General features: G+C 45.0%; 10 protein-coding genes, 1 long non-coding RNA gene and 1 pseudogene across 11 annotated transcripts in view; 7 read left to right on the top strand and 5 right to left on the bottom strand.

Annotated features, from left to right (window-relative positions):
• The window catches only part of LOC131287187 (uncharacterized), an 11,561-nt gene extending 10,934 nt beyond the window's left edge, over positions 1–627 (top strand). The window contains exon 3 of the mRNA XM_058316214.1: positions 424–627. Within this exon, the coding sequence (XP_058172197.1) occupies positions 424–569 (146 nt within the window). The 3' untranslated portion in view covers positions 570–627. The remainder of the gene's footprint in view (positions 1–423) is intronic.
• A 3,233-nt stretch (positions 628–3,860) lies between these two features.
• LOC131288646 (transient-receptor-potential-like protein) lies at positions 3,861–9,117 on the bottom strand. Its single transcript, XM_058317797.1, has 7 exons — positions 8,680–9,117; positions 8,475–8,617; positions 7,800–8,407; positions 7,062–7,728; positions 6,627–6,990; positions 5,782–6,004; positions 3,861–5,715 (listed from the first exon to the last, which is right to left on the bottom strand). Exons 1-7 carry the CDS (start codon positions 9,106–9,108, stop codon positions 4,208–4,210), a joined length of 3,942 nt encoding a protein of 1,313 aa, XP_058173780.1. The 5' UTR covers positions 9,109–9,117; the 3' UTR covers positions 3,861–4,207.
• Positions 9,118–17,542: 8,425 nt separating this feature from the next.
• On the top strand, positions 17,543–31,617 carry LOC131287948 (probable serine/threonine-protein kinase pXi). The gene is made up of 8 exons (XM_058317042.1): positions 17,543–17,576; positions 24,061–24,151; positions 25,604–25,807; positions 25,891–26,232; positions 27,104–27,256; positions 27,322–27,478; positions 27,562–27,766; positions 29,714–31,617. The coding sequence occupies exons 1-8, from the start codon at positions 17,543–17,545 to the stop codon at positions 31,615–31,617; spliced, it is 3,090 nt and encodes a 1,029-aa protein (XP_058173025.1).
• A 21,042-nt stretch (positions 31,618–52,659) lies between these two features.
• LOC131289160 (plasma membrane calcium-transporting ATPase 2) lies at positions 52,660–56,531 on the bottom strand. The gene has a single exon (XM_058318369.1). It carries the CDS (start codon positions 56,434–56,436, stop codon positions 52,828–52,830), a length of 3,609 nt encoding a protein of 1,202 aa, XP_058174352.1. The 5' UTR covers positions 56,437–56,531; the 3' UTR covers positions 52,660–52,827.
• Positions 56,532–56,807: 276 nt separating this feature from the next.
• Positions 56,808–95,294, bottom strand: LOC131287765 (uncharacterized). Its single transcript, XR_009189260.1, has 3 exons — positions 94,437–95,294; positions 69,581–69,635; positions 56,808–57,363 (listed from the first exon to the last, which is right to left on the bottom strand). It is a non-coding gene; the product is annotated as an uncharacterized LOC131287765 (long non-coding RNA).
• Positions 95,295–96,080: 786 nt separating this feature from the next.
• On the bottom strand, positions 96,081–101,686 carry LOC131287761 (signal recognition particle receptor FtsY). Its single transcript, XM_058316844.1, has 5 exons — positions 101,668–101,686; positions 100,531–100,542; positions 97,296–97,537; positions 97,009–97,218; positions 96,081–96,944 (listed from the first exon to the last, which is right to left on the bottom strand). The coding sequence occupies exons 1-5, from the start codon at positions 101,684–101,686 to the stop codon at positions 96,858–96,860; spliced, it is 570 nt and encodes a 189-aa protein (XP_058172827.1). The 3' UTR covers positions 96,081–96,857.
• A 1,388-nt stretch (positions 101,687–103,074) lies between these two features.
• LOC131288387 (centrosomal protein of 131 kDa) lies at positions 103,075–107,887 on the top strand. The gene is made up of 6 exons (XM_058317517.1): positions 103,075–103,101; positions 103,234–105,550; positions 105,622–105,913; positions 105,979–107,055; positions 107,138–107,431; positions 107,755–107,887. Exons 1-6 carry the CDS (start codon positions 103,075–103,077, stop codon positions 107,885–107,887), a joined length of 4,140 nt encoding a protein of 1,379 aa, XP_058173500.1.
• Positions 107,888–108,248: 361 nt separating this feature from the next.
• LOC131285780 (mucin-2-like) lies at positions 108,249–113,745 on the bottom strand. The gene is made up of 2 exons (XM_058314636.1): positions 113,506–113,745; positions 108,249–110,339 (listed from the first exon to the last, which is right to left on the bottom strand). The coding sequence occupies exons 1-2, from the start codon at positions 113,743–113,745 to the stop codon at positions 108,249–108,251; spliced, it is 2,331 nt and encodes a 776-aa protein (XP_058170619.1).
• Positions 113,746–118,541: 4,796 nt separating this feature from the next.
• LOC131288850 (sister chromatid cohesion protein PDS5 homolog B-B) lies at positions 118,542–124,374 on the top strand. The gene is made up of 7 exons (XM_058318030.1): positions 118,542–119,797; positions 119,878–122,215; positions 122,298–122,434; positions 122,539–122,615; positions 122,686–122,948; positions 123,033–123,320; positions 123,383–124,374. The coding sequence occupies exons 1-7, from the start codon at positions 119,331–119,333 to the stop codon at positions 123,557–123,559; spliced, it is 3,747 nt and encodes a 1,248-aa protein (XP_058174013.1). The 5' UTR covers positions 118,542–119,330; the 3' UTR covers positions 123,560–124,374.
• A 1,417-nt stretch (positions 124,375–125,791) lies between these two features.
• LOC131286140 (uncharacterized) lies at positions 125,792–129,820 on the top strand. The gene is made up of 2 exons (XM_058315031.1): positions 125,792–126,292; positions 127,739–129,820. The coding sequence occupies exons 1-2, from the start codon at positions 125,891–125,893 to the stop codon at positions 128,837–128,839; spliced, it is 1,503 nt and encodes a 500-aa protein (XP_058171014.1). The 5' UTR covers positions 125,792–125,890; the 3' UTR covers positions 128,840–129,820.
• A 1,292-nt stretch (positions 129,821–131,112) lies between these two features.
• On the top strand, positions 131,113–138,187 carry LOC131288496 (polyadenylate-binding protein 4-like). Its single transcript, XM_058317638.1, has 4 exons — positions 131,113–131,451; positions 131,536–132,132; positions 134,919–136,400; positions 136,496–138,187. Exons 2-4 carry the CDS (start codon positions 131,940–131,942, stop codon positions 136,747–136,749), a joined length of 1,929 nt encoding a protein of 642 aa, XP_058173621.1. The 5' UTR covers positions 131,113–131,451; positions 131,536–131,939; the 3' UTR covers positions 136,750–138,187.
• A 1,787-nt stretch (positions 138,188–139,974) lies between these two features.
• On the top strand, positions 139,975–142,065 carry LOC131285779 (polyadenylate-binding protein-like; annotated as a pseudogene).
• The last annotated feature ends 676 nt before the right edge of the window (positions 142,066–142,741 follow it).

Raw genomic sequence — 142,741 nt, 5'->3', positions numbered from 1 at the left:
CTGTGTTCCATTCCGTTTCGTTCCGTTGCGTTATCTTGTACCGCAAACAACGCGGCGTAAGCACACTTCTTCTCCTTCTCCTCCTCCGTCCAAGGCGCGACGAATTGTTTACATTACGATTCCAGCGTCTCCCGATGGTCATTGCCTGCGATAAGGTTCGCCCGTCCGTCCGTCCACTCGTGAGCTCTGTTCCACGTCGAACCACGTACCCTCCAATTTCTCTGATTCCACCGTTCCGTCGGGAAACCGTTGGTGATCTTTTATTTGACCTCCACTTGGCCGTTTCTCCTACCCTACCTCGCTTCTCTCGTACCGATAATGTGGGTACGACCAACGACCCCTATGTGGGTTTGAAATTCTTTCCTCATCATGGTCAAATATCACCTTGCACTAATCATGTTCTATTCAATTCTTTTTTTGCAGAATTCCTTAAGGAACGCAAGCGCCTCTCGTCGTCCTCGGTGGAGCGCATCTCGGTCAAGAAGGTACGCCTGATGGGTGGCGCATCCACGCCGTCCTCCACGGTGACCTCGGCCGATGTTGCTTCGACGTCCGCGTCCAAAAACTAAACCTCGACTGTGCCACATCCCCCCCCGGTGCATCATCCGACCAAACCAACGCGAGGAGGACCGACCGAAGCAAGCAACAACACACAATACACTGTAGCTGACGCTTGGATGAAAGGAACGGACAATGCTCGCTCGCGAGGCAAAGGACTGACATCACACCAGAAGTCAGCGCAGTCTTGTGGCTTTTCCGGGACACCTTGCTTGGATCGGACTGCGTCAGGGGATTATAACACTTACTTTTAGAACCATTTTAACCTTAGATTTACCGCCACACAAAGCCCATGGCTATGCAAGCCAATTTTCTTTTTTAGCAACCCAAATCGGAACGGAAACTAACTTTCGAACAACTTTCGCAAAGTCCCGCTTTGGTTACAGTTTAACAGGATTTTTGAAATTTTTCTTTTTGATTTTGTTTTCCTCTTCGTGAGTCTATTTACAATTAAGAACTACAGATCGTGGCTAGATGCAATCTACTGTTAGTAGTAGAGTAGGATTGTCTAGGCCCGCATAGAGACGTCTTTATCGAATATTTAACATTTTCCCTTTACCGCAAGCCCATTTACTACAGCTAGAAGTAGTATTTGGGCAGATAACAATCACGAACGAAAACAAAAACAACCTCTAAATGCTATTTTGTAAATTCACGTAGGAGAAGGTTACGTTGCGGGAACCAAAGGTGTGTGGCACCTTTCGTACGACCGATACGATCCGATGGTAATATCCAGTATCTAAATCGCTTGCATGGAAGGTGCAGCCGTTGTGAACGCGCCGAAGAAACCGGTACAGAATCGAGCCATCTCAGGCAGAGCCACGAGATACTATCGGTGAATCTGTATCGTTTTATATACTATTGTAAATAAATACCTGTAGAACTATAGATAAGTGCGCCTAGTTATAAAACAATAACGATCGAAATCGTCCCACTGAAACCGTGACTAACTGTTCGTAGCTTCTCTCTATAGGAGAGATCTTCGTCTTGTTCGATTTCAGTGGGAAGCGATTTGGTGGCAGCAATCGAAATCGACTCGTTTGCTCGATCTCGTAAACACTTACTATGCACATGAGGACCTCCTTCAGCGCGAAGGGAAAGAGGGGGTTTATAATGCAATAGTCGAGGCGTAGCGATGCTCCCTTATCGTGAGCGACCCTACCCCACGCAATTGTTATTTGTGCAATAGAGTTGTTTCTAGCTTTAAGTATGTGTGTATCGAAAATAACTTCCGCTGTCCATTGTCCTCCCCATATCCCATCCCAAATTTCCACTTTCCCAACAATTGTACAGTTTTAGTATACCATTCTCTAGATCGTAGGAACGCTATGATTAAGACAGAGCACCTTGCAAAGTTGCATGTTCACGTGCCAAAAAAGTTAGATTGAAAAACACAACAAAACATATTCCGTAAACAGGATGGAGGGTCAAACAAACGTCCCATACGCCCAGAAAGGTTGATGCGAAGAAAGTGTCCGATTCGATTTGGTCGACGGCAACGGACGACAAATCGACTTGCTTACTTTCTCGTCGGCCTTGTTTCGGTGTGGTTGGGAAATAATTCAACATTGAAAGGACTTAACTTGTCGTTACCATTTGAAAGCAAAAAAAAAAATAGTTTGCAACATTCTCAGAGATGGAGTTGGTGCGGAGAAATCGATACTATATCATCATGTTGCGATCCAAAATCCTTAATCTATGGTGTACAATAACGTTTATTACGCAATTTTATTTGAAACACGTATCTATAAAAATGAGACAAAAATAATGATTCATGTTTTTACGCCACTTTCACATTTCAAGGTACAACTAAAGTACGAAACCCTTATTAGTTAGCTTTTCTCCATCACACATGTGATCCTCATATACATAGTAATTTATATGCATTCGATATATGGCGAATCTGTTGCTCACAATAGAAGGCTACTTTCTATCGTTTAGAAAACGATCGGATTAGGAGAATACGATGGCAAAAAAGGGAAAAAGTAATAATAAACATGTCGAAAACCTACCCACATTATGATTAACGAGAACTACACCGCTCGGTGTTAGTACACCCTAAGTTTATTCTATGCGAAAGTGAGCGAAACATTACGCCGTAGAAATCAATAAGATCTCATGCTTCAGTAAGTTTTCAAATTCTCCCTTTACCTCTGCTGGGTTGTATGATGGTATGCCTTAGAAGTCTTTAGGTCATCACAGGAATACCTTCACTACAATCCACTCAGAGAGGGGACGTGGAAAAACGTTGCTGAAATATAGCTTAGAGATTTATTAGAGAGTATTAGATACGGCGCCGTCGGATTAAGCTTAATCTCGTCTATCTGTATGTGTTTTTCGCCCTTCCTTCCGGATGTTGGGGGAGTAGAATGAATGAGGCTTTCTTGGCCGTTCACCACATACCGCTGAAAAGGGCAAACAACATGTCGGATTCGTTTGATCTCTCGTTAGATATGTGCTTAGACGTGTAAGATCTAGCTATGGGAATGGTACCTTTACCTAACCTTTAGAGGGCAGACAACGGAGGGCGCAGAGGGAAAAGATGAGAGCAACAAAAGAAGAGTTTTTGAGCAGACGAAATTCACACATCAATATATTGTAAAATAGAAATTCGATCAATAGAAGACACTACCTTAGCTAATAGTTTTCCCGTTTATAACAATGCATAACATAATAGGAAGGAACCACGTCGTGGAAAAATTCTCTTCTGAAGAGAAACACAAATGAAACATAATTGAAAGTCAACAGTAATACACGGTTTTCAGGGTCAGCTCGTGCTTATTAACTTGTTCTTTACCCGCGCGATGCTTTTGCTTGGCAGTTTTATGTTGTAGTTCATCCATTGGTCTGATCTACAAAATAAAAATACTAAACAACAGCGTCACGCGAGCAAAGAATTGGTTTGCTCGGACGAACTCGCCCTTAAAACAGTGTAATCACACTACAGTGAAAGAGGAAGTGAAGGAACAATAAATAAGGAATGAAGGAACGCCAACACCAAACACACACCCAGGTTTGTGATCTGCGGTTGGACGCCCTTCCGCCTTGGGCGTAAGTCTGAGGGATACATGATTACTTTATGCTTAGTCACCACAATAAACTATACAAATAAACCAATATAAAAAAAAGAAAATAAATAAATTTCTATTACAACCAGTGTTAAACAAGTTCGTGTTAATCCGTACAAAATCTAAATATGAAAAGAAAGAATCGGTAAAAGTGTTGTGTTTCATGAATCTTTCGATGAGATTCTTCTAAAGAAGAGTAATTCGAATCAACATTCGAGACAAGGTGTGTTTTGGTTGGCCCTTGTTTTACAAGGATGCCTTTAGTCGTTTTTATTAGTTTCTTGTTTGCAGAAAGATGTCAATACAACAAATTGAATGGTATAAGTAGGGTGCGGTTTTTGGGCAAACCGCGGCAAAAATAACCTCCAAGAGAAGTGTCTGTTCCCGGAGCGGGTAAGAAAATATCGTTTGCTTTCTTTCCTTGCTTTGGTTTTGCTCACACCTCGTTTTTTGCTCGTTTCGTTTTGTCGTTTTAGATACTTCCCCGCCCACCCCGTCCGTCATCCAGGAACTACCGTTCGTTATCACCAGTTTATAAAGACCCACCACGAGGGCGGAAGAAAAAGGATTAGTTGGTCAGTTTACAACCATCCGGTCTTCGGTTGCCGCTTGATGGTGGTCACATCTTCCACCTTCCGGTACGGGCGCAAGCAGGGTGGTGAGGAGGCGGCCCGTGCAGCATCGGCCGACGCGTCTCCACCGCCCACGATCAGGCTCTCCTTGCTACCGCCGGCCGACGTTGGTTTGGTTGCGGCAGCGGACGGTTCGGAGTCGATCATGAGTTCCGTTTTAATCAGCGGCACCAGTGGAGGGCTAGCGGCGGTTGGTGGTGGCGGTGGCGGTGGTGACGCAACCAGCTTCGGGGATGCCGGTCGTGACTTGTGAGTTGGAAGGGGCGTTGCCGGAGTGGTGCTGAAGACGGGAATGACCGGAGCCGACGACGCCGAATCTTCCTTCGACGGTGGAGGAGGAAGCATACCCTGACCGGGTTGTGGTTTCGCTGCGACGGGACGTGCCACGGCTATGTCCTCCGGGCCGGTGGGACGCTCCGGAGCGGGTGCCTTCCGTTTGATCACCTTCGGTGGCGAGTTGACGCCCGAGACGAGCGGCTCCGGATCGTCGCTGTGCACGACGGAGGGAGCCGAGGGGTCACCGACGGTGGATAGTTCCTGCTCCTTGGTGTCTTCGGTCGATTCGGATTTCTTCTTCACAAGCTGCGATTCGGTGCGCGTAATGTGGATCGTCGGTGGAGGTGACTGCACCTGGGGTGGTGGAGGAGGCGACTGGACAGTGGGAGGATCTTTGCAAGGAGGCGGCGATTTAACCATCGGTGGTGACCTCACCCCAAGGGTGGCCGGTTTCTTCTCCGGCGCTGGGGTTCCCTCGGGAGATGGAGATTTACTGCCGGCGATGGAAGCGAGCGGGGATTTTGCGGCCGGAGTTGGACCCTCCAGGCGGGACATTGGACCACCGGGTGAGCGTGAGCCACCCATGGACGAGCCAGCGGGAGATTTCAACCCACCCAGACCACCGTCACCGGCCTTGGTCGACTTCATCATGCGCGGAGATGGCGTCTTGCTGAGGGCGGCCTGGAGTTGCGCCGTCAACAGGTTAATCGGCGTCGTCGCGCGGCTCTTGAGATCGTTCGCGTTCAGCGTATTACCCGGGGACGTCTCGTCACCTTCGGCCAACTGGCTGAGCAGATGGAGCAGCGTGTTGGTCGTCTCATCCGTGTAACCCTCGACATGCGGCGAAACGCTGCGCGAGCGAGGCAAAGGACTACGTTCCACCAAACGGCGTGCCTCGTCCATCGCCTTCTGCAACTGCTGCTGCTGGCGGAAGCTGTCCCGATTGCGGCACCGTCCGATCTGGCTGTTTATCTCCACACCGACACTCGTCATCACCTGACCCCACTTGGCTGAGGACGTGTTGTTGGCGACCTTCTTCGCCACCCGACGGAACCGTGCGAGTGGGTTTGCGTCCTCCTCTTCCTCCTCCTGTTCCTCCTGTTCACCCATCTCAACCGGCGCTACGTGGAAGTCCTTCATAAGGCGACGCTCCCAAATCTTCATACGCTTCGCCAACACCGCTACAATATTATCAACCATATGATCAGCTTACTCACGGTACTTTCCTTTCCTTTTAGGATCCTTACCCTTCTCCTTGCGATCGACCGCCGACACATCCATGCCGTTCTTCTCGAAGATGTCCAGCAGCTCGTAGCGCATGGCGGAGATCTCCGTCTTTACCTCGTTGATGTCATCCTCCGTCACGGCGTCTTGCTCCATGCGGCGATGCATCGCGGAAACGTACCGCCAGACGAGGGCTCGCATGACGTTCGTGTAGCGTTCCGCACGCTCCTTATCCTCCTTACGACGCTATTGAATGCACCAGAAAAGGAGACAGAGATGCGCAAGAAAAGAAATTAAATACTTTTAAATGCCCCTATTTGTTCCAATTAAGACAAGTTTTCAAAACGGCACATAGAAGCCACTTAGCTAACAGCGTTGCAAAATAGTTTAAAGTTTGTTATCGTATTAGTAGGCTTTGAACAGTCAGTCCAATGAATTGTATGTTATAGTAGGCTGGTTCCATGAGCACGCTATTAAACTATTTGGTTGCACAATATGGAAACCCTGATCACAATAATTTAATACTGATGATTTCATACTGAACATTTAAACATAACTTTTTAATTACGTACGATTGAGTTCGTCTACCAATATTTATAAAAAAACCTTCGGAGATTGTCAAAGATTTATGCGCTTAAAACGGTTATCCAATTTTAGTAAAACTCCTTTCAACTGCAGGTCTTTAGAAATAGACTTAAAGTGTAGCTCAGAAATAGATTAACGATTTTGGCATTGCATGAGAAGTGTAGAAAGTTTAGAACTATTTTGCTAAACTCTAGAATAAAGGGAACCAAACAACAATAAGCAGGTAAAAGAGAAAGGGGCAATTTAAAGCAAAACGAATATAATCGGTTCCGGTGCTCCTTACGATCGTTGATTCACGCTTCAGATCGCGCTTCTTCTTCTTGCCGAAGAGGCGCATCAGGTGCTTCATGTTGGGGAAGATGTTGAACGGTGGCGGCAGGGTCGAGCTCTCCTCGAAGTAGCTCATCCAGAGGCGCGTCCTGGCGAACTTCCACTCCGTGTCGGAGTGTTCCTCAATCATGGCGTACGAGTTGGACATCATAGCGATAAGCAGGTTCAGTAGTACGATCACATTGATCACACTGTACGAGCCGAACATGAGCAGGCCCCAGAATCGCGTGTACGATTTGATGCCGGTCAGCTCAAACGCCTCCAGCCCGACCATACCGAAACTGGCCCAGAACAGCGACTGAGAGGATTCGAAAAGGCTGTGGCGAGAAATGAGAGAAGGAGAATTAATGAAGCCCTCGGGTCTCCTCTGCAGTTCGGGAATACTGACTTTCCAAATCGTCTCCACTTCATACACGCATCACCCTGGTTATCCCAATCCGGTAGGCCGCCCTTCAAGCTGTAACACTTGGACTTCTCCAGGTCGGCAAAGTACCACAACAGTTGATTCAGACCGCACGCGAACGCAAACAGTACGAGCGAGTAGATGAAGAAGAACTTCACGATATCGATCACCATCCGGCCGAGCGAAATCTGCAGCGGTCCGAGGTGCGGATTGATCGAGAACAGGTGCACCAACTTGAGGGCGGAGAACACGTTAGCGGCCGCGAACAACCCTTCGGCGATCAGCTGCGGATCGAAGTCGTCCCAGTGCTCGCGGGCGATGTACGCCGTGCTCGGGTCGGCCGCAATCTGCGACGACTGCTGAATGTACGCGATGATGCGCAGCAGCACCACGCAGCAGTAGAGGAAGTTGCGCGCGAAGTCGATGAAGTTCCACATGTTGCGCAGGTAGCTCCGGATGCCCTCGATGAAGATCTCCTGCGTTTCCTCCCAGATGAACCCGATCACGTAGATCACGACGAGGCACTCGAGGTACGTCGGCCCGTTGCCTCGCTGGCGGGCCAACTCCTCCTGTAGTGCGCGCTTCATGCTTTCCGTGCCGAAGAGGAGAACCACCTGCACTTCTGCCCGCTGCGATACGAGTATGAGAAGAACTGTTTCCGAAAGGTAAGCGTAATGTGTCATACCCAGAATTCATCTCAAGCCTGCTCTCTGCTCTACTTACACAGGAAGAACAGATAGGACGAAGCGTGGATCAAGAACTTCATGAACGGTTTCCGCATAAACATGGACGTTTCGCAGTTCGGTGCGATCATGTACAGCATGCAGTAGAACGGGAACAGCACGGCCGTGCGCACGATGATGGCGATCTTCTCGGCCGCCGACTTGCGCCGGAAACCGGGCACACCCTCGTACCACATGGCCGCAAGCAGCTGCTGGATGTTCGGATGGGCGACAAACTTCTTCTGCTTGTAGTCGATCGCAAGCTCGAGCCGGGTCAGCTTCATATGATCGCCGTCCATGTAGGGCGGTGACTCGGGATCGTAGTTCAGAATGATCGCAAGCTCCTGCGAGCTACGCGATTGATCCAGCAGCTCCACGGCAAAGTTCTGACACTGGTGACGTAGCTCGAGGTACTGGGATTTGCATTCCTGCTCGGCGAACGCCAGATTCCTCAGCTCCCAGGACAGCTGGAAGGCCGTTAGGAGAGGATCCTGCGAGCTGAGCGCGATAAGGGAAGGACTAGCGAGGGCACGGTACTCGTTGACGCGTGCCAACGAGTGACGCAAGGAGTCCTCCGATGAGCGTCGGATACATTCCTCGCAGCCGCACCTGGAGACATGAGGACAGATCGTCGGTTATGAACTGGTCAAGGAAGTAAAGAGCGATCAGGACCTACTTTACGTCGTGTGGCATCGGAAGGGTCGCACCACGATCGAGTAGGATCTTCAGGATTTCGTAGTTGTTCTTGTGAGCCGCCAACATCAACGGCGTAATGTCCGGCGTAAACATGGCCGTGTTGATGTCGACCCGTTGCCAGCTCTACAAACAAAACATACTCCCATGAAATCATCCTCCGGCACGGGCCGCTGTTCAACACTCACGTAGGGTTCACCGTCCTTGTGGATGAGCTCTTCGTGCTCGAGCAGCAGCTCGACCGCCTCGACGAACTCGGCGTTGATCGCCAGCAGCAGCGCATCCTTCGTCTCCACGTTCATGACCACCAACAGTTCAACCATCTCGAGATTCTCGTTCTCGATGGCCAGCGTCAGCGCCCCTCGCCCCAACGAATCTACGCAGTTGACGTTCACATTGCGCCGCCGGTGGGCCCGCTGGAGGATCCGCTTGACGCTCGCCAGGTCGCCCCGTTCCACCGCCAGGAGAAACTTCTTCTCCTCGAGCGACAGTGGCACGGGCAGATTGATGTTGGTGATCATGTTGAACGCGGCCGAGCCACCGTAGCTGGACGGTACCGGCGAGGGCGACTCGATCTGCACGCCGACCCCGCCCGGGTCCTTCTTTTCGTTTCCCATTTCGTCTGGCTGTTGTAGTGGTTGTGTTTTTTCAGACTACGCGCATCGGACTCTGGAAGTGGATGAAAGCAAGGAAGGAAACGCACCTCACGGAGATTAACCAAACGGATCCCGAACGAGCGTATAACGTGTAGAACGTAGTATCTGAACCAAAATCTCACTGGCCACTGACGGCGATTGAAACGAAAACTGCGCTAATGGAGCGAACTATGATTGAATCGAAAATAATCGAACGACCGAATGAGCAATGGGGCAATGTGTTATGCATATGAACTGCATGTTCTGTCGCTGAAGCAGAACCACTTGCGGAGGAGGGCACGATGTGCGGAAATGTGTGTTTTGGTTTCTTGTTGGTTTTGTAGGAAACACCTCTGATGTACCTCTGAGCTGGGTAAGGTTACCGAAAGAGAGAAAAGGTATATCCCAACGTGCTGCAAACGTACGTTTTTAGCGATGGCAGTTCAAAACTAAGTTACTTTGGTAAAGGACGTCGCTTAATCGCCTTTAAAGGTTTCAGGGACTTGATTTGAAGTTTTTTTTTTCATGTGAAGTGCATCTAACCATAAAGGGGTATCAAGTGTATTAATTAATTTTTTCCGAATTTTCGTGTTAATAACATCAGCTTTGTATAACATCATCCCAGTATTTTCGACTCATTGTGTTTATAACAAATGTGTTGTTTTAAGTCTTCTTTTTAAATCCTGCATATAATGACATGAGTTAATTGGTAATTAAATCATATAACGTTTAGCCAATTTTGAAACTACAAAATATACCACAAAGCACTTTTTAATGTTTAATTTCGCTTTTTTGACAATGCTAAGTACTTAAACAGTTTGCTTCTTTTTTATCCATTGTTAATTCTTAGCAAAGCGAGATTTTATATTACCTATTCAACAAAAATAAATCTCGCACTAAGTTACAAATGACGCGAATATAAAATTAGTACGAAAAATATTACTAAAACTAGTTCTGATAAATACCAGCGCCCTTGAAGCTGATGTTATGCTCATGAAAACACAATAATAATGATAATCATGATATACACAAGCAAAAGTTTTGAGATCAAATTAAATAACGCTTCACTGAAATATATTACTTCTCACTGTGGATAATTCTCTACAATTTCGAATAGAGTTTTTAGACATTTTTAGCATTTCCATTTTTTAGCAAATCTCTGGATGGAATAATCGTCAAGGCTTAACAGACTTCTTTCTCGGCAGCTCGTTGGGATTCCCTTGCGAAATACATTTTAATGAAATGGCTTAGGTGCATTCATGGAAAATTTGTACTAAAAACCAACCCTTAGAGCAAAGAAGTTGGCTGAACATACAGATGTTATGGCAAAAACGATTTCGAAGTGAATCAATGAAAGTAACAGAGTAGTTACAGAAATACAAAATGACTGAAAGGTCGCTACAATTATGGACAAGTTCGTAATAAGAAATATGCTCATGCTGGAAATTAAAGTATTCCTTTCTGGTGTTGGTCCACCAATCGATGTCGATAGAGCGTTATTCAATTAGTGTCGACCACTTAATGCCATCGTAATCTCGTTAGTATCTGCAACAGATTTAGAACAGGAGTAATAGTTGTTTTGTTCGGATTTAAACGGCGCCATCCAACGAAGAAGCGAAGGTAACTGATCTTTCCCCAACTGGTATTTTCTAGTTCTAATGGACTTGTCTAGACGGGTCAATGTCCGGCAAGATTTATATCACTAATTCCTCATGAAACTCCATCCTAATATCACTTGCACAAATTAATTCCTTTCCTCATTGTTCTATCACAACACAAAGCACACACAAACTCATTGGAATCATCCGCTACTGAGAACGATCAACTGAACACCATAATTCACCTTCTGCGCTGGAATGTCCTTGTATATCCTGCCTCCGATCACCTGAAGAATGGACTCCTGCACCACAGACACAGTTATTGCAGCGAAAAAGCTAGGGACTACGGCTACTCCGTCGCTCGGACACCGGGAAGCACCAGAAATCTGGTTTGTCGTAGGGGGAAAAGGGTTCTGGTTGGCGAAAAACCCGCTGGAAACGCCGAGCGTTGGTTCAGACAGGCAGCACAACAACACCAAACTACTCTGTGCTCACGGTGCGACAGACAGAAGCCATCAAAAAGGCGCTCCACCGTTGGTCGGTGTTTTATAGACTCGCCGCGTGCCCCGGGAAAATTGTCCAACCGGAGGGGGATGGTGCTGGATATACCGGGGTACCCGTCCACAGTAATCCTGTTAGAGGGAATTTAGCGGTAGGTCAGCAGCAGATTCGGCCGAGCACGTTGACATTCCGAATGGTGGAGAACTCTGAGGGAAGTAAGTGTTTCTTACTTATTGATTTTGTTTTCTTACTCCGCAGAAGAGCTTCTAGAACGAATGTTAGGAAAGAATATAGATACACGCCAAAATCATCAAACACAGATTTTTCTACAAAAAAATGATTAAACAGTTCGCGTCTAAAGTTAACTTAAGTAAGTGTTAGAATTTAAAGCTTTAAAATTTAAGGTTAATCAAGATATCAAACAATCAAAATGACTATTCAATCTTCAAGAAAAAAGAAACATGGTAAATGAATAACTTTGAGTACAACCGTACTAAACTTAAGGAGTACAATAAATGTATCGTGAATTGTTACAGGCAGCTGATGATGTGAACACATTGACTCCCATGATGATAGCCATTTTGATAGAGATAGTGATAGTTGATGGATGATTAGTTCTAAAAAGTAATCACCAGTTGTTGTCCTATGAGTAAATGAAAATGCAACATAAAAATTATAATAATATTAAAAAATAATTCTTTGGGAAGCTAAATCTGTGTTTAGCCTCGGTTTCAGTCGGTTTTATACAGTATGTAAAGAAACTTAATAAAAAACGGATGTACTAAAAAAGTGTGCTTGGCAGTCAACGTGTCAATTGGTTTGATTATTAATTCAAAGACATCTTAATTTTTATTTGTAATTATGTCGTTTATCGTATATTGCATAGATTCTTGTTTTCAATTGTTCATCAACACCTTCTTGTCCGGAGTCTCCGCGAATTCAAAAAAACAAAAGATGCGACAGAAGAACGATATATAGTTTTGAATTCGTCCGGACGATAAGGTGTTAATTGTCGAAATTATCTGTGAAAAACCTAGTTCAAACATTATTTTAGGATCTTTTATAACTTTTACCATATAAACTTCTAGATATTTGAAAGAAAAATAATCAAGAAAGAGTGTCGCACTAGAAAATCAACTTTGTACGATGAGTTGTGTGACTAACTGTATGGTGTCTTTTTTCATTTTTTGTCTTCCAACATCGACTATTGTGAAACAGGTTGCAAAAGGCAAAATTATATTATAAGCGGCTTGTCCTGGTTGCCCGCGTGCCTCCTCTTTGTTCGTTGGCTGCCATCATTGTTGCTACAGTGTTGCCAGTGCCAGTATACACCGTAAAGGGGCGGCCAACAACCGGGCGCCTCCACCTAAGGATCATTGATCGATGTCTACCTTCTCGAGGCATAAAGATGGGAAAGCCTAGAAAAGGTTGAGGAATGGCCCTCCGCACACCCATGCCCCAAGACTTCCTGGTATGCCAGAATTAAAAACAAACCAACTTGGTTTTGTGTATGTGGCTAGAGAGAGAGAGAGAGAGAGAAAGAGAGAGCGGTGCAGAGAACGAAGGTTCAAGATCGATAGCAGCCAATTTCAAACCGGGCCAATGCATTCCTGCCGGCTTTGCAACGCTTCCGTTTCGTTCCGTTTTCCCGTCCGAAAGGGTGTCCTTCGTTTGCCTCATTTGTGCTGTTCGTTCTCTGCAGGTGTCTACCGATTCGTTCTAAGGTTCGCTAAGGGAAAGAAAGAGAGCAGCGCAACGTACGTTGCCAAACTACTCTCTGTGAGGTTCGAGTAGTCTGGTGCCTGGCGACTTCACGGCCAAAAAGTGTGGCCCATGTTGGATGGTTGGTTTTTCGGCCACTCACCGGATCCTCTCCGAGCTCGCACTGCGCAACGCAAAGCGAAGCCAAACGAGAGCTCGACGCGCACGCTCATCCCAAAGGAGCCTCTTCTGACGGGGCGACTAGATGATCCGATCGGATCCGATGAGTGATTCTCAGTGCTGCCCTCGGTGCGATACGACGTGCGAGCTACTAGCAGGCCCCTTTTGCCAGTAGGTGCGCGCTTGATCGGACAAACGGAACAGGGGAACAAACAAGAAGGTTCTAGCTGCCCCAACTGTCAGACAAACGTCATCCAAGCCTTCATCCAGTGTCAGCCGGAGTGTTTGCCAACCCCCCGGGGATCCTGAAGGAAGGAATCTCAGCGATTGAAAGTAAAAAACCCCGCTCGTGCCCGTGAAACATGTCTGTGTGTGTGCCCGTGACGTAAACAACAAGAAAAAAACAAACGGAAAGAAGAAATTCGCTCTACTGTGCGTTTCGTTTCGCGGATAATACCGACACGAGATTCAGTGTTCCCCGATTTTTTTTGTGTGTGTTGTCCTTCTCTCTCTCTCGCGCGCGTTCCAACAACCCCGAATTATCGAGGCCATAACACCACACCAAAGCGAACGCAGTCGACATTCGGGAACGGTTAAGTGCGTTTTAGTACTACAGGCCTGCAAGGAGGTTGAAAAAAAACGGAAAACAGACACACGGCAGGTCGCTGAAACTGAACAACACTCTCCTGCGTGGCAGGAAGAATTTTCACACAAGCAAGCCAAAAGTGTGCGTCTGGTTGCGGTTTTTGTGGAGTGTTTTTGGCCCGCCACCGTTACGAGCTATTGTGCCGAAAGTGAGCCGTGTGTTTACGTGCTATTTTGTGCGCAAAAAGGCTGCAAAGCGGCAAGATTCGGATTCGTACGGGAGTCAAACGCAGCGACAACCTGTTTTTAACTCGTTCGGAGTGGATCGGGACGAAGCTAGATACTGAAAGGTGAATAATTAACGTCACAACTGTCGAATGAACAACTGATGTTTAGAGCTTCACGATGATGTACTAAAACATTTTAAGTAGCTTACATAAAAGAGCAATGAAGACATAGAATTTAAGAAACTCATCTATCCAACAAAAGAACTAAAGTCTAATTAACAAAAGTAAGACTTATCTAAACATTACATAGAAAATCAATACGCTTGCAATTTAGTGTTTTTCGATCGAAACAATAATCGATTGAAAATTATGATTTCAAGAGGAAGTCCTTCAAGAGAATCCGTTTGTAAAATCTGTTCCGGAAAATACGGAACATACTTATGCCATCTTTTCCTTTCCATTTTAATCCAATAAGAAGAGTAAAGTATCTTATGATTTCATTTGATAAAGCATTTCATCATAACATTCTATCGAAGGGAATATTTTTACAGGAAATAGAAATGTAATTACGCTTTTATTGAACATAATGTCGGTGAGCCTACTCAACAGTTGTATAAGGGTGGTGTTCTAAACACTACCGACATTATTTAATGATTCTTTTGTGTAATTTTAAGTCCGTTATCCCAAACACAGTAATAGTTGACAAGTTTACCGATAAGAAAAGCGGACTCTCGAAATCCCTAAAGATTTCGAAAAGCATTCTTAGATTTGGGACTTGCTTTTTAATTCATACTCATTTCAAGCACATCTCAAGAAACTATTAAGAGAAGGATTAGTAAATGGGGAATCGTTTAGCAACAAAATGACGGATTGAAAGCAGATTCAAAGTCCCATTTTATTCTGTTCCGACGGTGATCACTTTGCTACGAAACGTTGGATGTGCGTCGAGACGTTGAAGAATGCGTTCTTTATATGAACCGTCATCTTTCAGCTAGGGCTAGGACGAAATGTAGGGCAGGGCACGGAAGAAAAGGGGACCAAGGTCCGGCAAAGGGGAGAGAGAAGAAAAAAAAACCCGACCGGGACATCCGACGCGGGACAGCTTGGAATGCGCAAAAACCTCATTCTGTCCGTTCGTCCGTCCTCAAGTTTTTGGGTGTCTGCTTGCGTGTGTGCGTATTGGTGTCTTCTGGCGGCGTCCACTGCAGCTTGAAAGGGCTTCACAACTGCCAGAAAGGGGGGAGGGAAACATGGGTGGGTTGGCAAAGGAAATCGTATGGAAATCGATCCACACGTCGGCGGAAGGGAAAAACGCGATGCGATGCGCAACGGCTCGCCTGCGCCTAACCTTGAGAAGGGCTCGTGAGGGTGTTTATTTCGCTCGCTTTTCCACCTGCACACACACACACACACACCTACCCACATACACACTAACGGATCACCGCCCTCCCGTGGTGTCGCCGAAATGGTAGAAGCGGTTTCGGATTTAAAGAGTTGCGTGTTTTCATGTCGCTGCATCGCGTTGCTGATCGATCAGATCGAGACGGAGGTTTTCACGCACTTTTCCTCTTCACTCATACACAAACGCTGGCGTTACGTCACTACCGAGCGATCTATTACACACTGATGATTAGAACTCTTGAAGGCAAACAGCAATCATGCGAGCAAGTTGGCTGCCGAAAGAAAAGGAATGAAAAAGAAAAACCTCCCAACCCCAACGTCGTTGTCGGCAATTTCCAAAAATATCCACGTCTCGCTGGCAAAACCCCGCCGAAAGCACCATGCAAGCGGAAAACGCCACCAGTCGATCGGAAAACAGATCGTACAGCACAAGTTGGAAACCCGTCGGGGGGGAGGATGGTGTGGTTGGCGTAAGTGAGTGGGTGGAAAAATGAACCCGTCAATGTTGAGACGAAGTCGGTGCGGCGGATGGTGGTGGCGGAATGGTTCACTCCGGAGCATTGTTGGCTTCACGATATGTCCACCTTTTTTTTCTTCGGCGGGGGGAGATGGAATAGACATGGAAAACCATCGCGAAATGCGCGAACCCCAGCTGCGTCATTCGTTGCAAATCTGCTGGCAACACTGGCCAGCCGCGCGTTTCGTTTACATTGCGTGATCGTCTACTTCCGGAGCGATGACTCACCCGCCGCCTAGGATTGTCTTGTTCCGATCGGAACGATTCGATTGTCCTTAAAAGGGAAAGTTGTTTACGGAAGCCCGGAATGTGTGTGGGATGACGGCAAGGTTTATGGAAATTTAATTTGAAGTTTCGTAGAATTTTACTTACATTAAATAATCTTCGATCTTTTTCTGAACACCTAAACTACTAAACTAGACATGTTGTTTGTATACTAGGCAATAGTTTAAGTACATCTGTCCCTAATAATAGCTTCTCTCTTTCTCCTGGAACACATATTTGTTGGCGTCTTAAAACCCTCAACCAAATAAAAACAACAAGTACATCCTCACTTTTTTTAACTCAGCAAAGGTGAATGAATTGTGGTAAGAGAAGAGGAAAACGCGATAGGAAAAAACCCTACAAACGCCACATTGCCACTGGTCAACCGGAAGTGGGAAACGGCTTACCGTGATCCTAACCTCGCCCTCCCCAAACCTCCCCCTGGCACCGTTGCGCGTGTTTGTTTGTGTGTGTGTATGTGTGTGCGATGTGCTTTCGTTTATGAACCGAGAGTGAGAGCCACAGTCATGGTCAGGGTTTTCACTGAACTGTTGGCACGCACGGATTTTCGTTCGAATCGACATCGATCGATCGGGGTTTTCGGGGTTCGAACGCGGGCGAGGGTTGAGGAAACACGAGCCAAGGTAAGAAGGGAGGGGGGTGAAAGTGAAAGTGAAAAAAGAAGCGAAAAATAGTTTTTGCTACGCCACGCTAATTGAACGATGCGAACAATTTGAACTCATTGGCGCATTATCGATCGAACGGAGCGGTTCGCAGTGGCTTGCGGGACACGGGACAGTAAAGGTATCTGAACTTCGAACCGGTTAAGTACACAGAGAGCCACAGAGGACCACAGATTACCATAGCAAAGTTCAAGGTGTAATCCTTGGGAGAACAAGTTTGAAGGAGTTCTGCAATTAGCGGGCAATTAAATTTAACGATGAATTCAAATGTTTCGATAAACATTTCCATTCTAATCAGGTTCATTTGTGTCGTGAAGTAGACTTAGAAATTGAGGTTATTTTCTACTATTTGCTTTTCTCTTTGCAATGTATGCTTGTAGTTAGTTTTATATGTGGATAAGATAGTCTTCATATTTTTTTAATTAAATCAAAATGCTATATTTTGTTACTAACTTTTGTTATTTTTTCAGGGTATTCAGGAGACATACAACTCAAGGAAATAAGGATCAGTGAAACTCATATCGTGGAGAATCATCTACAGCCTAAAAAGGACAAGCTAAAATAGTAGAAGAATTGACATTCAACAACAGCTAAACTATATAAACATTCTACTGTTTGATCGTGGAAAACTAAACAGCGTACATCGTTACCGAAAATTTCCATCATTGGCCGGAAAACGTAATCGGAAGGATAACAACTGTCAACCTAACAGCGTAACGTGGAAAAAGGAAACAACCAAGAAGATAACAAACCTCAAAGATGATTCACGTCGACGAAACAGACCCTCTCGGTGGTAAGTGAATGTGTTGAGAACCAACTCTAACCCATTTTTTCGTCACATATTTTCAACGTTCTATTCACAGCAGGTTTTTCTTTCATTTGTGTGCTTGTGTTGCTTTGGTCCCTAGTAGTGATTGAACGGATGGTTTTTATATTACGTCATTGGTTATCGTTGCTTTTATCTTTACCGCCAAACCGACTTTTCATACTCTTTCCATTTTATCCATGAGAAATAACTTCTCGTTAAGTTATATCTTCTGTAAAACAATTATTTTTGGTGTTGTTTCAACATAGTCCACTCTGTTATCGGGTCTTCCTTACATTAGTATTTTCTGATTTGATTTATTACTAATTTATATTTAATCGTTACCATATTCACCCATTAGTACAATTTGAATGGCATCGATTCTCTCTTCAAAATAATTCACATTGTCAATTTGTACCAACTACTGGGCGCCTCCATCTTGTCACGTGTTTTCCTTTTAAAATCGCCCGGAAGGTTATGTAAACCTAGTTCAAACAAAACAGAATAATGAAAGTGGAATTTGATTACTCTTTTTATACCATGTTCTACAAAATGGTAAACAAGTTACGCGAGTCTCAAGCGACAACTTTGCCTCCCTTTTTTTTTGTTTCTGTGTTATGTGTTAGTATCCTTCCGTTTTAATATAAGACTCACAAATTGTCATACTCCTCTTGAACTTGATGTAAACCGTAGCAGTAAATAGTTGTTAACGCTTCTGTTACCTCACCTTACGACTTACGACTTTTTTGCGGTTTATTTTCATTTACCTTTTCCCACAAACAGACGCATTCGTTTCAAACGCTTTGTCGAAGGAGCTGTCAGGTTGTTTTTGGATTTTGCCTTTTGCCTGTACCGTTCAAAATAACTTACTAGCGACAATTTGTGGTTGGTTGGTGGGTTGGTTTTTGTTTTTCTTCCCCTCGAGCAGCTCGAGACAAATAAATCTGAACCGTGAAAGTAACCAGCATCCATCTGGCCAGGGGGAAAGCGTACGGTGCGAATTGGCTCGACGACAGGCCACAAAGAGCGTATGGAGGCACACGTTTTGGCACATTAATTTTCTCCTCACGGTTCCGTTTGTTTCGTCCGTCTTCCCGGACCCACCTTTCTTCACTTGCTTTGAATGAAACTAACGGCCAAACCATGGAAAGGGAGAGTACACCGAATGGAAAAAATACACTCGCAAATCAAACGCTTAAAATTCCGATCCCTCAACAGGTCAATTCGTGACAATTAATTGCATACGTCCGCCCAACCCCACCGCCCGTGGAATGTGTGGTCTGCTTTCCTATCCCTTGTGTTTTGGCTGTGGGGAGAATATTTTCCTTTCATTTTCCAACGGTCATACACAGGCGTTTTTGCTTCTTTTCCCTCATTCAAACATTTCTCCATTGCGTTGGCGTAGTAGTGACCGTGCACACAAACACACATGCTTGCCCACATGGCTCATTTTCGTTCGGCTTTCCTTTTTCCCTGCCGAAGAGAAATTGTTTTCCCTCCTGTGGGTTCATGTTCACGAAGAAAAATGATACTCTGAATTTGCAGACTGAGCAAAAATACAAACACCTTTCTAATGATTTCCTTGCCCTGCCCCGTTTCCGATTTCCCACTACCGCTCGAAGCTACACGGAGATTAATGATTGTCATGCTGGAGGTCACCCTGCGCACGCCACGGGGACTATCAATTCGCACCAAAAATAACTAAATTTCTCTGAGTGAAAAGAAAAACGAAATGGAAACAAACTAAACAGTTGTCGTTGCAAAATCACACAAGGTCAAACAGTACGCATTGGGGGAAAAACTTACTACAAGCTGGTGGTTTATTTGAAGAACAAAAAAACTATAAAAGTAATAAACAGCATAGAAAAGGAAGGAAGTATTCTGATTGTAAAATGCTTCTTTACACATTTTCATGACCATTTTGTTTCACGTCCACTTAACTGCATTAATTTGTTTTTCTTCCACTGCTCAATTGTTTTCCCCAAGTTTTTCGAAGCCTCTGCGGGAGCGAATGCTATAAATAAAAGAAAAATAGTCACGCTGATGCAGTCTAAATACGAAACGTCGCAAAACACATGGCGCCATGCACCGCAAGAATGGGGTGCATGTGTTTTTAACCTTTCAGATCAGCTCTTTTTGCCTTTTCGTTCGGATTTTGTTGCTGTTTCTGCAATAAAATTTTGTTTTTACCATTTCCACCGCGCGAATGGGCAAATAGGTTGTGACCTCTGGTGGTGATTATTTTCTTTCACCATTTCCCACCGATCGCTTGATGATGATGATGATGATGACGGTTAGCACCTCGGTTCGGTCGGTTGAAGAAAACGGAAACCTAAAGTTCAGTGAATCGATCGTTCAATCGATATTGACGTTTTTGTTCGTTCTGCTTCATTTCCCTCGCACTTGTTGGCGTTTCGAAATGGCAAGGAAATCGATCGCGTAAAAGAAAAAACAAGGCAATGAATACATACACACACACCACAAACTCCCATATGATGTTGATGGATGGACGGAAGTGGGAAGAAAAACCACACGGAAAAACACCAAACCGTCCGGGCGGGCAGAGTGGGAAAATTTGTTCCGCAGCCAAACGCGTTCCCGCTGGCAAAGATTAATGCACGAACATGGGCCCATGCCGGTGGAAAACCCCCTCCCCCTGGTCAATCTCGAGGGAGGGCGAAAATTCGGGTGTTAAAAATGAATGGATTTTGATTGAGACGGACGCAAACACGGCTTCTGGCGGCGGCCAACCTCGGCGGACCTCGGGCAACCGAAGATGCATTGGTTTTGGCCCGGTGGGCTGGGTGGAAAAACTACTCCCACCAGCACACACTCCCCCCATCTCGCTCCTTCCGTTTCCGTGCATTTTCAAGATCATCTTTAGTTTTTTTTCCACCGGCGGGGGTTGTTGTTTGTTTAGTGAGGTTAGGTCGGCACGCCTTCGTGACGGCCGTTCATCGGCGTTTGGCGCAAAAACGCCGTTCCGTTGCGGCCCATTTCCTGCGGCGATGATTGCAATTTCCCGAAATAAAGACCCCGCCGCCACGGGGGGTACCGGAAACCGGTTGGCCCCCGGAAGAGAATAATAAATATTAGTGAACCTCGGTAGGGGAAATAATTGGGAAGTCAAAGGAAATGGTGCATTTTCATCGAAGAAAAAGCCCTTTGCCAGAAAACAGTTCGTGCGTCCGTTCGTGCTCTATCATTTCAACCGGGTTTTTGGCAATTCGTTTTCCCGGGCATTGACCGGTTGAAGAAGAGCTACACTCCCCCCTTCAGGGACGAGGAAATCTGCATTTGTATCGTTGCGAATCATAATGACAATATTTAGCACAACCCAGCTTTTTCCCACGCGCAAAAATAGTCTCCTCCTTTGCCAATTTCGACCGGTAGCGTTTATACGGACGATTGAGGCAATTTTTTCGACCTATTACCCGACTGATGGTTTATGAGGTAATTATCCCGAAAGTAATTGCGTGTGGACGAGAAGGAACACTAGTTTTGCTTCAAGGTTGAGAAGCGTTATACTAAATTGCTTTGAGCTGCGCAATTTGTAAACGGATGCACTTCGAGGTGCTTAGTCTTCTACTTGAAGATACTAAAACCCAACATTGGTAGAACGTTTTTTTCGAGAACATCCATTTATGGATTGTTTTATTATAGATATTCTACAGTTGCTATGATCATATGAAAAAAACGTATAGAATAATGTTTGAAATGTATTTCATTGTTATGATAATTCAATTACGTTTTAACACGTTGACTGCCACGGGTTTTTTTAGCACACTTTTTAGTACACTATTTCATTAAATATTTCATTTCATTTTATTAAATTAAATTTGTTTATATAATGTTTAAAACCGACGGTCTAAGGCTAAGCAAAGACTTGCCAGCTCAAAGAATGAGTTTTTAATATGATTATATTTTTAATGTTGCATTTTCATCTACTTATGGGACACATGGGTTACTTATGGGTTTTGTAGCTCAAAACTGACCTATGCTATGTTTGAAATATTGTACTAAACATATTTTATTCAATCCTTGGATTGCCGTTATATTCAAAATAATTACTGTTATGTTTACTAAAGGGTTAATGTGTTTGAGCACTCGCCATTACATTGCTTTAGTTTACAAGCCAATCAATACAAGCTTTATTTACACTTTTCCTATGGCGTCTTAATTATTCCTTTGCATTTCCCTCCCTGCAGGCTTATCGCTAAGTAACACGTCAATTTCTGTCGGTTTTCTAGAGTGTAGCCAGTTCAACCGAAATGAGTGCCGATGACATGTTTATATTGTAAATCATCCGCCAAGCATGTCGATAAATTCCCACTCGCCATTTACGGTTGTCACGAGCATTACATTTTCGTGCTCAGTTCAGTCGGATGGTTGAAGTAGCAAAAAAATCGCAAGATTGCCTCGTGGCACAACGCCAGAAGATGGTGACATGATGAAAAAAAAGTGCACGACATGATCCCGCCCCACCTTAATACCTCCGCCCGAGAAAAGATTCCGTTGATCGTATCTTCGAGTGCCAAAATCATTTCCTCAATCATGATCATGCAGGACACGGTGGATGTTTGAGTGGTTGAGGAGGGGCGAACGCTGGTTGCCAACACGGACGAGGAAATAAACAGTGATTTAATTCGGCGCAGAACATACATAACCTCTCTGCTCAGCCCGACTCGCGTGCCCTCCTCCCAAGGATGGGTCGTTCTACGACTTCCCTATAAACTCTTGCAAGCGCCGGGTTGAAGGCTGACTCACGCGCTGCGGAACGAAGAGGGTTAATTAATCCAACCCTAACGTCTAAACGCAGACGGCCGTCTAAATCCAACAACCCGACACCGTGGGCGAGACGTAAAAAGTAAACACTCAAACACACCGAAACCAAGCAGGCGCAAAAACAGTTGATTTCGCACTGGAAAATCGACCGGTTGTCATTACGGCTACAGTTCACATGATTGGTCGTCACTGTCCACCGTGCTGGGGACTTTTTGCGGTGGTGTTTTCAACGTATTTATAGTTGTAAGTGGAAAATTGGTTCTCAGTTCACCTTCATTCGTATGGCATCCCGGATCGGATCATATCGATTTTGTCGAAGGAAAGTCCTTAGGTGCATAAAAAACGGTACGGGCGGGGTTTTGACGGTCAACAAGCGGTCACCGTGTCACTTGCACTTGACATGCTCCCGGGACAGGTTGACTGCATCGCTTCGACCGTTTGCCAATCGATGAGAATTTCTTCTTTTCGATGGTAAACTGTTACAAGGTCTATTTTTCATTTTATTATGTTTTGCATAACACTGTTATGTCTAGGAAAATGACAAACTGAGTCTAGGAGCAGGATTAAATAGATTTCAATTGATTCCTTTCTTAACACGTTGACTGCCAAGCGATTTATTAAACCAACGATGTTTGAAGGCTAAGCAAAAACTTCCCAAAGAATTGATATTAAATGTTACTGAAGTTTTTATGTTGCGTTTTCATTTATTTACGGGTCAAAAATGAGTGTTAAAACAATTAAATCTATTTGTTGTTGAATTAACAAACCCAAAAATATTTAAGAACAAAGTTAAGAAAAATGAATTTGAAATGAAATTAATTTTAACATTAGTTAAATTGAGTTTAAGAAACACCTAGTATTTAAAATATTTTTAACAAAAGTTTGTAGCAATAATTATAAATAACACTTTTTTGTAATATGTACAATAAACAAAGGAAAGTGCATTAAGCAATCATATCCCTGTGGAAAAAACATATCCCTGTGATTCGGGTCGGAATAAGGAGTAGACTTATAGGATCTTAGTAAAAATAGTGGAGAAAAAGGCGAAACAATAAAGATTGGAATAGATTATAAGAATAAATAAGGAAGTGAAAATTAACGAGCTCAAATTCTTACATCCATAAGAACTGACTCGAAGTGAACGATAAATCCATTTCAATAAATCTTTGTCTTCAAAGCATGCAAAGCAAATAAACCTAACATGCAAACAAACAAAATATTAGAAAAACAAGCGCTAGTAAACTACTTAAAATCCAATTATGTAGGAAAATATATACTGGCAGTTATCAACAAGAGGTTTACAAAATTTGAGGTTTTTAAAATATTTGGTTTTCAAACAGAAACGATGAAACGATGAAATGATACACGAATTAACAAGTGTAAGATTGACTAAAAACATTGATAGAACCCAACATGACATAACAAAAATGTATACAAGAAATGAAAAAAAGGAAAAGTCTTATAAAAAGTCCCAAAAAAGTGTCACTCGAACGATTTCTCAACCACTCTTGACGAAAAAGCAAAACTGCATCACTAGCAAACACCACCGTAAAGATGCCATCGTGTGCATTTGTTTTGATAACAACAGGTTTCCTATTTGTGTTGTGCCTTGAGTTGAACCGTTTTACTTTTTCCTCTTCCCCCTTCGCCAACCACTTCTCATTAATCGTTCGGTTCTATTTCGCAGATGTGCCGCCAGCGTTCCCGTACCGGGAGGTGGAAATTCAGCGCGGTGTCGACCCGAAACAGTTGTACGAGCTCAGCTCGGAGCTCGGCAGGTAGGTTCGGGCTGTGCGGGGACCTAAAATTAGAACCATTCGAGTCGCAGTCGTCGTGGTCGTCGTCGTGGTCGTCGTCTCCTTGTGGCCGATGGGTAGTGGTTTTTCGATGGCGATTGTCCATCTTTCATCATCCGTTGACGCGGGGACGCCACTGCCCCGGGTCAGGTGCATTCCTGTCCGAGAGGAGGTGCATCCCGCAAACGACGTCTTAGTCAACGCTGGGGCCGGGGAGGAGAGGGTGGGAAAATGTTTTTCCATCTCCAACCGACGGCGAACGAAGATCGGTGACGAAGTTGAAGAAGAAAAAGATGGTAACGGGGCGACATCGGGCGAATGTCGTTCGATGTTGAAGCACCTGTTTAGTCTCGCGGATGGGTGGAATGGTCCGGCATTTGTGGCCACTTAATTCTTCCCTCCACAGGCCCTTCTTCTTCACCATTCGTTTTACAATCCTCGTGCCGAAGGGTCATATATCCGGCGTGAGAGGAAAATTAGTTTCCCGTCGAAGGCGCTTGAATCGATACCGCCATCGCACGTGGTAACGATGTTAAACGTTGTCTGGCTTTTTTTCCGGTGTCCGGGGATGGGAGAAGTCTTACATTTCTACGGAGGTTCGCTGCACGTGTTTCCGAAACGTTGACTTTGAAGTTCGCCAAGCTGTCCTAGATCGACGGTTCGTACTAAATGGTTTCCATGCGACCATTATCGCAAAGAACTATTTCCCCGACCTACGGTTTGTGTAAAATGTGAAGGTCTTGAAGGTAGTAAAACGTAGCAAAACAGATGGTACAACTCAGTGCTGTCGTTGGAAAACGAGAAGCCACTCGTTTAGTTTTTAGTACATCTCCCGTGAATTAACTGGTGCTTGCAAAGGTTAAACGACGATGGATAATTAACAGCTAGTACCAGTTCGTTATACATCACCCATCCACGACGCCCGAGCAGAGAGTGTCCAAAACGCAGCATCAAAATTTTACTCCATCTGACACATTGAGGATAAATCTTGCCCACCTTCCCTTCGGAAAAAACAGGCCATCCCGTCTGAACTTTAGATTAATGGGATTTCTTAGTGGCCCATGCGCGGTCATGCGTCTCGCGTTCGACACGGCAAAAGTGTTTAAAACGGTTTCAAAACGGACCACGGAAATTGATCGTTTGCTTCGAAAGTGAAAAGTGTCCACGGTGCGAAACCAACAGCGACCAGGCGCCTCCATCGTGAAGGGAAAATTAGCGCACGAAAAATGAAAGCGTGAAATGGGAACAAATTTATTTTTAAGGAGGCGCCAAAATGGAATTTCCAGTTCTGGAATGTTTGTGCCATTTTTGCGGTTTGTTCACTTGGGAGGTGGAAAACTGTTTAGTTGAAAGACGGTCAATGATAGGGAGGGAAATAAATGAAGAAAACTAAATGGAAATGTCTAACGAAGTGCTCCCTCTCTCTTTCGCCAGGGGAAAGTTTGGCGTCGTGTACAAGTCCAAGGAAAAGTCGACCGGCGTCCGGCTGGCGGCGAAATTCATCCAGATCCAGAAGAAGGGCGACCGGCGCAACATCGAGCGGGAGGTGCACATGATGAACGTCCTGCAGCACTCGAAGATCGCGCAGCTGTACGCGGCGTTCGAGTTCGATCGGACCTTTTGCGTCATGATGGAGCTGTGAGTGGTTGATGATCTCCTCCCAGTCTCTTCTCCCCTCGTGTGTACTAAATTCCTTTTCTTCAATCATCTTCTCCTCCCAGCGTCGAGGGCGGCGAGCTGTTCGATCGGGTGCTGGACGACAAGTTCATCCTCACCGAGCGCGCCTGCTCGATCTTCATGCGCCAGATATGCGATGCGGTCGCGTACATCCACGGGAACAACATCATTCACCTGGACATGAAGCCGGAGAACATCCTCTGCCTCACGGAGGCCGGCAATCGGATCAAGATCATTGACTTCGGGCTGGCGCGCGAGTACGACCCGGACAACAAGCTGCAGGTGCTGTTCGGTACGCCCGAGTTCGTCGCGCCCGAGGTGGTCAACTTCGAGGCGATCTCGTTCGCGACCGACATGTGGAGTGTTGGTGTCATTGCCTACGTGCTGTAAGTACCTTCCTTTTTGTACCCTACCCTACCTACTAAAATCAACGATTGTCATAATTTATCTGGGCAAATTTGCTTCGGTAAATTAATTATTTGTTTTTGATAATGAAATGTTGCGAGTAAGACAGACCAATTGAACAATTGTTGATAACAGTAAGAGCCTTACAATCTCAAATGAGTATGAACCAAAATTAAGAAAAGTCTACTAAATAAAACTATAACTTAAAATCACTTAACACGTTGACCCCCAAGCTGTTTTTAGTACAGTTTTTGCACTACGATAATTGTTGATAAAATTTGTTTGTATTCATTAAGCCAATTATTATCGAAAACCAAGCAAAGACTAAGCTTCCCAATAGACTTAATTTTGTAATTATTATAGCTGTTCTGTTTCATTTTTATTTAGTTTAATGTTTTGCAGATGTGTACTTCTTTCAATTTTGTAATCAAACGCACTTATATTTTTATTACTTTTTCTAACAACTTTAAGCCAAATCATATCAAATAAACATGTTCTAAAAACTAAGCTAATGATAGCACCAAGAATGATAGAGGTAGTTCTAAATCTAAGGTAGTTTAAAAGTCAGAAGTAGAGTTTAGTGCGTAAGTTCATCTTGTACTTCAAACTGGAACGTTCTAGTTTAGATAATAATTTGATTTTTTCGTTCAAAATGAAGCCTCAATCGAAACCGTTTTTCTTATAACTTTCGGAACATGTCATAACAAACTTTAGAAGCATTTTGTGACGAAAGATCGAACGAAAAGGTTATAAAAATGGCTTGCCCTTTTTATTCCCTAGACAACCTAATCAATGCTCCAAAACGACTATAATTTGTTCACCGTATTAATAGCTTTTTGGATACCATTTCAGAGTTTCGGGATTGTCGCCATTTGCCGGCGAAGACGATATTCAGACCATGGGTAACATCACGATCGGACGGTACGATTTTCTCGACGAAGCGTTCGACGAGGTGTCCGAGGAAGCGATCGATTTCATCACCCGATGTCTCGTGAAGGACCAAACGTAGGAAATGCTTCTTCAGTACATCGAATTAGGGAGGATGAAACCACAATTTTGTACTGTTTCAGGAATCGTCTAACTGCCGAGGACGCGTTAAAACACAAGTGGATCAAGCGGAAACCACAGTACTATCCGACGAACCGGCGTCCGTCCATCCCCAACTTCAAGCAGATCCTGCTCGAGACCAACAACAACAACACCAATGTGACGGTAGGCGAGAAAGATGTATGCTCGATACGATGCTGAAAAAGGTTTCCTTTGTGCGGGCAATATCTAATCCCTTCTTCGGTTCGTTCAATCTGTTTTAGAACAATGAAATCGACAAGGAAAACCTTAAAGACCTAGTCGGCAAATGGAACGACACGCCCAACAATCGGTACGCGTTCGAGCAGGACACGGAAAACATTATCGCACCTTCCGGCGAGTCGGTGCAGCTCCGAAGGCCAACGTTACCGGAAGTGAGCGGGCTGGCGAACGGTACATCCGGCAGCCGGAGAGGCAGCATAGCGCGGGGTGAGTGTGAGCCACCGTCCGACCCCAAACATTCGTTTTTGGATTGTTCTATTTCGTGCCTTTTTCGAATGGCTACGCATTTTTGTTGTGCAATGGAATATCGCTCATTTCGCCTCATCACCGTCATTATCATCATCAGCAACAGAATAATTGTGCCTTTCTTCAATTGGATTTAACTGTTCTTCGACAAGTCAAAAGGCAACTGACTCATATGCAAATCTTAGCTTCGGCGAAATGGTTGTACTAAATTATTTTCTGAAAAAAATGCATCGCATCTATCATCTCATCTGAACGAGGATTTGATTGATAATTCTCATCAAAGGATGAAATCAAATGTTTTTTCAACGGTTCCGATTATGTCTTTGTAAATATGTATAGTAGACAAACCATACAACTAACGCCAAACTTCTCTCTCGTTTTTCTTCCCTTATTTTACCCATCGCTCTTTCTCTCAACTCCGATTTTCGCTTTTGTCCATCGGATCGGGCTGTTAAACAATAATTGTGTGTTTGGACCGGAATTAACTTCCCTTTCTTCTTGACCCCCCTCACCTCCTTTCGACCGCCTGCAGACCGAGACAGCAAGCTGAGCATACTGTTTCCACTGTAGGAAGGCCACCTAGTTTGCGGCCATTAGTTTTGTTGTAGCTCTTTCGTCGTACTAGGCAAACTATTTTTAAACCTAAATTAATTGAAGCCTCTCCGCACTCCGAACCGGATGGCCTTAACTGATGGGAGAATTTCTGACCATCGAAAAGAGATTCTGATACTTGAACGCGACGACCCTCACTGACGACCCCACCGACGACGACGAGACAGCGACTTGGATGAAGAGCAATGTAAAGAAAAGTAGTTTGTTTACTTTGTGCCGTAGTGATACCATCCCCTTATTTTTTATTCTCTGCCGGGTAACAGTTTTTGACTGCCGTGTTGTGGTGTACTAATAACCGGTTTGCCCGATTTGAAGGGTTTGCCAAACACGAAACACACAGAAGAAAACTTTAAAACCGATACAGAAGAGACATGACCATTGCCCAAAACCGGATGCAAAATGTTTCTATAATTTGGAAAATAAAGCTATTGATAATAAGCTGCACATTAAAGCAAAGACAGATACAAGAAATATAGACAATCACATACACTAAATCTAATACAAAGCCATTACAAAACCAAAACACAGTTATATTCCCTGTGATGACTTAACCTTTTGTCCCAATTCCATATCTTGACTGTACTAAATGTGTACCAAAATAGCACTCAATCCGCTATACACCCTAACGAAGATCGATTTTTCCATGGTTGCTAAAAAGTGGATCGATGTGTAGTTTATAGAAAGTTGATAGATTGTATAACCTTAATCAAACACTTCATGTACTTCATCCTCTGCAAATCTTCATCCCTTAATCAAGCGTACGATGTAAACAATCTTCGTTTCGATCGTAATTTGTTATAGCTTACTAATGTTTGCTTTGCTTTCCCTTTGTTTCTTGTGCTCTTTTCTTTTGTCGCTTTTACTTTGTTTTTGTACTAATTCCAACCGAACGCTTCCAAACGAATTTGGAATTTCGACAAATCGTTGCGCTCCTCGACCAAACTAATCTGCTGCTGTTGCTGATGATGACGATGATGATGATGGGGACGTTGGAAACATTTTGGAAAAACCCCTCCCAATATGCAGTTTACCGAAGGCGCACCGATGCCGAGAAGGTTTCCCTGGTGCTTGTAAACGATGGCTTTGCTTCGGAGGACTAAATTGCTATGGTGCGATAAGTGGTTTTAATTTGCTTGCTCGATGTGTATATGCCAATGATGTACTCTTCTTGTATTCGGCACGCTGTGTAGAAAGCTCGATGGCGCTTACTAATCCAAGCTATGCGCTGCATTTTCCCGTCTTTTCCTTCGCTTGCAAACCCTGCAAAACCAACAGGTGCCGCGATTGGGAATGGAGAGGAAACTAACGACAACGACGAGGATAATGACGTAGAAAATGAGGCACCAAACGGAGGAGGCGGTATGGCGCCTACTAAGATTCAGCACAACAGTTACTACGATGGCAGCCCGAAGGAACAGCACGCAAGCTGGGAGCAGACTGCTTCCTCGCTTCAGTTAAACGACCATCCGACGATTGAGGCGGTGAAGTTACGGGAGGAGAACGTCAACAAGTGTATTGTCACCATTGAAAATGCAAATGATTCTTATCCGTCCACTAACAAGCAAACAAATGCACCGGCTAGCGAGCGTAACGCAAGCTTTGACAGCTGTCAGATGAGTGTAACGCCTAACGCTGCTCGTAGTAGCTTTGAGAGCGGCGTGAAGCATGAGGTTAGGTGTGGCGACCATAGCTCTAGCAGTAGTAGTATTTGCAGTAGTGATAGCAAAGCCAGTATTAGTAGCTTAAGCGATGGCTTGACGAGCGAACAAGCGACGGACACTAACAACCAACTTGCGTTTGCTAATGCACCCGAAAACGCGAACGGTGGACTCGAGCCGGCAGCGAGTTCCCCGGCTGCCCCTTGCTCTTCCTTGCTCCCGTGCTCACCTACTGATACCAAGGTTCACGTACACCACCGTACGTCCCTGTCCTCCGGTTTCTGCCTCTCTACAGATGGCGCGGACGGTGAGCCTACGAGCGATACAGGCGTTCCAAAACGAGACGTCTCGTCGGAGAGGGCACAGGAATCGGCAGCCCAGGAGTCGGTACCGACCTCCGAGCACCGGGATCAGGTACGTGACGATTTGCGTAAACTGTCCGATTTACTAAAGCTTTCCCTCACGACCACCACTACGGCGGTGAAGGACCCGGTAACGTCGCCCGTTTCGGCAGCGTCCGAGGGTGACGCGGAGGCGTCCAGTTCCGCGTCCATCGCATCTTCCACGTCCACCGTCGAGCTGGACAGCGATCTCGAGAACCTGAAGTCGAAGGTGAGCACGATGATCCGCACGTCGCGCGCGCAGAACAAACTGAACGAGCTCGCCCAGCGACCGGAGTTCCTCGCCAACGATCCTTTCAAGCTGCCCACGTTCCGCTTCCTGCCGAAGTCGATCAGTCTCTGCAACGACGACTCGGTGTTCAAGGAGAACTACACCAAGTTCTGCGATCGCAACAACGGTGGCTCGCAGTTGACGCAGCCGACGCTGCCGGAGGAGAAACCGGCACCGAAGTCCGAAAACGCCGTGCGGAAGAAATCCTCGACCGGTGGAATGTCGATGAGGAAGAAAAAAGAACCCCAGGAAACGTCGACGTCCACGTCCACCGTAACGACGACCACGTTCTCCAGCACCAGCTCGGGTAAGATCGCGTCCACAACCACCACGGTGCGGAAGACGATCGTCAAGCAGCAGAAGGTGTTGGACGTGGAGGACGTGAATTCGACAGAACCCCGGAAGTCTCTCGCTCCGACAAAGAGTCTCGACAGTTCGGCGTCATCCACGACAACGACGACGACCCATGCCATCCTAACGCCTACCGCTTCGATCAAACGGACCAAGTTCCGCGTCAACCAGATGAGCAGTCGGGACGTTCCGGTGGCACCACTCAACTCCACCGTCGCCCGAAGGTACCTCGAACGCAGCGGCGTACTGGGAACGTCCAAGGATCAACCAGAAGCAGTAGGGAAGATGCACCTGCACCCCAGCTCGGCTGCTGCCGACGACTCCGTGACGGCGAACAACCTGCGCAACAGTGCCCTCAAGCTACGCAGCCTTTCCGTCGACTGGGACGCGGTGGACGTGGCGGTCGAGAACCGCTCGATGAAGACGATCAACAGCTTCCTGAAGCGGCATGCCGTTGCCAGCTCGGCCGTGCGACAGATACAGGCACAGCTCGAGGCAACCATTACGACGCACAAGTGAGCCCCGTCGTTGGCCCGCCGCGGACATGTGGAGAGGCGTTAGAGTTTAACGGAGGCAAGCGCCTCAAAGGAAGCCGTCGAGAACGATTGTACATACAATTCGCACGATCTTATACGCCATGTGTATTTATACGTAGTATTTAGAGGTTTAGGTCAAGGTGGCTACGGAAAGGGAGCAACGAGCGAGAAAGCGAGGTTATGTTATGTGTTATATTTCCTAGGTCCTAGGGTGGTTGCCGTCGTACGCACACCGGTGTTGTAGAGCTTAGCTGACAACGTAAAACGAAGCACGGTTGTACTTTACTTTTCTTTTCGCGATCACAAACATTGGAGATAGGTTTAAGCACGTTTGGGCTTGGTACCAGCTTTACCACAACGCCCAGCAAACGATAAAAAGGGCACTGGTAAAAGGGACGCTTGTGTAAGTTTCCCCTTTGACAAAGGGGGTCAGTGCAGATGCGATTTCCGGTGCCTTGTTGTCGACATGAGAAGTATGTAATGGTGTAAGCTTATGTGGAAATAAAAAGTATAATTAAGATCATAGAGTATGTGCCATTATAGTTGCTAACGGAAGGAATGAATTGGTTCTTTTTTGAAAGAAAATATTAATCAGGTTCGCCGCTTACTGCCACATTAAGTCTTTTGAATCATGTGCTCGCCGTTTGCATACATAAGGGCGCTAGGCATAAACTGCATTAATAATATAGATGGCGCTGCTCGACAATAGCGAAGACATCCGTCACGAGCAAAATGGAAAATTTCCACAACTTAGACCGTTATGTATGTTTTTACCAAATTGAGCCAATATAAAAATACAGTTTTATGTTTTTTTTTTATATATATAACAAATCAAATTTTATTCTTGTGAGTGAAATTACAGATGGAAACAAAGTAAGATAATATTCAAAGAACCATGCTTCAATCAGTATAATAAAAACTCAATAAACTAATAACAAATCACCATATCCTGTTTCAGTTTTCAATACAGCATATCGTATACGATTCCCGAAAAGAGAAATAATGCATTGCTCTCTGAATATTAGATTTCTTTCATAATCTGATATTATCGGCACCATCGTTAGTAACATAAATAACGGACACTTAAACACAGGATATTTTTTTTTGGGATGTATTTTTGTTCATCTCTTTCATATTTTTTATTTTTTTGGTTGTGTTCCTTTCTTTTTTAATGTAATATATCTATGATTTTAATTTTTAATAATTAATAACAATGTACAGTAAAATCAATAGTTTTTTTTTTCATTTCATTTATCTCTTCGGCTTGTACGACGGGGCCGTGTGTTTTCATTTGCATTTCCTTGTGTTCGTGGCTGCATTGCTCTTCGTCTCGGCATTGAACGATTGTTCAAAATTTTCTACTTTTTTTATCATGTATGGTCTCATTGCTCCTGCGGGACGTTGCTTTTTCATGGTTTTATTTTGTCGACTTCACAATGTTTTATAATTTTTGCCAAGAAGTAGTTTGCGCTCCTTTTATTTTATCGAAGCTTACTCTTCGTTTTGGGAGTTTTTTTCAAACGAGACTCGAGTATTCGCTTCTAGTGAATGTCGCGAATGTTTGAAGACATTCCAGCAAACTTTCCCGATTCTCGAAAACAAACACTCGATCCGCATGAAAACTTCCACATGGAACACCCGAAAAAGCAATGTTCTCTTCCATCTTCCACGATTTGGTTTGATTGGTTATTTTTTAAAGACTTTCCTCTCTTTATTAACACGATCCATCGTTTGGTTACTTTTCTGCTTCACTTACCGGTTTGTTTCATTGGGTTTCATTGAGTTGGTTTTTTGTTTTTTTTTCTTTATTTTCATACCTTATTTTCGTACCTTTTCTCTTTCTTAAATGTGCCGTTTGTTCATTTGTCGTTTTTTCCATTACTTTACTTTACTTTACTTTACTTTACTTTACTTTAACGTTACGTTTACGCTAATATCAGCTGTTATACTAATGTTCTCATCCATTTGTCTTCTAGAATTGTTTCAACGTTCTATCGTGCCGATTTGGTTGGCTTGTTTGGTTACGTTTACGCTTTATACTTTACCTTTACCTTTTTGCTTCGTTCCCTCTACCTTCTCTCATCGCTTCGATATCTGTCCGACCGCTTTCCCATTTTTGTTGGTTCCTTCGTTCGTGAAGTTTGCTTAAGTTTCTTAAGTTATTTAAAGGGTTTCCTAATGCTCCTTCGTTTCCCGCTTTTTCGTCTAGCTTAGAGAAGATTTTCTATTTCTTCAGAAAACAAAAAATGATTAACACACAGAATCAGAAAACGGTATTCTAAGACCCCACGCGGAAATGTGCGTGCCCCGCACGGACGTCGGCACGGTTCCTTATCGCTCGAATCGAGTGAGACGATCGGTTTGGTTTCTTTTCCTTAAATGTTTTGCTTTATTTATTTAATAATATGTTTAATCGTTTGCTTCTGGAAGGGCACAAGAGCACGCTAATTCGAAACGGCTGGTTTCGAGGCAAATGTGGAGACACAATTTAGTTTGAATAGCAAGAGCAAAGAACGAATCTACATCCTCCGCGAATAGGCAAGTTCTAATTTTACTCTCCAATAATCTTTTGCTCCCCTTTGCTGTGTGTTTCGGTGTAACGAAAGGAACTCAAAGCTCCAACAAACATACAAACAAACGTACAAACTATTTAACCCACGAACAACACGCTCGGTATCTTCCATTTTTGCGGGGCTTGTTTCTCATTTCCTCATGGTTTTTATTTTCAATAACTGTTTCTTATTCTACCCCGACTCATTTGCTTATAGGAACAAAACGTGTTTTAAAACGTTACATATGGGTGGGTATCTCTTACATTCTTCCTGTACTGCCTCGGGAAGGATGCGTTTACTTCTACGATCCTTCCTTCAGCCATATTTTTTCGTCTCTCGGTTACTTTCCCTGGGATTTCCTCTAGAGGGGGGTGGCATTTATTAAGAGAGTTTATGGAATACATCCCATCCCTTTTGCCTTGTCGGGATAGCTTGCTGAATATTCCTAGTGACTCGAACGCGTGTCCATGTGTGTGTGTGTGTCTGTGTATGCATGTGTGAGTGTACGTGTGAATGATTTTCTCGTTTCAATTGCGGGTGCTTAGGTTATTGAATAGATATATTATTTTTGCTCTCGTGATTTATTCTATGTTTTTGTTTTAATGGTCACTTTATGTTAAGACTCGTTCGTTACATATTCTTCTGCAAAAGATTGAGTTTCGCAGACGCAAAGAAGGAAAATCTCTTCCATTTGCCTCTTTGCAATAAAGAAGAAATATACTTCACCATAATCGCTTCCACTGAGTAGCAAAAGAAACTTCCATTCGTTTATGAACCACAAATGTTCGCATGTCGATCAAATTGCAAATGGTTCATCAGATAGAAACTCTCCACTCCGTTGTTATTTTAAGTGCGTTTTGCTTAAATTTCTTTGTATCTGTTTACGTGTTCTGTCTGCGTGTTCATTTGTTTCTTTTCTTAATTATTTATAATACAAACATAACCCTCATTTACCCTAGTGCGCCCTTGACTTACGCGAAGGTTTGCTTTTTCGTTACTAAATGACATCCAGATTAACCGAGCAGAAAGGATGAAACCTCTCGACTACTAACGCAGGCTAACGAGAAGACCGTAACGGGAGGGGAATAGAAGAAAGGCGTCGGGGAGATGTCAACGGGGAGGTTGGACGTTACATTGAACTAGAAAATACACTAACGACTTACGACGTTTAATACGAGTTCGATGAGGAGGAGTTTATTTGATTTTTCTTTATATTAACTTCTCTTAAAGCTTCTTTTGGTTTTCATCCTCTATTTTGTTATCCTCAACTTAAATAATGAGCAGCACACAATCCGAGTTCTTGAGAGGGCACGAATACAGACGTTGAAATTATACAGACATAGACAGCGAGAGAAGGCAACGGAGCCGTTGAATTGTAGAGTATTTTGGAAGTTGTAAGAAAAACAAGAGAAGGTAACATCAACACACATGTAGGTAGTAAGGCACGGTGGGTTATTTAAGGATAATATTTTTCGTAGTTTTAGCCGGAAGTAGGAGAGGGGTCGGATGTACTGAAAGAAAACAGCCGTAGAGTATCAAATAAGATACATATTATGTCGGAAAAGGTAATTTAAGGAACTTGACACAACCACTCCACAGAAGAGGTCCGAGGGTGGTGGAGCAATAAATTCAGCTTACAGTCTAATAGTCAACTCGAATCGGAAGAAACGGTATTAGTAGATTGTTCTTCATCATGTTTTTGCACATTCTCCTACCGGTTACCACAAAGTTTTGGATTTTTGTTTTTCATTAGGCACGTGAGTCAATGTCGAAAAGTACAATCGGGTACATTTCCACTTAACGAGACGAATCCCACCGTGCCTGGCAAGATGTGAGAGAAGAGCGAGAAGTGTAACAGTTGTGAAAGAAGTTGAAAGAAAATGGTGGAGTTTTCGCACATTGAACTTGAAGGTAGAACAGTCCAAAGGAAAAGCAAAACTATCAAAAGATATTTAGCGAAATAATCAAAGTAAAAAGTGGCCTTAGGTCGGGCAAAATGCAAACGATGTAGACTACTAACCTTTAGTAAACTATTGAACTTCAACTATACTTGTTGTAGTTGGCAAAACGGAATTTTACCTATTGTGCCAAGAAAAAGCAAATAAATGGCGCTATTTTCTTAACTAAAAGAAACACTACCGTTTAAGTATGCATCAAACGTTCTTAGTATGCCTTGTCAAATATCTCGCGATGAGATGTAACGTTCAGTTTTGTTTTCCACTCTTCCTCGAGGGTTAAACCACGGAGAGAATCGTTTTAGTTAAATTAATTTGAGTCATTTTATGTTTGTCATTAATCCAAGGGCGAATGGAAAGTTTAAAAAAGACAACTAAATAAACAAACTATAACGCAACGTTACCATACAAGTAACGCAGCATCAGCAAGTAACGGTGTAACTGTACTAAACTGTTCTCAACGTTACATGTTTCGTTCACTCCTTCGCGTTTTCGACTGGCCTACTCCTTTTTTGTTTCGAAAAATCCCAACGGCCCGGCGTCCGATAGATGTTGTATTTTGTTATCTTTTTTTTACAAGAACACGTCCATTTCATTATTCCCGCCAAATACTACTATAAAATAGGGAGCGTCGCGCCTAACACTAATCGAATGAGAATATTTTATGGTACATGGCTTACTTCCCTCTCTTCCTTAGAATACTCGCATGTAATTTAATGTAATGTGATGCGTGATTGCGTAACGTACGGATTGTTCATATTGTGTCTGTATGTGTGTTTGTATATGTGTGTGTGTTTGTGACAAAATACGCCAAACTTACTGGCGCATACTAATGGACCGAAAACGGGGAAAAAGGGGGAAACGGAAACAAGTCCCAAACGGGGTCAATCGTTCCCGTTCTGCTTAGGCAAGTTGAAGGGAGAGCCGATTCATTTCTCGAGTTCCCCCGATTGCGGCCTTGGCGTTCCACTTCCGATGAGGAAGATGAACATGTGTCGGCATGTGAACGACGAGAAATTTTTGCATCTTTTATTACGGGAAGAAGCAACCCAGATCAAACGGTTGGTTTGGTTTTATATTCTTTGACTTTGGTGTTTACGTTTTACTGACATCGCTTGCCCATCGCCTCGCTTGTTCGCCGAAAGTATAGTTTGAGTATATAATAATGTACACGCGAGAGCAGTCGCGATTATTCGTCAACTCCAGCCACGCGAACCTTCGCGAACCGCTGTTACTAGCTCTGAAGGTGTACTAAATAGCCACTACCCGGTTGATTAACGTAGCCTAAACTCGCTGACCGGAGCGGACAGCCCTCCACCTCCGATACTGGTTCATAATCTACAGTTGCACTACACTTCGACTAGTTCTGAATGGTATTTCGTTTTGCTTTCGAATTGTTTTATCTTCCACGCTTCTGCGGAGCAGTTTCCTTTTAGAACACTACTATTTTTTGTATTTTTATGACTTTTGCTAGCTGTTTACGAAACGAGTAGATTTTGTCATTAAAAATGCTTTTATTACTGGTATTAACTACATTCAATCGGAGTTTCTTTATTTTGTTCCTTTTAGTGTTTAGTTGCTGAATCGTTTTTTCATTTTATTTTCTCTTCTGTTTTCTGTTCACGGTACTTGTGTTGGTATGAAGATTCGGTATTGCAGATGATTGTGAAGTCTCGTGTGTTTCATCTTTCTTTACATCCATTAAACCTTTGCATTTTTTTCCGCTGAAGCGGGCAAACGTTTACTTTTATGCTTTTCGCTTTTACCATTTGTGACTAGAAAAACCCGCAGTGCATTGTTTGTTCACTTTATACACGCTTAATATTTATCATCATATGCCTTGCAGTTTGCAGTTTGTCTATGATTTCAAAGTCGGCATCCTTCATTCGTCCGCTTATTATTTAATTAACTGAAACGTGTTCGGTTGTCAGGTTGCTCGGCAAATATCTGTGTGGTTTTGTGTGGTATGTTTATTTTTTATCGACCCATGATGGTAGTAGTTATTGTAGTAGTGTTGCGCTAGGACTAAGTTAAAGTGCTGTATCTCTTGCTTAAATAAAAATGTGTGTGTGTGTCACTTCTAGCGTAACTGATAGTGTTGCAATCGGACGAGCAACATCGCCTCTGGCACGAGAAGGATGCGCCCTCCTTTTCTTACTAGGCTACTATGTTTGTATTTTTATATGGCTACTATGTTTTATTTTACTTGTATAGCTACTTACGAACAAAACTAAAACAGGTTATTAGTAGGCTTAGGTAACGAAAATCGAACGATTTATAGCTTGCCCCCTGTGATGGACCGGGTTCCTCGTCCAGGGTCTAAATTTAAGTACTCGTCATGTTCTCCCCATTCATTCCCACACACTACATACACGCGCAATCACACACACACACATACACACACACGCACCTAAACCTTGGAGCATTCACGCACAGTGATTAACCTCTTAAGAAGGACGAAAAAGTACGTGCAATTGTGAAATCGATCTACAGCACTTATGAAATCGGATCAACGAGGGAAAACAAAACTCAAACCCGAATACAAACGCACAAGAGAGGTTCAATTTTTCTCCCAACCGGTAGATAACAGGCGAACTTTTTCTTCTCTATAGTATGCAGAAGAAGCAAATGAAATTATTTAAATAAAATCAACACACTAATACACAATCTAATCGGCAGCCCATAAAATGATGGATTTGACTTTCACTTTCGCAGTGTTTTTTTTCCCAGCAGAAAGCTCCGCATCAGAAGACAACGCTAAACTATCACAGATCTCTTGCTATCATTTCCCAAAACAAGTAAGGGTGGCCCTCCTCCAACCTCTTTCAATGTAACGAATCGAGTGATTACGACGGAGCGAAGTCATTTTCATCCTTTTCCTCTCTTCTTGTTTATCCATTTCTAATTCCTTTTCGCTTTATGCAGTACCAATCCAAGCGACTCCTGCCGTTGCTCTTGTGCAAAACTGAGTGGTAATACTTCCATTTTGTTTGTTTTTTGTCAAGTACAACATGGATGGACCTGGGCTGTGTTAATTTATTTCTTAGAATGTTGGTTTCCATTTCTAAACCTTAAAATGAGCTAGCTAGTGTGGTACCATGTGAGTTCATTATTCGGGTTTGAGTTTCCTTTTTTCCCGTTGTGCCCGTTCGAGAAATTCCGTCCAACAAAACAAACCAACATACAAATAACGTTTCACCCGTATGTGACTGTTTGGGAAGTCGCTGCAGACCAAATCTGTGATCCCTAGCGGTGACGAACGTTGCCGTCGATGCTACTAAGCGGAAAGAACCCGAAAGCTCTCCCTACTTTGCGGCCGCTGATCGTTCCTCTCGCGCACATTAAATATCTATACACATGGTTTTTATTTTTCGCGTATCCAAAAACAATGTCTAACTTTGATTGCTTCTTTTGTTTCCCATAATGTTTATTTGAAAGTGTGTATGTTTTTTTTTCATCCTCCCTTTTCCATTTCGTTTCAGTTTTTGTTTGCAACTCTTGCAACCGACTATTGGAGATAACCTGTTTGCTTTGCTCTACCTTATAGCTCTTCCTTTGGGGTTTCTTTTAGCTCTAGTGGTTTACTTTACTAGGTAAGTACATAAGTAGCCTTGTCGACTAGCAATCGATTCGATTTTTGATTAGCCTGTAGGGGTGTGTGTGCCTTTTCAACCGCATGTTTGTGTGCACGTGTTCGGTGATGTTGTGTTGTTTGGTATTGTATCCCTTTGCAGTGTGTTTTAACTGTTGTTCTACTGAACAATGGTTAATGTGCTGCCTCGGTTTTGTTGAATACTATCTGCTGTAGTGTTTTCGGGCTTTCCTTTGCTTCCAGTCCGCTTGTCCAGTGTGTTTATGTGTCGTGCTTACTTCCAATTAAGTGTGTCCCTTTAACATTCACGTGCTTAACACACCACGCCGTACAATAATACTCTCAATAATCGTTTTCCGGTTTCCATGGTTACCACTTGTTACCTTTTTACTATTAGTTTCTTTCACCTTCCGTCGTTTCCTTCGAAACAGGTCGGTCTTAGAACGCTCCATCTCAGGCAGATTAGCGTGTTGTACTAATGAAGCTGCTTCTGTACTAACAACCGACAAACTGCAACGAACAACATCGACACGCGCACGATGGAACGGTGCATGGTGGTGAAGACCTTGGCCAGGATTCTCTCCCCTGCTCTCCTCCTTTGAACTACTGACTTCCGATTGGCCGAAGGGAAAAAAGGGATGACGTTGTACTAAACACGGACAAACCGGGAGCGCTGGCCGGTGTTGCGGCTCTTCTTCATTCGTCCGGGTGTCAGCGCCGGTGCAGGAGGCACGTCCAGGTGGCAGGAGGTAGTCCCGCCAGGAGAAGGCAGTCCCAGGATAGGCGGGATGCAAGGTGGATCGAATTTGGCGGAAGCAGAAGTGGAACGCCTCGGGGCAACCGAACTGCACAGCAGAGTGTCACGTGGTGAGCGAGAGAGTGAGAGAGAGGGACCAGAGTATCACGAACCACTTCAAGCACAGGCGGGGAGCAAGCCAGGGCCTTTCGAACGTCACAGCTTGACGAACGGCCCAAGATGGACGCCATTGTCGCGGCAGGCGATAATATTGTCGCTCGACGTGAACACGATCGATTGCATCATCCACCCCCCCACCCACCCTGCGTCTCGCGGTGGGGTTCGGAGGGAAGCAACACTAATCCCGCTGTGCGCTCACTTTACTCCTGTGCTTTACGCAAAAACCGATGCTTCGTCCTTCTTTGCTGCTACCCATAAGGAGTTGAAGTTAAAACGATTGGCGGCTTCAACGTTCAATATGCCTCTCCTACCGAAAAGGACCCCCAAAATAGCACCAACCAGCAGTGGAAGGAGGGCGGGGAAGGTTGGGGGAAGCTTAGCATAGTTCATCGCTTGTTTAAGTACACTAAAACTGGCTGCCCGGTTTTACGCTAAGTTTCACTGTGTTATTACGTTTCCGCTCTTCTGCTTATCTCTCCCATTCTATAACTATCTCCTTGTCTCATCTGTTACAATCAAGAGCAAAGGAAGGAATCTGATTTTAGACTGTTGTCGATTTTGTCCAAACCGCGAATTTCTCTGTAAGAAATTAAAAGAAAGGAAAGTTGAGAAGAGAAAATTTCAGTTTCAGTAAAATTCGTAGTCGATTTGTTTTTCGTTTTTTTTTTTGGGAGGACTGGAAGGGAATGGGAAGGGTCGATTGGAGAGGGATGGCGGAGTGCATCGGTGGTGGTGGTAGATTTTTTTTCGTTTTAGGAAAGTTGGAAAGTAAAACCAAGGAAATAAGTTAGTTTGTTAGTGAAAAGCGTGAAGAGGATAGAGTTTGTAGGAAGAGATAGAGAGCAATATATAAATATATTTTTATATATGTGTGTTGTGTGTTTTTTTTTAATTTCATTTTTTTCATATAGAAAGATAATGTATAAGAAGTTGAAAGAGAGCGGAAAAGGATAGCAATGATCGAAGATTAATCGGTAACCGAATCTCCATTCGAGTGCGTGCGCATAAAAAAGAGCCAGCGAAGAATTAGAGAAGGGAAGAGAAGTCGAGAAAATAGAGCAATGAAAGTAATAAAAAGATAGGAAAAAAAACAAAAGTTAAAAAACACTAAATAGGAAACGTGAAAAATATCAGTTTTTTAAGTAAGAGATAGCAGTGATGTTAGTAATTGTAGTAGACCGTAAAAGTAGCATAGTATAGGTCGTATGTGGAAGGAAGAAAATTGTGTTGTGAAACGCCAGTGCACGAAAGGAACAGAAAACGAGAGAGAAAAGGAAACAAGTAGGTGTGAAATAAATGAACGGCAATGTGTGATTTGGAACCTCGAGTTGGAACGTGGTGGAGAGGAACAGTTTTTATTTTCTTATTTCATAAATTGGAAAAATGATTTGCAGATGATGTAAAATATCATAGATAACATGTTTAGTACACAGCTAAACAGATTTTGTTTGAATCGAACCATAACGAAGAGAAACACAATCGTCAACTAGTGCAGTGAAGGAAAAAAAACGATATTAATCGGTACGTCTGCCAAACTGTGTGACCGACGCACGAACAAACTGTGCTGTACAAGGGATGATTGGTGTATGAACCATGTTCATTTGCGGAGACATGTTTCGTATTGGTAACGTTTCAATAGATATATTTATGTTGTATTAATTTTATTTGTACAAAGAACGTCCCAACAAAAACTCATTGTTAAGAGGGCGTTTGATCATGTGCACCTGTAAAATCAAATTTTATTCATAACAAGAAACCTGGGATCAAAGGAACTACGGATGGGATCGATCATCGACGGAATTGGTTTGCACATTTTTATTCAAAAAACTTTCTATACCGATTAAATTTAAATTTGGAAAAATAGGTATCGATCTTTTGGATTTGGAGATTTAAAATTTTATGTTTACTAGTGAAACTATGGAATCTACAATTCTTTCGTATTTATTAACATGAAAAATAGAGAGTTCGACTAGAAAAACACAATAAAATTTTAGCATAATTCATATGCTAGGTAAAAAGTGAAGAACGAGCTTGTTAACAGCATCCTTGCAACAAAACTGTCCATTGCACTTGTTCCAAGCTGAGATTACACCAAGCCATAGGGTCAAGCGGAGCAATAGGGAAAGTAGTAAAGAAATCTGGCCAAGAATTGGCAGGCGTTAGTGGAAGGAGCAGTAAGAAACGGAAGCAATAAATCGGACCCAGAGAAAACGGTCCTCCAGGGTGGACAGAATAAAAACGTTGATAGTTTAGAAAACGAAAACTTTGGTATTTGGTGAGATCGTTAGGGGAACGTTTGTTACAGGGTGTTTGGGGGAGGGGTCAGAGGGAGGGTGAGGAAGGATAGAAAATAAGACAGCGAAATAACAGGTCTAACGAAATAAAGTAGAAACAGATTTCTTTTCGACTAGCGTTACGAATGTCGCGTTGGAAAATGTTGTGCTCCATCGGGAATGAAACACACACACGCATACACACCAAAATTCCCAGCATGCCCCGCTTGTTGGCCCCCCGAGACGACCCCTTCCCCGGGGGAAAAGGGTAGCGCCAAGGAGTCTACAAGAGTCGGAGGTACTGGAAAAACGGGTGCACAAATGCTGATGGCGACGACTTTCCAATCAGCGAACGCTACAAAGGGGTTTCCTTTATCGTGAAGGATTATCATCAACTAATTTGCTCGAAACAAAACAACCAATTCTGTTGTGCCTTGCAGGTGGGTAAGGTCGGAGAAAACGATCAAGTAGTATATAGGGTAGTATATACGGGAGTGTTTGCTCGAACAAAATTCTCCTACGGACAAAAAGTGTACTTATTTGTTGTGTCAAAGAACTTTCAGTAAAAAAGAGAAAGACATGAGAAAGACATAGAGACAGAGACAGCGTAAGAGGAAATGGAAAAAGAGAAGGGCAAGATGGACGGACAGATAGAGAAGACAATGAATGAAAGGAAAGAGTGATGGATGGTAAAGATGTTAAGAGAATAGAGAACGTTACTACATTCTGTACACAAGTGTCACAAGTAAGGAGCGGGGAGTGGAAACATGAGGGGAATTTTGTAAAAGAAATAAACTTAGAAGGATTACACAACACAAAACATTAAAGTACAGGGAACGGAATGAAGGAGTAGAAAACACATACAAAAGAAAAACGAAAAAGGGAAAAATAACAGTAGTACCGATTTTATTTTGCAATAAGTAAGAGAACATTAAAAGGGATGAAATTAAAATGGGAACAGTTCTGTTTGGGTGTGTGTATGTGTGTGTGTGGGACAAGTGTGACACAAAGAGAAAAATGAAGGAAACATTGACAGAGGAAATAGAAACTAGAGACAGATATAACAGGTTCGTTACGACACTTATGGAAGGGTAATTTTTTTTTTAAATGTCTGTTTCCGTGTGTACTGCATGTGTTTGTGTGTCACTGTTTGTTTATCGTCCGATTCGAGTTGGTTTTTTATCTAAATTTTGTCATAGAAGAGAAGAACAATCAAATTAAATTATAATTTCAACCGAAAACCGTACACCAAAGAGGTCCGTTGGGTGAGAAAATAAATTCCGGTAACATCCTTCAGTTCAAACCCCCATCGAAAACATCCGGAAATCCGCCGAAACTCTACTCTCGAACAGAAACGGTAAAATAAGCTTTAAGTCGTTAACTAAACCAACCACCGGGAATAGTTTTGCTCAAAATTCCACATCCAAATTTCTACACGTTCGTACAAATGCAGCTCCGTTTGATTTCTTTTCAGGGCAAATGATAAAGTTTGGAAGCAAGTAAGATACTTTATTTCGTAACAGGTCTGCGGAAATTCGAAAATAAACGGCGAGAAATAGTAACAGAAAAGATATATATATGTATGTGTGTGTGTGAAGGCCTAATAACGTAATGCTAATAGTTTAACCATTCATTTAACCAAACAAAAAATGCAAGGTTAACACAACAGGATTGGATTATCAACATGTAGTAGCAGAACAGAACAAAATCGAACAACAGTAGTGTCTATTAATATATGTACGTTATACGGGAGCAAGCAATTTGAATCCATAACCGGATTCGAAAAAGGGTTTTAACAGATGTGTTAAACTACGCGATTAGTATTGTGTTTGCTAAATATTTATATTTTTTGCTAAGTGTTCTCATACGGTAACGGTACACGATTTTTCTACAGCTAGGCTCTAACGAACGGGTTTTGGGGGGGAAATGCTTTACTGTGATATTTCCCTTGCATTTGTTTTGCTTGCGGGTTTGCAGCGGGCGGTGTATGCATTATACATTACAGGTACGGTGAGAGCTATGTAACAATTATTACTAACGCTAATGCAGGTATTGGATGCATAATGTATTGTAAACTGGCGCCCCGGTCTCGGCAACACGCGCCCACAGGCCATTCCATTCCACACTCAGGCGTATCACTCATCCATCCAGGGTAATTATTTTTCCTCCTTTCGAAAGGGTAAAACAGGGCCAAAAAGGCAATCTGCCTGCGATACCTGGTTCACCCTTCCGCGGCTTCCGTAAAGCCATCGATGTCGTCGATGGGATGCGAACTTTATTATGGCATGCGTTTTGACTACTACTAACGTACGTGTCCAGGGGCGGGACGGCGAAAAAGAAAAACGTAAACGGGCGGCGCGTGAACAAACGAGATACAAGCTGAAAGTTGGAAACATTACAAAGCACGCTGCAACGCTGCAACGCACAACAGCACATAAACTGAAGCCGACCGAGAGGCGGTTGCACATTGAAGAGTTGAAAAAAGAAAACACGAGAACAAACTAACAAAAACGCTTTCGCAATATGCACTGCAACATAGTGGCGCAGGATGAGGGCACGATGAATGGAGGCGTTGAGTCCACAGTTGAGTACATTGTTAGGGATCTGATTTAAACATTTTTTAACGACACATCTCAACCCGCAACCGGTAACCGGTAACGAACAAACAACGGCTTCTTTGACCTACACGTTTTTATTACCTTTCATATTCAAACACACATCGAACAACGAACGCAACTACACTAGAGAACGGGGTGCTAGAGAATGGGGTGTACAAAATGGTGGCGAGGGGGTTGTATTTTTAACTCCTATTTGGTGTAGGATCTCGATCCTCTACTAACACTGAATTGGTGGGAAAAAAACAACGGTGGGAAAGGAATGAAGATTGGTGTACTAAACCGAACGATGTGAAAGGAAATCAAACTTTTTAGTACAGTTTGTCGAAACGGGTGTTTTTACACGCACACACACACACACCACGCCACAAAACGGAGACCATCATCGGATCGGAGTCATCGGAGTCAGTCGAGGGTTTCCTAGAACATTCCCACAAGGATGCTCCCGACTGGGTGCGTGTGTGTGTGAGAGGGTGGGTACTTATAACATCACATTTGTACACCTTCTAATTCAACGCCATCGCGCCAAGTGCGGAATGTTGCAGGTAACAGTGTCCTTTTACGTTCTCTCTCTATCTCTTTTTCTTTCGCCCGAGTTATGCCCGACTCCACAACAGTGATGCAGAACGAACGTGGGGGAGGGGCTCGTGGCCCCCCGCCGAGTGGTGCACATGCAGACAAACACAGACAACAAAAAAACAGAACACACACGAAACGAGCGAACGATGAACACTGTACAGAGGCGCGGCAGTTCATCCCTACTACAAGCCATCATCGGGGTTTCTCTCTCTCATTATCTCTCTATGTTGGTCCTTTGCCATTAGATCATTTTGCTTTTGTTTCCAACTGTTTTTTTTCCATATTTTAGTTCGTCAATTAGCGGGTTTTGCTTTTTTCTTCTAATTTTGAGTCAATCCTTTCCTTCCATTCGCTACCATCATCACCGACCAGCGCGCGCACAGCAGTTAGCAGATTTGTTCGTAAATATGCAGTGTGTGTTTTTTTTTCTGTTTTGCATCCTGGTTGGAGTATATCTGGGAGTTATCCTGTGTGTGTGTGTAAGCATGTGTACGTGGTTGTTTGCTTCGTGTTCAACCTCCCCCGCCGGGGATGGGGAGCCTTCTTCTAATCAAACCGATTGCTCTCTAGTACCGTTTCGGACACCGTTTGGCATTCCCCCTCTCGTTACCTCCCGGTTTTTTGTTATTTTTTTGCTTTTGCATTCTCATAAAGGTGGCCTTCAGAGGCCCGGCCAGAAGAAGGATGGAAGCGCTTCAGCGACGGAAGAGAGTTGCGGTTAGTATTGGGCTGTGTAAGAGTGTGTTTGTTTTTCTAAAAAAAAAAAATGAAAAAATATAGATACATTAAACAAACCACATTATTAAGAACACTGTTACAACAGAAAAAACATAATTCACGCTACTTGCATTATCTAGCTGAAAAAAAAATAAATAAAATAAAACAAAACAGATGAGTAAATCGGGGTAACTAAAAGTAAAAGAAAAAAATATCGAACCCGGTTGGATTAGAGGATCGGAACATACAGCAGCGAAAACACAAAACGAGATATGTAGTACGAGCAACACTGCAAAGAGTAAAATAAATGAGTTTGAGAAGGCGAAAATAAACATCCGAAAGCCCTGGCGGCTTCCGGGCTCCTCGGTAAACGCAGGCCAAACCACACACTGAAACAACCAAACCAGAGAACCGAAGGATTATAACACAACCGAACCGGAAGGATCCTCGAACCAAATAGAAAATTAAACATGGAAAAAATAAAATTAAACAGAGAGCGAACTGTGCAACCAACTGTATTAAGGAGGACGGAGGTAGAACAAACAAAGGGTTACGAGCGCAAACTAGGAAAAGAAAGATAAAATTCATACTTCAGCACTGTACAATGTGTATAAGGAAAAGAAAAAAAAACACACGCACACATCCAGCGGCATACAGAGATTAACCGAGCAACAAAGATATACACAGTGGACGAACGGTTTTCATCGGTCAGATACAGGTGATATATATATTTATATATGAGCTGAGTTAGCTGAGCGTGGGCTCCTACTACTAGCGTTACGAAACTGTTTCGGTGGCCAACTGGTGGCCTTTCATCAGCGAGAAATTGGGTGGAGAGTTGTGCCTTTACCCAGTCTTTTTTATTATTTCTTATACACACCACAAGCGTGGCCGGGATCTGGCGTCAACTATTCATATGCTAAGGTATAGCAAACGGAGGTGTGGGTGGAGAGGGTTGGTGCCAAAGGGTTGCTTCGATCGGGAGCATGGTGTTGAAATCACTTGCGGGGTTTTTTTCTCCGTTTTTTTTTTATTATTTCATTCCATTAACTTTAAACACACAGTTGAATTTCTTCCGCTTTTTCGTTTCCGTTTCGTTTACAAAATATACCGTGTCCCGGATGGACCGAATTTCGCGTGGAAGTAGTCGTTGGAACAAAAAAAAAGAAAGACAAACATGGGAAGAATATACGCGTGAAACGCCAAACTTACTAGTTTTAGTTTAAATAGTAAAAGTGGACGAACACAAGAAAGTTTTTAACCTCGATCGATATTTCTTCATAAATTCTACTTCGCCTATTGTTTTCTGTTCTTTCTCGGTTCTCTTTCTTTCTTTCTCTCCCTCTCTCTCTCTCTCTCTCTCCACCATAAACGCACCTACACTCCTGCGAATTGAAGTGAATTAGTTACCCTTGTTCTAAAGCGTGTTTTGTTAACATGCAGAGGGGTTCGGTTTTAATGTTCGTGATCAAATTATTAGCGTACAATCGAGGAAGGATCAGTGGCCACACGCGCGCGGGCCTTTAGCACATTTGAAAAACTATTTGCGTTAATAGTAAATAAATAATCATCCCTTCGGGCGGCTTAATCTTAGCTCGCTTCATATTACCTCTCCTCTTTTTGCTACTTTCTCGAAGAAAACACACAAAACCAACAAACAAACGAATAAAAATTGTCACCTTTCCTGATCCTTTCCTGTCGGGGCTAACTTTAGAATTCTTGCTTCATTGTTTTCGGCTTTTATTCTGTTCTGCTTCTCTCTACACTGCTTGTTCTTCATTCCAAATTTTATTCTTTCGTTCGGTCTCTTATCGGTATACTAATTATAATGCTTTAATTCGCCACAATTTTCGTGCTGCTTGGGAGGGAGGATTAATAATTAATCATGAATTAAGGAGTACGGCTTACACTAAATAACAAACAACAATAGCAACAACAACATCTACGAAAGGGGGTCGTGGTGGACACGGGTAGGCACGGGGGGAGGGGGGGGGACATTTGGGCCCGTACAGAGACGTCGCCGGTTGCGTGAAAGAGTGGGTGAAAAAATGGTTCGCGTGAAACGAGAAATCTTCCAACGGCCTTATGTTTTCGACACGAAACCCGTCTACCGTCCATTTAGCATCCCTTTATTTTCGCATGCAGATTAAGTTGATTTCGATTTTATTGCTTCTTGATTATCGTAGAAACATTCTGGACGTTAATTTTCATTTGCTTACAAGATTTAAATCGTGTGCCAGTCGAAAAAATTGAAATATAATGAGACGTCCATGATTGGTAAAGATTTAGTACACCGGTACTAAGTATGCGCCACGCGCAAAGTTCCCCGATAGGAAAATCGAGGATTTCTTAGTCCTAATAAAAAGGTTACTTGTGCTCTAAAAATCGATCGAATTTTTACGCGTGTTTGTTAGAAGAACTGTGCAAAATTGTGCATTTATTTCTCAGTGGAAAAAACTGACGGTAATAAAATTGTAACGTGAGCTCGAAAACGGTGCTAAGACTGGGACCGCATTGAAGTACCTTTCCTCTTCCTTCAATCATTAATGTAAATCGTTAACAACATTATTCCACGAGCAAAGTGAATAAACGAATTCTTCATATATTATGAGATTGAAATCTTCCTATTCCGTTTCTTTTACAGCAATACACTTTTAGGGGCTAGAGAAGTTCCGCAGAAATCTCACACTTGCGCGACCGGGATTTTTTAGTACACGCAGCTCGGCTCGTTACGTTTAGTGCGCAAAGTGCTTTAAAAAAGAAATTCGGCCCGCGGCATAGCGCACAGTAGGCTCTCAAAAATGGTTTTCAATGAAGTGCAGCTCCATTTTGTCGTTACTCTTAGTTTCGTACGCGTGCAGTTATTCATTGTGTACAACCGGATGCAAATAGGGACATAGATTGCTAGACTACCACTAGGATTAACATACACAGACAGTAGAGTGAGATTAACACGCACACAACACGCACACACATACTTGCAACTATATATGTACCAGGTAGAAAGAAGGTGGAAGGGGAACACAAAGAAACCAAGAGCGAGAGGGGGGATGGGGGGGAGAAACTGACAGAACAAGACGAGCAAAGGAGAAGGGGAGGGGGACACGGAGCAAAAGTAAACAATCAAAGTGTGCCACGGACTAAACCAGAGTATAACAAGTGACAACTTCTTGTACTAAAAAAAAAGGAAAAGTAAACAACCTCTAAAACTCTGAGCATACATCATTGTGTGGTAGGCGGTGAAAAAAGTACAAACAAGTAAATAAAATCAACTCTAGGCTTTTAATGTACGAACGGATCATGAATTGTCTTTTCGAATTTTCCGCAGCTCTCTGCTACAGGAGTGAGTGGGTTCCATCGTTCTCCGGCATTGTCAGGGCACAAATTTTTTATTGGGTAAAAATTAAAACGCCAAACAAGTGGATGTGACGAAGAGAAAAATGAAATTCCTTTTTCTCCTCCGGATCCGACCGGGAAAACGAGTAAAGGTTTTTGTATGAATTGATAAACCAAAAAGGAAATAGTTCAAAACGCAAGGCGCACTATTTCTCACTCGCTGCTATGTATGTATATTTGTTTTATCCATCGAAATTTGTTTGTCCATGTCGTAGGGGCTCGATTTATTGGCTTGTGTAGTGGGTATGGGTCAATATGCTTTTGTTCTGTATCTGTTCTGTTCGGTGCATGTGTTTGTCCGCATTCGATCGACACACCAGAACCCTTGCTGGGGGTTGGTTGATGTGGTCGTCCTTCTTCGACGACGAAGCACTCCCCGCCAACAACTTGATCTCTTGAGTTAAACGAGTCCAAGTGTAGTGGCATGGCTTGGTGTCGTTGGTTTGGAAGAAGTAATGGTAGTTTGTGATGGTAGATAGTCGTCGTTCGTTGTGCTCACGATGCATGGCATCCAATGACCGGTCTCCGTTGTGGTGGTGGTGGTGGTGATGTTCGTGGTAGTGGAGGTCGTCGCCGTATGTGTTAAGTCAAATGTTGCCTCGGTTTGGGTTTGCTTGTGCGTAGGTACAAACGTAATGTTGGCGTTGCGTAGAAGAGAATTTGTTTCCACAAATCCTCCAATCCTCCCTAACATCCGTTCGAACGTACCTCCTTGGGTCCTTCTGTGTATTCCCTAGTCCTGATATACTCTTTTGTGCTTTCTGCTCTTATTCATCCTATTTAACGGACACAGATAAGAGGGGTTAAATAAAAATAACCAAATGCGCCCATAAGATAGTCCTTATTCTGAGCTTACAAGAGTGGTAGTAGTACTCTGAATAAGTTTGTGTGTGTTTCTGGGTGTGCGTGTGTACTGAGATGAAAAGTGAACGCTTGTTGGTCGTAGGTATGCATGTATGTATGTCTCGATGGTTCAAAGTAACAGGTGAAGACGGCTCTCTTACGTTCCTATTTATTGTATATTAGTACTAGTATGCGTTAGTGTATCGACTTAATCGTTCCGCTTGTTTGTTTCTATGTATATATATTAAATAGTGCCCGGCCTAAGTATTGGCATCTGATATAACCCTGCACTTGTTGTCCTGCGTATCCGCGTAACGCGTAACCGTGGTTCTGCAATATCGCTGCGCTACCGATTACTAACCTACATCTACTATTACGATAACTAACCTCACACCCTCGACTCTACTGAGGTGTTTCTTTTCGCGCTGCTGCACAATTCCTTTTAAGTAACTCGTATTGGCTTCACCATCACTCGGGCGCCTCGCGAATGAACGACCAGGCGCCTCCATGATGGTGTACTAAATTATACAAGGGCAGAGAGGAACAAACCAATAGTACGTTCCACATTTTCCCTCCTACTCCCAGTGATCGTAAGGACACTGTGGTATGATTTTAACATTATTAAAGTACGTTATGCATTAGCGCAAATAGAAGAAAAGGATGGGCGCGCAGGCTGAAGAGCATGCGCGACGCCAATAGAAAACTGATTGAACATAACAAGAAATATGTTGTGATCTCTTTATCCTACCGTATGAGGTTGAATCCTTGTTTTCTGCTATCTATCCTAACAAACATGAAAAACGTACCATCAATTGGTCATTTTAATGCTTATCGACGCTATCGCAAAGGTCATTTACGTTGTTTTCATCTCTGATTTTCGTTTTCGTCAATCGTCTCGAACAATGTATTGTTCTCTCCTCTCCTCCTAGCCTTCCTTTAATGTTCATCGCACTCTATTAACTGATTTCCATTCACTCCGGTCTCGTATTTGTCCCGTGTGTATGTCTCTTGTCTGTGGGTCTCTTGCGTGTGTATGCAAAAAGGGATTAAAGTAAGGCTCCCTAGTACAATCGTTGACTCACCGGTCACCGGTACAGAATGAAAAACTTCGAAAACAACCATAAAGGTAGTTTAAGGGCACAGTGGTGGTGGTGGTGGTAATATTGGGTTTGTTGTAGAGTGAGTAAATTTTTGTTCCCTCAGTGAGTAGAGTACCACAGCACAACACAAACGATTCCGCCACGATGTTTGCGGATGTTTGATTTGAAAAAACACAAATGTTCAAATTATACACATGGGGGAGAGTGAGGAAACAAAACGAACAATGGAAACTAACCGAAGGAACGAACGCAAAACAGACGGACATTTCTTCTCTCAGTTCTTCTCCGGTTATTTTTCCTACTTGAAAAACGTTACGTTAAACTGCTTGCATCGTCTACGAATTTTGCGCGCTTTTGTTTCTTTAAATTTCGTTTCGTTTTCGATCTTCTATTTGTTTTGTTGTTTTATTATGTCATTGAAGTAGTTCGTGTTCATACGTACAATGATAAGGATAATGATAAATGTCTGGTTCTATGTGTGTGTTTGTGTATGTTTCAGTAGATGTAAAGAATGAGAAAAGTGTGTGTTTTGTATGTTTTAACATGTCGCTTGTAATGTTGTTCCCTTGGGGTGTCGCTATGTTTCGTCTCGGTGTGTGTGTGAGTGTGTGTTGGTTGTTTTTATTTGTTTGTTTTGTTTTGCTTGAATTGGTTTTTAGATACTGTATTCTACTTTATTGTTTATACCTATAATATGCTGATTATTATGAAGTCTTTGATCTTCATCAATATACTTAAGATCGCCAACATTAGTACCTATAAGCCGGCCGGTTTGGATGTTGGAACCTGGTGGATATAAGAGATTTGAGAGACCTTGACTAGTCATTGTACCACTCGTGCTCATGCCTCCGGGATGACTGCGTGAACTTCTAAGACTATGTAAGCTATGAATGGAACGGCGTTCCTCTAAATCTTCTAATGTGGATCGAAATGCACGTACAACACGAAGCTGGGTCTGCAGCCGGGTAAGGCCGCGGATCCATAATATCTGACCTGCACGGGGTTTCTTGTCATTGTCCATCGTTTCGTAGCGCTCCTCGCCGAGCCGGATCGCCTCGGTGTACTCGGCCTCCGGGTGGCCGCGGCCCCAGGCCATCGTTTTCGGCATCTTGCGCGTCGGTATGCTCGTTACGATCTGCGCCCAGATCAGCGTGCCGAGCCCGAAGAAGACGCTCCACAGCCACTGCTCCATGTTGAGCGCCTTGGTCGAGAACGCGACCTTGCCGAACTGGATGATGAACACCTGCGAGATGAGCGTCACGATCCAGATCGAGTAGAAGATCGGATTGGTGAACAGGCCCTGGAAGATGTTCCGCTGGCCGTGGATCTTGCGCGCGTTCAGCTCGTTGAACAGCGTCATGAAGACGAACACGTTGAAGATGATGGTAAAGTGCTGCGTCGCCTCGGAGTTGAGCGGCTGGCCGCGGCCCGACTCGATGTCCAGCAGCCGGTCGCCGACGAACAGCAGCCCGAACACGATGAACAGCTGGTAAACCGCCTGGCCGAGGATGTTCTTCATCATGGTGCGCGAGATGAGCGGCTTGGTGCGTCCGTACGGCTTGCGCAGCAGCAGGTCCGGCGTCGGCATTTCGGTGGCGAGCGCGAGCGATGCCAGCGTGTCCATGATCAGGTTCATCCACAGCATCTGCACCGCCTTGAGCGGCGAGTCCTGCACGGCGCACGCACCGATGAACGCCACAATGACCGCCACCACGTTCACCGTCAGCTGGAACTGCAGGAATTTGGCGATCGAGTCGTACACGTTGCGACCCCACATGACCGCCTTCACGATGCTGCTGAAGTTGTCGTCCGTCAGGATGATGTCGGACGCCTCCTTCGCCACGTCCGTACCGGCGATACCCATGGCGAAACCGACGTCCGCCTTCTTGAGCGCCGGACCATCGTTCGTGCCGTCACCGGTGACCGCGACCACCTCCCGGCTCACCGAGATCTTACTATCGATGATGCCCTTCACCAGGTTGTACTTGTCCGTGGGGGAGGAGCGGGCGAGTACGCGCAGCTTCGGCCACACCTTGTCCAGCAGGTGCTGCTGGATGTCACCGTTGCTGTCCCGGATGCGCCGGTTAAACTCCTTACCCTCGAGGATGAGGAAATCGTCCTGTGGCCGCAGGATGCCGCACTTGGTCGCGATCGAGCGCGCCGTGTTGATGTTGTCGCCGGTGACCATGCGCACGGTAATACCGGCCCGCTGGCACTTGCGAATGGCCTCCGGGACCTCCGGCCGGACCGGATCCTCGATGCCGACCACGCACAGGCACGTCAGATTGCTGATGATGTTCTCCTCGTCGTCCCAGTTCGGCTCCGAGTCGTAGTGCACCTCGTTGATGGCCGGCTTGCCGGGCACGAAGTCCCGGTACGCGATGCAGATCGTGCGCAGCCCGTCGCACGCCATCGGTTCGATCACCTGATGCAGCAGGCGCTCCTGCATGTCGCGCGTGAACTTCTCCAGCACGCCGTCCTGCCCGTAGATGAAGGCACATTTCTTCAGGATGATCTCCGAGGCGCCCTTGCTGAACACCCGGTAGCCACCGCCACCGCCCTGCTTCGGCACCACCGTGCTCATCGACTTGCGCACCGAGTTGAAGGTGTAGACGCGCGTGAACGAGTCCTCCGGGTGGCTATCGCGGATCGTCTGATAGTTCTTGCCCAGCCCGTTCACGAACCCGAGCAGGGCGCACTCCGTCTTGTTGCCCACCTGCTGCAGCGGGTCGCCCGGGTTCTGGCCCGGCATCAGACCCGACGTGTACGCCGAATTCAGCGCAATACCCTCGACCAGTGCGTCCCCTACCACGCGCGGAATATCGGAGAAGCGGGGCGTCACCATGCACAGCTTCTCGCAGATGTACGACTGCACCACCGTCATCCGGTTCGTCGTCAGTGTGCCGGTCTTGTCCGAGCAGATGGCCGTCGCATTGCCCATCGTCTCGCACGCGTCCAGATGCCGCACCAGATTGTTGTCCTTCATCATTTTCTTCACCGAGTACGCGAGCGACAGGGTGACGGCGAGTGGCAACCCTTCCGGTACCGCCACCACCAGCACCGTCACACCGATGATGAAGTGCTTCACCAGGTTGTTGGCGTACGAGTTACGCCACTGGCGCTGCTCGATCACGAACGTTTGGATGCAGAACTGAATGATCAGGATGATCACCGTCAGTACCGCGATCGTCGAACCGGCGTACCCGATCTGAATGGCCAGCTTGGTCAGCTTCGCCTGCAGCACCGACTTTTCCTTGGCCCCGTGGCCCCCGCCGCCGCCACTGCTCTTGGCGCCCTCCTCCGCGTCGTCCGATGTGATCGAATCCACCGTCGTCTGGCTCTTCAGCCCGCCCGGATGCCCGTGGCTGTTGTTCGTGATCTCGTCCTTCGCCGTCTTCTTCGCCTTCTTCGCCTCCTTCTTCTTCTGCTTGGCCGCGGCCTCGTGCTCGTCGACGGCCGCACCGAGCAGCGTGAAGATGATACCGGCCTGCGAGTTGACACCGACGGCCGTCACCACCATCTTGCCGCTGCCCTCCATCACGTGCGTGCCCGACAGCACGATCGGATCGGTCGATTCCGTCTTCTTCACGTGATCCGACTCGCCCGTCAGCGACGACTCGTCGACCTTCAGGTCGTTGCTCTGGATGAGGATACCGTCCGCCGGCAGCAGATCGCCGTACTTGATCTGGCAGATGTCACCGACCACGATGTCTCCGATGTTAATCTGCACCGGGTCGCCGCCCCGGATGACGGCGAACTTGTGCTCGCCCTCAATCCGCGACTGCAGCCCCCGGAACTGCTTCTCCTTGGAGTAGTCGTTGAACGCGGTCACCACGACCACCACGAACACCGACACCAGGATGGCCAGGCCCTCGATCCACGAGTAGTGCTCCTCCTCCTCGACCAGCAGGGGCTCCTCCTCGTCCGCCGGCTGGTAGAACGAGAGCAGTAGGGAGATGACGGCCGCTATCTCGAGGATAATGAGCGTCACGTCCTGCAGCGCCTCCCACACCAGCGTCAGGAAGGACTTGGGCGGCTTCGGGGGGATCACGTTCGAGCCGAACGTTTCCCGCCGATGGTCGATGTCCGCCTGCGAGCCGCTCAGGCCCTCGTTCGGCGAGGTGTACAGCTTCCGGCAGATGTCATTGACGCCGCCGTACTCGGTCACCTTCGCTACCGCCTCCCGGCCCCGGTGCTCCATGATCTCCCGCAGGTTCTTCTGCGTGATCTGGTACTGGGCCGGTCGTCCATCGATGGTCGCCATCTTGTAGCCTTTTTTGCTTCTAGCTCTTCCTCTCGTTCGTCGGTCAGTGCAGCCCGCCCGCCTGCACTCACTCACACACACACACTCCGGAAGCGGAAACTAAAACCCCTCCGGAAACAAATCAAACAAATCTCCCTCGCTTACACAACAGGACGCGAGCGAGGTATGAGATTCAGGTATAAGGATTTTTGGTCACCACCCAAAAAAAACACCTGTCTCTCTCTCTCTCTCTCAGATGTATGCACTACAGAGACCGCAGTAGGAAGTGGTTTACCACCACACACTTTTCCCTTTTTCCTGTTTCTGCAAGCGAACACGAAACAAACTCAACCCAAAACAACCGTTCTCCTCCGTGACGTGTACTACCGTTGAGAACTCAACTCAAACGCACCCGGGGAATACACTCGGACACTTACAAACTTACACACACGCACACACGCACACCGAATGTCCCCTCTCCCGTACTCCTTAGAGCCGTGTCGCGTCGTGCGCACTGGTCGTCCTTTGTTCGTTTGCTTCACTTCCTCCGTTTATCTGCTTCTCGTGGGGTTACCGGAAACGGCACACAACACTCGAGGAGGACACGTTGGCGCCGCGTGCCACGAACGGCGTCGTCGTCGTCGTGGTCGTCGTCGTTTTCGTCGTCGTGCCGCAAACGAGAAGCTCGTGTCACCAGAACCTATGGCATGCCAGTAGTGCTGTCGTCAGCGTCGTCGTCGTACCGTGCAGGCTCAGCATCATCGTGCGACAAATACTGCCAGAGTACTGAAGAGCCACCGGCCAGGGATATGAATAATGATTTAGAAACGCGCACACACACACACACACGTAGGGTATATAGTCGCTACGGTTGATGATGCATCGCAAGGTAAACTCTTGCTAATCCGTCACTAACGGTGACTCCAGTGTTTCGGTGCGTTGTGTTAGCTAAAAATAAACGGAGAAAAGGAAAAACCATTAGAACACATCGTTTAATCAAAGCTTTTAACACATGTATCACTTGTAATGGCTAATGGATTCAAAACGTATCCCCCAATATCTGATATCTTACGGGAAGACAGTAGAGTCCACGACAAGACACGCAACCCTAAAGGAAGACCCGATCCGATGATCGTACTACGGTGAGCGCGGAACGCGATGTGGAAGCTTCCGGTCAACTAGTGCGGTCTATTTATAAAAGTAAGTAGCCAGGCCCGGTCACCGGCCAGATGACGGTACACTAACTATTATCAGGTGTCTTCTTCCACACACCAACTGATGCTGCCTCGAATAAACAAATAACGCACTGCGGTCACTGAGCAGTGCGCCTCGGATCTGCGTACGGGAACGAGCGATCCTACCTTGATGCGCAGGATTTATCAGCAACGATAGTAGCGCAGTGATGAGATATCATATTTAGTGCCACCCCTGGCCTCCAATTCCGGGCAACAGACAGGTAACGCACACCACACGACGATGCAGCCATCCAATTTAGGGGGTTAGAATTTCCCGTCCGACTTTATGATCGTTTGTTTAGCAGCGTTTTGAAACGTGGTAGGTGTCAGATATCTGGGTGCCTTCACGGCAAGACGAACATTCCAAGGTTGTTGGCGGTAGGAGTATCAAAAAACTGTACAACTGTTAAATCTGGTGGATAAGCAGAATATCTAAGCTAAATTAAAAGCAGCGAGATTAGATCGTACAGTACCTAACGAGTTGTGGATGTAATTTCATTGAAAATTTCAACCTTTCAATTTTTTGGCCACTCACCCACCATCGAGACTTTGCATGTTTTTGGCATAACGCTTAAATGTTTGCCTCAATCCTATTTAATTTTGTCTACAACGCATCAATTTTCGGTACGTAGTTAAGTTTTTGTATCTATGACTATTGTATCCCGTTCTAATTTTTTTTAGTTATTTTGCTAGAATAAAGATTATCATGTGACTGCCAAGCGTTTTTAGCACACTTTTTTAGTACACTCTTTTTTAATAAAATTCTTTTATATTATTTATTAAATCAGCGGTTTTTGAAGACTAAGCAAAAGTTTAGCTTCCCAAAGAATTGATATTAAATATTGCTATAATTTTTATGTTGCATTTTCATTTATTTATGGGGCAACAACTTTTTAGAACTAATGACAGCTGGCTATCAAAAATGATAGCCATGGCAGTCAACGTGTTAATGTAAGATCTTTGTAAACATAAGCCGCCAAAAAAAAAAGTTCTAAAAAATTATTATTAAAATAGAAATTCGGAACAGTCAAAAAATTTGAAAATAAACGACAGTACGGTAAAAATAAAGTTATGAACAATTATTATCAACATAAAAATTCAGAACAGTCCAAAAAATTTAAAATAAACGACAGGATTGACCCTGAATTATAACGTGATAGCTAAGGATGTGAACCAGTCACAGTATTTTCATCCAAACATATTGTAATTTCTGTAATCATTTTTATTTTCATTTTTAAAAGATCTTCAATATTTCTTGCTTGGGATATTACATCGATTACATCTTCTACTACAGTAAGTGTTATTTAATTCCACCTATATCCGAACGTATCTCATTCACTGGCAACTCTTCCCCTTGGTCTTCAAGTAACCACACTCCACTTCTCCAGCCAACGTTCCTCCAGAGATTTGGAACTAACCGAAAGTACCGGTTATGGTATCAAAGAGTAAACACACGCGTTACACATCCAGCAGCATCCCTTCCTTGTCGCGAAACTGAACATCGTGTGCCAAGGGGTGTGCGGACGCGCGAGACAATCTTCCCCAAATGGAAGGGAGGTGTTCCTGATTTGGTTCCCTCGTTCGTTCCCGTGTTTATGACCATGCAGTGGTGAATTGCTCATAACACAAAGATCCGTCAGATAAGGAAGCGGTTCCGGAGGTACCGGTTTATGTCGCACCCAAGAAGCCAACTTAACACACTGGTGAACATCGTCTTTCTGCAGAGACTGAGTGAGGCAGGATGAGAGATGACGCGGATCGTTGAAAGATTGTGTTTCAGGGTCGCATTTAAAGAAAAAACGCAGTGCAGTGTTCGTGTGCGTGTATGCTGTCGTGCCGCTCGATTTCGCTAGTTTCCAACATCCTTTCAAGGAGCGATGACATGTCACAGCCGGGTACAACTCAATTAGATTCTCACACGTATCACTGTCGCACCTGTCTAGCGAACGAAGCTATGCTTGATCACATCAAAAGGTAAGCCATTTTATCGGAGCACTTTATACCTCACATCGATTTTAACCACTCGAATGCGTCTCACTTTCCAGAACCACACAATTCATCGAGTCGACCACCGACTATGATGCATCAGCACCACTGGCGTCAGAAACTGGGCAACACTCTAACCATACAGAGTAGCGCAGCCAGCCCACCGCTTTTGACCACTTGAGGGAACCGGATACGGAGTGGTGCGTCTGACGTCATCTGAATCCATTGGCTGGCGATTCGTGGAGCTAGAGCCGGTATAAAACCCACCCAAAAGCACCTTTTTGGGGGGACCCCTCAAGTATGTAGGAGGTTGGTAGTCTCCGGTGGGCATATGGGTATTTGTGTGAGTGTGTTGTGCTTCGTTCCATACCGATGAGTATTTACACCGGTCTTTTTAGGTGATGTGTTGTATATCTTGTTTTGGACTGAAGTACTGAAAACTAACATCTTCACTGTTACATAACAACATAATCACTGTAACGAGACAAACATTCTATTAGTTCCCCATTAGAACTTCTGTTTCTTTTAAAAATAACTTTACCTTCCACCAGGATTCGCACAAGAACAAACACAACCACCGCAACCGGACGGGTTTTAAATTATAATTCAAATTCCATCCGTTTTTCGAGCAGGATTTGTGTGCGGCACCGGGTTGACCGGGTTGCCGGTAGGCTTTAGGAAAACCGGTTTTGCATCATACATTTATGCATCGCGGGTTCATATGCGGGTTTGTGTGAGGCAATGGCGGACCTGGGGGTCTCTCCCTTTAACCCTCGGCACCTACAACATTACGGGCGCCTCTAAAGTAGAGTCCGATGTGAATGGAATCACAACGAACCGGTCTCCCCAGCCCGAAAGGGTGGTGGCCGACTCACCTCCATGTGTGTGTCACTTGGAACGATTGCACTACATGCGTATGGTGTTGTCCGTTTATATCTGTTTTCCGTTTTTATTCGGTTCGGTCTTTGGCGTAAACCGGCGATCATCCAATATCTGCCGGCGGTTGGTCTCGCGAATGGCGATCGGTTCCAAGGCCACCGTTGTCGTCATCGGATATAGCGAACACCTTGTAGTTCCCCCCGTCAGTACAATCGCCAATCCCCAGCGATTCGACGAGCATCGGCCAACACTGGCACGTATGGATAAACGATAAATCTCGATCTGACAGATAGGCCGCACCATGTAGTACATGGTGTAGATTGGGGTGATCAACCTTGACCTTCCAATAGCAACGATACAGTTTGTTGCAACGCTCAGTTTTGCACTCTAATTTTTGATCGTCCTATCTAATTCTTATCCAATTGACTCAATGACCTCATCCGACTAAAAACAGATAGGAGAGAAAAAAACCCCGATTATATCCATTGACCAGATAATTTAGATTTTAAAAATGATCCCTGATAAAATTGTTGATTACAAAATAGGCTCGTTTGAAGTAATTAGATTAAACAAAATGTCTTTACTGCGCTTAGATCTATTAATACTTGAAGTCGAATGGAAATCTATTCTATCTTATCAATAAAAGAAGGGATTGTACCGACAAGGAACTGGATTGGCGAAATGACGTAGATAACCAGTTGGAAACAAGAAAACTGAGTTCCAACACTCATGAGGTGGGTCTCTCCTCTTATCCTAGCCAATCAGCCAAGTCGCCAGACCGGGGTCTTACGGGCAGTTTGAGCTCAACATACTAAGAGATTACCGCACAAACGGCCCCTTCATATTAACCTTATCTAAACATACGACGCGTCTGTGAGTTAAATACTTGATATCTTCGATGGACGAAAACCTTGATAATAACACGGGTAAACAGTATTGGAGAAGAATTCATCAAAACATGTCGTGATTGAAATGGTGAATGGGTTTACCCCTCAATTCTTTATGAGCTTCACGACGTGCCAAGATAAGCTACAATGGGCGTTTAATGTTAATCGATCGCGCCTATTACGAAACCGGTATGCCGTCACCGTTCCGGCGAGCTGTCGTCATCACTAATGACTTCATTAGAGAATCGCACGACTGTGGACACAAGTGCATCTCGAGACTGCGAGCAGGCGGCGCAAGGATGGTGACAAAACTCTGTGATCTTTTGCGCGGTGGTGCGTGGAGAGTCCGTGCCTGTTATCATCGTCGTGCATCTCGAGGTGACTCGTGTGCTTACCGACATGGAGTGTTGTGTATGTCAAGTGGAGCCACTTCCGATGCCATCAGCAAGGAGACGAAGGTGTCGATCGAAGGCGGCAGAGTGGAGGACACCGAAATGGAAACCACATCAACCTGACCGCCGACTGCTAATGAACGTCGCTTATAGGCAGGCTTAGGTACTGTATTTATCGTAACGATTCGTTCATTTAAATTCCACACTTATCTCACCGCAAGGGATGGTGAGTGAAGTAGATGGGAGGGTGAGTGATTTCCCTGTAGGCTTTACTAACAGCAGCAACCGGAACGAGGAGTTTATTTGGCCTCGGGAGACGACTTCATCAACGGATGCATTTTGCAATGCAGTCCGGTCACACGTGTGCGCCTGACTTGTATGCCAATGTGAAGTATACACTGACTAAACGCCATCGACATCGCCAGGGACGAACGTGCAGCAATGAGGCGACTTTTACGTGATGCACCATGACGACTATGAAGGCTGGCATTAATTTTGGTACACTTATACTCCAGCTCCGTGATTCTTGGAAGCTGGACACACTTTTCTGAGAGGCTTGACCAGTACACCATAATTAACTCGTACTCAAATGTCCGGGAGATATTAGAGGTCTACTTCCGTTCATGTGGCTGACATTACTCAGTTCTTCGTACAATAACTACAGTGATTACCATTATAAGTACAGCTCCAAATGTCAGCTCTGACATCATTGAGGCATGCATTCTAAACGCTGAAGCCCTGTCTAGTATCTTACAATATAGTGAGACCATTTTCTTGGCTATGACTCACTGGATGATGAGTGTTCACCAGAACTACAGCACTCCGAAGACCCGCTAGCACCTGAACTTCCTATTAGCACTAATTAGAGATCAATTACCGCCAATTAGCGTACGCAAATACACAACAAAGGGGGTGAAAAGACAACGGTTAAATTGTTTTCATCTCAAATCACACATTCCCGGACATGACGCAGACCTACTTACGAAGTTCAAACCTCCGAAAATAACAAATCGTGAGCGACTGGATCGATCCAGCCGTCTGGGCGCAAACGTCTGGTGCCGTGATTAAGATACTTCTCTCACCCGTGCTTATCACACCCTATCTGCATTCCCATAAACAGAACGATTGTTTTGACGTTATATCACTCAACAATACAATGTTGTTGTGTGCTCCACGAAGGGTGAAGAGCCCGCGATAGGGTTGGAGTACACGTTGGGTAATGTTTCGATTGCTGCCCAGCCGCAAACGGATCATAACTGTCGCCTGATAACGACCTATCTATACTTGAAGGTGTAACAAAGTTTATAGTATGTCTTTTTTAAATTACCATTTTAGCACTTTTTAACGCGACATTTTTCCTAATGACATTAATTATGCATCCAAATGAAAACATGGTTGTTCGGTGCGTTTCCAACAACGAGGCGAAGGTCGTGCTAAGGTTAATTGATATGAACAGCGAAAACTTCAAACCAAACCACCACTTCCCCTCCCCCCCGCCCGGGTCCCACCCGACCGCAAAGGGAAACATTAAAATAAGTATGTTACGCTTGGCGGGACGAGAAAATTGTTTCCCCTTGTTTTTCTTTTGACCGGTTTTTCTTTGCATTTTGCACTGACCAATATCGCGACACGATGATGGCCAAAACCGTCCATTGCCAAACGGGTCAGAAAACTAATTTTCCATCCGCCAACGTTTGGAGGAAGGAAAAGGCGAGGAACAAATGAACAAGAACCAAAGAACCGAAAGTAGGACAGAAGCGGCAAAATTATGCACTTTCCAACGCTATCTCTTGTGCCTTCGGGCCCCTCGACATGACAGAAGGCAAAACCAATCGGGCATAGTGTTTATCTATTTTGAAAACTATTACGATTGATTGCCCGAAGGCCATCGCGGTGTAAATATAGACACTACGGCAAAAAAACAGTGATGTGAAACTCAACTTGCTATCCTGTGTATATTCTTAGTGACATTTTCATCCAGTTGCGATTTGTGTTCTTCCTCACAGTTCTGTAAGGCTAGACATAGATGATGAATAAATAAATGAAAAATCTCCGAAATTGACAGGTGACCGGAGGTCATTAATATTGTATTTCTTATGAGGCACTAGGCACTTGTTCCTCGAGTTGAGGACTAGCTATCATGTTTTCAAACAGGATAAATTTGAAATTTTACAAAACAACTCAAATGAAGTTGAGCTAATTTTTAAAGAACAAAACGACAACAGACGAACGACAATAATTTCCAAACTTAAAAAAGAGACAAGATGTATTCTTTTCCATAATATGGTTCATTGAACCAATTAATTAAGAATACACATTTTAGAGTTTCGAGACATTCATAGCGCAACTTTTTCGAATGTTATTTAACCAATTTTTCAGGGGAACTTTTTCCTCCTTAAACTTAAAATAAAATTAAGCACGAAACATGAACCAGAATTCTTCAACTAAGGTTCTTCGTTGTTGGTTACAATCTCATGTAAAGTACAAAGTCATGGAAAAATTAACCAGGGACGAAAAACAATGCAGACGGTTAGCACCTAATCAAACTTTTGTTACATTCAAACACATAGTGTTCATTTCGGGTGACTTAACACAAATGTTCTTCTAATAATATCACACACACATCTGCGACCCTGAAAATGGTAGGCGGTCGTGCATGGGTAGGTAATTAAGTTTCCAGTTTTCCACCCATTGTTTGCCCATTGTTGTGTCACACATCGGCAGCGGCACGATAATTTTAACGACATTGGGTACGGATGGACACATTAACAACCACACTTACATTCACCCATAGTTTTACGCGTTGTACTAAAACGGTTCCTCACACTAGTACTAAAATGTCAACTGAAAAAGGTCTCCAACGATTACTTAAAATGGGTACGTTGAAGCCGCAGAAACAAATGAGACGACGTTCAGCAACCAACTGTTTGTAATCGTAAAACACTTCTCTATTGCAAGTGTTTTTCTAGTATGGTGAAGTGATCGTTTACATTCCACACGCACCTCGTCAACTCCAAACACGACGTTTAGCAAAGCCAGACGAAGGGTTGCACAAAAAGACGGAAAACTAAAAAAAAACTTATGCCTCTCTTCGCACCAACGCCGTAACAACCACTTGAAAAACTTTGCCAACGGGACTTGGAAAGGGCTCGGACATGGGACACTGTCAAAAAATCGACAGGAAGCGCACACGTTTGGAGCAGGTTTTTTTATTTGCGTTACACGTGGCCACAATGCAGCGGGCAGAAGACTGTATTGACGGCGACAACAACCCCTCGAGCGAAACAACAACAACAGCCACTCCTCATAAAACTGGGCCACGGGACGCGATATCTACCGAAAGTGGTACAGATAAAGTGGGATAGAACAAGCTAGGTTTGGTCCAACGGAATGTGTACATTTGACGTCTACAGGGTGGCCAAGAGCCGATGTTCCGCACGATCGAAACGCGATGTACACGCGTGACCAATAGTGTTCGGACTGTTGCTAGGTTTATAATAAAGTACCGGTTGATGTACTACAGCACTTTTAGTACTAATTGTACTAAAACGCTTTTGATATTTTGATTGATTCAAAATCTAAACAGAGATTGTAATCTATAAACCAAATGAGTCAGTAGGTTCCTAGGAGAGAATTATAATCCGATTGTGGTTAGAATCTTTCCTAGGGAATTACTGTAGTACTTTTTAACCAACGCAAACATTCTTTTGGACTGGAATACTTGTTTAGGATACTAATATCTGTGGGGATGATTATTCAATCAAAGCCGAACTTCTAAAATGAATTATTCGTCTCATCGTTGGTTCAATTCAGCAAAGACAATTCTAAAATCGGCATCATATACATCTTCAAGGGTTCATAACATTCATTTAAACACCTTGACTGCCAATCACCCACACAAACTAATAAAGCATTTCAATAATATAGTAGTACTTTATAATAATTGTTAGACAGCAATATAGTAGTAGGCTATGGTAAATTTTGAAAAATGAATTTCACACGTTGAATGCCAAGTACAACTTTTTTAGTACAATCTATTTTAATAAAATTGGTTTATAATATTTATTAAACCAACGCTTTTCGAAGGCCAAGCAAAGACTTATCTTCCCAAAGAACTTGTTTTTAATATTACTATAGTTTTTATGTTGCATTTTCATTTATTTATGGAGTAAAAACTTTTTGGAACTAACGACAGCTGGCTATCAAAAATAATAGCCATGGCAGTCGACATACTATAAAGTAAGAATAACTTATTCGTACACCTAACAATTCGATTGCGTTAGCCAACACACACTTTAAACGGAACGAATCGACAAGCCACTGCACAAACGCCAACGACTGCACTCCCCGTATCGGCCATCGGCATCGACAGAAGCGACCCAGCTGTGCAAAAGGGTAGACTAAAGTGTTAAAAAAAAGTACAAACCGCGCCACAGCCTCATATTGCACACTTGGACACAAGTGCACTATCATGATGGCCACAGCACGCTAAACCCCGCTCCCGCCCTGTGCAACAACACAGCCCCAAGCATGCCAACCAGATGGTTCCATCCCTCGACCGGTCGGTGATACCGATAATGGGTGGTGCGCGATTGTGCGAGGTGACTTGTGTCGCGTCGACGAAAAGGCGTCACAGTTCGGTATCTCGCACCATCGCGAACGAGTTTAGCCGCGCATTTGATCGTACTGCCGCATTACCTACTCGCGACATGCAACGTGCGGTTTCGAATGGACGTTCGTGGAATGCAGCCACGCAATGAACTCCTCCGCAGCAACCAAGCGCGCATCGGCGACGCGCACCCACGGTCCACGCCATTCGGGGACCCACACCGTGCCACGTCCGGCGCACTTCCGATTATCTCCATCCATCTCCGGCAGCGATCGATCGATCTGAAGTTACAATGACGGTTGCGTGACGTCGATGAGTTCACCCGAATGACGCGATCTTATTGAAAGATTATTTCTTATTCAGCTATCTTAATGCCCTGTGCCGAGAACTCAAACAAACACACGATCGCCACATATTTCCTGTAAGTCATCAGAGCAAAATAGGTTGACGTTAGCGCTTGCCAAGTAGTGGCTAATGGAATTCAGAAAATGCCTTTCATACTACACCTTGCATGTACAGCAAATGTCCCTTGTGGTCAACATGTGTCACCTTATAGCGTAAACCTCTGCCAATCTCCAACTTCAAAGGAAGGAAACATTAAACCTACACCCGAGAGAAAACAACAACGTACCGGGGTTCACGTTACCTTCCCACGCCCTGGTTCACCACAATCGAATGCACTTTCCTTCTCGCCCGTTGTCGAACGTTGGCTGCGAGCAGAAGAAATAAATCGTGCACGAGGTCCTCTGTTCTTTTTCAAAACAACCCGAGCACGCTAATCGAGGCTAACGGATATATGCGCACGTCCGCCAATATGTGTCCTATAAATCAACAGCTATGAAATCGGAAAAGTTAGTGAGCAAAAAAAAAAAGCAAACCCACAATCTCGGATCTACCTTCCAGGCCTAGCCCTAGGGGGAAGAATTTCGGGTGTCCGGTTGAAGGAGAATGTTCGAGTACTTCGCATCCGTTCGGGGTGGTGTACTCCCAAAACCCGGGGGGCGAAAAACGCGGGAATGGAACTGAGCCACGGCTATAAATACTGAACAAACGAGACACGGGTGGGTGTACCTCTAAACAGTCCCGGGGTAGCGAGAAGTCAAAACAAAATGGTCCCCCGGTGATCGCAGGTCTGCGCCCGGTTTGGCCTCTGGTCAACGTCTTCGAGTTTTAATGAAGATTTAGTAGGAGACGCCAACCTGGCCGACCACCGACGGGAGAAGATTTTGACTCCCCCGAGGTGGGACGGGGGTTTGGATGAAAAGAATGTGCAAATACACTGGCAGGATTTAAAAGAAGAAAGGCATATCTCGCTAGTTCCATTACCAGGGAGAATATGGAGGGAACGCACCGGGGCACGAGGCAGGAAAGTCGTAAATCTGGCCAGACCTACTACCAAAGCCGACCTCAGGAGCTATTCGCAGCGAATCCAGTTCGGTCCGAAACATCTGCGTACCATTCGTTAAGTCTACCGCCATCCTCGGGCAACCTTCCTTTTTTCCAACGTCGGTTGCCAACTCTAGTCGCTGGCGCGGGAGAACAATTCGCGATGAAAACCCCGTGGAATCTGAGGATGGGATGATGGGCGTGTACGTTCGCGGTTTGCACCGGAGAAATTTAGGAGCTCACGCAAATGCACGGAAAGTCTAACACCCCCCTTGGCCGGCCGGTCCTGAGTTCTGATCCAGAAATAGGACTACGGATTGTCAGCGATCGGTAGTGTGCTATCTACGTCTTGTTCACTTGCAGTTTGCTCGCTCTTTCTATCTCTCGCACGAACTACTTATGGCCTTTCGCAACATTGCGCGAGTGAGTGTCTGAGATATTATAACAACGCTACCACTTCTCGAGATGCTTGACGGACTTCGATGTCTGCTTAGCGAGCGGTCTCCCGAATCGATCTCTAATATGAAAGCGAACCAATTTTAAACATCACACAAACGAGACCAACCTTCCCGTCAGAAGATGCTCGAATGCCATGAACCGCTTCCCATAACCCCGCAAATCGATTCATTCGCATTCGCGGCACCGCTTTTTGCCCCGCATAATACTAATAAAGATAGTATATTTAGCGGAATTTGGTGCTCATTATTTTCCGGGGTCCGGCGGAAAGAAAAAATGAAACTGCCCGCGGATCTTAATTTTATCGATCCGCACCGTGCGTTTCTCTGTCCGCCTTTATTACCGTTCTCCCTTCCGGGATGTGGAGAGGGATATCATAATTTGCCTCGGAAAAATCGATATCTCCCTCGAACGAGAGAGAGAAAAATCATCCGCTCGTTTGCCTGTTCCCTTGGCACACACACACGGTCGGGTACCGTCAGTCCGAACGTGCCGCCCCCCCCAGGGAGAACCTGGGGGAGCAGAGTTTATCCACCATTGCTCCTGCAAGTGCTCCCTTCTCGTGGCCGTCGCTCCAACCTTTGCGCGTCTATATAGATTAATGTTTATTAAACTTGTCGGGGTTACACCGATTGTTTATCGCGAGCTCAAAACCGCGTGTTCAATAGCATGCTCGAAGCTCTCCCGATGGTGTAGGTAGGGTCCGGACTTCAAGGTTTCCATCTCCTCCTTGGGGGGAACAGTGTGTTACCCCGCAGCACCTCATTCGAAATCGCAGAATTTGGCACGAGTTCCTGAGACGAAGCATAGGAAGAATAAACAGTTTGCCATTTGCTCTGACCTGACACACACACACACACGTGCGCGTGAAAACCCTGATCCACCCTGATCCAACACGGATTATTCGAATCGATCGAACCGTACACGTAACACACCAGACTGTCGATTTCTCACTCAATTAAATAATGCTGGCATATTTCCATCGTTCCACCGTCCGGGGTACGGCGGCTGTTGGATAAAATCTTCCAAGTAGAGCGAGTTCTACTCTCGGCGAGCAATTTTAGCAGGTAAATCTTGCACAACTAGTTTATCGATCGTAGCATCCTCGAGCTCGTAATTAACCGGAAATCCTTAAAACATAGTTCCCCATTGAATCAACTAGATCTTCACCTCCATCAGGATAGCACTAGAGGAGGATCGTACGAGTTTGTGATGCTGAATCCCACCCTTTTCAGTAGAAACAGCTAATCTTACCAGGAAAACATTCAACTAAAACGAAAAAATAAACATTTGAATAGGTTGAAATGAAAATATGAATCCGATGACTATTCTTACCTCAGACTAGAATTCATTAGTTGCAACTATAGTTAACGGCGCTCAGCGAACAATCCTGTAAAGGAAAGAAATAAATTATCATACCAATTGGAAAAGTTTGTAAATTAATCTTATTGAGTATAAATTAGAAGAGTTTGAAACCCCGATCAAAGCTTGTTTGCTTCCACAAGCAAAATAAATTTTCAAAAGGGATTTGGAACAAAACGAGCCGATCGATTTCTTCTCCATTCTCGGTTAAGTGGACGGATATCAGATATCGCTCGGAAAATAATCCTACCCGAGGAGATTTCCCCTCTAAAGTTAAAGCCTCTACCAATCAACGCAACGAACACAGAAACGGCTGTAAAGCAGAAACGGAATAAAATAATCCATCAGTTGAAGGTTTTGCGAAAAACCTGAACAACCACCGGACCACGATGAAAATGCCGCTTTTCCTCCAAGAAAGGGATGCGAAAACGGTTGAATGGTCAGGCCCCAAGGGGGGAGGCAGCACCTTCTTTCAAAGGAGACGCGCACGAGCTATATTTATTCCATCTCTATTATTCCGCCGACCATTCGTGCCCATCCATTTTCCGTTCGTTTTTCCGCTACACGCCACGGAGTGGAGGTATGAGCGGTGAAAAAGGTTGATTATATAATTCCTCTGCCAGTCCCAGTCACGAGAGTTTTCCATCGGTTTTGCGCGGTCAGGATCCGCCGCTCGGTAATGGAAAATCCCCACCGGACCAGTGAAGGGGTTCAATTCACCGCACGGATAAAAAACGCCGAAAGAATCGATTGCCGCCACGCGCTTGTATTTAAATCATTTGGGAAATCGAACCACTTTTTCTTCGGCATCGTGTTCCCTTGATCCGGCGTTTTTTGTTCATCTAACCGCGGGGCACGATCGAAAGTTCAAGTGTGTTCGACTCTATAACGGGGATTTGGCTCCGGCATTCCGAGCGGAAAGTTAAAATGTTAAGGACCTCGTAATCGGGGCAGTATTAGCATGCATGGCATGCACGCGCACACACACACACATGCAAAGACGCGCGTTTTCTCACTGGCATGCCAAGCTAATCGCTGTACCGATTCGTTGACCCCTGTAACGGGTTAAGAAGAAACAGGATCACGGTTTTATTGTTTCGGAACATATCATTTTGCAGCTGGTACTATTTCTGCAAAGCTTATTAAAGTGGATAATAATTCTTATGATTTGATTTATAATCTTTTTCATTGCTTTGTCCTTTTGGTGGCAATCAATAATCACTATCTTATTATATCTTAGATGAAGATTTTATAACTATTCCAGTGAAATAGAGGTAAATAGGGCAGCTTGCTTTTCCATTCTAATTGGGGTTTTCTAATAAATCAATACCTGGTTTGGGAAACTTTGTCTTTGCTTGGTTTTCGAAAACCGTCAGGTTTTATACTTTTTATAAACAAATGTTATCAAAAATAATTGTATCGAAATGTTTTCTAGAAATGCTTGCAAGTCAACGTGTTAAGGAATCCATTTTGATTTCCTCTCTATATCGCTAGTATTATTTCATTAGCTCCAAGAAAAATTGTCTAAGTTTATTCCCGGCAAAGGAAGCCCGATGAGTATAAATTTATAATGAATGTAGAACATCACATTTTTAGTAAGAAAAAACAACACCAAGAATGACTTATAATTGTTTTCTTTAAGAATAACTGGACTAGAATTCATTCATTTTCTGATTTATGCATTACTAATATGACGATAAACAAAAATTCACTGAGTCAGGTTTGACTGACGATTGAAGTCTACTTGTAACCTATAAACAAATAATTCTTGTAAGAAAATCATATTAACAACTAAATGAAGTCGTTAAAAACGAGTGTGATGTTTAATAGAATTTTGCACAGAAACAGCAACGAAGCATTAATTTCCGATCGATTACTCCAGTCGTTTAGGCTTGACGCAATACATTAGACATGCTAATGTTGAATAACAAACCTTGTTTGTAGAGTATGTATGAGTATGTGATGATCACACAGGCGTCAGCTGTTCTTGCTCCAGCTGTGATACAAGTTGCTCACCGATCGACCTGAGGGGTTGTATCGCCGGTGATTCATTTGTATATTTTTGTCTAGCGAACCTCGCTTGCAGAACAAAAAATAACAACCCTTTTCAGGTTTCCTTGTGAATCGCACTGACCCCAGGGAATTGATAAGTTGTTACTCAGCGAGCGACTCACAACAGTGACGTTGGCATGCAACGCTTGAGGTCGCATTACCAACCAACGCTACCAGGAATTGGTAACAAGTAGACAAAGTTCGTTGATACGACGATCCGAAGCTGTTTCACAACGCTTTGGCGTCATACCGCTCCGTTCAAAGTAACTACCAGGAAGGTGAAAATGAGTCAATGACGTCCCGAGCGAAACAGATTCCCTCCGACTGCCGAAGCGTCGCAACCGCAGACCCGACAACTGGGTCATCTCCATCCAGTTAGCTGCTTCGATGCAAAATTCGCACGTAAGTGCTGCCCCGTCGGATGACGTCACAAAAGCCCAAGACGCGCGTCTTCTTCCCTGCATCTTTGGTGGGAAGCAGCACGCCTTGCGTAAAGCGAAACCACCACGATCAGTCACCGTCACCGCCGGAGTCGGTCGTGCGGCACTGTTAAGTACTACGCACACAGCTGTCCTCCGGAAGCTGCCAATCTCTATCCGCTTGGGACGTTTTTCCCCCCCTTCCCGGGGGCGGAAGTGACAAGAAAGTTATTCACCGACCGACTGTTCAATGTCCGATAAATTGGCGCACCAAAGAACCCCGACTATACACTGTGTCATATACCCCAATTGGCGTCATACTTCCTCCGCCGATTGGCTGTGTATCTCCAATTAATGGAACGCCAATTTACGTCCAAGTCCACAAGATCTATTTAGCGAGAGCGCAGTGCGTATTTTGATCGATCCGCTCCAGTGGCACCAAGCGTGAGCGAACTCCTGTTTGAGTTCCGTTTTTGGATCACCTGGAACCTGCGATTTGCGTCCGAAAACAAATTTGCGTTTTACGTCCGACAGCGGATTTGGCGCCGGATGACGTACGAAGGCCTAGTTGGACACTCCACACTCACCTATTCTCACCTGCAGTCGACCGGAATGGTTTTTAGCGGCATGACATTAATCCTAACCCCAATTCCTAAATATTGCGAGTATTGTTTTGGTCGAACTTGCGACATCCGGTTTCAGTGAATCGACTATCCAAAAACAAAAAACAACATTAGGCTAGATGGCACACCCTTAGATACTCTTAAATCGTGATCAAATGTGCGAACTATTCCTTTCACTTTCAAGTGTTCAAAAAAGTTACGGGCGGAGGTTATTTTGGAGGTAAATGTAGCGTGAAGCTCTCAAGGAACTCCAACCCGCAGCGGGCGAGTTTAATTCTGATACTCTGGCTCATCCAGTAGAGTTCAGTCACTGTTTCCGCCGACCCAAGAACTCCCACCACACTCGGTATGGAGCTTCAGTGTAACGGGCTATGATCACGCAACCAACCGGCGGCTGGCGATTGTAACGAGTTTAGGTAACGAAAAGTGAAAGAATCGCTAGTTCAGGGGAGCAAAAAAAAGCGGAGAAAAAGACTAGCGACGCGTGCCCATCCTTAATTAACAGCACACTAACAGCAACGTTAAACAGATGAAAGAAAAATAACGGGAGGGGAATATGTGCGAACGAAAGCGAGCCGAAACAGTCACACCGAAGAGGTGAAGTCATCGACACTACTGCCGTAAGTTGGGAAGGCTCCATTTTGGTCCACGAAAAGAAAATAAGAAAAACACAGCGGAAACGCAAGTCGAAATGCTAGTAGACCCTCCTACATCGGATAACCTAAAAAAAAAAGAAAAGGAAAACCAAAACCTGCGTGACAGAACGCACTCATCAAAGGACTAGAACGCGAACGTGAGCCAACAACGCCGGCATCCATCGGTTTGAGGCGTCCAGAAATAGGTGGAATGTCTGTGAACGTTGTACAATTTCTCAACACCTGCCGCCACCATACATATGCACGCACTGTTGCCTACATTTTTTCTAGTGGCCAGTGGAGCAGAAGACGCGAGAGTGAAAAATGCCGGCTAACTAACCTTGGGACTAAACGACGATGGATTAGAATGGCGATGTATTACGACGTCAGGGAGAACAACCGGTCTTGGCTAGAGTTGTTTGCCTTCCCCTAGGGATGGGCTGGGCAGCGAAAAGTAATGGACGGCTCCTCCGGTCACTTAGTCCCCCATTTAAGTCCTCAGTCTTCAGGCCAACAAATGGACACACTCACCCTATAGAGCGCCACTGTAATCCAATCCCAAAACGCTTTGGAACAACAATCGATACAATCCCCACAACGGGGGGCACCGGTGAGTTGGGAGCACTGGGAAATGTGAGACTTTCATCACGGAGAAATGGCCCTGTTCCAACAGTAGACCGACGTGTCATAGAGGCGCCGACACGATTGTGGCCTATCGGGAAAGTGAGCCGCTCATGTTTGGAACATCGCTTGCATATATATCGATATGGGAAGAAAAATAGGATCCAAGGGATCGATCGGTATTTAGTATCGTCCATTAGTATGTCCTACTTAAACGTTTTGTTTACTGTGCTATTATGAAGAGAATAAACTGGATCCATACTAATCTGGATCCATCTTGACTTATTCTGGGATGTTTCTTGTCGAATAGTAATGAAATATAAGTTATACAAAACAACTTCCAGCTAGAGCTCTAATATCTCCAAATATCCCTCCCATGTCGAAGGATTGCTTTTGTTCACTAAAGGCACACGTTCATCCCCACCAGCATATATCGAGGGATGCGCTGTGGTCTGCAAAATCTGCTTTATCTCCCCCAGAAGGGAAAACTCGGTTGTGAGAGTGAGCTGGTGCCCAACCCTTTTTTCGCGGGTGGCAGATGTTCCGCAAACCGAACGAGAAAGAACCAGGAAAAGCTCCTACCCGAAAGCAAACCGAACCACGGGCCAAAAAGGGTTGGGATGGAATTTTCTAAACCAGCAGCATCCACAACGAGATTAATCTCAAGACCGGGACCGCCCACGCCAGCCGGTGGTTGTGGTTTTTGATAGTGGTGAAAATGCGGCCGTTGTGCTAAAAATAGACCCGGTTGGAAATATCCGCAATCCGCCGAGAATGGAGAACGCGCGCACACCGAGGGACAGCCGGAGCATCAAGAGTTGGTGGTTCGGACAGCGACAAGCGAGCTCCGTTCAGAGCAGATTATTCTCCATCAATTGAGAGGTTTCCATTTCGATTTCAATTATTCAGACCCATCAGAAGGTTAAATGGATTTTCCTAAGAATCACTTGGACTGGTTACATAAAATGAAATTTAAAAAAGGGGTTCAATTTCACACATTTCCACTAGAAAGTTTTGACATATTATTATGCTTGCACAAACAACATAAACAACGGCCCGGTTGCACAATACATTCAATACGAACCGGCTCAAACCGAACATCCAACCCCCAAAACCGGTAAAATGCAAAATGGTGCGGAAAAAAGGATACAGCGAAAGAAGCCAACAACACAGAAATAGGGACACAGCACAATCCGGTTGTATTTTAATTAGCACAACCGACTGGGTGGCACTGGGATTTCCCGATGCAGAGCAACTACCACCAACACTTCGGCATGTCGATTTCCCGACCACACACCTTAACCTTTTTCCTCCCGAGCATAAGCCGAAAATAGAACACAATTTAAATAGTGCAACTTAAAATAGCAGATAAGCTCTTAGGCACGCAAGGTGGCCACAAAGCAGTGGGAAATGGAGAAAATGATATTTGTTTTCTGTACTGATACCGTTCTTGGGATACATCGTCTTAAAACGTTGTGTACCAAGCGTTTTAGCACACTTTTTAGTACAATTTGTTTATAATATTTGTTAAACCAATTGTTTTCGAAGGCCAAGCAAAAACTTAGCATCCCAAAAAATTTATATAAAATATTACAATAATTTGTATGTTGCATTTTCATTTATTTATGGGTCAAAAACTTTTTAGAACTAGAACTGCTGTCACCCATATGTGGATGACGCGGTACGGAACGTGTTAAGGGGAAGAGCATGTGTTTAGTACATTTTTAGTAATAATTTTGTTTTCATCTTCAAGGTTTCTCAATATCATTAATTTTTTTAAAGATTAATTGATAAACGTACCACACTTTTTAAATGCCACATAATTTATGAGTAGACATCTATCGCTAAATTCTGAATAATAAAGTTCATTGACGTCAATTCGGCCATTTATTATTCATCAGAGAGTAATCGCACTGTAGTTGATAAGGGGAACATTTGTTGGCAACGCAAACCAACTCAGTGCAGTCTTAAATATAACAACGATATTGTCAGCTGGTCCTTTTAATTTTTTTCTTTGACGCAACATTTAAAAAACACAAATGAAGTCACGGTCAGACGCAAAAAAAAATACACCAATGCGGATAGAATGAATGCCTTGTTATTCACAACGTGTTTTGAATTATTTTGCAATGCGAAAAAAAGGCCGGTCGAACCCCGATAACAGAAATAAACATGTGCAAGATTAAGTTAAGCTTTGAAGAAATCAAACAAGGCATTGGATTATATTTCACAATTTTGTTAGATTAGATTTGCTTTCCCGACATCAACAGAGCTCCGATAAACCTAACATTAAGTGGGCAGAAAAAAATTTAATATTCGGTGATGCATTCGCAAATTGCTGCGGAAATGCCACTTCTTTGAAGGTGTCAAAACGTCGGCGTTACACATCCGCATATCGATATCGACGGTGTTAAAAATCATGTCCCAACCCAGAAGCCATGATTAAACCTATCAAAAAAAAAATAAAACACAAACCCAGCATGCATTCCAACCTGCACGGTGGTCATCACCAGCCAACCGTTTCAAAACGGCATTCCGATGAACAGTGTCATTGTACAAAGAAGGGTGCTAATAAATTGTCCACAATAGTAAAGTGAACCCTAGACACGCTAATGCTTCAACAAAAACGCGTTTGCTTGCTCTGTCAGTCGAGCATGCTGCTGTTGCACCTTACCGAAACCGCGGAAGGAAAGTTAACACCAGTAGGAAGTAGTTGTCACTCCTTGGCCGCTAGCCGTTGATGATGTAATTTTAAACCAATGAAGATTATACCTAGCAACTGTTTTGTAAAAGCAATCACAAAAATTTGTTAGTTAAGCATATTGTATGATCCGTTAACGTTCAACTCCTTCCAGTTTATCGAAACTGGAAATTTTAATCAGGAATGGTAAATAGATTTCAGGTTTTATTTACCACTTTTAGTGCAATTTTTCTAGTTCTTTTAGAAATTGCAACAATAGTAAAACAAAATTAAAGAGTAAAATACATGTAAACTGTATGGGACAAACATAAAGCAAGAATTTTTCAAACATTGAAACACGAAACAAACAAATATAAAAAAGTATAAACTATGGATATAAAAACCACTGTGAACAGAAAGAAATCGTATGAAATGATAATATTAAATGTTTTAAAAAGTCGAAACAAAAGAACATTTAAAAACAAAATAAAATACTATAAGCAACGAGTAAATACTGAATACACATCCATAAGTAAAATTTGGGTTATCGCAAAGTTATTTTTGCTACAAATTCTAAAACCATGGCCCGTTGTTCATAATTTCTCCTCAAATCAACGCCCGTAATCGGAATATAAATCCCAGTTTTGTAATAAACACCACCTCCAACGGCTCTAGAACGGTACGCCGCAATGAAGACTGATGCCTCCCGCGTGGTCCCATCTCTGATGTCTAATATTTCGCGATCCGTCGGCGGCGGCATCGTCGTGGTGGCAACAATTCGTTTACATACAGAAAACCCAAGCGAGTTTCGCTCAAGCGACCGCACACACAGAAATACCACTGCAACCCGATGCCGGTGGCCGAAACGGGGCAGGGGGCGTGACGCGGGGAGACGATTGCTTTGGGGACCCAAAAAACCCCCTCCGACCGGCGTGACTTGGCGTACTCCGTCGTCGTCGTGTGTCTGCCCATCCGGAGGTCCACCCACCGACAAACATTGTTCGCGTGCTATTCTTGTTTGGGGGGACATTTGAAGTGAGGGAAGGGGACACTGTCACGGAGCACGGAGCGGTAGGGCGGATCGGGCCGCACGGTTATGCCGTCATGGTGTGGATCATTTGGAGTGACAGAGGGCAACGGGGGAAGGAAAGGAAAAGAGCCGCGCGGAATGGACTGTCGTGCGCGGGAAAATGAACTGAAGATGCAGAGAATGGGAGGCTGGCAGAAGGGTAGGGAGGGGCAAGCGAAATGAGCGAACGAATGTTGAATTATAAATAATGATGAGCAAGCAAATGAGCTGCTGCTGCCACGTATTGTATATATTCGCTGCGGTCTTTTAGTCTTCGGCACCTAAACGCCAGCCAAACCCATATTCCACTACCCACTAACCCCACCCACGCACACACACACACACACAGTTTGCGACGAAAAACTATCAGCGAACCATTGGGGCAAAAAAAAAACAACACCATCCGCCTATTCAGCGTTTTCGCGGATTTGCTGAAGGCGCATCTCCTCGTACGTTCGACGTGTTTCATTTCCGCCTGCATCCGAACGGAACCAATTTCCCGCCTCCACCACCCGGGAACTTGAGGTTCTAATGGCCCCGTTTTGTTCCTCCCTTCTAGGTCCATCACCAAACAGTGCCGGAGATGTCGATCGTCGATGGTGTTCCCCTCTTGCAACGATCGATGATTGCAGTTTATGAGTGGAAAAGAAGACAAAACCACGGCTTGGAACAGCGATTTTTGTATGGATAACATATTTTATATAAATTTTAAATTTTAAATTCCTTTTTGTTTATTTATTGTTTTAAAGTAGTAAAATTGCAAAATCAAAACAAATGCAAAACTTTTAAAATAGTTTAAGAAAGTACAAGTCAACAACACGATATTTATAAGTTGTAAAATTGCAAAAACAAAACAAATGTTTAACTTTAAAAATAGTTTAAAAAACTACAAGTAAACAACAAGAAAACAACATGATAGGGTTAAGATCGAAAAGTCACACAAAAAGAGTAAACTAAAAAGAAACTATTGAAATGCAACAAAAAATTGAAAAGTTTGACATGTTTTATGTTACACTCATAAATGGAGCGTAAACCTCGAATTGGTACATAAACCCCACATACGCAAAAGCACACATACACATCACATAATCACATGTGATCCATTAGAACAAGCCATTCCAATCATGGGAAAGGATACTGATAGAGTCCTTTTTAGAGCACGACACTACCCCCCTCAACCCCCACACAGCCAATTCAGTAGCCTACCCTTGTTGTGTTGAAACAAGAAAATGGCGATTGGCAAGGATAATGAAATCCTGGTTTAAGGAAAGGGAGAAGTGAAGTGGGGGAATCCACTCACAACGATGAGAAGGTGGAGCGGGGCCCATCGTGACGTCATTCGATATCCTTGACCGAAAAGCTGTCACTCGATGTATGTTCACGCAGCATTACGTTTCGTCCCTCCTCCCCCCCCCCCTTGTCAAACGTACCTTCACTCTTTGACATTATTTTCCCTCTCTCTCTCTTGTTCTCTCTCTCCATCTTTGATTTCTTCTCTTAACGTTTGTCGAAGCAAACATTCCCTGAGCAAAGGAGAGCGAGAGTGGATGAAGAATTAACCACAAACCACTGAGAGGTGAATGTCAAAATAGACAAGCAAATGCCAACGCTAGAAGTGAGATTGGGGGGGAAAAAACAGTTTCCACCAACGAGAGATAACCCAAAAATCACAGCTTTTGGGTACTTTTCCACGCTCGAAGGTGAGATAAGCCCAATCATGGGGTGAACGAAAAGCGTTGAGTGAGATGATACAGATGTGCTTCTTGAGATACTTCGAGACAAATTCTGTAGCGTTTGATTGTCTCACTAGAGATCGGTGAGAAGCTCGACGGGAGTACAACCAATCTCCAACCAACCAAAGCAGACTCGGCAAGTCGGTTCTCTGTGGCCCGCTGCTGCCCGAACTTTATCTTCATTTGCGTCCGAACGTGTACAACATAGTCGTAACATAGTAATAAAACGTCAAACTAGGCCATTGGAGCCGAACGCTTTCAAGTTGCGATGGTTTGTGTGCGAAAGCCAATCGGCACGTTCGCGTTTCCCGGTTGTCAGATGATAAGATTAGGCGCATTTTGCGTGACTTCTGAGACGATAAATATGACCGACAAATGTGTCAACATTTACACCAACTATTTGAGAAACAACATCAAAACTACCTAGACGGACTAAAAACTTTAAATGGAAATCAAAAAAGTTGTGCTAACAACAAGTAAAGTTTCAAACTTTTCAACCAAGTACATTTGTATATGCATAGGAAAGTTATGTTAAAGGTTTCAGTACAAAAATTCAATATCCCATAAAAACGCACATGCCGCGTCATCGAAAAACACAAAGCTCGTCGACGAACGCCCTGCGATTTTTATGCTCGCCCTCGACCGGCCCATGTTTGGTGCGAAATGTGAACTCTTCACACTGAACATTGGTTCCGCCGTTTGTGGCGCACTCAATGCCGACTGGTTTTCGCGTGCAGAACTTGCGTCGCCATGCCCCGAGGGCATATGTTTTGTCGTTCCGAAATAAAAACCCGAGCACGGTTTGCCTGTTTTTTTTTTTATCTTCATATCGTTCCACCCCAAGGGACAATGTGGCAACATCAACACTAGCGAACATGAGTGAGGAATTCAACAGAGATAGCCTTGAATGGAAGCATAGCCCTGCTGACGGCTGTGTAGCATAACTTATCGCAGCATAAACCCTATTTTTAGACACATTCGCATGACGAAATGAAACCATTTTTGATAGGCTTTAGGTCAGTATTATTTGGGATTTGTTTGGGAATAAAATAATTGCGTGCAGTAGTAACAAGCAAGCGAAGGCAGTTAGCTACTGTGTGTGTGCAAATAATTTTCCACCAGTTTTCATTTCCCAACCAAAGGGTGCCGAAGCTGCACTGCGCGCCATGCACAACCTCCAAACACGTTTCTAATCTAATTATTTCTTTGTAGGTCATCGGCAAACAACCGTCGGAATATCGGAGTGACCGAGTCTCGTGTCGTCGATGCGTGGAAAACTATGCTTCTTCCTGCAGGGGCACACCACCACTTCCTACCACCGCCGCCAGAGGGGAGTAATATTTATCTCGACGATCGACCTCTCCTGTGCATTCGACCCACATTCAACCCTCGGCCGGTCGAGGACTACTTTTACTGCCGGAACATGAGTTCGTCATGGGGTGGAGAGACCGAGCTCCGACGAGTTAATTTTATGATCCACTTGCAAACCGCCCGGACGTGGCGTGCAGGGTGGTATAGTAACCGATATTAAAACCCCGCGTTCGGGCGGAACTCTTACACGCCCGCCGTTGTAATGGTACAAGAGTACGCGCTTCCAACGGCTTCAAGTGCTGCCACCGGGAAAGACGGGACACGAAATTGCTTCACCAACTCGCTACCACACAGGAGTACACAAAAATAGCCCAGCAAACGGCCCAGTGAACCGCCAAGCCGAAGATATGTGCCCTGGACAGTTCGAGAGTGATCCTTTCATGCGGCGTCGTTTTCATTCGTAAACCCGGAGTGCGGTGGACGAAAATGAAACATCTGGCGAGCACCAGCATCGAACAACACTGCAGAACTAGGGGAACAATCTAAAATGTTACTTGCTGGCTACCGTTTACAAGAGCACGTGTTGAGCTCTGGTTAGCATCACTTTTCTTGTGTTCTAAAATTAGCTTGACATCCCATTTCTGTGAGAATGTCAACATTTTCTTGTTTCAATCCGTATCATACAAAACACCGGTGAGGTACGGTTTGATGAAGTATAAGAAATATTACACAGTATATCTGAGGGTATTTAAAAAAATATGTAAACAAACTGAATGTAAACAAACAAGCCAATGAATGATGATAGAAAATCGTAACTAATTAAAAAAGTATAAAGTTTCCAGACGTGAGATATAGTTAAAAACCTATTCTCAACCCAAAGAAACATGTTTGCAAAGTTTGAATAAAAATGGTTCACTCGTTCAGGAGAGGTTTAACCACTAACACCGTAACACAAGACTTTTATATATCACGTTGACTGCCAAGCGTTTTAGCACACTTTTTTAAAACAATCTTTTTTAATAAAATTTGCTTAAAACATTTATTAAACCAACGATTTTTGAAGGCTAAGCAAAAAATTAGCTTCTCAAAGAATTGACATAAAATATAATTATAATTTTTATGTTGCATTTTCATTTATTTATAGATAAAAAACTTTTTATAACTTTTTAGAACTGTCACCCACTTTTGGGTGACATGGCAGTCAACGTGATATATAGATTATTGTACTAAAACGTACTAAAACAGCGCGACAGTCGCCGTGTTAGAACAAAATGACACCAATTAGATAACATTCAATTAATTTAGTGCTACTGAAAACAGGATCAGTTGATTTTAAATTGTCAGTGGAAGGTTAATGATCAGCTAAAACAAAAAAAAAGTTGAAAACTGGATGCCGGTTTGCCCATTTGGCGGTTTTTGGACGAAAATGAAACACACTCAAGGGCAAAAATACGCCTCAAGCCCCTAATGGCAAACCGAAGGCAAGCAAAGGTATTAAAAAAATAATGATAGCTACTGCTTGCCATCCATGGCTACCGAAAGAAGAAGCAAGAGAGCACGAGTTTGCCAAAAATGACCGAGAATTCCATTTCTGCTAAACACAAAACTAACCAATTCGTCACCGTCGAACGCCTCCGCAACACCAAAAAACACGCACGAGCCGCAAACCGAGCAACAAACACATGGTCACCCGCTGGTGCTGCTGCTGGTATATACCGGCCACCCTCACACACCATCCTTTGCAACCTTTCGAACCATTAAGGAAGTAAGGCGGGAGAAGTAATTTCGGTTTTAGTACAGACTTTCATAGCGAAATTACGCCCGAACAGTCGAAAATGCCGACTTACGCCGGGTGGGACGAACGAACAACAACAATCGATTCCCCCAATTCGTCACTACTTTCACCACCAATTTCCCACCCGCTTTTCCCGGGGATACCGATGTTAGTGTGCATTTCTGGTGTAAGTATTGTAAGAGAACGAGTTAACAGTACCACATGCTGGTGGTACGAAACAAACCGGCAACCTATAGCGAAAGGTAAGGTTACCTATCAATCTCTCGTCTCAACGATGATTGCAAAAAGAAAAAAATCGCCCTCTCTTTTCGATGGGTGGGTGCGTGGGTGGTCGTTATAGTCTCACCTTTCTGCCAGCTAATTTCCTAGGAAAAGCACGATGATGTAAACAGAATTTAAATCACCAAGTCCATCATCGGCTTGCGCTCTAACATCGCGCCAATCGACAGTAGACTGCGGCCAACGCTGCAAGACGATTTTCAGCGCTAATGGCCTCTGAAAGAACAGTGTGATGCATCATATTGCCACCAGCAACGTCCATCACTAAACCGGGGGTTTTGGAAATTTCGAAAAATTTGCATCAATTGGTGGAAAGTATTGGTAATCTCGAATGAACCAACAAAGTCTACTCAATCAATTTTACTTAACGAAGAATAAGACCTAGAACTAAAGTTATTTGTTCAATAGATGCATATTACATAAATATATAATAAAGTAAAATATTACATAAATATGTTCTAATGAACCATGTTTCGATTTCATAGTAATTGGAATATTCAAGTATTGTTTAAGGTTCCAGTGCCTATGGTTGAAACTTACTTTTAACAGGTTGACTGCCATATCACCCAAAAGTGGGTGATAGTTCTAAAAAGTTCTAAAAAGTTTTTTATTCATAAATAAATGAAAATGCAACATAAAAATTATAGTACTATTTTATGACAATTCTCTGAGAAGCTAAGTTTTTGCTTGGCCTGCAAAAATCGTTGGTTTAATAAATGTTTTAAGCAAATTTTATTAAAAAAGATTGCTCTAAAAAAGTGTGCTAAAAACTGTGCCATGTCACCCAAAGTGGGTAACAGCAGCAACTAGTTCTAAAAAGTATTTGTCCCATAAATAAATGAAAATACAACATAAAAACTATAGTATCATTTAAAATAAATTCTTTGGGAAGCTAGGTCCTCGTTTTGCCTTCGAATACCGTCAGTTTAACAAATCTTATAAACACATATTATTAAAAAAGACTGTACTAAAAAAGTGTGCTAAAAACGCTTGGCACGCTCAACGTGTTCAATCGGATTAAGTATTTCAAATACATTTATTTCTGTGATTAGTACCTAACTTTTTCGACCAGCTTCATAAAACATTCCAACAAAACCATAACGCGCACTCGTATTTATTACCATCACTGTGCAGACACAACTGTCAAACAGCGGATCAAGCGTTTGCAAAAAGTTTGCTGCTGCTGCAAAAATCAATTACTCAATCCTCACCACCTGTCAAACACATGTCAGTTCTAAACATCGCCACATCGATGCACACATGGTGTGCGGGATGGGAGATCTAAACATCGCCACATCGAAAACACACACGCACAGGCTTTGGACACGGATGCTCAACTCTGATCTTCCCACATGCCCCTACCCTTATGTGGCCGAACGAAAAAAAAATTGTCTGCTGATGTTTCCCATGGTTATCCATTCCATGACCTCTCCATCGTTTCATGCATACAGCAGGGGTCATAAGCTGGGCATTACATTTTTTCTCACGTACATTTACGATGGCCACAATCATACAAGCAGTGCGGAGTCCGGGTGTCTCGGTTGTGCGATAACCTCCGGTTAGTGTGAGTACTATGGTGCATTTCTCAGGGTGTTCCAAAGGTTGGCTCCAAAGATCTGCCTGTTGAAAAGCCATGGAGAGAGGTCAACGAGTTAACCGTTCGGAGCAGTGAGTTGAAGTAGCATTATCGGACATCGGCAAAGGGTGAAGAACTTAGATTTTCTTTTTTTATACCATATGCCCTTCACTTCAGATCTTTCACTGGAAGAGGAATTGCATCCTGCATAGATTCAATCCCGGTAGCGCATCTCTAATCTTTGCAGTATCGCAAACGTTCGCTCTATATTTATTCGATGACTCTGCCTTATCTTCCATCCGACAACAACCGGGAAGGACGAACATTGCACCACGAGATGATGCGAGATGAATCCCTTTCATCCTTGTAATGATTTCCGCACAACGGCTAGAAGAATGCGTTGTCAGCAAAAAAAACTTATAATCGCCAAACAGCAGCAAAACACGGAAGACGCCTGCGACAGTATGGCATCATCGTGTACTCCCGTCAATCACTTGAAGGCTTTCGCCTGTGCAGTGGAGGTCCACAGCACATGGACTCTTCCTGTACTCCCCAAGCAGTGGAATCTCCCCCATAATAATGTCGTTAAACTTTTGGGACACACACACACACACAATACAAGGCTAGCATTTCCCTTTAACAGTGATAAGAGTTCAGTTTTCGCTCTGCCATGAAATGCTCGACTAAATGCAGCGGCGGTTTATTTCCGCTCACACCAATTCTATGTTATCGAGAGTTTTTGGGCAACTACATGCATGTTACTGATAGCCTCGCACCAATACCAATCGTTTTTGGTTTTGATAAGACTGGTTTAGCGGGCCTTCGGTTCTATCAACAAACACATCCAGCATAAGTGTAACAACGCTTGTATCAACAACTGATGCCATTTAAGAAAACAGACTGGCTAGACATAGATTCATAAAAATTTAGTCGCCACTGAGCGTTTATACTGGTAAGTTGTTCTTTAATAGCCGTTGATCCGCAATTCTTGTTTCTCCCAAAACTTCTTGCCTTCAAAATAAGCAATGAGACATGGAACGCCATAAAACCAGCTGTCTTAAACGGGATCAACTCTAGCTCAACGGGGAAATGAACCCCTAAGCCGGACGACCCTGTAACGAATCCAACCGATAATAATATGCCATACAAGTACGGTTGCCAGCTCGGGCACTATGTTTGCCAAGGGATCTAACATAAATCCTCTCGCCACCAAAGTTCCATAGTCACTCGAAGTTTATCAAGTGTGCTTACTATTCATACACGACTTGTTCAGCATCACGTCATGGCGAAAGATGGACGTAAGTGGTGCCCATGTTGGTTTATCTCGCGACCTCGCGCTCAAAAGTGTGGAGGCGCATGTGAAGCTTGCAGAATAAATCTGTTATCTACGCCACTACTAGAGAAGTTGCTCAGGACAATATAACTTTTTCGAGTCTTAAGTGTCTTCAGAACTATCACCAGAAAGTTCTTGCTCGTAAAGATCCAGAAGCTGCATCACTTCTTATACCTCAGCAATATAAATTCTATGATGGAAACCATAAGTATCAGACCACCTGTACATAGACAACCACAGAATCGGCAAAATATGAAATTATCGTTGACTCTATGCCAAGCCATGTTTCATGACACATCTACCTCACCCAGAATGGATACTGTGACATCACTCTCGCATACTTTCCATACCCAGGACACCCTGGATAAAAACCGGGTCACATTCTGCCGATTCCAAACCAACCAAAGCTCAATCTGGAACGTCCCGGCTGCAGCAATCGTGAATGATGCTCTTTTAAAATCAATACTCGTTGGAACACTTCAGCTCGGTGGAACGATTACGAAAGACTGCGCCCGAAAGCTAGAGCAGGGTCTTTCTTCCTTATCTCGTATGTTCCATACATGCGACTACACCCTTTAGCCTCTATTTAGAAAAAGCATTTAAAATATGGAGGAATGGAAAAAGTAACGAAACCATTTTTCAGACAAAATAATTCAAATGTTCCTCACGTAGTTCATAGAATTGCTTAGAACACTCAATTTTCTACTACAATAAGTATAAAGCTACTTTATAACTGATTATAGAAAGACACCGATTCCTCTAATGTAACCAACCTAACTTTGACTTATAGGCTTTCTAAAGAATATTATCCACAGTTACCACCTCCGCCAAAGATTACTAAACAGAGCGGAAAGTCAGCTCCTGGAGCAACCCAAAAGGACTCACTCTAGAAGAGTGGCTCTACCATGGGGACAATTTTCAAATGTGAGAAAATGAGCTACTCCAAAGGCTGAGAGAAACCTGATGGAGAGCCACGCTGGGAAAATTTGGTCACTGCTCACTTAAGCATTGAGTGAGCCGAGATGTCAACAGACCCGACGCGTTCTCGACGAAATCTCTCGCAATTCGGCCTCATCTCTCATCACAGAGCCCGTCGAGTTGAACACTCGCCTGGCACACGGTCGGAAAATCGATTTTTCACAAATAATTATGTAAATCTACTCGGCTTTTCCACACTTCAACTGTCGCGAACGTGTCCAAAAGTCATGCAATAACTGAAGCTATAAAACATGCGGAGTACTCAAGCACTTGCGTCGTTATAGACATTAGTTCTTGAGGTTATCCTGGAGCGATTTGGCAAGGAGAACACTTGTGGTCGCGGCTTTCGACAATCGCCAAGAATGGGCTCCAAAGAGGTGTGTTCCCAAATCTATCACTAGATAAGGTACAAGGGACGATTCCTTCATAGGAACTTACACTTACCCCGATTTCCATACCGAAGCTTCAGAGATAGTGTTCGCTTCTGTCCGCCGTTGACAACTTCGGTTTCTTTTTCTTTCTAGCTGTTTTTTTTTATGTTTGCTTCTTTACAATTCCTCCCGTGTGTTTTACTATCCCACAGTACACTCACACAAACGCACGACAGAGCACAACAACAATTTCTAGCCCTGCTAGCTTTCCGGGCCGATTGGAATCCACTTCCGGGACGAGCAAAACTTTCCACGGGCGAGAAAATCAATCGAACCCACACTCTCAACCTACGCACGCACACACACACAAGCACACAGGGTTTTCCTTGACGAGTGTATGTGCGCCTACCGCCCCCCACCTAGGAGCACGCGATCACACTCCAGGTCGACACCGCGTTGTGGTCGCACAATTTCGAATCCCGTTGTGTTTCTTGCTGGCTTCTTTAGGACTAGACAGGCGAAATAGAGAAGAGAAACAATACACAATAGAGATACACGGTTTAATCAAAACACACACCAACATGTCAGCACACATACACACACACACACACATGCCAACCGGCACTGCACGCTTGCTTCCTACCCATCCACCTTTTGCTATTCCCAATCGTGGAAGGGTGGAAATTAATTCTCGATGCGTGTCTACGATCTCTGGATTCGAACTCGGACGTTACCGGTCCATTTTTGCCACGGAATGCAGTACACTTACACATTTACCCAATACACTCTACTAGGATTCCTACTGATTCAAAAATGATCCACCGTACGACAGAAGTTATTTATTCAACCGACAAGATCGATAAGTAAAGAGTTGCATTGATGTAAGTTTTTAGTACAAGTGCATCGCAAAGTTAAGTTAATTAGTACACAATCAAATAAGAACTCAAAACCCCAATAGGGAACGTAAATATCTGAACGTACTACTTAGTAGATAGAAGAGAGTGAATTTATATTTAACACACGAATGTCACTAGAACGTCAAACACTACAAACATTTCCGATTTTTCCATCACTATCTTCCAACATGTTTCTCTATCCAAAAAGAAAAAGCAGCTACAACACTAGCACACAACCTAGAGCGAAAACTGTTTCCCTCTGGGGTCACTTATTCGAAATGAAAATGACTCTTAGTGTACCATAGTAGATGTTGATCGTTTCCTAGCTTCCTCCCACAGAGCACTAGTACTAAAACCAACACCACCGAAAAATCAATGGTAGACTGGGACTGGGAAAAATTAAAACCGGTCGATGTGTCGATTGTATAACAAACATGGACGGCACACCGTGATGGTGGTGGTAGTAGGTAGCGCGTGTAGTAGTGGTGCTGACGGTAAGTGTATCCAGTGCCACCTGTCTCTTGATGGAAAAATCCCTAGCCGAACAACCGGAACCGAAGCTGGTGTGGCCGCTCTAACGTCGGGCAGTGGACTGTGGATCACTCAACGCCCGTGTCCACGGCTCCGGATGCCACGGCTGTGGAAAATGTGTCTGCTCACACGCGCACACCACAGGACACTCTTTTCTCAGAGGCGGTGAGAAAATCCACTCACGTCATGGATCGCAGGTGATTTCTCGCGCAAATACCTCCACACGAGCACTGGAGTATCACACCTAACACTTTTCTCTTCGCAAGGTTAGGATCTCTAGATCGAACACCCATTTTCTCCGAGTGTAATTTCCAGTTTTCCACTCTCCTTTCTCTTGCCCTCTCTCTCTCTCAGAAACACATTTTGATCAAATTTTCCATGCATCTGTTCGCTGGCTGTATCTTTGAATTCCACTATTTCGCAAGAACCATTCGGAGAGCCCACACATATGCCCGTGGAAAACAACCCACCACCACCTTACGGCGGGACGCGGGATGGCACAAAGGCGCGGCAAAGTGAACACAGTACGCGTCGTGAGAAAAATCGACCCACACGCGTGAGCCAGGAGATTGGAACACCAGGGCATGAGATTTCGATTCCACGCTCACTTTCACTACCCTCAGGGAAATTTCCCACAGCACAGATTGTACAGCATGTTTATGTGCGTTAGTGTATCTTTGTGAGGAATGTATGCGTGTGTATGTGTGTAGGTATGTGTGCGTATCTAGTGCAAACGATGAGACCATGAGTCGCGAGTGAGCGAGCGCAGAAAAAGCGCTGTCGGCTCGCTTGTACCACATGAAAACTTATTACATAATTTCCTGCGACGATGATATGTGGGAAAAGGGAAAAAAACTTAAGCAAAAGGCACACCATACAAGAAGCTTCATCTTTGCCTCCGAGATAGGTGACATTAACCCCGAACTACACACACACACGTCCGGGACTGTCCCGACTATGTCGGGAGGAAAAGTTGCAGAATTAGAAAATCTTTCGAAAAATCAAAAACGAAGTACCAAAGTTGGACGTGATAAAACGATTAGCAAGAGTAAATGCCCTTTACGAAACGATATTGCTCAAAGATGTAAACCGAAACGAAAGAAGAGAAGAAAATAAAACATCAACGATAAAAAAAAGTTGCGCTCCGTTGAGGCCTCCAATTATGTCATAAAAAAACAACCTCCACCGAACGGTGCCTAGGGAAAACCACTTTCCCTGATTTGATTTTCCATCCGTCCGAGGTGTCGTTTTCTTTTTCACTCGCGGTTCCACTTTCTTTCCCTCAACAACGCGGTGTTGTTTCGTAAAAGAAAACCGCCGTTCTAAATTAACATCGAAAGCAAACTGGGAAGACGACAAGAGTGATAGGAACAACAGAAAAATGGATGGAAAAAAGCTGAGGAAGAACACACCCGTGCTCTTCCTTGCCGGGGGTGTCGGGTTGTCTAGTGTGAATGATGTATATTTTTATGTGTGCTTAATATAGTCTACAACATCCTCAACACACTCCTCGCGGTCGCACTAACGTCACAGTTTTTCACGAGTTTTCCTCTGCTAGTTTTTTTTTCTCGCTATCATTTTCTTGTAATCTTGTTGTTTTTACTGCTACACCTCGAGCTCACATACCACCACAAAACACGCACACATGGTTGAAATCGATCGGATCGATTTTGAATCTAAATTTTCATCCTACAGCTAAAACCAGAGTAGTGCCATATCACCGCCACCAATCGGTTCACCCTTAATTTCCATCCATTTACACCATCCATCACAACCGGACCCCCGTAGTGCTTTTCACCACCACTACAACCACATGGGGAGGGGAAAAAAAAAGTTATATTTCAGGGTCACATAATTTATAGGTTATTGAGCGATTCATTTCCTCGGAGGTTTTCTTCTTTCCCCCGTAATTTTCCTTCGCCCAGCTTCGATCGATTATGTGGAAGACATTTTCCGCAAAAAAACACTGGTAGGCCGAAGGAAAATCATCACTGAGGGAGGAATAACCTTTTCCGTTTGCGCCCTTACGAAACGAGGAAGGGAAAAATTAGCAATATGTATCTCCCCCCGGGTTTCTTCTCATCCGCTTCAGGCGCTTTTTCACCTCAAGAACAAATTTTCCACGGGCACAAGCAGCACACACGGCCAACACTCCACACGGACCCAAGCGACTAGCGCGCGCGACCACTTGCGGCGAACTTGCAGCGTGTGGTGGCTCTGCTCTCACACTGAAGCCGTAACCGTGGTCCGACGATTAGTTTTCCCACCACGGCACACGACACACGATTTCTCATTTCTCGGTTCTCGTGGGAAATGCTCGTAGAACTTGAACATGAAAGAGACATTTTCCTTGAGACGAGAGGAAGGAGAGTAAGAGCGAACGACCGGAAAATCGGAAAGAAATTTACCAACACGGCCACCTCTCTGTGCTGTGGAAATGAGAAAAATCAAACTTCGTAAAAGAGCAACCGACCACGGAAAAACTACAGAAACACTCCTATACTTATGAAGGGACCCATTTTCCGCAACATGTGAGCAGCTCAAATTCCTAAACCATCCAGATGAGATTGTTTCGCGTGAGAAGGCAGAGCTAGTGAGGTGAGAATGACCATGTCAGCAGTGACGACGGTTTTTTGTTAAGCATCCTCCGAAACAAGAGTAGCTCTGGATATTTTGGCCGAACTAAACACACACACAACTCAAGCCCAATTTGTACCATTATAGGAGGTTAAAGGTTTTTTAATTCATTGGAAAATATACAATCTTCCAATCAAGCCATAAAAACCAAAAACAGTGTCTTAAAACCGATTAACAATGTCATCACCAAAGTTGACCCACCGTGGCTTAGCGAGCAAAGGCGACATCCTAATACATGGAGCGCATCGTGTGTTCGAATCCCCACTTCATCAAAATGAGCATCAACCATCATAAACCCAACTAAAATATGCTGACCATATTCTTTGCATTAACTTCGCAACGAAAAAATAACGATTAGGTTTTCATCACTTGTTGTGTGTGCGTGCGCGTGTGGTCGGAAAATGCCGGCGATCGATCTCAGGTAATTATGAAAAGTTCCCCTCCAACCACACCATCCCCCCCCAAACGTGTACATGGGTCGACGTTTATATCCCGTTTAGATTTCCAGTAGGAGGAGAAAGTCCAATCCCCACTCTGGACTCTTTTTAATTGGAAAAATCATTTTTCCGTCGGAACTGCAGTCAATTAAACGCAGCCCAGCTCCGGTAAGCTCAATTTTTACTTTACGCTTCCCAATCCAAGCATTCATTCCTGCTTCGGATCTTTAGCCAGGAGTGTGTTGATTGTTCTCTGTCAGAGCAGAGACAAACATATCATGGATGGTGTAGCTTACAGGATATTTTTAAAGGCGAGGAAGCAGTTGATTTATAAATTAGATACAAATTACTTAAGTATACAAGTGTAACAACCTCTATTTCAAAATGGAAAATGCACCACATTCTCAATGAAAACCACTGGGAACTGTTTAACTGGCTCCCGGGGGATACGAAATGTGTATCTTCGTTCTCCCCGTGGCTAAACGCCTACCGCGAGGTGCCCTCCGTCGGGTGGACGGCTGACGTTCCGAAACACAGGGATGTTTATATTTAGAAAACATCAAGCCAGATGCACCGCGCCAGCACCATCACCATCGGCCCAAATGGTCGGCGAGCGATCGGGAAAAGACCACCCCACCCAGAGAGGTGTGTACTGCTGGCACGGCAGGTGACCATCGAGTTTTAGTGTGTCTGTGTGCGGCTAGCGGTCCGACTTATGCTCCTGGCGGGCGGTTTTCGACCGAGCGCACGAACGAACATCCGAGCGACCAGAAGATCGATTTTCCTACGATGAACCCGTAATAGAAATTCGATGCCGGGCGGGTGTGTTTGTGGGCGCGAATGGGATGCATTATGCAATGCGGCCAACCTTTCGCGGCCATTTCCATCCAGGCCGGCCAGCAAAGAAGCGACTGAACGGTAAAATAGCAAATTGATTTCCATATCGGTCACCTTCGTCGTCATCGGCCGGTCGTTCAGTTTGAATCCATTGTGGTTTATTTCCGAACTCAAATCAGCCGATTTTTTGCAAAGGAAGTTCCCCCGAGGATCGTTTAAAAGCTGACCACCATAATTGATTAAACCTGCATCTTGTCTGCTAGTGAACTACTGTCGGCCATAAGTCGTTTAGTTCCGCCATTCTATTACACGGTTCAGAGCTTTCCATTTCTAATGTCCTTGGTGCTATAAGAACAAATACAAAAATATTAGATTGGAACATAATTAAAGAAGGCAATCTTATGCACAACCTCCTCCTCGATGGAGCAAGACCATGCTGGAGTTCCGTGAACGTAAGGCCTATTTGTTACACTAAGCCTTGGAAATACACCTGAGTCACTTGATTTTATTTGTGCCCAAAGTACACGAAAGTAACCTGTTCAATCTTCTCTTACTGCTCACCTGCCAAAACTTTGTTGTAATCACAAACCGTCAAATATACTCTAGACTGGCTAGGGTGCCTTATCCTGCTCAGAAAAGAAACTGAGCCACCCGGATGTTACCTTCGGGTGGGTGGAACCACCGTGCTGAGTCGTGCTCTACTACCCCATCCATCATCGTGGACATCCCCTTCGACTTCGAACCAAAGGGTGTAGCCTTTGTTGCAAACGGAGGTAAGCGGTTTGGGCTCGTTTCCATAACGCGGTCCATATTCCTTCCAGTGGCTTGGAAGGGTGTTCGGGTGTACCTGACACACTGGAGACCCTTTTCGGGCTGATACCGTGCCACTCTTCAGTGCTTCAGTGCAAGAAGAATGTCATTAAGGTAGCTTTGCACTCGGGTCGCCATTAATGCCTCCCGTCGCCCATTTCAAACAACCTCGAAAGGTAAACTGTCTACTGCCTGTAACGATGATGAGCTTGCTGATGATGGAACCGCAACGGAACGCCACGAAGCTGTAAATCAACGCGATGCATTTGCAGCAGACACACGGCACACATACAAACACCGTGCATGCATCGCGGATGTAAACAAATCCGCTTATCAACTTTCTGGAGCAAGTTGCCCGGATTCAACCTAGATCACTAGATCAGTAAAGTAAAGTAATATCACATGGTGTGCGTGTTTGTTGTTGATGAAATGCGAATAAACGTGGCTGGCCAAGACGCAGTGGCAACAGTCGAAAAGGTGCATCTAATTTCATCTCACCTTTCCTTAACATCTAGCAACTAAAATTTACAATTATATTGGATTGTAATACGGGTCACCTAAAAACTTAATTGTATTCGCGCTTATGAATTTGTATTTAACAAATCTGAAATAAAGATCTAAACTGTGTCATATTTGTATGCCCGTATATCCCGATTGATTAAAGGACTTATTTGATGTAGCAGTTCTCAATGTTAAGTGTTATTAATTCCGGATGTTCATTTCGAGGTCGTTTAGGTCCATGCAAAATCCTTGGAAGTAAACATATATTCGTCTGGTTATTGTCGGAGTATCTTGTAACCCTTTGTGATCCATATTGCCCCGAACATCCGTATAGCAAAATCTTTGCATTGCTTTCAGGAACAGAGGCCGGCGTTACCTCATTTCGACCAATATTAGCCACCGGGTCATCCTATGGGGAGAATGGCCACCACAGAATAAGCTAGTGCTACAACGAGTTTGGAACACGCGCCATGATGCGTGGAGATGGCCTTAATAGTTTTCCCATATTTGGCTTCGGCGCCCCCATCATGCTGCCACCTACACGCTCGGCTTGCCCCGCGGGCCACGAGGGCGAACAACGAAAATCGATGAGCACACAAACGTGGGTTGTGTGTGTCGGCTAGATGTGGGAATACCCTCTACCGTCTACACGCAACACCTGTGTGGGAAATAGAGAGAAGTTCAAGGTATGGACGCTTCACTTACCTATGCAATGCGCATCGTATGTCCGGTGAATCCTATAAACTGCGCCCTCCTGCTGTGTCCCTTCGATCAGCACGACCAAGGAAACGGTGGCCTCGAAACACCAGGTGGTGGCCAACCACTACCGTTAGGTGTGGAGGGTTTTATTGCTAAACTTTCTTTTTTCACTCGCAGCACCGTGTGCTGCAAACTTTTCTTCTCCTTCGTAGTCGCACTGCTTTCACAATTGCACCACTCGAAGCGATGCCTGCCTGGATGTTGATGCTGGTAAACACGTCGCCATCGACGAACCGCATGCGGTGAACCACGAATGGATAATATTCTAAGCAGCAGCTCTTTTGGCTTTTATTTCCCAGGTTTTCACAGCTCACACTGCCGTGCTGATTATTCCCGATGGCGTCTTATTTAGACAAGTGTGCGCGTACTTTCACACAGTATCATCATCCGCCAGCCGGTTTTTGTTTTCTTGCTATTTTCTTCCTAACGCCGCCGCGGAACCAACACCAGCACTGAACGGGACACGTTTGTTACTTTTAGCATCATTTGCAGCCGTCAAATGCGAAGCGAGGTGGTTGATGCTGATATATACTTTCTAACCAAATACCGATGGTTGAAAACTGCCAAACTAGCGGCGAAGCGTTACATGAACAATCAATACAGCAAAAAAAATCGAACCACTCGCAGTCAATGAAAACGCCGTCTTTCAACGCCGGATTTCATCGATAGGTTACAGGGCACCTTTCTAAAATTGATTAGTATCGTAATAAATAAACAACACGATGTAAGCAATTAGTTTTTGACGACGAGCTTGAAGACCGCGAAATCCTCCGCAGCGAGAACTGTTGAACTACTCGTTTTGAGTGTTGAGTACCAACTGGCTAGTGTTGGCAGAATCGGGGTTTGGAAGACTTGAAGATTCGATCCCCTAGACGGATTCCAAAGATTCGAATCCCATCTGAACGATTCTGAAAATTTGATTAGATTGGGATTCGAATCAGATTTGATTTGTTTGGGACTCGATTTGATTCGGTTCTGACTTGATTCCAATTTATTTGAATTTGATATGAATCGATCTAGACCCGAGGTGAGTGGAATTAGTCACGTAATCCCAATCGGGAATCGATTTTCCCAACACTACAACTGGATATTTAACAACTTGAACCTCCGGTTTCGTTGCGTTTACACTACAGTGTTGACCACGGGAAATCGAGGATTATTTCGACGCTGCTAATTTGAACGAGGTTTGACAGTTATAAAAATTTTCAGTTGATAAAAGCCTTTTCAAAAAGCCTTTTACGTAAATAATTTTTCTCATCGCACATAACGGAAAGAACGAAGTAAAATATGCTAAATTAAACTGATTCTTAGAAAAAAATACATTTACTTGTCTACATGGTGCCAAGAGCCCCAAATGCTACAAAATTAGTTACAATTATTAAAAGCCCAATAAATAAAGTACAATAAGATAAGCAGGAAAACAATTTACATATTTAGCAGTGTTGTACAAAAGGCCACTTACTAGCGCTTTGCGTTATCGTACGAATATTTTCAAAGTCGAAATAAAATTAACAACCCAACAAAAACAATCGAAATATAGATCTTTCTAAAATCTATTTATTGATTATTACAGTGTAACAAGCACATGGCAGCAATCTTTGGAAACTTCTGCAAACAAATCAATGTGCTGTGGAAATAGAAAATCTCCCATTCTGTTCCACACTGCTACCTAACATTGTTCCCACGAACGGGTTTCTTTCATGTTTCAATTTTGCTTCTGTTACATCTACATATTTTCTTTATAAAATGTGGCCAAAATAATTCAAACTTTTCAAATATTAACAATCCAAAACTACCTTGCGTACAAACAAACCGCATGCCTGGCCTGTCTATTTTAACTTAACGCATAACAATTATCGTGTAAATGAACATTCGGTTCCTGTTTGTGAAGTGTAAACTAAGATTCTACAGTACAGCACGCTTGTACTGTAAAACGTCCTACAACATTTTAAGGCTTCATCGGGTAGATATAAGCAATGGCATTTCATCTACATTAGGAAAATGTTTCCCTTTGCAGGCAATTCGTCGTGTCTATTGTTTCCTCCTAGTTTGTCTTTCAAAGACTCGTCCTTTTCGCGTAAGGCAATATCGTTCTGCTAGAGTTTTGTACGAGGCGTGTAATATCTGAGTTGTTTCAATTTTTTTTCGTTAACCGTATGAAAAAGAGATTCTATTTCGCAACTTTGTGCTGGCCATGCTAAAAATATACATTAATCATATTATAAAAAAGTTCTCCAAAAAGCTTAATATCATCACGTTAAACGAGCACATCCAATGCGCTGACTGCAGCAAAGCGTTGTGCAAGGTCATTAGTTTTGTGTTGCATGCTCCTCCATCCTTCTGGATACGTCGACGGCCTGCGGCGCCTTACTTTCCAAGGTTCAATTTTCCAAGCAGTCCGGCAGCACCGGAAGCGGCCGTATCCTGTGCCTTCGTGGTAACATCATTTACTTTCTATAAGGAGATGAGATCGTTAATATCCTTGTTGCTAGTAATGAAACCTGTACTACTCTCGTACCTGCTCCAGTTCGCCACGCTTTTCTTCGGCCAATCGGTTTGCCTCCTGTAGCTTCTTGTCGACCTCTTCGCTCGCCAGCTTCATACCTTCATCCACCTTCTCTTCGGCCACCTTCATCTGCTCCTCGATGGCCTTCTCCACAACGACGGCACTCTGTGCGATCGCATTCTCAGCGGCCTGCTTCGCGTGATCCATCAGTGTTCCGGCAGCCTTAAAAAAACGATAAAATTTTCAAAGAAATTAATTAAATTAAAATCCTTTCTTATTTTTCGCATGCAGGTGCTTACCTGGGAGGTCGATTCGGCCGCCGCGGACGCCTGCTGCTTGGTGGCATCGACCTCACTGGCCGCCGACGAAGCCAGCGATTCCGCCTCGTTTTTAGTCTTGCTGAACGATTCCTGCGTTTTCTTCACCTGCTCCTCGGCGAGGCTGCTGGCGGCCTGCGCCTTCTCGTTGGCCAGATCCTGCGCCTCTTTCTTCTTCTTGTCGAACAGGCCCTCCGCCTTGCTGCCGAGGTTCTTCAGGGAAGCTAAGGAAACAATAGATTGATTAGTGTTTTATCACAAACATTACACCAACCACTTGTTTTTTATCGTACTCTAATATGTAGGTAACAAGTTCCTCATTGAGAAGCGCTGTTCTGTCCTTCATTCATCACCACTCCCAACACAAAACTCGTCAAACGCCGCTTTCATGTTGTTTACAAATTCAACCTCGCGATCGTACACTTCAGCGATCGTCACCGCGCGCGGCTCCACCTTCTCGTCAAATGTTCAAATGTTTTATTTTGCTATATTTTCATCCAACTTCCTCTACATCTTTCTGCCTGTCTAGTGTGTTGCTTTACGCTAGGGTAGTCATAGTGCCGTTTGAAAAAAAAAAAAATAAAACACTATAAAACCACGAGTGCGAATGTTTCGATAGCATCGCGATCGAGTCGTCGTCGTCGTTCTCGATTCAAAATCATCATCTCGGTGAACATGGTGTTCGAGGCTGATGTCATCCGCACATGCGGACCGGATCGGTCCAAGGTCAGCGTCCCACCGGAGAACCACGTTTTCTCATGTCACCGGGAGCGGGCGCGCGGTCGCTGAGGTGCAATTAAAATACGTAGTTCACGGATTGCAATCCTCTACAACATCAACTCGGAGCGGATTTCAAACAGACAACATCATAATTCGCGGGGTTGCGATTTAAACCGACCGAACAGAGTATTTGTGGGAGGCCTAGAGGTCCATCACCATCGGAGGTTTGCTTGGTGTAGTTTTCGAACAGTTTCGTTGTGTCGAGTGACGTTTTAAAACACCCCACACCGAGCGATGGCAAGCCCGCGAAGCAATAAAATTTTCTACTCGCAAACCGAAGCACGTTGCCGGCTCGTGGACCACAATTTGTATGTGTGCCGGCGTATGTGAACTCCCCAGCTGCTGAAACTGCGGCTGTTTCTGTTTCCACACACGGACTACAGGCGGTGGAATTGATCGGTTGAAGAAAATGGGTATCATTGGAATCGTAATTTAAATTTTTTAATACCACGTATCGAACCCTAGCGATTCCAATCCGTTGCGGGTAAACGTGCCTAATGGTGTTTTACTCCAAACATTGGCTTTGTGCTCACAGAAGACTTGTGCAAATTAATTGAGTTTATTGGAGTGAAATAAACTATTTTTTTCAGTATCGATAAAATATAACATCTTAAATGAAATGAAATATTTTTTGAATCGAAAGGAACCAAATCTTACCACAATAAATTTCTTTAAACGTTAAATATTAAATGTATTTCACAAAACATAGTTTAACCATCACACCTCTCTCGATTTAAAAAAAAGTTTAACGTCCTCACTTCATGTAGCCATAAACCGGTGGAATGTTTTCCGTTTTTAGCCCGTACAACATTCGCGCTCTGGTGGCCTGCGATTGGGTTGGCCGGCTGGCTGGCAACGATGACGATGATGTCATCCTTGGCTAACCTCATCCATCGGTGTGTTTGGTTGAAGTAAAAAAACAGTAGTTCACCCATGGCGCACGTACCGCCACCCGTTTTCCTCCACTTTCTAATCATCCGCTTGGCCGGGAAAATGTAAGAAAATAATCAACCAACACTCCCGAAAAGAAACACTTCAGCTGGTCGAAATCTTCCATAAAAATTTCAAACTAACACCAACGCGCGGTACTTGAGCTTGCATTTACTCCTTCGCTTCGCAGACTGTAACGAACCATATCTTCGATGTTACTTTTCCGGCCAATCGATTTTTCTCGCGTTTGTCCTTATGCTACTGGGTGTGGTGGTTGTTGATTTTCCGCTTTTTCGTTTAAAATTTTCATCAAAATTTTCATCCGACTCAATACCTGCAACAAGCAAGCGGAAGTAAATGTAACTTAGTTCCGCATGGATCGCCATCAGACACAAGGAAGTAAACAACACTTCCTTCCCGCAATAATCTCTCAGCACAACAGCAGCCAACTTTGTAGTGACCTATTTTTAAACACTCATCACACAATCTTGCCCAACTCAGCGTTTCCTCCCGGTGGATGACGGATTTTTCTTTACGCCGGGATTACCTCCGTTCAACAATCTCGGTGTTTGAGAGAGCCCGTGTCGGGCGCGTCATTAAGGCCGCGGGCAAACAAAACGGTCCCGCTTATGGTGCAAATGCACTTGCGAATAACTGCGATGCAGCGCACTGAGCAAGATTTAATCGCTGAACGCAGTGATTTACACAACTGAGGTAGAGGGGGGTTTGTGGCCGAAGCAAAAATGTACCAACCGAGACAGGATGTCCCTTGATGCTTCAATGACCAGGGACAGAATATCTAAAAAGAATGTCGCGCTCACCATCACATGGTCGATTTAATTTGTAAAAGTTGACCTTCTCAACGCAGACAAATTCAAAGCCCAAGTTGGTTGAAAAAATAAATCAACCGACACATTCCTCCCACGTAGATTATTATTTATTTTTTAAACGTGCCAAACGGACAGCTTCTCGTAAACGACCGTTCAAAAGCTGATCTCATTTAAGTTTGCATCGCCCGAAATAATCGCGAAGGAACATCATTCCATTGTCAAACGCCCTTGGATACAATTTACACAGTTATCTGAGGAACCGTAAACCAGGTTTCTAACATGGACTTCATGTTAGTCCGCAACCTGTAAACGGGTATTGCCGGCAAACCGATATTTATCTGCAGTGCCCTTCACCAGCTGCAGGGCAGCTGAGTCATCACACATTCCAGCGCGATCGAAAAATTCCAACCCACTTTCCATTATCGATCGGGATGATGGGTCTACCAGCGTCCTTCCTTCGGTCTTTGGTGGTTGTTACACCCCCAGGGCAAGTCAATGTTAAAAGGTTAATTACTCTTGTGGGACAACGGGGCAACTCTGAACGATGTCGTGTAACGCTGTAAAGTTATGCAAAGGAAATGAAAGTTCCCGTACTAAAAGGTTTAATGTTGTGAGGAGCAATAGATAACATTGGATTGTTTGATTTTTTTTTATAACTTCCGTTCGCTGCAACTTACATTTTGCTCCTCCTGCGGCGTCCATGAAAATGTTAAATTAATAGTAACCAAATTAAAAGAATATTAGTGATACTATGGAGAGAAGTTCAATAGATGCAATTGATAAATTTTGAAGACACATTATGCAACAAACATTTAATTATTCTTATGCTTTGCTACCGATTTAGAAAACACATAAACAAACCGTTCAGTGGCAGCAAATCAGTTCCAGTCAAATTAGACTCTCAACAAAAAGGAATAAATCACCCTCGGTCTAATCTCGCAAAGCATTTAAAAGACAACAAAACTAGGTGAACAAATTGGAGCAAGATTAAATCAAATTATCATGGACCTCGAGCAATTACTTCATTCCGCCCCATAGGGGAGGGCATGGAGGTGCATTCCTCTCAGGAGTCAAGATGAGGGCACCTTCTAGACGACGGCCACCAAAGGCCACGCTATTACTTGACCCATACCCGGACTGGTGTGTTGCAAGGGAGGACGAATTGGAAGAAGCTCGCCGTCTGTGGGCGACGGCAACGAAGCGCGCATGATTGGAATTCCAACGGACGAGGAAGACGCCAGTATGTCGCATACATGCAAGGAAGCGCAGGAAACTAGAAAAAAAACCCCAGAGATCCGTATGGAACTGGAGAAGGCCAAACCAAAACAACGACGACACAAGTCCTGTTGGCTTTTGATTAGAATAGGGAAAAAACGAAGTGACCGAAAACCTGACAATTTCATCAAAGAACGAACAACCGGGTAAGCCCGAACAGAACCTATTTAAATTCAAATCCATCGATGAGGTTATTATTTGAAAATGAGTTGAGTTCGGTAACGTATGCAAATAGTTCTCCGTCTGGCTTTTCTGGTCCGGCTTGTGTGCCTTTAAAAAAAATTTGAATTTAAAAACCAAAATTAACACCTCACCGGGTGACTGCACCCGGAGCCCTTCCCACACGAGCGCGTTTTTGTGCGAGGGGACCAAAATCGATGCGTAATACCGCATACGGTGGCCTTCCGTATATCCAGGCAGCACCATGGAAATGTTCCAGGCAAGAAGTTTTAACTATTGCGTTGATATTCTAAAGCACATTTTCATTTTACTTTCACTTGCCGTCCTTCTCGCATCCCTTTGTGCACGCTTCGACTCACCAGTAATTCCGCTGAACATTTTTCCAACTGCTTGACGGGACGGTGCACGGAAAATCGAATGAAAATCGTTGGCCTTGAACGGGATGCGTCAACAGCTGCGGCTGCTAGTGCTGCTGGGGGGGGGGGGCTTCAGGTTACACTGTCGAACGTGTCGTCTTATTTTTGCGTTCTTCACAAATTGTCGCAAACTGGTTTTGCTTTAAAGAATTTCTAACCGGGACGGACGGATGAACTGGGTGTGCAAGCTGTTAGAAGAGAAAAATTATGTCTTTGTGTTGTGCGCGGGGGAGGAGGGGTACAGGGGATGGCACCGACAAACAACAAACTCACAATCTCGCAGACGTTTCACGCGGATTCGAACGAAGTCTTTACTACGCGAGCATCAAAAATCAACTGAGTTCAACTGACTGAGTTTGTAAAGGAAGGTGTGATAGACAACCTAGTTCCTGTTGCTAGGTATATGAATGTGATAATAAAAGCTAGGTCCACGAACGAGTGTAAAGTAGGTACTTTCGTTACTTTTTAAAATAACACATGAATAAAGAATCATCCGTAACAAAAGCCAAATTTGTATTGAAAAATATCACTTATACTTTGAACAACAGTATTTGATACTTTGAACAACAGATATTGACGATCTGCTTTTATTTCGCAAGTTTAATTCAGTATCCACTTACTTTTGCCATCGCTATACTGAACAGTACCGGGTAGTGATGTTCGCTTCTGGAGTGATTCAATCAGTACCTCATTTTTAAAATCAAAATTATTAATTGCCGTAGAAAGCAGTTGTTTATTTTGAAATTTATTCATATTTAATATGAAAAAGAAATATAAAACCAAAGATTATGTAAAAGTTTAACGTATATATGGATGTTATGGATTCAACGTCGCCATGATACATATTTGCATAAAAAGCCAAAATCCTATATCTAATACTCACTAGATTGCAATCAATCGATTTCAATCAACCAATTTAAAACAACAGGTGTCAATTTATTAAAGACATCAACGGATGTAGTTATTCTGCAATAAATCTACCATTCATTGTTGGCATGTGCCTCCCCATGCCCAAACATGGTACGTAAACAATCAACAAGGCGCCTCCATTGCCATTGCCACATGCAGAGGTATTCCTCGCACGTGGACGGATGCAACGGTTTGTTTTGTTTCCGCTATTGAGACCATAGCAACGTGGTTGCCGTCGCCATGCCTAGCAAAAATTTGGATACCATAGCAACCAATGCGGTTGCTATATTTAACCCAGTTCAACAACAAAACATTTTTAAGATTTCAGAAGTAGCCATACTCGTGTGAGGACAGTATTTTTTCCGCAAAACATCACTGAAAACCACACCGGAAGCTATGTATTGTGGTACAAAAGTGTGGTGAACAAATCACTGCAGCAGTATGGAATTAAGTCTGAATGGTTCACAGGTGAGCAGTAGGTTTTAAAATGGTTTCAAAACGGCCATCACGCACCGTACCCCACAGCAAGGTAGGTCATGGTGCGTCCACGGACTCCAAAATTTTGACGCGCTATTTCGTTTGACAATTTCACGTTGACAGATTAGCCTAGCAACGCGCGAGAAAACCAACACAAATCACCAGCGGGAGCGCCCGGGGTCGGCACTGCAGCAACACAACCGCCCGTGCTCGGCCGCCGGAGCACACATCAGGCGGCCTCTGTCTGCGGACAGCACCCAATATCACTACCGGAAGCGGCCCACCTCAAGCGGTAGTGGGGGCGAACTTCCACGACAGCCACCGTCGCCGTTCCATCAGCTTCAGTTTTCGAAGCGTAGCACATCGTCCTCGAGTTTGCTTCTTAAGAGCCTTCTTGCCGAGCCTATCCCAAGGTATTGGGAGTCCAGGGGCGTGGCACGGTCTACGCAAGTTCCCTCAGCACTCGGTTCATCCAACAGCGTGGATCGCGTTGGGCAACAGCGAAGACAACAACCACAGCAAGCAACGGCCAGCACGCGGCAGTCGGTGGCCAAAACCAAGTGCCGAAAACGATCTTCGAACTCCGGTGGCAGCAAGACGAGACAACAGAAAAAGTCCGAACGCAGGAGACCGGTTAGAGATAGTACGGAAGAGGAAGAACACGATCAGGACGAGGAGGACACCACCACGGACGACATGGAGGACACGCAAGAATCGAACAATGAGGCAGAACTGGAAGGAATATGGAGAGCTAAGCCTTCCACAAATCGAGATGAAAAAAAGCGATCGCCCCCACTTCCGATGGTTGCACTGCCGCTTAACCGGAAACCGAGCGGAATGGTATCCGGCGGTGGTTTGAAGAAGAACAACAATTCACCAGAGAAACAGATACGCAAGGTGGATCTGCCGGGACGGGTTTCCTTCAGCTCGAACGATCCGTACGAGATCGATTATAGCGATTTCGAGGAGAACGAGTTTGGTCTCACGAAAGATGATCCATCCAAGCAACCACGCAAAACTAAACCGCCCGCCGGTGTGACAGGAGCAAAGAAATCGTACTCAAGCGGTAGCAACAATCTAAGCACGCTGTACGACGAACGAAAGTTTCAGGAGAGTTCAATGCTGGAGGAAGTTTCCGTACGCTTCGGAGGGGTAAAGTTTGAGGACGAAATCACCACAAGCTCCGGCTACGAAACCAAGTGCGACGATGGCAAATCGACCCTAGGGAAACGTCCTCCAGTGTCGGCGGCATCTCCATCACCCGTTTGTGACGTGAGTGAATCGAACAAGATCATTGAGGACTACAAGAAGGAGATTGAGGATCTTAACCGGCGGCACGATATGGAGCTGCGGATGGCTGTGGGACGAAGCGCGGTGGACGACGCATCGGTCGGGTCGAAACCGTACGATCCGAAATGTTTCACTCCATCGGATACGCCGGAAGACCTATTTGCGAACTCCACGTCGACCAAGGCACTAGAGAGCACTACCGAGGATACGGACATTGAGCTCGATCGTCCGATCAGACCTGGGGCGATGCTGGAGAAGAATGTGATCAACGAGTACTACGAGTGCATCAACGAAATCATTACGGAGCAGTCACCATCAAAGCGCTCCCAGAATCGGCCATTACCCACACTGGGCAGAGACAGGACCGGTTGCCACGATGGCAAAGAGGATCCCATTCAGCACAACCTGAACAACGAATGCACCAAAAGTGGACCGAAAGAGAAACAGTTTGCTAGCTCGTCGGGTGGCATGTCGCCGGGCAAGGTAAAATCGCTCGGTAGCAGCACGGACTCCAAGAACCGGCTAGACTCCAGCACAAATCCGGTCATCAAGAACTACTTCAAGGTGAAGGAGCAGAACATTGTCTCGGCGAGTGCGAGTAGCCTGGCGAGTGGCAGCGGTAGTAGCAGCACCACCGGGAGTAAATCTGGCCACTCGAAAAACACACTCTTGTCGAAAAGTAAAAACGGAAAAGAGAAGCCAAAATCTGCGGACACGCATAAATCTATCCTACGTAATGCGAAAAAACAGAATAACAGCGCCGGTGGAGGTGGATCAAACGGGAGTCCCGGTTCCGGGGGGAAGTTCTCATCCGGTCTATGTCGGGAGGAAAGCAACATATCCGAGTTCCACATGGATAAAGTCGTCAGTTGGATGTCGTGTAATGAAGACACGTTTCCGGTATGCACGGAAGCGCCAGCTATGGAGCACGAAGGGAGCGAAGAACAGCAGCGAAAGTGCGGTGCCACGACGTCAACAACTCTTTCACCCAGGGATGTAACCGACTCGACGGATCGACCACCAACATACGCATCAAGTTACGAGGAACCGACTTGCCAGCGAATAGAACAGCGTGAGGAAGCTTTAGGTAGTATACAGTCGAACTACGATGACGATTCCGTTCCCAGTGGAAGTGCCAAACAGAAGTCTGGTAAGGGCAGGTTTTTCTCCTCGTTATTTACAGTTGAAATAGTTCTAAACACTTTTTCGTTTACAACAAAGATTTTCAAGCGCTGAAGAATGAAGTGGAGTACCGGTTGAGCAACATTCTGGACTGCACGGACTCCCAGGTCAGCTCTGGCTGTGAAGGCGATCCATCCTCCGATCATCCAACGCAACCGGCAAAGGGCAAGGTAAAGGATCTCTTCTCGTACCTGGACCAGGTGGAACTCAAGTGTGAAAAGTCAGCCTACAAAGGGGCTACCAGCTCCTCGGGCGGTGTGCTGCCGTCGGAATCGGATCGTTCCGAGTTGGAGTTTGCAGCCGAACCGGACTATATGGAAGCCGTACCGAAGTGAGCGTACAGCTAACACCACCACCTAGTCGAACCATCATTGTTTGCTCTTCTGTACCTTACAGGATGACGGATCTTTTAGAATTACCGCAGCATCAATTGGCCCGGCGAGTAATAAAACTATCCCTTCGGGCGAACGAGCTCAGCAATGCCATGCAGCTGTCAAAGGATCACATCGCAACCGTGAAGGCGGACAAGGTGAAGGCGATACGCACGGAAAAATGTGCCCTCCTGGGCAAGCTGAAGGAACAGAAGAAGCACTACGAGGACATCATCGGTCGTCACCAGGAGTTCATCGATCAGCTGATCAAAGACAAGTCGGGCCTGTGCGATAAGGTAACACAGCTGACCCGCAGGTTGGACTCACAAAATCAGAGCTGGGAGCACCGGCTGAAGACGGAACTGGAGCGGGCACGCGATACTGCCCTGGCGGCGGAGAAGATCCGTCGCGAAAAGTGGGTCCGGGAAAATACGAAAAAGATCAAGGAACTCACCGTAAAAGGGCTTGAGTTGGAGATCAACAAGATGACGGCCGCACACCAGAAGGAGATCGGTGAACTAAAGCGCCAGCACAAGGACGAGATGGTGTGTGCTTTGGGTGAGCTGAAACTGCAGTACGAGCAGAAGGAGGCCGACGTCCGGCAGGGTTTGACGAAGGAGCGCGAAACTACGCTGGAGCGGGAACGTCAGGCACTGCTGGAGCGATTCGATCGACAAGTGAGCGAAGAGCGCAGCATATTCGAGCAACAACGGCAGCATTTGCTAAGCGAGTTCGATCTGGAAAAGGAACGTCTACAGAAGGAAGCGGCCCGGAAGGCGCAATACGCCGAATCACAGCTCGAGGATCTTAAACGGGAGAACGCGAAAAACCTGGAGTTCGCACAGAAGGAGTACGTGCAGATGTTGAAACAACGTGAAGCGAAACACCAGGAAGAGCTGACCAAACTGCAGAAGCAGTTCGAGTCCGACTTTGCCATCTGGAAGCGGGAACACGAACGAAAATCGAAGGTGGAACTTGAGGAGCGAGAGAACGAGATCCGCGCACAGTGTCGCACGGAGCGTGATCAACAGATCGATCGTATCGTGGCGAAGGTGGATGCCGAGACGCAAAAGTATCAGCAAGATTTCGATGCCAAAATGAGGTAACATAGGATAATCATATTTACCGCCGATTTTTATTAATTATTAAGACCCAATCATACCGTTTTTTAACCCCTGAACCAGCCGACTGAAGGAGAAGCACGACGTCGAGCAGAAGGAAGCGGAAGCGGCCGAGGCACTGATGAAGCAGAAGTATCAGGACTCACGTGTCAAGCAAGCGGAAGCAGAAGCAACGATACAGAACATGAAGGCGACAGCCAAGCAAACGGAACTCCAGCTAAGTCATGCGAAGAAACTTTGCGACGATCTGCTGCGCGAGAAGGAAACGATGCGCGAGGAGGCCCGCAGGGAAGTGCAGAAGGATATGGCCAACATGCAGCGGGAGCGGGAGCGTGAAATTGAACGAATTTATTGTCGGTAAGTAATATCCTGAAGTGCAAGAAGAAGGATTCAATACAGATGGCTTAGACTCTTGCTAGGGACCAGATAACCTTCGCTAGAAGCAAATTCCCAGCATTTCTATGCAGAAGTTGGGTGACTTAGATAACCTGTTCTGCGACGATGGTTCCTCATCAGAGGAAGTGTCACGGGTTTTGGTGTGTACAGTAGTTCCATCGAAACCTTCTTTATGTCGAGACCGTTTATACTAAACAAAACAAAAAATAATAATAATACCCTGAAGCATGATAAATCAATGAAGACTACAAATTGGAATCAAATTTCTTTTCCAAATCTTTCAGAGTTCAACAAGCTATTGATAAGAAGGACGCCACAATTACGACGCTGCAGAAAGAGATTGCCGGTTTGAAGGAACGCTGCTTGAAGCAGGATGCCGTTATTCGCCAACAACGGATAGACTATTGCATCAAGTAGGCATGGGCACAAGAACGAACGAAAATTCGAACGAACCGCTATTCCACTGCAAACCACCAGACTGACGACAAGTTCGCACACATTTGTAAGAAATGATAGTGTTGTTTTACAATATTTCTAACGATATTATTTATTTTCGAATCACAATATAGAAGAAAAAGAAGAAAAAAAAAACCATAAGAAATATTACATAAATTAGCGACCATTCTATAAACGAACGCCTTCTAATCCTAGTATTGCGCCGTGCCCATCAAAGTAAGCTACAACAAGAGTGGTTAGCTTCCCGTTGTCCTTGCCTTGGAAGTTAAACTCCCAAACGTGAGTCGTTGTATTTCGTCAAATAAGATGTCTTGAAATGATTTTACGCGTCCTTTGCATTCACTATCTTCATCTCGCCAATATTTATCTTGATGTCTTTCAGCGTCTCCAGGAAGGGATCGCTCGGTGCGCTCGGTTTGATGACCGTTTTCGTCACCACGGCCACGTCGGGATGATTGTTCGGTGCGTTCGAGAGGTCCTTTGCGAACGAAACGTACTGCTGTTGGCCACCGGCCGGCCGCTGTTGCTCATGTCCTGCCGCCTGTTCCCGTTGGTCCTGTTCTGATTCAATTTTTTCCAAATCCGTTAGTATGCGAAACACCGGCTTAACGGTGTCACTCCTGCTGTCCGGCACATCCACATCGAAGCCCTGGCGCGAATTCGATCGTTTGATGGTGAAGTTGGGTCGTCCGTGGCTAAGCAGCAGCTTGCGCGCCGTCCCCCCGGAAACGGACGAACTGTCAGTCCACCGATTTAGGGGACTCTTCGGTGGTTCCTTAGAACCGGCTTTTTCGAACATTGGTGTACGCTCCTTGGCCGGGCTGCTGTTTGTTTGCTGTGCCGTAGCCATCCGGGGACTTGCCGGTGGTGGAGATGCGGCCGCAGCTGCCGTTAGTACCGGTGCCGGTTCGATCAACGATATCGGAAGCTTAGCAAGCTGCCTGGGCGTTTCCACGATGTCGGTATGGCTTACGACGCTTCCCGCCTTGGTGAGCGTACGGATCTGGGAGGGTCTTATAGCGGCCGCACCACTGCGAACTTGTGGTGACAGCAGCTCTTTCGGTGTCGATGGAGACGATGTGCCATTCGTGGAGCTTCCAGGGCTCGATCCAACCTCAATGGTGAGAGGTTCTATTTTTGATGGAATACCATTTCGCACAATTGGACTGGCACCGTTGGAGGACAATTTATTGCCCTCGCCGTAGCCTCCGATGGATATCTTCACGGTACTGCTGAACACGGGTGGCGTAGTTGACGATACGGGCGCGGCTGTCTTAGGGGATGCCATGGCAGAACTTGCAGAATTAGTTCTGGTAGAGGCACCAAACGTTTTTGGAAGTGTATTGTAGTACGTCCCGCCTTTTGTTATAGTGCTGGAACTGACGGAGCCACCATACGAAGGTGCTTTGGAAGCGGAAGAAGTCGGAGTTGCAGTCTTAACAGCCGTTCCACCGTTCGTTGTTGCAACGTTGCTTCCGTTTCCTATCGGCGAAGTAGTTTTCACCGTTTGACTAGTATTTATTTTGGGAGTAACACTCGAGGTTACCGGTGGACTGGAAGAGCTGGGCGCAGCTGTAATACCCGTGGGTGAGTTTCTCGAAGGAACCGGAGACTTTGATCCTGTTCCGTTAGTTGTGACCGCATCGGAGATACTCTTTGGAGTCGCACCTTTCATCGGTGAGCTGATCTTGCCCGTGGCTGGCGATGTACTCTTCCAAGGCGTGGTACTAACATTGAGCTTAGTACCGGTTCCATTCTCTTCTGGACTTTGACCAACAGAAACCTTCTTCAATGTAGTACTTCCGATGGACGTAGGTTGGATGTTCTGTGGGGCTGGTGGGGATATTCCGTTTGTAACCGGGGCTTGGCCAATGGAAACTTTCTTCAATGTAGCACTTCCATTCGGCATGGGTTGGGTCTTTTGGACTGGTGGGGACATTCCATTCGCAACCGGGCCTTGACCAATGGAAACTTTTTTCAACGTAGCGCTTCCGTTGGTCATCGGTTCGGTCTTCTGGGTCGCTGGGGACATTCCGTTTGACACGTTTCCTTTCACTGAAGGAACCGGGCTTGATTGTGGTGCCGCCGTGGGAACAACAACATTCAGCCCACGCTCCTTGTCCACCATGTCAACGAGTAGTTTCAGTGGATTGTCTACTTTCGGCGCGCCCTCAGCCCCCGAAGGGCCGTTCAGCTTCAGCTGTACCTCGTTGCGCGTATGCTCGATGGCTCGCTCGATGTCTTCATTCTTCCGGCCATCCCCGTCGCCCTGGTCTTGTTGTTTGATCTTTCGCTTCAAAGTATTCCGCAGTTCGGCCTGCAAGGCGTCCTTCATCTCGTCGATTGAACACGGTTTATCTTGGTTCGACGCATCATCGTGATGTTCCGGAGTTCCATTTGCATCCAAAGGGCCCTAAAATGAAAAGACATAATTAACATTAGTACTTGTAAAAATGAGAAAGACATTTCACTGGTTTATCGGTTACATAAACATCTGGGAATTTGTCAATTTATTTATGGTTATTTTTATGGCTTTTATTAGTTTGAGTTATTTGTTATCGTAATATTGTAATGTTAAGTTATAGAGCAATTATTGTTATTCCTTTAAGAGTTCTGTATTTTATGTATTTTTTATGCTTTTATGAAAAGATTGGTTGTATGTTTCTAATCAATCGAAAACAAAAATAAGTAAACAAGCCTGTTTTCTTTAAAAGCGCATTATTAGTATGCAAAGGCATGGCAAAAGTACGAAAATATCACAAATTCCACGTCATTTCCAGCCGGGCATAGCTGTCCGCACACATCATTTCATTGATTGACCGTTTTGCGGTTACCAGCTGATGAGGGCAAAGCTGAGCAATGAAACCATTAGTTCTCGCTCTTCCCTCTGACTCGCCACTCCCCCCTTTCACCCGCCAGACCAATGTGTGCTAAATTAGTCAAACTGTTCAAGCAAATGCATCGATGCAGTAACACGACACGATTTTCTGCTACACATCGGGTCCCATTTCCCGAGTGGGCATGTTCTGACGCCGATAGCGTGTTGATTCTCGCAATGATTCATTTCGCGCTACAAGTAAATAACTTTACTAAGAAGCTCACACCCGCGCGTTGTTGATCGACACCGAACCGAGGAATTCCCAACTTGAACAACTTTTTTTTTCTTCTCTCAAATGCATTTTATCACGCAAAAACAAAAACGTGGCCCTTCGATAGCTCCATGTTGACACATTCCACAATTTGCTGCTATCCCTTTTGCTTTAACGCTAGTGTGGTGTGCTCGAAGTCTTATCAATCGCGTCCCATCGCGTTTATCTGCAAGGTGACTACACCCAAAAGGGAGTGAAGCCAATGATTCCCCCCCACGTCGGGAGGGAAGGGAAGAAGTTGTGCGTCATTGACATCTACTTTTTTGCCATTCGCTGCAGGTTTTGTGGAGTTTTACCTAGCGGCGATTAATCGATCATTATCTTGTTTGGAGCGAACATGATGGAGAGTTTGTCGACACCTGTAGCAACAACAATCTTCAGGGTCTTGATGAAAAGGGAAAATAATACATCGATGAGATGTTTCCCATGATATGTTTGTTTTTTTGTCTATTTTCTATCTGTCGTTTTCCAGTCACTACACACCTATTTCCCCAACATCAACCCTAAATTCGACATGAAATACAATCTTAGATTATTTCATCAAAACAAAATTAGTGTCGATTGTGACACAATTTAGCTCCAGCTTCCCAAATTACCACCATAAGCCTAAGTATTTTTCCCACTGAAAACCGGTGCGCTTTTTTGCAGCTCCAACCAAAAAGCGGACAAAGAAAATCACTGCAACAATTGTCACCCCGTGATGCATTACATCTGCTTTTGTCCGCCAAACAATGCAAAGCTTTCGCAAGGTACACACCGTGCAACGGTGAGTTCCCGGAAGACGCGATCCGGCGGCACTGGCGAGGCCGGCATCACCTTCGGACCTTCCCGGCCTCGCGGACCGTTGTTCTTCCGGAAGTTGTCTTTAAAAAGCTCCGGAGAGTTCGCTTTGTTTCTCCAACGTGCGTGACCAAACGATGCGATGATTATGCATACAGTGCGCGGCCAAGATGTTCCCACGTCCTCCCATCCATCCCTCCGGCGGGTTGCCATTTTTCACACGATCTCTAACTCCATTGTTTGCGATGATTTTATTCCTTCTTCGCAAAAGCGGCAGGTCCGCTCCACTCGGGCTACCGTGAAAAACAAAACTTTCCCTTTTTCCCCCGGGAACCGAGAGTTCTAACCAACAAAGGTAGCCCCTTCATTATGCCGGCCCAGCCGTACTATTAGTTGTACTAAAAGGCGTCGACGGATCTTGCGTGTGTGAACTAGGACCGGATCAGATTGGGATTCTAATTGCAGCTTGTTACCACCGCGCGTGCTGCCTCTAAATCTCACGATTTGGCATACGCTCGCCGAATTCCTCGACTGACCGGCGTCATGGCTTTCCTCCCTCGTAAAGTAAAATCAATGCGCCACTCGCTTATCGGTCCGGTTGAGCCAACCCGAAATAGCTCTCGATAAGATCTGGAGAAACCTCGGATCTACCCGCCGACTGGAATTTGGCTGTCGTAAACTTTACGGTACGTACACGGCACGTCAAGTTTAACCTTGACGGTGGCCAACGACAAGGATCCGGCATCCCGTAGGAGCAATAGACGAGCCCATACAACTTAGCTGGAGCTTAGAATAACGCCAAAGCCGCGGCTGCAACAAACCAATCCTCTTTAACCACCCCTCGAACACCGGTCAACCGGTTGAATTAACCTCAAACGAAGGTTGACGTCAGCTTCCAACAAGATACATGCTTTATAGAGTTTCTCCGGCCCGGTCGGAACTTATTAGCATTTTATCACGAAGCGCATCATATCCCGAGTATGGGACAGAGTGAGAGAGAGAAACAAACACACGGAACAAACCGGATCGGGGGGGAACTTTGGTCAGCGTTCAGCTAGTGGAATTAATTGTGCACAACAAACACCAAAATTAAGCTCCCAAGAAACGTGCGCTTGGTGGCGAAACAGACTCGCGCCGGAACAGGAAGCAAAAAATCCTCCACGAGAGTTTGTAAGTTGGACCTAAGAGCCAAGGGGAGAAAATATGGATACCCGTGATAGAGACATTTACACTTCAAAGACACGCCAAAGAGAAGGGTCAGGCTAACTGCCATAAATAGATGAAAGGGCCGACCGTAAACCACCGTTCACTTCGGATGCACACGTGTACACTATATTTAGTGGACCTTAGCTGAGGCCTTCATTCAAGATGGTACTCGATGACAAGCAATATGAACGTTAGTTATTTGAACTCATACCATCGTGGAAGGTGATTAAACGTTTAGGATGAGCAGCTCTGAAGTAAGCCTCGTACAAGATAATAATTTAAGCGAAGCTCGTGTACTTTAAATGGCACGTACGAGGAGTGTACCGTGAAACTATTCGAACCAAATACCAATGGATAGAGGAGATGATCGTAGTCCTAAAAAAACATTCAAGCTGCTGAAAATTCATGTGCCCTAGATGGCGGAAGAGCGTAGGGTTTACTTACATTTGCTCGCTTGATGAACCCGGGCGTGCTGCGGTCGTTGGTTTTCGTTGGCTTCAGGTTAATCCCATTCCGAATCGCGGCCATCAGCTGATCGTTATGGTCGGGACCCGCCGTTGGGGCTACGGCTTTCGTTGCTCCTTTTTCTGGAGAGACTCCCAGGGGAGTGTTGGAACTTGGTGCCAGCGGGGCCACCGGTGCCCCAAGGGTCGGTGGTGGTGGCGGAGGTGGAGGTGGTGTCATTGTGAGCTGCTGCGCAATCGGTTCGCAATGGGCAACGTACGGCCGTTGTTCTAAACAGAGTGTTCTAAAACTAACCTCAAAGTACACAACGAACTTTGTGCTCACGTTTATTTAGTTATTTTGCACTAAACATTTGTGTACCGACCGCACAGTCCTGTTATCCACACTAGGGAGTGGTGGTGGGGGAGAGGACACGAGCCCCACTCGCTTTAGGAGAAGGTCAACCCTTCGATTTTGTTCCGCACACTTATTTCCGGACGGGGTGTTGTCGCTTCGAAACACGTTAACACTGGTCCAGTACGTTCCGGCGACTAAACGCAAAACATGCCACCGCCAATGGACGGACTTTCCAACACACACTGACGACGCTGATGATAATGTTGATGATGACAATGGTCGGTCCCGCCTGGAGGGTGCTACAGATCGGATTCGCATTAAGATAAGTCGTTATCTTATCGTTCGCGGGCTGGTCGATTTTCGATTTCACAGACTTTTTCAGCACGTGCGAGTGTGAGTGTGTATGGCGGGAATGTTTTGATGTTTTTTTTTTTATGTTACTTTCCTTTACCCCTTCCTCCGTCTACGCGTATTCACATTTAAGCCCGCGAGCCTTTCGAGCGAACGATTTTTATATCACACCAAATATTTGCCCGCCGTGCGATGCGAAAGGATGCTTAACATTCCGTTTTCCGGTTTTGCTCCACAACCGAAGCACACACAAACACAACCGCTCTGCCGACCATGACCGGCGGCTACATTTGTTACACAAATTAGCGAAAGTTTAACAATACCACTTCCACCAAACAATGCACGATCATTAAAAAACAATACTCCCGAAAACGTAAAGTTCAACGAAGCCTTGCGATGTCGTAGATCCGATCGAAGCAACCCGCAAATCGGTTTGAAGAAAACGGAAGCACGTGCCGCGCGCGCTCTTCCTCTAACGTTGTGGCAGCCGTTTGTATTGTGTACGTTGTTCAGCGACGAACAACCGTCCCGGGTGGCTGCTGGACTGCGTCTGCCGTCGTGCGGTGTTGAGTCAGTTTGTCGATGACTACTATTTCAGCGCCACTCGGTGACCTGCGTGTCAGTTTCCCCCTTCTGCCCCCACGAGCCCCAGACGGCCGGCACTTGACGAAAGGGTTAAGCCTCGCGGGCTTTGCTCAGTTGTTCTTCCGTCACAAGCTATATCATTGCGCCAGATGAATCATCATATGTTTTGAATTTTTTGGCAACACCCAGCACATGGTGAAGGGACTGTGTGTTGGGGAGGTATCCGGTTTTGATGCGATGATGAAAAGCAGGTTCAAAAGGGTGTGGAAGGTTGTAGGACGATTTGGGGATCTAGAAGCCACGTGTTAGCTACATAATTTCAATTAACTAAATCCTCACAGATGCGCGTTTGTGATTTGTTTTGGTTTGCGTCAACTTTACCGGTTGGTATGTTTTACTGTTACCTACATTCGATCTACCTCTTGAAAATCTGCTTCCAATCTGGAATACGATGAAAGAAATGAACTGATTATAAAATTCATCATTAGTATATTATCATTTACTCACCTTAGTCCATCAGCTCCCAATTGCCACTAACCACAAACATAACATGGCAATAATGTACAAGTCTGTTCACAACTTTGGAACAACTTTTTCAAAGGGTTCATTGATACACTAACGAGTTGAATGAAAGCCATGCCACGAGATCTGTACAAGATCTGAGATACCGTACGAAGGCATCAGAGAAGATCTTCATTAAAACGAAAGTTTAATATGAAACCGATTTTTTTAAACAGCTGCTCCGAGAACGCCAATGTTCGTGAAATCATCCAGCGGTCACTTTGATTGGTCATCTTTGACTTATCGCCGGCATTGGTGTATCGATGCGAACATAAAAATCAGCCGTATTGGGGTGGATGTATGGCGAAGGCGACAACGACGGAGGATGAATATTTAACAAAAACCAACCCCCCTCTCATGTGAGTCAAAGGCCATTAATCATCGGTACGATCGTGATCGCCGTTCAACGCTGACGCGACCGTTTCCCAGCGCCCATTCCACTTGAGAAGTAGCAAGTGGTATATGGAGACGTGCTAGACATCCTCGTCGCGGGGGAGCGCAGCTAACGCACATTTTTTCCATCCATTAAGCAATCCATCGTTCAAGTAGCTGCATGGAACAGCTAGCGACAAACCGTCAAGGTTGTTGCACTAAGAGGTTCGCTTCCTATCTTCCGCAAGTCAAGCCCGGCCGGCGGCGGTACACACACTTTTCGCAGTCGACATCCAAGGAGGCAATTAAATTGCTCTCGACAACTGCGATTTGTACTTGATAGTATTATGGGAACTTTACCCTCTTGTGGGAGAAAGAAAAAGGCTACTCGAGGGGGGGGATCACTATTGGGGGTATGGAAATTAAATCTACGTTAAGTAGTCGATACCTTAATCCCTTTACCTCCGTACACGATAAGAATGCGATCACCTACTCTTGCGGTTCCTGTTATCGAGGGGCTATTACACCCCCAGGGATTAGCGATTATCGAAGCAAAATTTTGTTCAGGTGGTCCCATACTGTATGCATTTTAATGGTTTTGCACCAAATACATGGCTATCTAGAGATATTGTTTAACCAGAATAATAGACCCTGTTGGGGATTTCCAACAAGCAAATACAAATTATTCATCAACAGGACACACCAAAGTGATGGTTGCACTTTGTTTTAGTAAAAAAATCAAACCACCCCGGTGAATGCATAAAGTCCTTCGGACATTTTAAATCAATACCGAACCTCCGGCTGAAACGTGTCCACACCGCTACGTGACTCACAGGGCCGAGGACAACTTGTGGACGATTTGGATTTCTTGTCTCGTGTTGCACAATTTTTTTTAACCGTCATTTCCTTTTATCACCCACTGCTTCTTCCCGCAGGCAAACGAATGCGTAAACTCGCATCATCGCAAAAGCATAAAAAAATGGTGTGAGCTGTTGAACCGGCCTCCCCGGTCACTTTAGCCAATGAGTCAGCAAACCACCCGGGTAACCGATAGAAAAATGTACGTTCCTTTCGGCAAAAACCGCCCAAAAAAGTATTGTATCTGTTTAGCCTCTTTTGGGGCTAAACCACGCGCGGGGAATGAACATCAAAAATTAAACCCTTACCATACGCAAAGTGGAAGCAAACAAACCATTAGCGGTGAAGCATCAAAAAAAGAAAATTACATTTTTCGAATCGTTAAACATAAAAATGACCTTCCAACGGGCAACCTTCAGGCGCATACACCACCCGTCGATTGTGTTGGGATTCGGTTGCCGTGTATAACGCATTTTGGATGGATAATTACTTTGCCCAAGAGTGCAAATCGCGAAACGAAGGAAACACCGACCGATCCGTCGGAAGTAAGAGGGCAAGCAGTACTTATACACATTCCTCCCGGCACTCGGTGTGCCACTGGTGTGTTTGTGTGGTTTTTGGGGGTGATGATGATTGGGAAGATGTTGCATATTGGGGAGGGTGTTTGTTTGTTCCTTCTTTTACCCTCTCAAGATAATTCCCGCCGCAAGACAGATGGAACGCTTCGGAACGAAATTCAGAATGGGACCGGTCGGTGGACCAGCCGTCAGTCAGTCGGAAACCATCCGGTCGGGAAAAGGTGTGTTTGCTTGCTTGGTCCCGCTATGATTCATTGCTCGCCGGCGTATTGATCTGCCCCCGGTGCTGTGTATTCGTGATAAGATAATTCGTGTATCGATCGGCGGATATATTCTTGTCGAGTCAGCGACCGTTTCCAATTTTTGGCTATCGCTAGTAGCGGAAGTTTGCTGCTACGGTTGACTAAGGTGAATCGTACTTACGGAAGAGAACATTGTTGAATACACTTGCCAGTAGCGTCGATGGCTTCCTCCGAGCATCAGGTGTCCTCTGTTCCACCGCCACCGCCGGGTCCGGCTCCACCACCACCACCACCCCTAGCACCGGGTGGGAGTGTTAATTCCGGAAGCAAGGGAGTTGGCTGGAAGAAACCCTCCACCGATGCCGTTCCACCGGAAGAGATCAACGATCGTCTGTTGGCGGATATTAGGGCCGGTGTCAGCTTGAAACCAACCAAAACCAAGGACCGTAGTTCAGCAGTAATACGCAGAAAGGGGAACTTCAAATAGTCTTTCAGAGTCTGGTAGAATTCCTGATATAAACAAAGATCAAGAGAATAAACAGAAGCAGTGTTTGTCTGGTTAAGATAAATTATAAGTTAAATAAACGTTTTATGGAATAAATTAAAAACATAGAAGAATCTCTTCGCCGAAGGTGGACTTGTCATTTAACACATAGTTTTTATACAAACCTACATTTTTATGGTTTCAACAACTCAACGTATTAATTTCAGAACAGTTACTAACTTAGCGTGTTATCCTGCCACATCCACATAACACAACACTATCAAATTTCTCTTTCTTTTGGATTTCATATGATATTTAACCATTTTGTTTAGCCCGAAAACAGCACATTCAAGATCCCCGACATCGAAACGTCAAATTTTGAAGTGACAAACAATAACTAACAGTGCTACCAACCGTTACGCTTCGAAAAGTGTCTCGTTGCTCAAACAGGGGCGAGAGCAAAAGCAACAAAAACCGGCAAAACGATAAGCAAGCCACCCTTTTCTAACTAACGTGTAGCGACGCGACAGAAAAGGGAGCGAGGATTCACTCTGTTTCTGTCGGTTCCCTTGATGATGCAGAAAGCATAACACACAGCTGCGCTCCATCTCGCTCTCCGTGGTTAGCTCAAAGGCGAAGCAAAAGGAAGCCAAAGGCAATTCACCATCATCACAACGAGCTTTACCGCGGCCGAAAAACTGCAAACGATGGAAATTTCGAGAGTCAGGAATTGTGGAAAACATTGAGAATACTCATCAACAAACTGGTCCACTTCAGTTTGAATCTGGAAAGCGTGGAATAATTGTGCAAATAACTACCTTCGAGGACGCCTTGTTTTGTGCTTGTGCGGGGAGTGTTATTTTCCTTTGCTGTATGCTGGAAAAAAGATATGCTCCGTGCGGCGTTCCTGTGCTACGCTAGCGTAACGGAAAACTGACCATTTTGTTAGAAATCCAGCCGTTCTGAGCAAAGACGGATTGTTACGGCTAGAAAATAAGCAATGAAAAATCGTGCCCGCTCAGGTTGTTCCGTTTGGTGAAATTTCGTGCTGAAGAAAAAGAAGAAGACTGTCTGAAAGGAGCACACTATTTTGCAAGTTGCGCCTCAAAGAAATAGCAAAATACATCAACACCCCCCGGTTGTTTGATGCTTTAGAGAAGAAAAGTGGTGAAAGTGTTATATTTTGGCGGAGTTTCTAGTGATAACCGTGGCCGCTTCCCTTCGTATGTGTTGTTTGGGGTTGTCATTGTTGACGACGCTCTGGAGTGCAGCGGATCGGATGTAGTGGCTGTGTTTGGCTATTGGTTTCTCCGTGGAGTACAAAGCAAGCTGTGTCAACACCTTCTTGGATATTGCCCAACGACGCCTCGTAGGATCCTTTTTTCACCCTAAACAAGCAAACAAAACACCAGAGGGGGGTAACGTTGGCCGCGGAAAATGGCCGACATAACGTACCCGACCGGGTGCCGGCCGATCAACGAGGATCTCGGACAGGATGAGCTGATCCGGAGGCTGAAAACGCTCACTCACACGCTGCAGGCGATGGGCCAGGACGAGGGCATGTATACGCAGTACATTCCCCTGGCGGTGCACCTGGCGGACGAGTTCTTCCTACAGCATCCATCTCGCGATGTCCAGCTTCTGATTGCGTGCTGTATTGCGGATGTGTTGCGCGTATACGCGCCCGAGGCACCGTACAAGGATCAGGACCAGATCAAGGGCATCTTCATGTTCCTCATCCGGCAATTGAATGGGCTGCGCGATCCGAAGGATCCGGCATTCAAGCGGTACTTCTACCTGCTGGAGAATCTGGCCTATGTCAAGTCATTCAACATGTGCTTCGAGCTCGAGGACTGCCAGGAGGTGTTCTGTACGCTCTTCAGTTTGATGTTTAAAATTGTCAAGTAACGTATCATTGATTATTTAAGTTATTGTGTTACTGTACACTGACCTGTTGTATTCTACCTCTTCTCTCTTCTTTTAGTGACGAGCATAGTTCCAAAGTTAAAACATTTATGCTTGATGTTCTCGCACCACTTATTACCGAGTCCGACTCCGTATCTTACGATCTGCTCGATCTCATTTACATCAACATCGTCGAACCGCTGCGTACTCAAAAGCGGAACGCGTACGAGCTGGCAAAGGAACTGATCGTCAAGACGTCCGACACGCTCGAGGCGTACACGCAGGCATTCTTTAATCAGATCCTGATCCTGGACAAGTTCGACAAGCAGTATCAGATCATGCCGAAGATCTACGACGTCATCTATGAGCTGAACGTGATGGCACCAAACATCCTACTGTCGGTGCTGCCGCAGCTCGAGTGCAAGCTAAAGTCGGCCCTGGAACAGGAACGACTGAAGGCCGTCTCGATGCTCGCCCGGATGTTCTCCGAGCCCGGGTCGAACCTGGCGCGCCAGTACGGCCCACTCTGGCGGCACTTTCTCGGCCGGTTCTACGATATTGCGGTGCCGATCCGGATCAAGTGCGTCCAGAGCACGATGCACTTCCTGATCAATCATCCCGGTCTGCGCAAGGACATCATCGATATCCTACGCAACCGGCAGCACGATTCGGACGAAACGGTTCGCTACGAGGTGGTGATGGCGATCGTCGAAACGGCTAAACGGGATTTCCAGATCGTGTCGGAGTCGGAGGATCTGCTCGAGTTCGTCAAGGAGCGCACACTGGACAAGAAGTACAAGATCCGCAAGGAGGCCATGAATGGGTTGGCGATGATCTATAAAAAGTACCTCAGCGACACAAACGTACCGGAGGCGACCAAGCGCGCAGTCAACTGGATCAAGGACAAGATCCTGCACGGCTACTACATGACGGGTATGGAGGATCGGCTGCTTGTCGAGCGGCTGCTCATTACCTGCCTGGTGCCGTACCAGCTGCCCGCCGAGGAGCGCATGAAGAAGCTATACCAGCTGCTCGGCACAATCGACGATAACGCGACCAAGGCTTTCATCGAGCTACAGAAGAATCAGCTTAAAGTGCGCCGCAGCGTCGCCGACTGGATCAAGCTGCACCGGTTGAAAGAGCTAACGCCGGCGCTGCAGAAAGAGCTCACCGTAAAGTGCGCCAACATCGCCAAACAGCTGCCGGATCCGGTGAAGGCACAGGAGTTCCTGCTCAAGTTCTCCGCCCAGATGCGCAAAGATCCGAAGCTGATCGTCGAGATGGAGACGATCCTCAAGCGGGACGTGTCGTGCAAAGAATGTGCCGACACGATGGCGATCGTGCTGAAGAAGCTCGGTCAGCCGATCATGACCAACAGCTACTACAACACGGTCAAGATGCTGCTCGAGCGCATCGCCTCGGTGATGGTGGACAAGCAGTCGATCGGTGTACTCATCGAGCTGATCCTCGAGTGCATGAAGGGCCAGACGGATGTGATCGAGCAGGTTGGACTGCCGCGTGAATCAGCTGGCGAGCGTGGCCTCAAGCTGTTGACCGTGCTAGCGTACGTGTTTAGTGCACACTTCCAGCACGACGAAATTCTCCGGCACATGATCGGACTGCTTTCGTTCGATGAGCCGTATGCGGCTCCGTACGTGCTGAAGGCGTTCACGTACCTGGGTCGCTACAAGGCATTGATTGATTCACACCCGGGCGTCCTGAAAGAACTGGCACCGCTGTGTAAAGAGTTCGCGATCGTCGGCACGCCGAAGCAGGCGAAACACGCCATCCGCTGCATGTTTGTCAATACACAGTCTGGTGTCGGTGGTGGTAGCGGTGGCGTCGGCAGTGCAACCACCACCGCCTCAGACCCCTCCTCGGGCGGGCCGGATCTATCCGGCATCGACATCTTTCCAGATATCATCGAGAGTCTCCGGTTGACGTTGGATCCGCAGTGCGAACACTACCGCACCGCAATCGTCACTCTCGGGCATATCGCGTACAACCTGCCGGAAAAGTTCCACGTTCAGATCAAGAACATTATCTCTCGCAAGATCGTCAAGGAGCTGTTGGTGAAGGAGACGGCCGATGGGCGTGCGAACGTACCGTCGAAGGACTGGTGCGATGAGGAGGACCTACCGGAGGAGACGCGCTGCAAGGTGGAGGGTCTCAAGACGATGGCCCGCTGGCTGCTCGGGCTGAAGAAGGACGTCGTGTCGGCGCAGAAGACGTTCCGCATGCTGAACGCGTTCATTAGCAAGAAGGGTGATTTGCTCGAACAGGGTGGCGCACTCTCGTCGGCAGAAAAATCCTGGCTGCGGCTGAGCGCTGGCAAGGCGATGCTGAAGATCTGCGAGCAAAAGGGTGTCGGGGATCAGTTCATCGCCGAGCAGTTCTACAACCTTTCCCAGCTGATGGTACGTGACAGTGCGGCGACGCTCTGTTTACAATCAAACGGGAACATATTTCATTCTTCTTTTATGCTTCCTTTGCTTACAGAATGATCCAGTACCGGAGGTACGCGATACTTTCGTGAAGAAACTGCACAAGGGCCTGAACAAGGGCGTCCCGCACAAGTGCCTACCGCTTGACTTTATGGGCTACTATGCGCTCGGTGGAAGAGAAAGCGATCGAAGGTATGTTATGGAAGTGTATTTTTGATTTTCTTTGCTACTTTAATGTGGGAAAAACCTTGCCTCCTTTGTTACGTTGTGTATTCTCATTCGTTGCTTCTTTGTAGCCTACTGCAGCAAATAAAATCCAACATTGAAACAGACGTGAATCGAAGGCGTGAATACGTGAAAACCTTTGCTACAGGTGAGAGTTTATATATAGATCAATTGGGAAGGTTTTTTTTTACTAAAACACCCTCTATACTTGTTTGCAGTTGAACGAGCTATGAGCCAGCTGCCCCACATCCTGCCGGACTATATGCTCGTGTTCGCCGTAACCGTTCTGACACACGATCCCCAGTTCACACGGCCGTCGGATCCGGCCCAGCTGCGTCACATCGAGCGATGCCTCTGGCTCGTGCTGGAGCCGCTCATCAGCAACAAGGAGTTCTTCTGTCTAGGCTTCTATAAAAATCTCATCGAGCGCATGAAGAACCACAAGGACGCGCTCAAGCCTGAGGACGAAGAAACGAACCATGTAAGTGCGCCCGTCACCATTAGTGGTGGGATTGATTTGAATTTTTGGTCATTCAAACGATTTTGTGTTATTTTTTTCTTTTAGAAACTATGGGCCATTTGTGATATTGCGATGGGACTCATACTCACTCGGATTACATCGTACGATTTGCGCGAGTTCCCGGTTGAGGCGCGCATTCCCTCGATGTACTTCCAGCCGCAGCCGGAAGACTTCCACAACACGCGCTACTACATTCCGGACGACATGTACAACCTGACTGACCGGAGCGGCAAAGGGCCGGCACCCTCCAGCTCGCTCAAGGTTACCGCCGGCCCGTCCAAAACCAAATCTCCCATCAGCAGCGCATCCGGGTCCGGAACCGCAGGCGCAACGGTACACCACCTGCAAGATAAATGAAAACATTGGGATTAATAATAAATTGTACCTTCTTTAAGGAACGGAATCAAGCGAAGGCGAACAACAAACGTCTCCAGCTGAACGAAGCCGGCGCCAACAGGGGACACAACGATGACGAGGACGACGATGAAGAGGCAGACGAGCACGAGGACGATGATGAGGATGAGGACACCTCACCGCCAGCACCCAAGCGGGCACACAAAGCATCGGATTAAAGGGGGGCACGGCATACTCCAGGTTTGTCCGGGAACGGTTGGTGTTTTTTATATATGTAACTGTAATTTATTTATGTATCATATTATGTCCGCGGAAGGTCTGCTTGTGTAAAAGGAAGAGGGATGGAGCAAGTGATCCCGTTACTCGATGATAAGACTAAAAACCGATTATTATAGCTACTAAGACGCTGCAAAAAAAGTAAATCATAGAAAACATTATTTGAAGCTGGGACAGTCCAAATTTTATTAACTAATGCTACAGCACACTGCTAGGAGATGCTTTCGAACTGATCGAACCATAATAGTGGAAGAGACTTCGCTACACTCATAAGAAACTGGCATATCCTATCCGTTGAGGAAGGAGAATGTTGGCAGATCTTTTTACTCTACGCTAAACTCTACGAGTTCCTGCTTGCTGTCTAGTTCCGTGCGAATGTGGGAATATTCTTTCGACGACGTGTTAGACGTGTTTTGTATTTTCTTTCGTGCGTTATGTACATTCGATAGGACTATCAGTAAGCTAACTTAAACTTTTTTAGAAGCCTTTCCGTTCGAGACTAAGAGACGTCTATAGAAGGAAATTGCAATCGATCGTTTATTTTCACTTCCTGTACAGATACATGAGAAAAATGGATGCAATAAGCAAATGGTTTATATTACTCAAGATAAATAACAAGGCAGTGGAAACGCTAACTAAAAGACACGAAAGAGTGAAGGTTAGCGCATTCGTTGACGAAGACAGATAATGAGAAATTAGTAACTTTTAGTGATTATGGAGAACAGAGTGGATAAGAATCTATTAAACAGCATGGCGTACAAGAAAACTTTTGAGTGGATTGATGGTTTTAATCAATGATGACATAGATAGTTGAACATCAGTAAATGCTATTGATATGTAGAGTTAGTTATTAACTTTTATTTCAGAGATGGCAATTTTTATCCTTTTAAATATTGTCATAGGGAAAAGATGTTGTTTAAGATCCTCTGATGTGTTTATTAACCAAAAATCTAAAAGGTGTTATAATTTTTTGCCATTGTATTACTTAACGAAATGTTTCAAAAACAATTTAAATTCTCGGTTTGTCCATTCGCATTCCATCTCCACGCATGCTGCAATCGAGAGGCTGCAAACAAATGAAGTACTCAATCCGGGCGTATGGCGCTGATGCACTCGCGTCCGAGAAGGCGATTGTTGATGCACAGGTAATGCATCTCCTTCCCGCTCTGATGCCCACCGTGCAAGCGAGAAAGCCGCAAGCAATAACATCTGACATCTGCTTGCATTTGAACACCGTACACCGTACGCAAGTCCGCATTTTATGCTCCACAAGATCCGAACGCACACAGGTATGCGCACGGGTACGCACATTTTGATACACGTGCACGTCAGTTGTGCGGCGGCGGCGGCGGGACAGAGCGGGGACAACAGGGAACCACAGAAACATCTGCTGTTTGCTCGTATGTCGGGAGGTTACCGTCGGACACGGTCGTCCTCGCCGTGGTAGTCGCCCCGGTCTCGTCGCTCTTGTCACACAGCGTCCGGAACAGCGTGTTGTGTGGTCCCGCATATAATCGTCCCCGGATCGTTAGGTCTTCTCGAGGATCGGGGCTACGATTAATCTCGCAGTAAATTGTCGTTGGCTTTGGAAGCAATAAGTAAAACTAAAGAAATAAGCAATTCGTGCTCGATGCTGGAATTAAACAGTCTTGAAGAGAAAATATGTTTTTGTTCAAAATTCTCATGCCCATGCTTTATCCTCGTGCGTGCGCTTCCTGTGTTTGTGCTTGTGCATGTGCTTGTACATGAAACTGTGAACTGATGCAAAAAGGCGGCCACGGTGCGCAAGAGCGGTAACAACGGAACAACGTGATCGAACCAGCGAAACGAAAGGACGTCGACGTTGTGGCTTCACGTTACAAAACTATCGCCCTGAGCACACACAGGCACGGGATTCACCGTCGTCCACCGGAGAAATCAAAGTGAAGAAGACACACGGGAACAAGGAGAGAGGGAGAGTGAGAAGGAAAGGAGAGGCAGCGGAAAAGTTCAATAATCTTATCCATCCCTTCGGCCACCGTCGCCTGCTAGGGATTCGAGTGCGTTTGGTTTTTCCTTCGTCTGTTCCATCGCCTACTACGAGAAGCAACGCTGGGAAGACTAATTTAATTTAACGAGACACCTTTGTAAGTTGTCAAAAAACGGCTACACCGGAGCTGTGGTAGGAGACAAAAATCGGTTCAAACGCAGGTGGACAAAGTAAGGATAAAATATCCAGCACAGGAAGCAGAGACCGTCCGTCCGGTGGCAAAACGGCAATCGAAGTTCAAACCATGAGCAGTGCTTCCTCTTCCACTGCCGGAAGTAATGCGGCAAACCAGAGTGGCCAACAAGCCGGTGGTGGTGGTGGTGCTGGTGGTGGAAGTGCAACCGCCGCGGATAACGGCCAAAACGGAAGTGCGGCCGAGAACGGTGCCGAAGGGAACGTAGTACAGCCACCGCAGCCCGGAGGAGGAGGCACGGCGGATCCACCGACCACTTCCTCCGCGACCACGCACCACCACCGGGGTGGACCGGCCGCATCCGGTACGACCGGATCGATGGCGACGGTCCTGCGACGCAAGACGAACGTGTGCCTCATCTGCGGCATCTACACCAACCTTTCGCTGAACATCTTCGAGCCACGGAACGGACCGAACATAGTGGACGTGATCTACGAGAAGTACAAGTTCCGGGTAAGAGTCCTTTGGGACGCCAGTAATGCATATCCTTATCCCGTCCACATTCCCACGCGCCCTGGCACTCCGGGACGGGGATAGGGCGATGATAATCATCGTGATTACCCGTCGTGCCCCCGATTCTCTGGCGCTATTGTCCGGGATTCCTTCACTCGGCACACCCCGCTTCACACGCCGTGCTTCTAGGGCTTGGCGCGTATCGATTTTCGCCGCGCGCTCTCTATCCTTCCCACTGAGCGGGCAAAGGATGCAAGCCAGCAACGTGGAAAACGGAACGAGAGCCAAGTACGGGAAAACTTACCATACCTCCGTTCAGGGGCTTCTCGACAACCGCACGCTATCTCTTTCCCTCCTTCCGGCCCTTCGCGGTACATTGGTGTGCTTGTGTGACCGCCCCGATTCTGTCCCTATTGCCCTTTTCTTTCGCCCTATGACCTGCGCCTGCGTTCGTATGGGTAGGAGTGTGTGTTGTCTCCACACAGCCCTTCGAGACACTCCTACACCCCGAAGATGATCCGTGGCTCGCGGCGTCGTTTTGAAAGGATAATTCTTTATGTCACTAGAAACGAGCGCGCGGAACCGTTAGGCTGATGGACGCATGAATGTCGTCGAACATAAAACCTTTTTCTTAGTCCGCCTCTTCTTCCTTTTGATACTCGATCAGTATAGTAACAGCTGGCCAACCTTTCGCGCCATCGTTCCCAAAAGCTGCTCGCCGGAAAGGATGATATGTGAGACAAGAATTCATTCGGTGTTGGGTGTTGGAGAAGAGATTTTGAAACCGAAACTATGTTTCGTCGTCTTCATCCGTACCACGTTTCCGATAGTCGCTGTTTGATCATTCTTCTTCCAGTTTTTTTCTTTCTAATAGAACCACCCTTAGCCCTTCTCCTCTTTACATGGTTTGAAGAGATACATAATGACACAATTGTTTTAGTTCAACGCTTGCTTCAATTGATTCTTTTTTAAATTTGTTTGGTCTGATAATCTCGTAGTCTTTCTTTAGGTTTTTATATATTTTCTACAACAAAACACGAATCGATTTTGATAAATTTAAATACAGTTAATTAAGATAAATCGATTTTTTAGGCAGTAACAAAGATAAATTCAGCATTTATTTTGATAATTTTCGCTTTTCTAGTTGCAATCGATGCTCTCGCTGTTATCACCACTTTTAGCGTAATTAGTTAACAGTCCTATTCGTTCATTGATTGTGGTAGGAATACTGAAGTTAGTACAGCAAAATAACCGCGAAACTCATCTCAGTTTCTCTCTTTTAACTCAATAGTTGTGTATGTGAAAGGTGGTATAATACATCTAAAACTTACACAATTATGGGATAAATTTGCTCTATCAATTGTATCTTAAGCTATTGCATCTGCAACGAAAAATGATTGTTTTATTGATTGTTGTGTTTCTTTACATTTGTCACATTGCTTGCAGGCTGAGCGGGGCGATAATGCGGACAAGCACATTTGCTTTAGCTGCAACAACTGGTTGATCAATTGGTACTCGCTGCAGAACACATCCTCCGGCAGCTCGAACCGAACGTACGAACCGGCGCCGTCAACGAGCCGTTCTTCAGCTGCTGCGGACAGCAGCAACAACAGCAATCGCCGGGGACGTCACCACCAGGGGCATAAATCAAGGACGAAAGGGATTTCAACTGCCCGCACCAATGCTTTCCCGCCGTCAAACGATAAGGAAAACTACCCAACAAACCATGCTGGCCGGGCGGACGAGCAACACGACCAAGTATCGTCGACGACAGCGTTTTCCGAAGCCGGCGAGGAAGAGGTTTTAGGGACGAAGAAACGTCGACACAATCATCCCTACGTGACGCGATCGAACCGGTCTTCGCGGGCAGCTCTGCGGGATAGCAATGGTCACCGGCAGCGGCCACCACAGCAGTATCCGAGCGTTATGAACAAATGGGTGGCGGAGGATTCGGAGGCCGTTGTTACTAGCAGTTCGGAGGATCAAACGTTCGATCCCTACGAGATGCTAGTTAAACCGTTCGAAAGTCGACTCATACGAATGCTTGAAGGACAGGGCACTAGTGTGACGAAGGAGTGTGTGCGCGATGGAGAGGAAGAAGGGGGTGTAGATGAGAACAGCAGGTCCCAAGCAGCGGTGCATTGGCAACCAGCACCGCAAGGAATAAGTGGCCAAGGGAATAATCGACTAAATCGATCTGAACTGCAAAAGGACATCCATACCAAACAGCATTCTACAGTTACCGCCCCAAAAGACCCCTCCCTTGTTATTGTCCAAGACCAACAAGAAACAGAGAACGCCAGCAACGAGATAGTGCTGAGCTTCGATTCCGCCCTTTCGGAAGTGATCGATGTGGTCCCATCATTGAAGGCGATTCAGCCGTGGTGGTCAAAACACTCCTCTCCTTCGCTGGAAACTGTCGAGATCGATGACGACCTTTCCCCGTCCGATCCAGTCGGACCGTTGCGCGACCGTTTGTCTTCTGGGGCGCTTTCGATGGCGATCATACGCGTGGGAGAAGATGGTGCGGACAGCATTGACTGGTAAAAATGCAACCCACCACTGGGCGCAAGGGAAAGGTCGCCTTACCAAAGAAGAAGAGCTTCTTGAAGCAACTCCCTTCTATGAGTGGCCCTGCTACTGTCGAAAAAAGGTGTCCATTTATCTGTTGCAGGACACGGTTTATATGAGTAGTTGAAAGCGGGACCTAACCTTTCGGGTCAGCAGGGAAAGATACCCCTGCGTTTGTTACTAGTGTAATTGAGACGTTCAATTTCCGGTGTTTCCGCAAACTGGGCGCTACTAGAGCAGTATCAAGGGAGCATCGCTGCGCCATCAGTCGCATTGTTTGTTACGTGCGTTTAGATATGATGAATTCGTTAGCAGAGGATTACCAAAAATACAAAACAAAAAATAATATTAACGATCATGGAGACGAATTGAGATATAAGAACCAATTATAATGAAGCAAACCAATGGAAGCCAATTGCCATTATACCGAAAGGAATAGGAAAAAAAGTATAGCTCATCAAGAAACAAGGGCTGATTTTTCTTATTAATTTAGTTCAAATAATCCTACAAAATATGCGGCCACTCGTTGGGTTTTAGACACAGTACTTGGATCTCATATTTTATTTCCATGGAGAGAAGGAATAACTGCCATGAACTGGATAGTGTTATAGTTCGATTAATTATATTGGCCAGCAGCTTAAACCTACGTATTTAGAGCATCGGTTTCTAATCCTTAATATCATCTTCTATTATGATGGCTTGAGCTAGCGTCTCATTAGATATTCGATAATCAACAAATGGCCATTCCAATCAAATCTAATGCCATCCCGTGCATTCAATCATTTACGAAGACAAGCTTTGCTTTAAATCACGAGCCTTTTAATGTGTACATGACGTTCTTTAAGTTTGTTCTGTAAGTTATTACAACCGTTTCTCGGTTAGGTATTCATTAATTAATTTGATTCACCTCATCATTATTGCATTCGTGATAATCATCGTCATTCGATTTACATTTGGCAGTATTTTACCAGGCAGTCGGCAATATGCCGATGGTGAAGAAGTTAATTATAAACAAATATGAAATTTATGATCAAGGAAAAAGCCGAACGGATGCAAATACGTGTTAGCAATTGTCGAATGAAATCGTACATCAGAAAGATATCCCATTTTTCTCGTTTTATTTTCCACCTGCAATGATGACAAAAGTATGGGTTTTCAAATAAAAAGGAGCACGAATATGATGTCGTTGGATCATAGCAATCTGTGCCGTAAAAGCTTGTCGCAAAGACATTTCCTTTTCGGTAGTAGCGGAAACAAGCCGTGTCGCAAATTTGCTCCAGAGAAAATTTCTAATCGGAAAGCGAAGGGAAAATCATAAAAAAAGAACAAACTAATAATACAAGACACTTGTGTAGTGAAAATACCATCATGACGATGTTAGGTGAACAAATTTCATACCCTGAGAATGTGTGAACAGTGAAAAAGAATAGTTTTGTGTGTGCCTGTCGTGCATTCTTCATCAGGTGTACACAGGCATTAAATTGAGGCGAAAGATATCGAAGGTAGGTATGGCCACCTTGCTGGGGCAGATACGAATGAACATTGGTATATTTTGTTGCGAGCTGATTGTGCGTTTGAAGATTATACAGGCCCAAGCAAAAGCAATGAGCACTACATTAAACGGTTCAGTTTCGTAACCGAAATCGTTTTGTACAGGCCTGATGGCAGAAGGTCACTTCCGGTTGTCAAACCTGTGAACCTAGTAGGTTCGGGGTACTTTACTAGGTTCGAATCTTTGAAATCCGTCTAGGGATCGAATCTTCGAATCTTCGCCAGTCGCTTCCGGGAGCTGCGAAAAAAAGCGATTCGCCAAGCGTCGGAAGTAGTGATGGGAAAACTGAATCCCTACAGGGATTCGAATCTTTCGATTCAAATCCATTCTGAGATCCGGATCTTCGAATCCGAGTCCCAATCCATCATATCATGCGCGCCTACCAAAATTACATTGTCTCTAGATCGACTCGTTATGTGACTAATTCGACTCAAATCATTGTGAGTCGATTCAAACAGTTTAGGTTCAAGTCAGAATCGAATCAAATCGAGTTCCAATCCAATCAAATCTGATTCTAATCCTAATCGAATCAAATCGTTAGAATCCGTCAAATGGGATTCATATCTTTAGAATCTGTCAGATGGGATTCGAATCTTTGGAATCCCTCTAGGAATCGAATCTTCAAATCTTCCGAATCCCGATTCTGCCAACACTAGACTAGTAAGACTGACACCACCAGCCTTCTTCATCAGACAAAGATTGTCGCTGACGTTGTGCGGTTGTGCTTCTTGGATAAGATCGCACAACCACTCACATTTTTTTGTGAATAAAAAATACCAACAAAAAACCCCAAAAAAATCATTAAAAAAATCAAAAAATCATCCAAAAAAATCGCAAAACAGTGAAAAGCAACACAAACAAACACACTACACTAAAACGTTATTTTCATTTTCGCAAAAAAAAGTCGAGAAATCGAGTGCGTAGGAAAGAATCGTGTGTGAAAAAGCAAGAAGCGTGAATCGTCGAAGAATTTTCCCCTTCGTGAAATCTAGCAGCCGCAAAACAGCATCAGCATCTCTCGGTCCAAGTCTGCCAAGTGTGTAGCTAAAGAATCTGCAGCCCCCAATTTGAGGAAGAAATCGAATCCCTTTTCTTTTTCTTTTTCATTTAATTTTGCCAGCACATCGTGTTTCCAAACGCAACGCCACAGCAGCAACAACAGCAACAGCAGCAACAGCAGTACAGCGCAATCAGCTTTCGAAGGAAGCAAAAAAAAAGGTCGCTTTCCCTTTCCTGTGCCTCTGTCTCTGTCGCTCGCGTTCGTTCGTTTGCTTCAACCCGGTTTGCTGTGTGTGGAGTTATCGAAGCCGTCGTAAGCGGACGTGTCGCTGCCTCGTAGTGCGTGGTTCGCGTGTGTGGAATTTTTAGGAGAAACTCCCCGCGTTCCCCAGTGTCGTCCTCCCCCCGGTGGGCTCAGTGCGAACACCGATTAGGAGTGAAAGTTTCGGTTCCAACGTCCGGAACGTCCAACCCAACACCACCGGTAGCCAGCAGCAGCCCTCACCGCGTGTTTCGGTTGAAATAATGAATCCTGGTGCCCCGAACTACCAGATGGCTTCTCTGTACGTCGGTGATCTGCACTCGGACATCACCGAGGCCACGCTTTTCGAGAAGTTTTCCTCGGCCGGACCGGTGCTGTCCATCCGCGTGTGCCGCGATGTAATCACACGTCGCTCCCTTGGCTACGCGTACGTCAACTTTCAGCAGCCAGCCGATGGTGAGTACACAGTCCTTAAGTGCAAATTGTGTGTTAAAGTAGAAAGAAAAGGCGCATACATGAGCGATGATTCATCCCCAGGGGTTTCTTTTCGGTTCAAATCCCATCATACACACACGTGTTTTGTTTGACCGATGGTGTAGTCGGGAACCGTCATCTGCCGCCATGTTGGATGAGTAAATTTTTCTCGCTTTCTCCGGGCGGTTCCTTTCTCGCCCGTTGCGCTGTGCGAGGTAACGTCACGTTGACGTTGGTCTGTCAAGTCGGCGTTTCTTGTCATCGCAGGCGACCCCTGGTGGTGTGCAAGGGATGCTTGTTTTGGTGGGTAAACACATCTTGATGCCACATTCGAAGGACGACTGCTGCAATGAAAAACAGCGAAATTCGTATGCATTTAAAAGCAGTTTATAGTACGGCCTGCTTCTATCCAGTATCCTTTATAGTTAGGAAATCCTTAACCTCCTTCCTTCTGGATATTTTAAATTGATGCATCCTTTACCTCGGGGAGAGCACGCCCTTTAAAATGCTCATAGCTTTAACTTACAATCATCTATTTTCACTACATTAAAAGATATTATAGCCTAAGAACTGTGATGCAAATGGGAATTCGATTAGAATTTTGATACGAAAAGCCCTGTACGGACTACATAGCAGTCTGCTTGTTGTCAAGGACGTTATCGGATGGGAAATCTATATGATTCACAACTACCCCGTTACACTGAAAAGAGTTCTGCAGAAAAAACAGTGCATATTGTAACAATTTGGTTCTCGTTTGATTCTAACTTGAAATCGTTATGGCTCTTCTGTAATTTGTTAAATGTGCCAAAATAAGGTCGTACATTCCTTCAGTTTGTTTTTTTCCTCACCACATAACATTAAATAATACTGTATGGAGCATAAATCGTAAAATGCAACGGTAAAAATGTGGTTGTCCTTCAAAACGAGAAAAGAGAAGGGTTCGGACAGCGGTTCCCTCCGATTCCGAAAACATCATCGAATCACATCAGGGAGGGAAAATGTGCCATCAATCGATGGCGACAAGGTGTGCTGCTATTCGTTGACCATTCGTTTCGTCCATTCCACCAACCCCAGCCATAGCTAGCGACCGTGCTCGCCATACTGATGGCTGCCTTGAGTGCGACGATCAACCCATTTTATGACAGTTTTTCAACTAGTTCGGAAAGGGAGAAACTGGTTTTGCTCCCTCCAAGTATTTTCTTCAAACCCCTGAGGGAGAGTATTTGATGTAGTTGCTCGTCAAAAACATTCTTTGACAAACGAAAATATGCGTTGCATGGTGCCGGGGGGTTTTAGTAACTAATTTAATTGTTGCATTTTAGTTTGTAATTGTTGTTTACGTGTCCGATTACTTTGCCTTCGTGCTGATGTATGCCGGAAATGAAGCTTGTTTGTCGTCTTCTGCTTGGCATTGTTGAGCGTGCATCGTTTGTCGGAGTAGATGGACGACCGTATCGTTTTTTTTCCACCGTCGTATGTGTCGTTTTGTTGTTTTGTGTTGGCTTAAATGGTCACCAAACCATTGAGAGCTTTACATGAGATTTTGTGTACTAATGTAAAATTTGTTAAATGCTGATTTCCTCCGGCCTATAGCTCAAACATTACTTTAATGAAAATATTATTCATTCATGTTACAGCAAATAACATTGAGTTCTCAATACATTTGTGATCACACCCAAACAAAATGATAATAGGTAAATAATTAAAAATAGGAGGTTGAGAGTTTTATTGTGGAACAACCTTTCCTATCATAAATTCCCACATGTTAGGGGAACATACGTCGATTCCATTTATTTTCTGCATCACACGTACATGATACTTTTAGCTATTTTTCATTTTTGTCGACTAGATCAACGTATATCCTGAAATCGATGTATTTTGTTTTAAAAAATCCTTTATCCATGATTTTATCCAGTCGCATGAGTGAAGTGAGCGGTCACATCATAACCGAGGTGAAACCAGGAAAGGAGTGGGAAAACATGTTAATGTAATTATGATGTATGCATATGCTGGTTAAAAAAGAGAGGGAGGAGGGCAGTTATATTGGTAGGGGAGAGTCAAAGCCAGCGAATCCACTCGCCTTTCATATTATTTATGCTGGGATGGGTCGAAATAATCACTGGACAACAGTCGCCACATCAGCGTACACAGGATGCATTTTGTTGGAATGTGCTTTATTGTCCATGATGATGTGTTTAGTCTAGGGAGAAAAGGGGATGGTTACATTGAAATGGGATGCTCTTGCTTTCCGATCGGCTTCCCTTGTGGATCCCTAGCACCCTTCCCGATCATTGGGCATGAGAGTAAATGATTGCCCGTTTCCCCCGTAACAAGAAAAAAGCGATTGCATGAAATGCAATCGATAATTCCATTTGCAATTAAAACCCCAAAGAGATTTGTTCGCTTGACGCAATATTGGTTGTTTCAGGAAAAAGGGCACGCAAGAGCAGCAATAAAACAACGCTAATAATGTAGACGATTTCTTTATTGCAAATGGGATGATAAATAAGTATGGAGTGGAGTTGGCATTCGGGTTGAGCCTAGTATGATATTAATTGAAAGTTTCAAATGAAATAGGATATGGGTAAAACAACTCTGATGTTTTTATCCATAATAGGGAAAAGACAATTCTTCTTATGTTGGTTGGATGACCATGGTTTAAACCAACCAGTGGAATAACATGTATTGATCAAAATTGAAAAGGCTTTAAGCTTCAAAATTGTAGAAGTATTCGAAGGCGTACTAAATATTTGTTTTGTCAATTCTAGCTGAACGTGCGCTAGACACGATGAACTTTGATCCGATCAAGGGTCGCCCGATCCGTATTATGTGGTCTCAGCGTGATCCATCGCTACGTAAGTCCGGTGTCGGCAACGTGTTCATCAAGAACTTGGACAAGAAGATCGACAACAAGGCAATGTACGATACGTTCTCTGCGTTCGGCAACATTCTGAGCTGTAAGGTCGCTCAGGACGAGAAGGGCCAAAGCAAGGGTTATGGTTTCGTACACTTTGAGACGGAGGAGTCGGCCAACACCTCGATCGAGAAGGTAAACGGTATGTTGCTGAACGAGAAGAAGGTCTACGTCGGACGCTTCATTTCGCGCAAGGAGCGCGAGAAGGAGCTCGGCGAGAAGGCGAAGCTGTTCACCAATGTGTACGTGAAGAACTTCGGCGAGGATCTGACCGAGGAGGCGCTGCGTGAGATGTTCGAGAAGTACGGCTCGATCACGAGCCACCGCGTGATGACGAAGGATGGCAAGAGCCGTGGCTTCGGCTTCGTGGCGTTCGAGAGTCCGGAGGCGGCCGAGCGTGCCGTGCAGGAGCTGAACGGCAAGGAGCTGTCCGACGGCAAGCTGCTGTACGTTGGCCGCGCTCAGAAGAAGAACGAGCGCCAGATGGAGTTGAAGCGTCGCTTCGAGCAACTCAAGATGGAGCGTCTCACGCGCTACCACGGCGTGAACCTGTACGTGAAGAACCTGGACGACACCATCGACGACGAGCGCCTGCGCAAGGAGTTCGCCCCATACGGTACGATCACCTCGGCAAAGGTGATGCTGGACGAAGGCCGCTCCAAGGGCTTCGGATTTGTGTGCTTCTCGGCACCGGACGAAGCAACCAAGGCCGTAACGGAGATGAACGGACGCATCGTGGGCAGCAAGCCGCTGTACGTTGCGTTGGCTCAGCGCAAGGAGGAACGCAAGTCGCACCTGGCCAGCCAGTACATCCAGCGTGTGAACAGCCTGCGCATGCAGCACATCGGCCAGGTTTACCAGCAGAGCGGCAGCTACTTCGTGCCAACCATCGCTCAGCCGCAGCGCTTCTACGGTCCGCAGGTCGCACCGGTCCGCACTGCTCCGCGCTGGTCCGCAAATGCACAGGTACCACGCACCCCGGGCAATCAGAATGTAGCCGCAAACGCTCCTGGTGGTGGCTATCCGACGATGGGCGCAACCATTGCCACCAACAATCCGTACCGCCAGGCGGGTAACGTACGCGGCGCTAACCAGCAGGCTCCGAATGCCCAGTCGGCTCAAGCAGCATCTGCTGCCATGCGCAACCAGGCCCGTCCGATCACCGGCCAGCAGACGGCGGCCAACATGCAGACGCGTCCGGTTGCTCCACAAATGACAGCTGGTCAGGCTCGTGGCGCAAACTTCAAGTTCACACAGAACATGCGTAACCCGCAGGTACCGCAGCAGGTCCCGATTCCGGCGCAGCCAGTCGCACAGCAGGCTGTGATTGTCAAGGGTAAGTGTGGAGAGAAAATTCTCAACCTAAAGCATTCGTGTTACCTGATGTTTGGTGATGTGTTATTAATCTGAAATTTGTTTTTTCCTGCGTAGGACAAGAGCCGCTTACGGCCTCCATGCTGGCAGCTGCCCAACCGGCAGACCAGAAACAAATGCTTGGCGAGCGTCTGTTCCCATTGATTGAGACGATGTACCCGCATCTGGCTGGTAAGATCACCGGTATGTTGCTCGAGATCGACAACTCGGAGCTGGTGCACATGCTGGAGCACAGCGAGTCGCTCAAGGCGAAGGCCGAAGAGGCCGTGGCCGTGCTGCACGCTCACCAGGCCAAGAACCAACCGAACTAAACCTGTGGATACGATGCTGCTGCGTTTTGAAGGCGAGATGGGAATGTAAAAGGAACGCCGAATCCGTGTCCTGCAATATCCTTTATGACTACTTCTCTCTCCACGACGGTTCGATCATCTTTATTTCTCCCTCCTTTTGCCACGTAGATAATCCGTACTTAAACATTTGCATTTGCCTACGAGCGGTAAGACTCAGTTGAAGGAAATATAGAGCACGTTACTTCGCAATATCGCAACTGTGTTGTGTATCGGGCCAGTTGTCTCGAGGCTACCGTTTCGGAAAACCGAGAAACGAAGGGAGAATTTTCGTGCAGAAAGGAGTTAGCAGAGATGGGCGTTGATAGGGGTATGGATTTTGGTGGACCTTCGTATATTTTTTTTCATTATTCACAATCAAATATTGAATATTTCATTTACTCGTCGATGCAAGCGGAACACGATTTCCCAGCTTATGCGTAGCTCTTCACGCACGCGACATAAATTTCTTATTACATTAATATAATCTTTCAAATATTATAAAATAACAAAAAAATTATATATAAATATAAAAAATTACAAAAAAATAGAAAACAAACTATGAAAAAGGATAAAAAGGATGAAAAAGGATAAAAAGATTGCAAAATAATACTGACGTTGCCCCTGAATCTGGTTGGGGAACGGCAGTAGGAAAAAAATATTGCAAAATGAAATGCGGCAGAAAATGGCAGAAAACAAAAAATCGCAAAAACCAAGAAAATGAAATCGTCAAAAAGTTAGATTGGGGCAAAAGAAGAAGGTACCTTCGGCAAATGAACCATATTTTTGTTTTTGTAACAACAAACGATAACTGCAACTACTGAGCACTGGTAGGTGTAGGATTTATGGAACATTTAGCAAAGAGAGAACTACTAGGAAGGAAGGTAAAAGCACCAGAATTTCAAGCAGAAAGGAAAGATCGGATTGTAAAGTTCTGTATAACACATTGATATTGAATTATGGAAAATCAATTTAGAGGAAATGAGGAAATCTATCGGATTGAAAATAAGCGATTGAAAGGAGCAATGTAGGAGCACTGGAAAATAGCTTGGTATTTAAAAAACACGAAAAAATGTGAATCATTCAAAGAAACGGCAAAAGGAAAATACTAAATTAGAAAACAAGGATCCTATTTCAATGAGATGCAACAGAGCAACCGATGCGACATTCTGAATATAAACGAAATAAAAGCAAAAAACACAAAAAGTACCCAAAAAAAGTGAAAATATATAAAAACAAAAAACAGAAAAACGTACGTGAGCGGATAGATATGGAAGAAAAGGTAAGCAAGTGAAACGCAAGAGGGATGAGGAAAACTGGCAGAAGAGACTGAGCAGGAGTTGAGTGAGGCACTGGTAGTGAAGAAAACTACCGTTTTCGAAACACAATGAAGGGGAGGAAATACCGGAGAGAAGGCAAAAAAGCATAATGTATGGAGGAAAATTTAAAGTAATACAAAAAAACTGAAAAATTGCAACTGAAAATTAGCTAAACAAAAAAGAGATGAAAACCAACCATCAACGGAATAAGAATCAGCAGTAGTTGAGTAGGAGTTTGAATCAGCATATAGTTGTGTTGGGGGCGTGTGAGCTCATGTGTGCTTGGGAAGTGGATACTTATGCACTCTCCTATTCCACACCAGTCTCATGCGGCTGCACTCCTTTAGAGCGATTAGGGTTTTCGATTAACTTTTTCGTGTCAAATATGATTTTCGGTTGTTTGCGATCCTCGTTGAAACACCACCTTTCTTTCCACCAAAAGAAAGGCCATTTGAACGGTTTGCATAAAAGTCCTCGTCCTAGTGAACACAGATTATTTGCGATTAGAAAGCGTTCATTCTGTTTGTTCTAGGTGTGGTGTTCAGGGAAAGTCGATTGTGCATTCTATATTAACGGTCATTTGTGGGCGAGGTAGTGAAAGATTTTTCAGTTTTGCTTTGTAGCATGTCCATGTTTTCCCTCAAGCTTCCATAAAACATCATCAAGATCTTCTTCGTGGAGGGATCATGTTTTATTTGAAGGATCGAACCCACGATATTCTCAATGCCGTGCGTAAGTTTCTTCCGGGAGATATTGGTATCGATGCGCTTCTCGTAGTTGTTTTTATTTGCACTTTGGGCTTGCGCGCGCGTCGGGTCTAGAGATTTGCGTAAGAGTTGATGTAGAGAATGGTATTCATCATGGTTTTTTTTGTTTACAAAGCGCAAAGGCGAAGAATGGGAAGATGAGGCGTTAGTGTGGAGAGGTACACGTGTATTCCAGTTTATATTGAACAGAGAAACAGCATAAAAGAACGTCGCGGAAGTACATTTAGCTGTCTGATAATGTTACGAAACGGAGTGTCGCAAAATCCAGGAATTATCAGATTAGACTTTTATACCATCTGGCAAAGGTCTAGTATCCATCGTTTATACAGCATGGATGAAATGAACACAAGGGTTGAATGCGTACCATAAAAAATACTATCTTTATCATTTGCGAGCATAACGGTGGGAGAAAACATCTACAAATATCCTGCTACTCCAGATGGGTTAATAGAAAACCTTTGGAACCTTTGTTAAACGAGAGGAAACTAAGCGATTGGAGCAAATAAACAGGGCTTTAGCGTTTTCTTCGCTTTAAGTAAAACAAATGTCCAATTGATCCATCTTTTTCCATCTCGACGTTTCTAATACAAGTAATCTATAACAATGCATAATATAAGAATTTTTGCGCAGGGAATGAAACAAACATGCGTGTTTTGATAATTTTCTTGTGCGTTTATTCTTTTCCGGTTTCCAGAATAAACATTTTCAGTTAACGTCAATAATTCGTTTAGAAGTTGGTTTTTGAACAAAATGGATAAAAATGTATGGGAAAAATTTGGCAACAAATACGCAACACATGTTTCAATTTCAATAAATCCATAAAAAAACAGAAACTAGTGTATTTTTATTTCTGTTTTTATGTCCCAGTATTGTGAAAGTTTGTGGTTGTTATACGAGATCCAGGGCATGTGCCGATTTAAAAAACGTGGTAATCAAAAGATTTCACAAAAGAAGAAGAACGAGCGTTAGGTCTAGCGCTTCAAGATGAAGCAACCAATGCCATCGCCCAGAAGTACGGATGCAAATCAGCGTTCGTTAAAAATCCGTTGTACGTCGCATTGACTAAGAGTAAGTACATCCATCGTGTTAACAGTCTTGTTATTTACTGATTTACTGTATGCAATATGAAGGTAAGTTATTTACTGATAACTTGATGTTTTTTCTTTTTTCTTCTGACTTTTTCTGAACACGAAGCTCTTCACGATCGCGTCAAGAGCGCGAGAAGGAGCTCGGCCAGAAGAAAATGTTCGTACATCACGCATGTAGCAGGTTTGAAAGTCCTTGTTCCTTGAAAATTTATAGTATGAAATGATTCTGTCAATTAAACAGTCTCAATTTAATCACCAAGAGTACTCCAGTAGAATAGTTTGTTGAAGAAAATCGGGTTTTGTTTCTTTGGCGCCATGCTTCTTTAAAAACGGTTGACATACCGAAACGCTTGGCATGTTGCTACTCAACACAACAGTGTAAACGCATGAGCTACAATCACGGCGAAATCCAAACAATTCCCCAGAACCACAAATCGGAGTGAGATGGAATGTTGTTCGCTCCTCTCCATCTCTCACGTGGCATTACAAAACATGAACCTATTTTCCTCACTCTCTTTCGGTCGCATGGAAGCGGTTGGTCTCAGATCAGAGGTTGGTGTCAGATAGTCTGGTGATCCAAAGTGCTCCACCGAACAATCTTTCATTATATAGTAAGCCTCGGACGTGAGCGGTTGCTCGACACTTTCAACGGAATAATAGTTGCTGCTGCTAACACATGAGCATTTTTTACGGTTCCCGGAGTAATATTTAATCGTTACAGTCGATCGCTACTGTGAATCAATGTTAATGAAATTGGTTTGTGAAACGTAGTGGAATTGAACTGTTGAGTTCAAAAAAGTGAATTTGGCACTTTAACGAAAAACGCCCGTTTCCCGCAAAGTCTTCATAGGCGGTCGAGCGTGCCGTGTAGGAGCTGAACGGCAAGGAGCTGTCCGACGGCAAGCTGCTGTTCGTTGGCCGCGCTCAGAAGAATAACGAGCTCCACATGGAGTTGAAGTGTCGCTTCGAGCAACTCCAGAGGGACGGTCGCACGCGCCACCATGGCGTGAACCTGTACGTCAAGAACCTGGATGACACAATCGATGACGAGCGCCTGCGGAAGGAGTTCGCCCCATACGGTAAGATCATCTCGGCAAAGGTGATGCTGGACGAAGGCCGCACCAAGGGCTTCGGATTTGTGTGCTTTTCGTCACCGGACGAAGCAACCAAGGCCATAACGGAGATGAACGGACGCATCGTGGGCAGTAAGCTGCTGTACGTTGCGTTGGCTCAACGTAAGGAGGAACGCAAGTCGCAAATGGCCAGCCAGTACATCCAGCGTGTAAACAGCCTGCGCATGCAGCACATCGGCCAGGTTTACCAGCAGAGCGGCAGCTACTTCGTGCCAACCATCGCTCAGCCGCAGCGCTTCTACGGTCCGCAGGTCGCACCGGTCCGCACTGCTGCGCGCTGGTCCGCAAATGCACAGGTACTACGCACCTCGGGCAATCAGAATGTAGCCGCAAACGCTCCTGGGAGTGCCTATCCAACGATGGGCGCAACCATTGCCACCAACAATCCGTACCGCCAGGCGGGTAACGTACGCGGCGCTAACCAGCAGGCTCCGAATGCCCAGTCGGCTCAAGCAGCATCTGCTGCCATGCGCAACCAGGCCCGTCCGATCACCGGCCAGCAGACGGCGGCCAACATGCAGACGCGTCCGGTTCCTCCACAAATGACCGCTCGTCAGGCCCGTGGCGCAAACTTCATATTCACAAGGAAGATAGGTAACCCGATTCCGGTGCTGCCAGTCGCACAGCAGGCTGTGATTGTCAAGGGTAAGTGTGGAGCGAAAATTCTCAACCTAAAGCTTTCGTGTTACCTGATGTTTGGTGATGTGTTATTAATCTGAAATTTGTTTTTTCCTGCCTAGGACAAGAGCCGCTTACGGCCTCCATGCTGGCAGCTGCCCAACCGGCAGACCAGAAACAAATGCTTGGCGAGCGTCTGTTCCCACTGATCGAGACGATGTACCCGCATCTGGCTGGTAAGATCACCGGTATGTTGCTCGAGAACGACAACTCGGAGCTGGTGCACATGCTGGAGCACAGCGAGTCGCTTAAGGCGAAGGCCGAAGAGGCCGTGGCCGTGCTGCACGCTCACCAGTCCAAGAACCAACCGAACTAAACCTGTGCTGCTGCGTTTTGAAGGCGAGATGGAAAAATGAAACAGGGAATAGTTTCAGAATAGACAGCCTCAGGTTTCTTCAAATCGAACAATTTGGCAGCAACTACGCAGTTCTTAAAAGCCAGAAGTAAATGTGATTTAATTTCTGTTTTTAATCAATTATAAAGTCAAACTGTGTGGCTGATAGACGAGATACAGCGGAAGGTACAATATAAACTACCGCGACGTTTCTTCCCTATCAATAGGACTAAGACTTGCTCCTAAAATCAAAGCCTTGATTTTTGTTTTATGTTCACATTACTATTGTAAGATATCTTTTCAATTTTCACAGTTTAATAAGATGACTCCTGAAAAATTATAGTATGAAATGATTCTGTCAATTAAACAGTCTCAATTAAATCATTAAGAGTACTACAGTCAGCTATCGTTTGTAGGCGATAGTGCACCGTTGGATATGTAGAAGAATAACGTTGATTTTTGTTTCATTGGCGCCATGCCCCTATAAAAACGGTTGACATACCGAAACGCTTGGCATGTTGCTATTCAACACAACAGTGTAAACGCATGAGCTACAATCACGGCGAAATCCAAACAATTCCTTAGAACCACAAGTCGGAGTGAGATGGAATGTTGTTCGCTCCTCTCCATCTCTCACGTGGCATTACAAAACATGAAC

The sequence above is a fragment of the Anopheles ziemanni genome, chromosome 3, assembly GCF_943734765.1.
Source record: "Anopheles ziemanni chromosome 3, idAnoZiCoDA_A2_x.2, whole genome shotgun sequence".
NCBI classification, from domain to species: domain Eukaryota; kingdom Metazoa; phylum Arthropoda; class Insecta; order Diptera; family Culicidae; genus Anopheles; species Anopheles ziemanni.
The sequence above is the reverse complement of the archived record's forward strand: the minus strand, read 5'-3'. Positions and strand labels throughout refer to the sequence as shown.

Bases quoted from the DNA above. Each gene is read 5' to 3' on its own strand.
- LOC131288646 (XM_058317797.1), bottom strand. From the start codon at position 9,108: ATGGGAAACGAAAAGAAGGACCCGGGCGGGGTCGGCGTGCAGATCGAG. The intron at 7,729-7,799 runs GTAAGTAGAGCA...TTTCGGAAACAG, and splicing joins GTCCTATCTGTTCTTCCTGT to TTCTTCTCATACTCGTATCG. The intron at 6,005-6,626 runs GTAAGGAGCACC...TGCATTCAATAG, and splicing joins TGAAGCGTGAATCAACGATC to CGTCGTAAGGAGGATAAGGA.
- LOC131287948 (XM_058317042.1), top strand. From the start codon at position 17,543: ATGATTCACGTCGACGAAACAGACCCTCTCGGTG. The intron at 27,257-27,321 runs GTAGGAAATGCT...GTACTGTTTCAG, and splicing joins TGTCTCGTGAAGGACCAAAC to GAATCGTCTAACTGCCGAGG. The intron at 27,767-29,713 runs GTGAGTGTGAGC...TTGGGAATGGAG, and splicing joins GAGAGGCAGCATAGCGCGGG to AGGAAACTAACGACAACGAC.
- LOC131289160 (XM_058318369.1), bottom strand. From the start codon at position 56,436: ATGGCGACCATCGATGGACGACCGGCCCAGTACCAGATCACGCAGAAG.
- LOC131287761 (XM_058316844.1), bottom strand. The intron at 97,219-97,295 runs GTAAGCACCTGC...CGTTTTTTTAAG, and splicing joins CGGCCGAATCGACCTCCCAG to GCTGCCGGAACACTGATGGA. The intron at 96,945-97,008 runs GTACGAGAGTAG...ATCTCCTTATAG, and splicing joins AGCGTGGCGAACTGGAGCAG to AAAGTAAATGATGTTACCAC.
- LOC131288387 (XM_058317517.1), top strand. From the start codon at position 103,075: ATGGAATTAAGTCTGAATGGTTCACAG. The intron at 105,551-105,621 runs GTAAGGGCAGGT...TTTACAACAAAG, and splicing joins AAGTGCCAAACAGAAGTCTG to ATTTTCAAGCGCTGAAGAAT. The intron at 107,056-107,137 runs GTAACATAGGAT...CCCCTGAACCAG, and splicing joins GATTTCGATGCCAAAATGAG to CCGACTGAAGGAGAAGCACG.
- LOC131285780 (XM_058314636.1), bottom strand. From the start codon at position 113,745: ATGACACCACCTCCACCTCCGCCACCACCACCGACCCTTGGGGCACCG. The intron at 110,340-113,505 runs GTAAGTAAACCC...TTTTCATTTTAG, and splicing joins GGTTCATCAAGCGAGCAAAT to GGCCCTTTGGATGCAAATGG.
- LOC131288850 (XM_058318030.1), top strand. From the start codon at position 119,331: ATGGCCGACATAACGTACCCGACCGGGTGCCGGCCGATCAACGAGGAT. The intron at 122,435-122,538 runs GTATGTTATGGA...GCTTCTTTGTAG, and splicing joins GGAAGAGAAAGCGATCGAAG to CCTACTGCAGCAAATAAAAT. The intron at 122,949-123,032 runs GTAAGTGCGCCC...TTTTTCTTTTAG, and splicing joins AGGACGAAGAAACGAACCAT to AAACTATGGGCCATTTGTGA.
- LOC131286140 (XM_058315031.1), top strand. From the start codon at position 125,891: ATGAGCAGTGCTTCCTCTTCCACTGCCGGAAGTAATGCGGCAAACCAG. The intron at 126,293-127,738 runs GTAAGAGTCCTT...CATTGCTTGCAG, and splicing joins ACGAGAAGTACAAGTTCCGG to GCTGAGCGGGGCGATAATGC.
- LOC131288496 (XM_058317638.1), top strand. From the start codon at position 131,940: ATGAATCCTGGTGCCCCGAACTACCAGATGGCTTCTCTGTACGTCGGT. The intron at 132,133-134,918 runs GTGAGTACACAG...TGTCAATTCTAG, and splicing joins CTTTCAGCAGCCAGCCGATG to CTGAACGTGCGCTAGACACG. The intron at 136,401-136,495 runs GTAAGTGTGGAG...TTTCCTGCGTAG, and splicing joins GCAGGCTGTGATTGTCAAGG to GACAAGAGCCGCTTACGGCC.